This window comes from Ictidomys tridecemlineatus, chromosome 10 (genome assembly GCF_052094955.1).
Source record: "Ictidomys tridecemlineatus isolate mIctTri1 chromosome 10, mIctTri1.hap1, whole genome shotgun sequence".
In the NCBI taxonomy this organism is placed as follows: Eukaryota; Metazoa; Chordata; class Mammalia; order Rodentia; family Sciuridae; genus Ictidomys; species Ictidomys tridecemlineatus.
The window spans coordinates 132,268,548-132,412,726 of record NC_135486.1 but is presented as its reverse complement, the minus strand read 5'-3'; the positions used below and the strand labels follow the sequence as shown (position 1 = coordinate 132,412,726).

Here is a 144,179-nt window from a genome sequence, read left to right as displayed (position 1 = left end):
AGACAGGGGCTCACCTGGAAGTTGCTGAGGCTGACCTGGAACTGGGGATGCTCCTGCCTCAGCCTCCCAACGGCTGGGGTTACAGGTGTGTGCCCTGCATCCAGCCTCCCTGGTCTGTAAGAGTGGCTGACCACAAGCACATGTGAGGTCAGAGAGTCGGAGAAAGCCCCACTTGTATGTTTGGGTTCTGGTACTGATACCGCAGCTGTTACGAGGTGACTCTTAAACATCGTTCTGGTGCCAGAGCCTAGAGTACCACTCAGCAGGTCCCCCATGCGACACTCATGACAAGTCTATGAAGCTGGCACAGTGATGACCACTGAGGCTGGATCTACTTCCTGCAAACGCGAGCTGTATGGTGGGGTGACGTGACTGCTCCCCACTCAGTTTCCTCATCCATAAGTAGGTACGATAATGATACCCACCTTGTAAGACTCACAGGAAAATCTGAGTTCGAATTTCTACCCTGTTGATATTGTGAATCAGCACAACCACTGCGGAAATCAGAATGAGTTTCCTCCAAAGACTAGGCCTGAGCTGGGCAGGTGATGCACACCTGTCACCCCAGCGGCTCAGGAGGCTGAGGCAGGAGGATCACGATTTCAAAGCCAGCCTCAGCAAAAGCGAGGCACTTAGCAACTCAGTGAGACCCTGTCTCTAAATAAAATACAAAACAGGGCTGGGGGTGGGGCTCCGTGGTGGAGTGCCCCTGAGTTCAATCCCTCCCCACCAAAAAAAAGACTAGGCCTGGGACCACCATATGAGCCAACTACATCACTCCTAGGTATGTATCCTTAAGAATCAAAGTCACACCACAGTGACACGGGCACACCCACGTTTATAGCAGCAAAATTCACAACTGCCAAACTCTGGAGCCAGCCCAGGTGTCCATCAATGGTTGAAGGATAAAGAAAATGTGGTATACACACGCGGTGGAGTGCTATTCGACCATAAAAAAAATAAGAAGAAGAAAAATGAAATTAAGTCATTGGCAGGGAAATGGGTAGAACAGGAGTGTCCCCTGTCCAGCCCCCTGTCCAACCCATTGTCCAGCCCCCTGTCCAGCCCCCTGTCCAGCCCCGGCCTCCCACATTCCCACTCACAGGTTCCCTCAGTGACGTCCTCCGCCCCTGTCCCTGGGACACCCCAGGAATGTCACCTCCTCTCTCTGGGGACAGCCGTGGTGTTGGCATGGTGCTCTGTGGGCTCCCCTCCTGGGCACCCCTAGGGCTTCGCCAGGCCGAGTGTTTTTTAAGAGGAGACAGATGAGTGGCCTCACCCCACAGCGGCCAGAGGTGCTTCAACAGTGAGAAAAGAAGACCCCAAACCTCCAGGGGTCTTGGGCCACACGTGGACACGTGGATTCTAAACACAGCCCCCAAAACAGGGCCTCTCTTTCTTTTCTTTTTTTTTTTTTTTTTTTTTTTTTTTTTGGTGAGGAAAGAAGACGGGAGAGAGAGATTTGCTGGTGCAAATCTTATTTGGTGGCTTTTCCCTTGACATCATCCTCCCCCTTCTCACCCACAAAAGAGGAGGGGGAAACGGAAATGGAACTGATGGCTAAAAACCGCATTCCTGAGGACCTGTGTGTGACCCTGGCTAAGGCCAGTCCAGGACTCCACTCTGCTGAGAGCAATGGATTCTGCCCCCTTCGAAAGAGCCTCAGTATCGTGATCCCAGGAGCTCTGGAGGCCGAGACCGGAGGATCTCAAGTTCAAGGCCAGCCGCAGCAATTTAGCAAGGCCCTAAAGCAACTCAGTGAGACCTTGTCTCTAAATAAAATATATAAATGGGCTCAGTGGTTAAGTGTCCCTGAGTTCAATCTCTGGGACCAAAAAGCAAAAAAAAAAGCCTTTGTGAAACTTAGAGCCAGGCTTTTTGGTAGTGGCCGGGGGTGCAGCTCGGCGGGGCGGCAGAGCACTCACCTGGCCCACACGAGGCCCGTAACGTCCTGCTGCCTCCGGGGAGCCTGTGTCTTCTGGGGAGTGTCTTTCTTTGTTGTTTGTCCTTTAACCCTCTGGGCACACTGAAGACAGGTGATTTGAAGTCGATGTCCTAGCCAGGTGGAGTGGCACAGACCTACGATCCCGCGACTCCAGAGGCAGAGACAGGACCACAGTTAGATGCCAGCCTGGGCAACGCAGCGAGGTCCTGCCTCAAAATTTAAAAAAAATAAAAATAAAAAGAGCTGGGGCCCCAGGCTTCAATCCCTAGTACCACAAAAAATAAAATGAAAAATAAACGAACTTGTTGTCTAACAAGCTCCATATCAGGAGCTTTTTAATTGTTTTTCCCATGAATGAATCGTACTTGGCTGTTTCTTTGTATGCCTCTGATTTTTTTTTTTTAAACTGGACTTTTTTTGGTACCAGGAATTGAACCCAGGGTTGCTCAAGCACTGAGCCACATCCCCAGCCCTTTTTGTTTCTATTTTTTATTTCGAGACAGAGTCGCACTAAGTGACTTAGGGCCTCGCTAAGTTGCTGAGGCTGGCTTTGAACTTGTGATCCTCCTGCCTCAGCCTCCCAATTCTCTAGGATGACAGGTGCGCACCACCGCGCTCAGCTTGGACATTTTAAACATTGGACGGCACCAAGGACCATCAGATTCTCCTCCCCCCGGAGCTGACTGTCGCTGTGGTCATTGTGATTGTTTAGGGAATGTCCTTCGCTGTGTGTGGAAAGTGGGTACTCTTTGCCCCTGAAGTCTGAGTTCTTTTGCTTATTGGTCAGCATGTAGTCTGACAGAGTTGAGTGACCCTGGAATCAACAATAACAACAACATCAAAAAAGAAGAACAAAGGGAAAAAAAGAGAAGAAGAAAGAAAAAAGGGAACACAACTCCTGATCTTTGCAAATCCCGTGCTGGGGCACAGTCCCTCGACCCCTGGGCCACTCCTGCTCTGCCTCGTCTCCACCCCTACCTGCGCAGCCTGTGGCCAGCCAGAGAGGACAGCCGAGGCTCTTCAGGCCTTTCCTGAGCATCCATCTCACCGTGGGCCTGCACAGGGCTTTCTGCTGACCCTCATACAGGAGGGAGGTTTTAAAAGCCCTTACACACACACACACACACACACACACACAGAGAAAGGACAAATTATTTCTGAGTTACATTCTCCTCAGAGAGGGCGAATGCAATGGGCTCACGTAAGTGCCATTTCTCAGCAGTGCAGAGAGCCCTCGTTTCTGTTTCTGTTGGTGTTTTACACTGTGGTTCCAGAAGTACACCTCGGTCACGTCACTGCCGCTGAGGAAGAGCGTGCCACCCATGCCATCCAGCAAGCCACGCCCCTTCCTGACGTGCACCTGTGAGTCCTGGACATGGGAGGTGGAAAGCAACACGTGTTCTTTAAAGCAACTAGACTACATTGGACACTAGAACTGCAAAAAGTTCTTTAGTGTAAATGTGTGATAAGATTTAAGTTTTTAAAACATTAACAATTTATGCTCTAAGAAGTTTTTATCTAAAACTTGGATATTCATATCATGTGTACTTTGCTCTCCAATTTTTATTTATTTTTCATTTGTTGGTGGTGTCAGGAGCACTGGATCACTGAGGTACATCCTTTTTAAAAAAATGTTGAGTCAAGGGTCAGGGTCTTGCTGATTTATTGAGGGTCTCATTAAATTGCTCAGCCTGACCTTAAATTTGCATCCTCCTGCCTCAGCCTCCTGGGTTGCTGGAATCACAAACATGTGCCTTTTACAAATACTTGTGAATGTGTTAATGTGTGTGTGTGTGTGTGTGTGTGTGTGTGTGTGTGTTCCCTTTTTTGCAGTACTGAGACTCAAACCCAGGGCCTCACCCATGCTAGACAGGCCCTCTACCACTGAGCTATATTCCTAGCCCCTCCCCTTAAAGGCAATTTTATTAAGAGGCTTTGAACTTTTTTTTTTTTTTTAAAGAGAGACTGAGAGAGAAGAGAGAGAGAGAGAGAGAGAATTTTTAATATTTATTTTTTAGTTCTCGGTGGACACAACATCTTTGTTGGTATGTGGTGCTGAGGATCGAACCCAGGCCGCACGCATGCCAGGCGAGCGCGCTACCGCTTGAGCCACATCCCCAGCCCATAGGCTTTGAACTTTTGAAAGTTGTTTTCAGTTTTAAATTTAGAGATGCGCCTCAATTCATAGTGACGTCATATCCTGATAACTCCATTATAAACTGAAAATACTGGAACCCAAACATGCATTTAATCTACCTAACCCCTCAAATCCCAGCTCGGCCACCCAGCACACCAGAGTGTAGACTGTCCCCTTGGGGGACAGCGCTGGTTGGCACAGCCAAGTCCAGCACGGCCCAAGAATGTCACCCCACACAGCACTCAACCAAGAAGGGTCGCGATCCAAAATTCAAGGTCATTTCTACGAACAGATATCAACTTTATGACTGTGACACCCATGATAAAGTCAAAAAAAGGCAAGTCGCACCATCGTAAGTTGGGAACTGTCTGTGCTGTCATTCATGAAAATATATTTTAACATTCAAAGTGGTTTTTTTTTTTTACCCTCTAGATTGTTACTACTAGTAGCATATGAATGATGGCAGATTCTTTTATTATGACAACATACTTAGTGATGTTACAGAACTGAGAGCAAAATAAATAAATTTGATGGAATAAACATAGTTTATAAATTATAAACGTTTTTTATTTCTCACCCAAATATGTTGGCCCAACAACTGGCCCAGACACGTGCAATCATTAAATTTAGTTTTCTTTGCTATTTTGCCAACTTCTCGGCACACAAAACCAGATTTGTTTAGTTTTGTTCCTGTTGCTGGTACGACGGTGGCTCAGCTGTCAAGGTGGAAGGACAGAATATGTTTTATTAAATGCCTTGTTAGCTTGATCTATACCTTTTACTTTAGTCGTACTTTTTTATTTTCAGTCCCAGGGGTTGAACTTGGGGGGCTTCACCACTGATTCACACCCTCAGCCCTTTTTATTTTTTATTTAGAGACAGGGTCTTGCTACGTTGCTTACAGCCTCACTAAGTTGCTAAGGCTGGCCTTGAATGGGCGATTCTCCCGCCTCAGCCTCCTGAGTTGCTGGGATATAGGCACGCGCCACCATGGATTTATAATTTTTAAAGGCACAAAGTACATGGCCTCCATTCGAGTCTTAGCCTGGGAACTGTCCCTTTGCAGTTAGGAGTGACCTTTGGTTCAGGGGCACAGTAGTTCTCCACTAGGAGTCATTTTGCCCCACCCCCACCCCAGGGACCATTTGGCACCATTTGGAAACATTTCTGACGGTCTTGACCGGCACCTAGCGGGAGGTGGCTGGGGATGCTGCTAAACCCCCTCAGTGCGCCTGCCACCCCTCACAACACAGACACCGACGGCCCACAGAGCCGACACTGCCAAGGCTGAGAAAGCCTGCGACAGAGGGTGACATGAGAAAGGCTCAGGGCGGAACTGACTCTAGTGAGGGACACGGAGAAGCCTTGAGCTGTCATGTCAGGGACACAGCAAGGCAGAGGGAGGCTGCCTGGTCCCAGTTGCAGTGGTGTCCCCACTGGATGGCCAGGGGTGTCAGGGGGGGTGCCACTTCTAGCTGCGAAGCCTCCACACGAATTCTCTGACCTTTCCGGTCTTCCATGAGTTCCCGCGTGCCCTTCAATAAATCAAACCAGCCAGCGTGGCTTCCCCGGTTGGCGACGAGGAACACCCAGGATACAGCAGGCTGGACTGTGGCCCTGGATTTTATTCAACAGATGAAGACACTGAGCCCCAGGAAGTCCCAGAGCGGATCAGGGAAGCAGTTGGAAGTAGGAAGAACAGGGATTGTTTCCTTGCAAATGACCAGAATTAACCTCCCCTCATTTTAAGTGGCTAAAGAGAATGTGACCCTTATGCACAGAGCACAAAAATGGGCTGAGGGCAGGGGTGCGGCTGCACCTCGGGGACACCAGGGATCCCAGACTCAAGCACCAAAGGACTGTGCTGCTGGGGAAGACCCCTTCATTGTTTATTCCTGGCAAAATGACCTTTCCCGTGGAGAAGCCCGACATCAGTGGTGCCCAAGGTGCTTCTCTCACAATTTCCACCACTTTATAGAGACAACCCTCGCATGGCCCCGGCTCCAGGACCCTAAGGTATCATCAACACGGATCGGCTCGGGGTCCCAGTCAGAGGCTGAGCATCTGTGCCAGAGGGTGGGTGGAGGAAAGGGTACGTAGGAGCCACGTGGATGGAGGAGGTCATGGGAAAAGCATGCTGGGAATGGGGCCCCAGCGGGTCTCCAGACTCCCACTCAGAGGTAATCCCTTTAGTCCTCTTTACCTCATTGTTTTCCTTCCTATAATTTAACAAACCCTTATTAAATGTCAGAGGTTGTTCTAAGGACCAGTATCAATCCAGATTGGCCAGATCAGCAATAAATGGAAATCTCGGCAATTCAGTGTACCCAGGAGGCACTCTGCTTTCCCTGAACACCACGGTGGGATGGCTTGGCCTCCACATCATCCCGGGCTCCCAGGCCAGGGTACTGGAGCAAAGATGAGCACTGAGGACTTACAGCAGCCACTAAGTGTCCCCACATGGAAGTGACTCAGCATCCCCTGGGTTCACACACAGCTCCATGGCCAGAATTGGTCAAGGCAAAGTACATCCTGCCACGTGCCCACAAAGGGAGGACAGGGGATTTGGTAGATAGCTCTAATTACCACCCCAGGGCTTTACAAAATTTATATCTCCACAACCTACAGTAAAGATTGCTGTCGTACCTACGTAAGCAGGAGGGAACTGCCAGGCACAGTGGCACATACCTATAACCCCAGACTCCGGAGGCTGAGGCAGGAGGATCAAGTTTGAAGCCAGCCTCAGAAACTTGTGGGCTCTCTCTTGAAATAAAACAATAAAAAGAACTGGAGGGGTGGGTCATGGTAGAGCACCCAGGGTCCAACCCCCAATATGGCAACTGCCCCCCACAAAAGAGGAGGAACTGACTCACAGAAAGGCAAGGGAGGGGTTAGGTTAACTCAAGGGGTACAGGGCTTTCCAGGCATGCACAAGACCCTGGACTCCTTCCCCAGAGCCACTTAAAAAAAAAAAAAAAGCCACTAGCTCAAGTTCACATAAGCAAGAAGCCACTGGACTCCAAAGCCCCTTTCTGAACCAGGTTTATTGCTCCCTTGCATTATTTTCTGGGTGACCTCAGCATTTCCATTACTCCTTAGATCACTAAAAACCGATTACTTGCCACTTGGGTGGTAAGACAGTGATATTGAACTAGAATCCTGCCCACATCTCATTCTATTGCCTGGATGCTTTCAGACTTTGTGGTTCAGGGATCCTGTGGACTCAACGATGTAAAAGAGGCACTAACTAGGACTATACTAAAAAAAAAGCCCTAGGGATTGAACACAGAGGCACTTTACTATTGTGAGCTACTAAACTGCTGAGATTAGTCTTGAACTTGTGATCCTCCTGCCTCAGGCTTCCAAATTGCTAGGATTACAGGCGTGAAGATTACACATGCTGTCCAGTGACCATGAGGGTCAGAGATGTTTTGTTATGGGATTTTTCTTTTTTTTTTTTTTTCTTTAACCCAGGAGCACTCTAACACTGAGCTACATTTTTTTTTTAGACAGGATATTGCTAAATTGCTCAGATGGTTCTTGAATTTGCAATCCTCCTGCCTCAGCCTCCTGAGTCTTTGAGGTTAACAAGCATGTGCCACCACAGCCAACTCAGAGATGAGTTTTTAAAAGGATGGTGACACTCCCTTTGATGGGTAAGATGTTGGAAATACACAGATAAGTATCAGGTTTTGCCCTGAAGAGCTCATGTATTAAGAGATCTCCAGGCTCCAAGCCCACAGATGTGCCCAGCCACAGTAAACATCTTCTAAACAGTGGGAGAGATGAGAACATGAGATACATCATGATACAGAGCCTAAATGGAGCAGACTGTGGGCTAGAAGCATTTAAACTCTGGCTTGATCACTTCCTAGCATGTTAGACAAAAGGCTTTATGTTCTGGGCTTCCCTTTTGTAACTGGAAATATTGGAGCAGAAAATGGTACCCATGAGGTGGAAGTGTTGAGCTAAAATTAGATACTACATGCAACACCCTTAGGTGGACATCTGCTGCTGAAATCTAATTGTCACTCATAGTAAGTGGTGGGAACTTTAAGAGGTGATAGGCCATTGAAGGGCCACCCTTACAAAAAGGATGCCTGATAAGATGGAGACCTGGGCCCCTCTCAGTCTGAGCTCTCCACTCTGCCCTTGTGAGGAGCAGACCTCCTCCTTTCCAAAGAATGTGGCGTTAAAGGAAGTAGAACCCAAGTTCTCGCCACCCATTTGGCTTGAACTTCCCAGGTTCCAAAACCATGACAAAGACATCACGTCTGTCCTTTGGCATTATCCTGTCTGCATTACCTTCTCAGGGCATGCTTTTAGGACAGGTGACAGGAAGTATAAAATCACATTCTCCTGAGCGGAGGATTTACCGTGGAAGTGACATTTAGGGCTCTTAGGAAGGTGTCAGGGAAGAGGCACAGGTACTCCAGGAAGGGTGAAGCCAAGGCTCCGAGGTGAAGCCCGTGGGGGTCGCAGGAGGAGCAGGCATATTTTGGGAAACAGTGTGATGCTAGACGCACAAAGTGAGCTCCCAGCTTGGAGCGAAGGAGAGGCTCTTAGAAAGGAGTGCTCTTGGCTCTGGCACTCCTCCCGTTGAGGCAAAGCCAAAGAGCCTCTAAAGGAGACACTTAGCACGCACTGGTGCACAAAACCTGCTAAGTGTGCGGGAGGCCCTCGGCGTGCTCTGTAGTCTTCTGAATTGTGACTCTCTCTCAGCCTCTGATCAAAGGCACTATGGGATGTCTAGACTAATGTGTTAAGCGCTGCACCTTTTTCACGTACCGGACACCTATTCACCTATCTGTGGATCCTAGACCCAGAGCCCAGGGACAGGGCAGGTGCTGGGGCCCCTTTTCAGACTATGTCCAGGTGGGCCTGGACCATCCAAGATGCCATCACTCCCTCCTTGCCCCCAGTCCAGGACGCCTGGTGGCCAGCAGTGGCAGAATGCTGGCTGGGTAGAGTGTGTAACTTGGCCCTGTGCAAGTCATGCAGGCAGCAGGAATACAAAACTAGCCCAGCCCCTCAAACTCTGAGGGCCAGCCCCCGCCAAGCAACCTCAGGTCACTTATCTACTTACAGGGTGTCAGAAACGTAGGCCAAGGCCATCTGCTTCCTTGATAAAATAAAAGAATGTATCACTGAGCCAGGTGCAGTGGTGCATCCTATGATCCTAGCTTTCAGGAGGCAGAGGTAGGAGGAAAACCAGGTTTGAGGTCAGCCATGGCAACTTAAGAGACCATCTCAAAAGAATGTGCAGGAGTGCCCCTCCCTGGATCCAATCCCCAGGACCCCAATACATTAAAAAAGTTTTTTTGGATTAAAAAAAAAAATCCATCAACTGGTCTGGTACTTTCTTCCTATTCAGATTTTTCTTCTCAACTCTGGCCAGTTCAAAGGACACACAGGAGCTGCACAAAAGACCATTTTCAGGCCTTATTTCGAATTTAAAAGTCCATACCCGGGAAAAGCTGATGATTCAACCCACATGGGTTTATTAAGGCACTGGGTTCCATCTCCCAGCACTGCAAAAGGAAATCAAAACAAAACACCAAGACAGCCTAGCCCCTGCCTCCCTGGAGCCTCCGCCAGCTCTCTGAAGACCCTCTGGGCCCCAAACTCACTGACAAACACAACTGTGAAGAAAAGTGCTTAGAGGTGAACACTATGAAGCAGTTTCCATCTTCCCCGGCAGGTGAGGGAGGTTCCAGTCCCCTCATGACAGACAATGGAGGACAGCACAGCCAGAAGCTGCATTCCTCCTCATGGGTTTCTAAACATGAGACGCCCTCAACCATGCCTCGTTTTCAAGGGGCTGGTGTTGGCCCTATGTCCAGGGCCAGTCTCTGGCATTCCTGGCTACCTCCCACATCTTACAAGGCCCTTCTCAGAAGGCCACCCAGCTACTAAACGAACATGTGGCTATGTCCCCAGCATCTGCACCAGGCCTGCCCTGTGACGGTGCATTCCCACCAGCTCAGTGACCAGCAGCTCTGCACTTCAGCTTCTTCGGCTTGAGCCCCTTCTAGAACAAGTCCTAACAAGTGTGTGCCAAGATGGTGACCAACAACAGCAGCAGGATCTAAACTCCCACTACAGAGCGATCACAGCCAAGCAAAGTAAACACTGAAAATACTGTTAAATACTAAAGAGCTGGACTTTTGTGGAAAGGGAGATGTTTATGCATATTAAGAGAATTTTGTCCCTTTTACAAAATAGGTATTTCCCCTGGGACTCTCTTCTGTAAGGTAGCAATCACAACATTCCCCACACTTGTCACACACTGCTTTTTTAGTTTTCCTGGCACATGTTCAGGCTGAGCTGTGAACCCCACAAAACTGTACACCTTTGATATACAGAATCATCTGGGCTGAGAGCCTCCTTGTAATCACCTCAAATGAGAATGGCAGGAGCACTCCACTCTGGGCTGAAGAGATGACTCACTGCTGCCAGATCTGGGTAAGAAAAGTCCTAGTCATGCCAGGCTGGAGCCCCACACTTCTCATCAGCAGGGAGACTCTGAAATGACTGTTCACATGGCTGCTCAAGTAAGCTCCTCAAACTCAACCACTGACTGCAGGAACACCAGAATAAAGCTGAGTGGAGAGCCAGGTACCAGCAGAATATGCGAAAATAATTTTGCACAAACACGTTCCTAAGCCTGGTTTTCTTTCTCAAAACTAGAAACTTAGTTCCCCAGAGACCCTTCCTTTCCCCATTGTACTCAGCCAGCCAGGTTAACACATCCCATCTTAGGAAGCCCCTTTAGACAACCTGACAAGGGACCACATCTCTACTCAGGTAGATAGTTCAAGTTCACAGTGCTTTCTGAGGAACTACCTGACCCACCCTCAAAGTAGCCCGTAAGGGATAGTTACCAAAAGAATCTAACTCAGCCTTCTCTGAAAATGTCCAACCTAGGTAACAGAGGTCCACCAGACCCTGTAATTAGGTCTGTCTTACAAAGCCCAAAGTCCAATCCCACCATCTTCTGGCCCACAGAAGACAACTGAGGAACAGAATGGGCCTGTCAACTCCCCCATTCTTCCCACCCCATGCCTGGCATGTAACTTCTGCCCACATGGACAGTTCTCCTTGGCCAGACCCACAGAATCAAGTCTAGCCTGCACTAACTTGATATTCAAGTAAATTAAATAAATGTAAATCAGTGTAAAGATATGCAATTGCGTGGGCTGGGATTATGGCTCAGTAGTAGAACGCTCTCCTAGCAAGCGGAACACCCTGGGTTCAATCCTCAGCACCACATAAAAATAAAATATTGTATCCAACTGAAAAAAAAAATATTTTAAAAAAGATACACAATCAAAAAACCCATTTTATGATAAATTACTTGCTGTAATTAAAACTGTTGGTAAAAATTCAGTGGTCCAGTTTCCTTGCCTTAATGTGGTCCTTGTTAATTTGCACTGGGCTGGTGGCTGGGCAGAGGGTGACACAGCCCTACTCTATCTCCCCTGCTGCTCTGTGGTGGTTGAGCTCTTTTAAAAACACTTCCCAGCAAAGGAGTCCAAATTGTCTCCAGGTCCGGGTATTCGTTTTATCTGTTATCCCTGAAATCTTCCTAACAATTCAAATGCAAAGAAACCATCCTGTAATGCAAGGAAATCAGATTGATGCTACTGCCAACTAACTGCAGACAGAACAAAATGAGCCAACACCCCCCCCATGCTGTGACAGGTCTACAGAAGAAAAACGCCTCTCAGAGTTCCCAAAGGTGTTTAAAAAGTGACTCTTTTACTCACACACACAACTAAAATGTTACTGACATGCCACAGTGTTTACTGTGAGATGAGTCGGGGAGCTGTGGACTTTACCTGCCTGTCTTATGAGCACTTACACAGTCAGAAGCGATAACCACGTTTTTAGGAATATTTACAACAGTATATAAAATATGTTGTCAAGCTCCACTGGAAATCCCCAGTCCTTCCAGGGTATAAACTAAGTCTCTAGAACCTGAACCTCAACCCATATTCAACAACCTAGGGCTATACCCAGCATTCTCAGGTGAACCATGACACGGTATGACTGCAAGACTACCTTGGTCACTCCAGGGAAACAGCATTCACCAATTACCACAGCAGCTGCACACTGCCATGAAAGCTCAAAACAACCAAGTAGAAGGAGAGTCCAGTGAGGCATTTTATTATATGTATATTTTACATCCCTAGAAAAAGAATCCCAGGATTTTTCCTCCTGTGTGTTTTCTTCTTGCTTCTTCGTGGTCCATGATGCCAGCAGAGGTTGTCAATACAATGAAACTATGAAGTGAGGGAAAAAAAAAAAAAAGACTGGTGAGCTTAACAGTTAATATGCGGCTGCTTTCTGCTACAGAAGAAAAACACCACGCCTCTCAGTGGGTAAGCGTGCCTCCCTATGAGCCACAAGGGCACTGATGTTGCCACACAAGCTGGGGACTATCTGGGCCAACAGCATGCAAACATGACTCCTGAAACCAAAGATCCAAATCCAGAGACCCCCATCTCCACACATTCAGAGCACTGACCTTTGCAAACATGGAGATTTTAAGCTTAACTAAAAGCAAATGCAGGAAACTCCTTTAACTTAAAATGTTGCCACTTTATGCACTTGGGTAAGAGACATGAGTTTACCCCATGGCTTACTATGAGACCAATGCAACATATCAGCATCATTATTGGACAGAACTAATTCTCCAAAGAACATCCAATACAGTAACAATCACGAAGTGAGACCATATTCACCCATATCACAAACACAATTGGGGGAGTTAGAGGACTTCAGTTCTTAACCACAACAGCATTTACCGTTTCAGATCCTGAAGAGCTTTACCAGAATTAAGTCAGGTAGTATCCAAAGCATCTCTAATCCAAAAACCCAAACTTTTTTGAGCATCATGTTGATACTCAAAAAAGTTCTTGGTTTTGGAGCATTTCAGATTTCTGGATTAGGGGTGGCAACCTGCATTACCATTTTACAGATGAGGAAATCAAGGCTCTCAATTCTTTCAAGTGGGAAAATGAGGATTAAGAAAAAGATTTTCAACTCAAGCTTTCTTTCATCAAAGCCTGGGATTCAGAAGCCAGTCCAGCAATCACAGGTAACACAGATGGGAACTGCACTATATGCAGCAAGCAGACATCAAAGTGGACCTTAATCTGCTGCTGTCAGTCTAGACTGTGTCTCAGAACCTAAAGCCTAACACATGCAACGTGGCACCTGAGCTAATTTTTAAGTCAAGCTGACTGGGAGAAAAAAAAACAAAAGCAACCAAGCTGCATCACAGCAATTTATAGCACTAATGTTTCTATTTGAGGAAAACCAACTTACCCAAACTGACGGGATGGGAGCAGATTATTCTGCCATTTTTCCAGGTCTTTAAGCTGCACATCAAATCTGGGGCTTATCACTCCACACTGGGAAAGAAAACAAAAAAAATTTTCTTTAATTAAATTGTTTACGCTTTCACCACTAAACAGAAAAACTAAGTAACACAAAGCCAACCAACATTTTATGGGAACCTATTCTGTGTAATCTGATGTAAATGTCATTAACAAATATCAAAGCGAAATTACGCCTGCCCACAAGAAAAAGTCATGAAAGAGAAGGAAAGCAATACTGGCAGCACAGTATCCCTAGTGTGTATCCTGGGGGCTGGAGAGCTGAGAGCCCAAGTCAGGTAAGACTAGGGTCAGACATCTTCACACTTCACAGAAATGAATCTGTGGGGTCAAATAGTGAACCTAGAAACTAAAAACACAAACTCTTGACAGAAGGCACAAAGAAGCAGTTCTTTCAATTAATTCCATTTCTTTGCTACTGGACACAGTAACCATCCTCTAGAACAAGAGCATCTGACACTGTAATCACTTGACTATATGCAAATCCTAAAACAAATGTTCAAGCATCTACTAACTTCGTTCACAAAATCCACTCTATAAATCACTAGTACGCTTAGGAGACATTCCTTTCCACTTCAAAAACATACTGTGAGGGTCAGAATTAGAAAGAATGGTGATTCCAAACCCTACTTTCAGTTCTTCTAATGGCCAATACTATAACAAAACAATAGGCTTAAAATTAGCCTTGTAGCAGGGCATGGTGGTGCACACCTTAATTCCAACCACTCAGGAGGCCAAGGTAGGCCCAAGTTCAAGGCCTCTGTAACTCTGCAAGACCCTGTCAAAAAAAATCAACAGGCCAGGCACAGTGGCACATACCTGTAATCCTAGCCACTCAGGAGGCTGAGGCAGGAAGACAGTGTGTTCAAAGCAAGTCTCAGCAAAAGCCAGCACTAAGCAACTCAGTGAGACTCTATCTCTAAATAAAATACAAAATAGGCTGGGGATGTGGCTCAGTGGTTGAGTGTCTCTGAGTTCAATCCTGATAGCCCACCAAAATTAATTAATTAATTAACCAATTAATTAACTGGGAGGGGGCAAGGGAGACTGAGGATGTAGCTCAGCAGTACAGCCTATGCTGCCTTGGGTTCACCTCAGCAGCATTACCAAAAAGCAGCCTTGCAAAGTTCTTCAAATCTTTCACAAAAACTTCAGATTCTGTAGTTTTTACTTAACATGATGCACATTCATCATACAAGGAAGCAACTTTGTAAAACCAGCTGGATTATCAAATAACCCTACCAATCCAGCCACTGCTGGTAGCATGACTTTGGAAACCCACTTTCTTGGCCTGTTCTTTTTACCCATCTATGTTGGACTACAGGACCTGCTCCTTGCAAATCCAAAAGCTATGCATGAGCCTGAATGCAGAAAGCAGAGTAGCAGCTAACTGCTGCTACTCTTACCTAACTGGCTGACACCAGCTCCCAAATACATGCAACCAATCCAATCACGAAGTCATATGGATCAGAATCAAACAGGTCTACCCAAAGGAAAGGATCAGGGGAAAGGAGAGGGAAAGCACTGGGGATTTAAACTGTGTGCATTTATGAATATTTCAAAATGAACCCCACTATTATGTATGAGTATAATGCACTAATAAAAATAATTTTTAAAAATAGGTCTCTCTGGTTATACTGATGATAAATCGAATTGAAATGCAGACTAGACCTCAAAGACACAAGTGAAGACCATGCCTGAACATTGACCTTTAAATCAATTCACTGAACCCCATTTATGCAAAGTTACAAGATGCATAAAAAAAAAAAAAAAATCACCTAAAGAGAAAGGCCAAGTTAAGCTACCCAAGTTCAAACCACTGAGGTGGACAATATAGAATCCAAAAGTCAAATACCACTACCACTATAGTTTCAGTAATCACCCCTCATCTCTCTTCAGACAGCTCACATACCACAGGAAACTGACAACTGCAAACACCCCGGAGAACAAAGTTAGATGTGATATGAAAGAAATGAACGACTATGGCACCACTATTTGGTATTTATAAAAACCCTTACAAAGTTAGAGAATTCTTAAGGCTCTGCAGTGTGTAAATCAATCCTTACCTTGTTTAACCTGCCTGTGAGGTTGACAACAATTTTCCCAGCTCTGTGATCATCAATGATTTCAAACTCGCCAATGTAACCTATAGAATGTAAAAAACCATATAAAATAAAAGACATCAATTTGAGACTTGAACCTTCATGCTTCTCTTAATATTCCTGCTCTTGCCTACTAGAGTATTCTCCTCACCTGGAATGACAGTTGATGTGCACCAGAATTAAGTTTTCACTATATAAAATTCTGGGAGCAGCACCCAAAAGAAACCAACCTGCAATTCTAAAAGGGATTACAATCCCTTTGCCCTTCAGTTTCCCACTTCCAAAGACTAGTTGTGTCAAAGACACAAAGCAACAACCCTTCCTTTCTATTCCAAAGAACTCTTGAAAAAGCTCAGGAGCCTATCTGTATTGCAAAGACTTGTCACTTAGCTCCCAGACACAAGCTTCATGACTCCTCAGCAGTTTTCATTTGTACAAATGACCTCCTCTTCCAAGACCCACAATTCAACAGTATTACTTCCCAGGTGACTGACACACTTCCCCCACCCCATTTCTACAGGACTGGTTCCTTAAAGAGTCTGACACAAAACAGGGCAACACACTCACCATGCTTCATCATCACAGTTAGAAACCGGACAATGACTTTGGAGCACGGCCTAATAAGGACCTGGCGTTTGCCTCTCTTTTCGGCATTGTTGATGCTCTTGAGAGCATCAGCCAGGACGTTCATGCGCACCATTATGGCTGTTCAGGAAGACAAAATGGGTTTTACAAAATGGAATTGCCAACAGTAATATACATCCAGCCATCACAGTACCACTCTTTTCCTTCTAGTCCCCTTGTGAGGAAGCTTTTTTAAGTCTATGCAATATTCCGGGCACCCAGGAAAATTCCCCACTATGGCGGGAAGTGCCAGCTATCCAAAAGAAAATGTCAGGCACACCCCACTATTGAGAACTTAAGCCAAGAATCATCAGCAATGTTTCCCAAATTTGAAAATCAGCAACACCCGTCTTATTAACAATGTCCTTTAAGTTAATTCACTTTCAACCTTCTCATATCCAAAAATGCTACTTAACGTTCATCTATTAAATACACTAAAACCTATGATATTTCCCTATACCAGGTTAAGATACCCAAACCCAAGTGTACCACAGTGGCAATCATTTCCATTAAAAGCCACCACGAATGGTGTCTTTCAACGGACACAAACTGCAGGCACACTAATAATGATTCTTTCAATATATTTACTTTTTATTGAATCTGTTAATGCTGCAGTCAGTCCTTGCGCTGCTAAAACCATGCCAAAGGAGGAAATGGAATAATGCAAAACCTTATTCACCTATCACACAGCACATTAAAACTTGATTCATATGTATTTTGGGAATTTCACAATCTAATTTTAAAAAGTACAGGAGTTGGAAATAAAGTTTCAAAAGCTCCTATGTACGGAAGTCAAAGCGTGTTGCAAGAGCCGAGCGTGAAGATCCAAGCTGCTTCCTAAAGTCCAACAAAACCAAAGGGTCTGAGGAGGAAACCCGAAGCACAGAAGGCTGAGGTCAGTGCCCCGCAAAGTGCCGATCCCGGCAGAACGCGACTTTCCCGGCTCAGAAGCCCGCAGCAACAAGCTGCACGACCCACCCCGGCCACCGTCCCCGATGCTTCCCGCCGGCCCGAGCCAAAGCGCTGCCTCAGCCGCTAAAGGAAGTACCAAGCGCCGCAGGCCGAACCGGGGTTGCCTGGACTACTGCCTTTCCCGCGGGTCGAAAGCTCCGGTTTTCAGAGCAATGTGGCCTGCACCCCTCGTGCCCGGGATCCCCGGGTGCAAAGGGTGGGGCGCCCGGCAAGGGTCTTCTGTAACTGTGCCCAGGTCCTCACAAGGCCAGGATACCCGGCCCAGGAGGGTCCCATAGTCTTCGCAGGGCATCGAAGCCTAGGCTCAGACTCGGGATGGCTCTGATAGCCGGCGGATGGAGTTGAAGCTCTCAGAGAGTTACTTACCGGCACGAAAAGATGGCGGAAAGAGGACGGGAGGGGCGAGCGCACAGTGTTATGGGAAGCGGGTGAGCTCTCGCGAGACTTTCAAAGTAACGCCAGGGAAAAATAGAGCTAGTTAAAGGTGGATGTAGGGGCGGAGCCTCTTCAGGCATTTGCAGTTGAGAATCGATAGAATCTACCTCCCCAGGTGAGTCCTGGAGGAGAGGCACAGGTAAGGAAAACATTGGAGATTCGACGAATTTTTAGCACTTACTGTGCAAAAATAAGAATCTGAAAAAAAAAAAGCCCTGGATATTTGCTAATTTTAATTACAATAACAGTTCACAACTTTTTTTTTTTTTTAATTTGGTGCTGCGGGTTGAACCCAAGGGCTCTTTACCACTGAGCTACACCCCCAGGCCTCTTTATTTCTCATTTTGAAATAGAGTCTTGCTGCCGGGCGCGGCGCGGGTGGAGGGTGGCCTCCCTAAATTGCTGAAGCTGTCCTCGAACTTGTGATCGTCAGGTTCCGGGGTCTGGGATTACAGGCGTGCGCCACCATCCACCATTTAGAATGAAGTTTGCTGCTTGCAGCCTGGAAGAATCCAGAGAAGCCATTCATTGCCTCTGGGGAGGGCATTTAACTTCCTTTCCTCCACATCCTTTTTTTTTTTTTTTTCTTTTTTTGAGACTCGTGTGTATGTTAAAATGTTTTGTTAGTTGGTAGTTTCTTTTTTATTCTAAATCTTAGAACTTACTTATTGGAGGTCCAGCTGCTTTTTCCCAGTTCCAGAATACAGAGTTTGGAAAAGAGCCACAAATGATTTGAAATTAACACCCAGAATTCTGAATCAATGGCTTTTATCCACTTGGCTGCACCCAGACGAGAACTAGTTTGGGTTAGTCGTTTATTCTTTCTGGACCTTCCCCAGTTGTAGACTGGGGGTACTACTACTACTAATAATAAAAGCTGCCTCTTAAAGGTTGTTTCAAGGAACAGATGAGGTAGTGATGGTAAGGGGCTTGAACAAAGTCTAGCACATACTTAGTAGATGCTCACAATTTTACCTCTGGACAGAGCACAGAGTTTTGGGTACAGCCTAGGGCCCAGGGTCTGATCAACTAAGAGGAAGAGAACTCTGGCTCCACCTTCTCTTGGAACTGGGTGATCTAAGTTAACTCACATTTGAAATATTTGCAAGAATCCTCTTACCTCATGGCTTCCACCCTCAACTTCCCCTTTGCCCACCGTGTCTTTCCCACATGGCGATCAGAATAACCCTTTTAAAACTGAAGTCAGAGTAGGCACCCTCAAAGAGCACTCCGCCCCTCCAACCCCACCCCCACCCGTCATTCTTAGTAAAATCCAAATTCCTAACAAGGCTTATAAGGTCCTACCTGGTGCAAACCTCTCCTTACACACCAAACCTCATCCCTGCCCCCAACCCCATATCTCCCCTGGCTTGCATTTTTTTTTTTTAACACTCCAAGCTTGCTCCACCACAGAGCCTTTGACTTTGCTTTTCCCTGTGACTGAGCATGAGCATTTCTCCCCACAAGTCAGCCAAGAGGTCCCCAGCTTCTCTCTGCTCTCTGTTCAGCCACGTACAACCACACACACAGCCCTCTTCCTGCCCACCACCCCCAGCCCCGCCTCCATGTTTCTCCATAGTGCTTTCCACTTGTAACATTGGAAGTATAACTATGTCAGTCTCCCAGCCCTGGACCATCGGGTTCCAAGCAAGCAGAGATTTCACCGCTACATTCCCAACTTCTAGATAAGTACCTGGCACACAGGAAGCTGATACACAGTAGATGAATAAGTGAATAAGCAAATCCGTTTCCCCTTCTATAAAGTGAGGATGATACCAGCAATCACTTGAAGTTCCCAGGAGGATAAATGACAGAATTCATAGCAGGGAGTGACTCTACTCCCTGCAGTTATTCTACACTGTCTCAGTCCGCCACATTCGCAGCCACCATGTCTCAGATTATAAGCAAACTTTGACAAAAACAAAGCTTCCGGTTCCTGTGTCTCAGGGATTTAGCATTCCCTGCTTATATTTTGTTACAGAAGGACCGTTTGCTTTTTAAGTGAAAATTCTTTTTTCATACTAGTTCCATATACATTGATGACTTGTTTTACTAAAACTGCACTTTACTGTAACTGAGGGCCTTAGCAACAGTTGAGAAATTAAGGGAACAAAATCACTTTCCTTCAAGAGCCTTAACACAAGTAGAATACTAGCACATGCACCCTCCATGTACTGCTTTCATTTATTCATTCAACAAACAACTCATGAGTACCTGCCACGTGCCAGGTGTTGTAGCAGGTGCTGGGGAGTGGGGGGAACAAAATCATCATTTTCAGCCCTTTAGAGATTTGGATTGATGTATGAGAGATCCTCCTGTCTCAGCTTCCCAAGCCACAGGGATTTCAGAAGTGTACCACTCTGACTGGCCTCTCTAACTCTTGATCAATGTTAAAAATGAGGCTGTTTAGAGCAACACAGCAAGACCCTGTCTCAATAAAAGGGAGGGGGTGTTGTCATAATCCTAGAATGTCTACTGCCCCCCACTTTTTTTTTTTGGTACTGGGGGTTGAATTCAGGGGCACTTCACAATAGAGCCACATCCCCAAACTTTTGTTTTTTTTTTGAGAGGGCCTTGCTAAATTGCTGAGGCTGGCCTTGAATTTGTGATCTTCTTGCCTCAACCTCCTGAGTGGCTGGGATTACAGAAATACACCACTACACCCAGCTCCACACATAGAAGTGACCTAGGGAATTGTCAAATGCTACTTGATCTGTGTCATGAGGGTATTACCAATCTGTGACTGCCACCAAGTGTTTTTCTTAAGTGCTTTAATTTTTTTTTTTTTTTGATGGTTCTTGTTTTTTGTGGTGCTGGGGATCAAACCCAGGGTCTCATGCATGCTAGGCAAGCATACAACCATGGAGGCACATCCCCCGCCCTTTTTATTTTTTACTTTGAGACAGCATTCCTCTTAGCTGCTTAGGGCCTCTCTGAGTTGCTGAATTTGTGCTTCTACAGCCAGCTTAAATGGACTCAATCATAAAATTACCTTTTGTTTAAAAAGTCAAAGCAAAGAAGAGGTTATTTGTCTAAATACTAGTGAAAATTACTTGGTAAAAAAGGATCACAGAGCCAGGCAGGTGATACACGCCTGTAATTCCTGCAACTCCAGAGGCTGAGGCAGGAGGAACACAAGTTCAAGACTAGTTTAACCAATTTAGCGAGGCCCTAAGCAACTTAGCAAGACCTATCAACAATAAAAAGGGCTGGGGATGTGGCTCAGTGGTAAAGTACCCCCAGATTCAATCCCCAGTACCAAAAAAAAAAAGGCGCACACACACACACACACACACACACACACACACCAAAGGGTGTGTCAAAGGACTAAGATAGGATCTTGCTGTGTTGCCCAAAACAGCTCTATTCTTAACATTGATCAAGAGCTTAAAGGGGCCAGGCATAGTGGTACACTCCTGAAATCCCTGTGGTTTGGGAAGCTGAAGAAGAAGGATCACAAATTTAAGGGCAGCCTCAGCAATTTAGTGAGACTGTCTCAAAATAATAAATTGGGCTGAGACCGGGCATGGTGGCTCATGCCTGTAATCCCAGTGGCTCAGGAGACTGAGAGAGGAGGATCACAAGTTCAAAGCTAGCCTCAGCAAAAGCGAGGTGCTAAGTGAACTGAGTGACCTATGTCTAAAAAAATTGCAAAATATGCCTGGGGGTGTGGCTCAGTGGTTGGGTGCCCCTGAGGTCAATCTGGGTACCACCCCACCCAAAAGAATTGCAAGGTGAAGGCCATACTCAGTAACTTAGTGAGACCTTGTCTCAAAGTAAAATAAATAAACGAAAGAATGCTATATAAACTTCCCTACAAGTTTGTGATTTTCTTGGTTTTGACAGTCCTGCTGTTATGGCCTAGAACTTTCGATCCTCCGGCCTCAGCTTCCCCAGTAGCTTGGAGGACAGTCGTGTGTCATCATGCCCAGCAGGTTTATGGTTTTTGTTGTAGGCAAACTGGGACCTGCTGAGGTCTTGGAACAGGACTGATCATGATCAGAGTGAAATAAACGGTAGTATACTGAAGATGAACTGCTGGTATGAAATTCCCCCCTTTAAAACTTCCAAGCCGTACAGGGTGGAGGGAGGCTCAGGGGGGCCATGAACCAGAATAAACCAAAAACAAGAACCTAGGACCTCTCGGGAGGTTCATTCCAGGTCTCCTCCCATGTGAACTGGGAATCATAGGACCCCAGCACCAGGGCTCAAGGCCAGCATTTCAAAGCATCAAGCGACCATTGGAACCCCTGTGGTGACCTTGGGTTGGGGTGTCCCTTACTGCACATCACCAAACCCTCAGAAGGCTACAAGTAAGATCTATACCTTTGCTCAGGGGTAGAGGAGCTCAGAACTTAATTTGTTACCAAACTGGTTCTCAGAACCCACCAAGTGTAGCCAGTGAGACCCAAACATTTGAGGTCCAATTCTAAAGTGTTTCAAGAGAAGACAGGTCGACCTGGTGGTATACATCTGCAATCCAGGCTACTTCGGAAGCTGAGGCAAGAGGATTTCAAGTTCAAGGCCAGCCTCACAACTTGGCAAGACCGTTTCAAAATAAAAATATTAAAAGGACTGGGGATATAGCTTAGTGACAAAGCACTCTTGGGTTCAATCCCCAGTACCAAAAAATACAGAAGTCACCCAACCATAACTTACCAAGCGCCTCTTGTATGTCAAGCAGTGAGCCAGGTCCCAGGCCTTATTCCTGCCCCTTCCTCCAGCCGGCCCCTCACACTCTGCCCCTCTTACTCTATTTCCTCTTCCACCTAACACAGCATGGTGCCTGGAGGTAAGCCTTTCATTTTAAAGAGTATCTTAGAGCCATGTAATGATCACATGGAGTGGATTCAGAAATCCATCCCCCTGAACACTAAGTTGGTTCAGTTAAAAACAAAGTGAGCCAGGCCTGGTGGCACAGGCCTGTAATCCCTGTGGCTAGGGGGACCGAGGCAGGAGGATCTCAAGTTCAAACCCAGCCTCAGCAACTTAGCAAGACCCTAAGCAACTCAATGAGACCTTCTCTCTACATAAAATTCAGAAAAGGACTGGGGATGTGGCTTGGTGGTTAAGTGCCCCTGGGTTCAATCCCCGGTACAAAAACAAACAACAAAAGAAAAAAATGAGACTACGGAAGAGGTTCCAGCTTTTTAAAACTTTTATTCTTCCCCTTTACACAAAACAAAGTAGAAGAAATAATACAGGATTAAAACTGCTAAAGTAGTTATTGGTAGAACATGTATTCACACACAAAAAAAATCCAGATAAGAAAACAGGCTTATTTACAATGAGGAAACACGTGTAAAATTAAGGTAGTTGTCATATGAAACATTAAAAAAGAAAGTCAAACATACACTACAACGGGTGCCACTGTTTACAACGAGAAAGATGGGAAAGAACACTTACTCAGGAGCAGATGCACCAGAAGGTACAGGGTTACAGCATCAGTGCAATAAATTCACAAACTATCTTACAGCTAGTTCATCAGCTTAAGAATTGTTCCCAAATATGTCACATTTTTTGGCCCTCAAAGGTTTATTCCTACAGGTGTTAACTACTCTAAATTTCTAGCTACTGAGAAGGAAAGAATGATAAGCTTTCCAAAGAGTCACAAGGTCTACGTAGACCAGAGACCAGCTATCACTACATGTCTGCTGTCACCAACAGCCCTTGAATTTTTCAAAGAAATATTGAGAAAAAAAAAAGTCATCAGTGTAGAACTCTCTTCAATGCCAATCGGAGGGGGACCAAGTAATGGCCATTATTACCAAAGAAGGGAATTTTGAGACTTACCCTTGAAGGCTTTCTCTGGTCTTAAGAATCAGATTATATTTTTCTCTACTGAAATGAATTTTCATTCAACACCGGCAGACTTGTCTTTGTTTAGCTGGTCATGGAGTAAAGGTCACAGACTCAGGTCTTGACCTACTGTGTACTTCAGGTCAGCTGAAAACCTGAAATGCTAAGTATGCTGAAAATCCTAAATACAGTCTTTTAGAAGTCTGCTGTTAAAAAGGCTTAAGGGTTTACTAACTTGAAGTGGTGCAGAGAACAAGAGCTCTAAGCCTGTCAGATTCCCTGTGGAACAAAGAATCAATGTTTCCTAGAAATGGCTAAGTTTTGCACAAGGGAGTTTGAAACCTACACAAACTAGGGCATGGAATTAATTTCATTTTATTCCATGGGGATTCTTCTCCCATGGTAAAAAACAAACAAACAAACAAACAAAAAAACCAGCACAAGGAACGAATCTTAATTGGTCTCTTCATCAGAAGTAGTAAACTTTGTCTCTGTATATTCATGAAGCCTGACAGGTTTTTAAAGCAGACTGTGGAAGCAGACAGTAGATTCAGCTTTTTATAGCCACAGACCACTACCTTGCAGTAGCTAGAACAAATCAAATGTCAACACTGTTAATCATACTAAAAAGTAAAAATCACCACTGTTATTTTAAAGGAAGTCGTCAAAAGTAAAAATTCAATTAACCCTGGGTGAGAAAAATCATACTCACTAATGAGTTGTCCACTTAAGGTCAACTGATGAAAATGTGCCCAGCTACACCTGACTCAAAGACACTGTGCGCAAAGCCTTACCTGGCAAGTGTGAATTTCTATCAACTAAGGGCAGAGTGAGGCAGAGCTAGAGCTACTTCTGTAACTTTTTAGTATCCAGACAGCATAGTAGCAACTGTTCCCAGGGGTGATGCAGACTCCATAAACACAGGGATAAAGCAGATAGATGCATTATTCATTTTTCTTTTCTTTTTGTTTGAGAAGCTTGTTTATCTCCCTTTTGGCCATTCCAATGTACTTCGAAATGATTCCATGTTGGTTTAGTCCAGGAAGCAACAATAAGAAAGTCACTTAAAATAAATAAGCGAACAAAATTAAGGAGGCAGCAATTACTTTCTCTAAATATTTTAAAGAAGGCAATCCCCAGACTGTCAGACCCCCTGAACGGGAAGAAGCAAATCGAAATCCATTACTTCCATTGGGATTTAACCCAGAAACTTTTGCCATGATGTTCTCCCCACCTCAGTTTATTTTTATCTTTTGTACACTACTTTCTTCTTCTTTTGCTTTTATTTTATACACTACTTTTCTACCTTGGTAATTAAGGTTTTGTCTTTACTTCTCCTGATGATAAATTCCCTGAGAGGGAGGACCTGAATCTTAGTCACTTTTTGTTGTTGTTTTCTTACTGGAGACTGGATGCAGGTCCTCTACCTTTGGGATCCAGCCTCCTCCTTTCATTTTTGCTAAGTACCCAGTCTGGCCTTGAACTTGGAATTCTTCTAGCCCAGCCTCCCAAGTAGCTAGGACTACAGGTGTACCCCACTGGGCCCAGCTTATCACCTTTCTGTACACCCACAGTCCTTTGGTCAGTGCCTTAAACTTGGATAAGCATCCACGTGTCTGTTTATTGACTAAGCTACAGGTAGACTTCCCTGACCAGGATGTGCCTCTAGTTTTTCTTTGAAGACTTACCTATTAGGTAGGTGAGAAATAGATTGTGGACTTGCTGTCCAATCCAAGCAACCGCAGCAAGAGAAATGATCATGGTCATGAAGTACTAGCAATGAAAACAACAAGAATTGATCAACTCCAAAGTCCGACTCTAAGAGTCTGTTTCACCATTCCACAATATGCACATGTATCAAAACTTAATACTTTGTGCACATACTGTAACTTTTATCAAGTAAGTTTCTTTCAAAGATTAGAAAAAGAATTTTAGCCTTAAGCTGACAGAGGTAAGCAAACAGATGTTTTCTAGGTATATTTCTTTTAGTTTGGTAAAAGAAAGAAAAATTTTGCCCTATTAGAATAAAAAATTAAGTGCAAAATATACTTTTTAACTCTCACTGATTCAGCCTCATACACATACACATTGATGAATGTACTAAGGAGTTATCCAAATGGAGTAATATTCAACTATAACTATTAAAACCAAAGGCCATCTCTATCATTAGATTGCAAAGATATCAAAATTAACTCAATCTTGAAAAGACAAAGTAAAAAAAAAAAAAAAAAATCACCATTTTAGGCTTTTCTTCTTTTAATGTAAAGAGGCGCTTCCACCAGCCCACAGCTCTGCGTCGGGTCTTCACTAGATTGCTGCAAATTTCATGGAATCTTTGTTGTTGTTCAGTGGTCCTAGAAAAACAATTTTCCTTTTTGTTATAGGCAAATCTCCACAGTAGACAGAAATACACTGTCCTTTTACATGTAAAGAGTTATCTTCTAAAGAAGGCTGAAATAGCTCGGCAGAGGGGCATATGCCTTGTAATCTTGGGAGGCTGAAGAGTATCACAAATTTGAGGCCAACCTGGGGAACTCAGCAAGTGCCTGTCTCAAAATTAAAAACACAATCAAGGCTGTGGATGTATATAGCTCCACAGTAGAGTGACCCTGGATTCAGTCCTTGGTATCATAAAAAAAAAAAAAAGTCAGTCCAAAACGAAACAAAAATATAATGGTTTACCATTATCTTATGAAGTTTAAAAAGTTACTGCACCTATCTTTAAGACACCTTTTATAGTATAGGAATAAATTTTATATAAAGAAGCTTGCGTGTGTGTGTGTGTGTGTGTGTAGATTAATAGCAATCTACACTTTCTAAACATTGGGTTAATGACAGTAACAAGACTCATGACGCCAGGCGCCACCTGGCACATGCCTGTCATTCCAGTAGCTCGAGAGGCTGAGGAAGGAGGATCGTGAGTTCAAAGCCACCCACAGCAAAAGCGAGGCACTAAGCAACTAGTGGGACCCTGTGTCTAAATAAAATACAAAATAGGGCTGGGGATGTGGCTCAGTGGTCGAGTGCCCCTGAGTTCAATCCCTGGTACCAAAAAAAAAAAAAAAAAAAAAATCATGACTTATACAAGGCCATGTGGACCTCAGTAAAAATTTGACTCAAGTCCTATATTATTTTTCCATCCTAATACATTCTGCATTGTAGCCCATCACACTTCCACCAAATAGCTGTATTTGAGCACTCTGCAGCAAGATGGTAAATATTCAAGGCATAATAGCCCCAACTGGGCTTCATACATTTGATGCCAAGATAGCAATAAACAATTCAATCCTTTTTTTGGGGGTGGGGGGGTGAGCACAGTTAACCCTAGGGATGCTCTGCCACTAAGGTACATCTGCAGCCCTTTTCACTTTATTTTTGAGACAGGGTCTTATAAATTGACTACCCTGGCCTTGCACTTAGGGATCTTCCTGTCTCAGACTCCCAAGTGAGATCATAGGCATATGCTACCATGCCTAGCTCAAATAAATTCTTTATACTTTAGTCTCAGTAAGGGACAATACAAGCATCAAACAATAGTAGTAAAAATTCAAAAAGACGGGGGGCTGGGGCTCAGTGTCAGAGCGCTAGATAGCACATGTGAGGCACTGGGTTCGATCCTCAACACCATATAAAAATAAACAAGTAAAATCAAGGTATTCTGTCCCTCTACAACTACAAAAAAAAATTTTTTTTTTTTAATTAAAAAAGACCCTCTGAGACAGTCCCATTTATCTTGTTTCTGATAAAAAATAAACAATTGTCTCTGGACTGTCTTTGCTAGATGACACAGTGACGACTATTAAGGCCTGCACTGAGGAGTGCACTGCCTTCTCTCCTCTACTCCTCATCCCAGGAAAACTGCAGTGTCAGATAAAGCAGGAGGATTCCTACTGAGCCTAGGACTTCTTGTATACAATTAGACCTTGTATGTTGCTCCTGGTTAGATTAGATTGCGACTATGCAACAGTGTTTTTTCCCCATAAGATCATTCTGGTAAAATCAAAAACTAACATTTGCTATCAAAAATTGAGTTCCAGCTGGATGTGGTGGCACAACCCTATAATCCCAGAGACTTGATAGGGTGAGGCAGGAGGGTGGCAAGTTCAAGGTCAGCCTCAGCAACATAACAAACCCTGTCTCAAAATAAAATAAAAAAGACTGGGGATACAGCTTGGTGGTGGTGGTGGTGGTGGTGGTGGTGGTGGTGGTAGTGGGGGAAGAGACCATGAGACTATCAGTGTTTATATTTGAAAGCTTTCCTCTGGGAATCATGAATTTGCAGATTAGAATGTCATTTAGCTAATAAAGTCAAGGTCAGTGATTGATTGCCTTTGAAAAGTCTGTTATACTGCATGGTTACCAACTTGTCTCAAGACCAACAGTATTAATTCAGGTAAAAAATAATTCAAGGGACAGTTCCAAAGCTAATCCATTCTGTAAGGAAAACATCTTCAGAGAAATATGCAACATACTCATCCCAGAATTTAAGCAAACTCCCCAAAATTCGCAGCTATTAAAAATTCATAAGGGGGGCTGGGGATGTGGCTCAAGCGGTAGCGCGCTCGCCTGCCATGCGTGCGGCCCGGGTTCGATCCTCAGCACCACATACCAACAAAGATGTTGTGTCCACCGAGAACTAGAAAATAAATATTAAAAATTCTCTCTCTCTCTCTCTCTCTCCTCTCTCTCACTCTATCTTTAAAAAAAAAAAATTCATAAGGCACATACTTAAAATCCTCATTTTTATAAATTTTTGTAGATTACTAATTACATTAAAATAAACAACTAAGAAGGAATGGTACCTGGTTTAAAAATCTATTAAAAATCTATCAAAGGTGAGAAATTCAACATTCTAAAGGGAAGTTAAAATAGTTTCAATACTAGTCTTGGCTATTGATATAATCGTACCTATTCGCAGATATAGCTTAAATCTATCCTGAAGTCCTTAATGTGCATTTAGCTAACTACCACTGCACTGCCTCAATGCCCCTCCAGTGCCCCAATATCTCAGCCTGAAGCACAAGATCAAAATATCTCACAGCACTTAAAACAGTGCGTAACATAGTAGACACTTAATTAAATGTTGCTAATTCAATGTGGATAGAAATCTCCCATTTACTGCTTTTGTATTGATTCAAATATAGTTTGTGAAATTATATTAAATATTAATGTAAATATAAATATGTGACTTTTATACAATGCTCAAGTTTTATAATCCTTTGTTAAAATATTATCCATTTAAAAACAAAAAAACTCACTTCAATAAAGTCTAGAATGGGGGAAAAAAAAAGTCAGAACAAATAAACAACTATAAAAGAACTACAGAACCACTGGGTGCAGTGGGCTTACCTGTGATTCCCAGCTACTTAAGAGGGTGAAGCAGGAGGATCCTAAGTTTGAGGCTAGCCTGGGTAACTTAGGGAGACCCTGTCTCAAAAATTTAAAAAAAGGGATGGGGATGTGGCTCAATGATAGAGAATTTGCCTAGCTTGTCAAGGTCCTGTGTTCGATCCTTAGTACCCACCCCAAAACACATGAATACAAACAAAAAACCCCAAACCCACAGAGATATGTACTAGAAATTCATGATTTATATCTAAAATTGGCTAAGAGATTCTTCACATAAAAGCAATAAAGCTAACCCCTTGGTGTCTGATGGTTAGAGAACTGTCTGTACTTAGTTACAGCATACTAATCACAGCCACCAGGCTCAGTAGCGCCTCAGAAATGAGACTGCCAAATTATGCCACCTACCATTTATTGGAGCCAAAAATTCTAGGTGCTAGAATGGGAACAAGGTAGTCAGCCAAGCACAAATACATAACAAAACAGGAAACACCGGAGAGAACAGATGGATCTAGATAATAGATAATCCTGTTAAAAAAGGAAAAATATTAATCAAAATTAGAAATAACAGTCACCATTATTTCTAGCTGAAAATGTTTAACTATGCATTTAGTCCATAAGTTCTCAAAGATCATATTTGCTGTTTTCTCTTTAGTTTTCTCACAGGTGGTTTTTCCAGAGGCTTCTTGGCATATCATAGGAAAAATGATTAATGTAAACATAAAAAGTCTAAAGCTCTTTGGGGTTGAGTGTCACTGATTTATTTAGCTGTGTTAAGTTACCAAGTTTACATAAGTACGACAAATTCTGGAAAGTACATGAACTGCTTATAAGCAAAGGCATTCTTTGCAGATTATATATTACAAAAGCTTCCATAAGTGGAAGCTATGTGCTACTTGAGCCTTTATTACTAAAAGCACAACCCTTAGTAATCTAATAGCTCACTTACAGGAACACCAAGGAAACCACACCCATGATGGCAGGTGGGAACCAGGCTCTCTCCCATCGGAGAATTTTATCCGCCATCAGCATCATTTCTCCCCATCCTTGCAGCTGCTCTTCCAGATTCGCAGTCTCTGCAGCCTACACACAACCAACATTTAAAGTGGTTCACAAAAGTGGTTCATTTCTTTTAAGGCACCAGACATGTAAAAGACTTCTTAACCAGATCACTATCTTAAACAAGCTTCTGAAGTTTCTGAAAAACTGCAGTTTTGGCACCAAAGATGGAAGCCAGTAGGAGGAAAAGAACCCTATCCTTTAAAGTTCAAGCACTGGGCTACCTACTCTTTACAACCATAATGGGACATAATCCTTATAGTGCTCCACAAAGAGAGACAATTACTTGTTTTGAAATTAAAGAATGTGAGCTCTGAATGGTTAACTAATTTCACCGGAAGTCATAAACAGAATCATGTGGCAGTTCCTAGTATTAATGTTAGATCCTTTAAGTTTGTTCATTTCAGGTGATTAAAATTGATCTGTTGTTTTTGTCATTTCATTGATTTAAACTCCTTATTTCTAAATCCATTAGGAAAGCCTTTCCCTGAACAGCATTCAATCTCTAAAATAGCTCTTTGTGTAATGGAATCACTTAGATGTTGGCATTCATTGCACAATTAAGGAAAACTATTTCCACTAAATTACGTGTGGCACTTCAAGCTCAAAAGCTCCTTAGTACTGTTTCTCTTATCATGTATGAGGTCATTTTGGTTAGACTTCAGATTGCTCTGCAAATCTGATAGCCAAAAGCAGACCTCTAGGATGAGCTAATGGGACAAAAGCCCTTACACTGACTTTGGTAAAGGAAGAAAAAAATGACAAGAAACCAAAGTGCCAGGTGGGGAAGTGGCAAATGCCTATAATCCCAGCTACTCACAAGGGGGTACTGAGGCAGGAGGATCTGAAGCTGGAGGACAGCCTGGGTAACTTAGTGAGACCCTGTCTCAAGGCAATAAATGAAAAGGGCTGGGGATGTAGTGGTAGAGTGCACCTGGGTTCAATTTCCAGTGTCAAAATAAAAACAAAAACCACACTCCCAAGAGTCCCTACATATTTACCACTGAAAAATACATAAATAGGATAATGTCGGTTAATCTTAATAAAAACACTTATCAGTGCCACAATCACCAAGGTGACCCCAGAATTTCTGTATATCCCACACTTAATAATAGTTAAATAGATTACTAAGAAATAGAAACTAAGCATTTTATAGCTTATACTCCAGTTAATCCCCCAAAGATTCTAAAAGGAAGGTGTTGCTAACAATCCCTATTTTATAGAAGGGGAAACCAAGATGCCTAGAGATTAGCAGATCTGAATCTAGGAGATCAAGAACCAAGGCCTTGCCCTTTTTAAAATTACACTGCTTTGCTGAAAGGAGTGGTTGAGTTCCAGAATCCCATTTCAATAGAACTTGGGTGATTTCCTTGCGCCTCAATTAATCCTCTTAAAAGGAACCATGCTGGTGAGTAACCATACAGAAGGGGGGGGGGTGTGTGTGTGTGTGTGTGTGTGTGTGTGTGTGTGTGTGTGTGTGTGTGTGTGTGTGTGTGTGTGTGTGTGTGTGTGTGTGTACGGGTGGGGGAAGGGTTTGGGGGCTGTCCATGTCTTTCAAAAAACCGAATGCAAAATGAAAATCATGCACAATCAAGCTGACCCTGTTAAGTCACTTAATCTGTCGGCATTTGGGTTCTTTAAGTACAAAAGTCAAACTGTCTCCTCTTCATTTCTGGCGTGTGGCCTGCCTTTCCTTGGGGAAGGGCAATGGAGATAATGTAAGGCTGTCTCTCTTGTTTTTGCCGAGATAGTGCAAATTCATTAAATTAGGAATCAATTAAGTTTGTCACTACCTCACGCAGTTTTTTCGCATCCCTGGTTACTATTCTAAAAATCGTCTCCAGTGGTTCAGTGCCCCCGCACCCCAGACTTCCAACCTCCAGGAAAACGCCTGAGACCTGCCATTGTCCTTTCGGCTGGACCCCACTTGCAGCTCTCTGCAGCGAGCTCGCAGCCTCTCTGCCGTTTTAAGTTATGCCAGCTCCAACAAATTCTCGGCAGCAGCCCTTTCACCCTCCACCCTTGCCCAAGTTTTAGGGGGAACAGAACATTAGGTTACGGCCCAACAGGAGGAAGGAACCGGACATGGCTGGGGCCCGGCCCCGACAGCGCTCCCAGGCCCCTGGCGGCCCTCCGCCCCCCCCCCGGCACCCCAGGCTTCTCCGCCACAGCCCCTTTCTCCACTTCCTCCTCAAACCCCATTCGCGGTGGCTAATCACGAGCCCTTCTCGCCCGGCCCCGCACCTCCCCAGGGGAGACTGGGGGGCCACACGACTGCGGGCCCCCACGCAGGAGCTACCGAAGCAGCCCGGGGGTCCGGCGTCGTCGCCTGTCCTGGGAACTGGGGACCGAGGGCTGGGCCCGCCCCGCTGAGCCCCGCGATAATCCGGAAGCCCGGCTGGATTCCCTCGGGACAGGCCGCGGGGACTCACCAGCAGGTTGGTGCTGCGATTATCTCCCTCCGCCATCGTCCCTGAAGTGCAGTCTCAACGAGCGCAAGGTACCCTCCGGCTACCTTCGCCGGATACCCGCACCGCGACTGGAGCGCGAGGGAACGCCCCGTAGGCCCCTTATATAGGTCGGGCTCTTTTCCCGACAGCCTTCGCGAGGCTCACTCCTCATTGGACGAATCAAGCTCAGGCTCAAAGGAGGAAAGACCAACCGCTGCTCAGCGCATGGCTTGAAATCAGGGTCAAGGGAGAGAGGCCGCGCCGGGTTGAGGGGGTGGGGACACGGGCTGACCAATCAGCGTGCCCGCTCAGAACTGCCGGAAGCCGTTCAACTGCCGCTGCGGTGGTCTGGTCTCCGTCTCTCCGGGGTTGGCCGCCGCGAAAGCTCTCAGCACCTGTTTTTGTTGGATCCCAATGCAGCTAAGTTTCCTCTATAGAAAACCGATAAGTCGAAGACTTGTGCAGCTGCGCAGTGTCAGTCGCAAGAGAAATGAACACGTGACAACCCTCCCCTGGGCTGGGGTCCCCAACAACCGGGTGTCCCTCGTCCTCCCTGCACTGACCGGCCTGGCCAAGCCCTTAGCCTGTATTTGTGACTCAAGAAGACTCTCATGCCCACCTCATGAAATTTCGAGTAAAAGGAAAAAAGAGCTACTTTCTGTGAATTTTGCTGCCTTGTAATCCTCTTACCCAGCAGGAATAAGGCTTAACTTGGGGGCGGGGCAAAAACATAGTTGGAGAACTTGTGAAAAAGGCGCCTGGTTATAAAAGGGCTTTCTTCCCATGGGGTATTTAGGGAAATCCTTTATGGGGCATTTCGGTTAAACAAGTTCCTTCTCCAAAAAGGGATGGCTTTGACAGGACCTTCTTGCATTAGAGGTCATATTAAGGAAAGATGTAAACCCCAGGCAGTAGAACGCATAAGCAACGTTAGGACTAACTATGTTAAGAAACTACCTTCTCTATCCAGTAATTTCAAAATGCAACTGCTTTTCATTATTCGGTGCAAACTTTTGTCAAACACCTACCTGGTCAGCCTTTTGCTTTGGCTCAATTAAGCATCGTCACCTATATTATACATTGGATTTATTTTGAATGCATTTACCAGATTCTTTAAAAACTCAGGGAATTCAGAAAGAAATATGAGAGAACTTAGGTGCAGACCACATACTCCCCTACATAAACTGGCAAGGGCAGGAGTTGTGGATTTCAGGAAATAGTGTGCAGTTTGCCTTGGAGCTTTGGATGGTTGGGAGCAGTCTGGATCACGTTGAAATACTTTAATAAACAACACACATTTTGCAAAGGAATACTACTCTTCCATGAAGTCACACTTTGGGGAATGTTGGAAGAAAAGAGCAGGAGATTTTATACACACACACACAAAAGATGCAGTAGAGTGACAGAGCCTATTTGGGGAGACTTAAAAGCTGTGGAATTTGAGCAACAACCCCTGCTTCAAACTTTTAAAAGGACTCAAGTAATCATCCCCCACATTACCATGAGCATTGAGGTGCCAGTCTTGCTGTAGGCACAGTAATATCCACTTCCAAAGGAAAGGACAGAGTTCCTAACAGTCTTTAAGGTAGGTTAAAAAACTTCAGCGATTCCCCCTGGAATTTATTATTCCCAGAATGTGTTCCCACATCATTTCCAAATGCATATCCTAGAACTTCAATAGGTCTCTCAATACATGTCCAAGTGGTTCAACTCTATTAAAAATAACTACCCTGAATGGAGCTTTCTTCTGAGCACTATTTTTGTACCATAAAGATAGGAAGTAATCTTTTGTTCAGATGATTACGCAGTTACCATAAATCCCCTTTAACAGAACCTATAGGCAACACACATCATTTTCAACGAACAGCAGGACGGACAATTTGGACAATTTCTATCTTTCATCAGGGTTTTCATGCCCCAGGTAACATACACATTTGCCAAAAGTGGTCTGCTGGAGTTTTATTTGGTAAATACTGAAAGAAATTAAGTTTAATAAATTGACCCTTAATACCAAGAACTTTCCCACTGAAGTGCAAAATTTCCATTGCTGTTCAAACACAGAACATTAATTATTTTTTTTTTGAGAATTAAGGTTTTAATTTTTAAAGGTAATTAGTGTTTTAAAGAGGGGGGGAAAAAAAAAAGCTACCCATGTTCCAAAATGAATTTTTCTGGAATCTACTTCAATAAATTCAAAGCTTAAATGCTGTATCTTTTAAGAATGAACCTTTATTTTTTGAAAAACAGATATCTCATATAATCTTTGCCATGTTAATGCAAATATGCAAAGTAGGCCATGTATTTTTGTTTTCCAAAAGATGCATTATGAACATTTTCAGGAAGCTGGTGTGATTTATTCAACTTTAATCTTAAATACAATCACAAAATTATATCCATCAGGAGGCATTACAACCTTCTGTACAGAGAAGCCACTATTTATACAATGTTACTAGGACAAGGAAGATTCATTCAACTCAACTTGCTCTTATAAGGGTTAAAAACTAAATCAACAATTGAAATATGGTGTCATTGCCACTGACATTACAGATGGAAATACAAGGAAAATTTAAACCAGAAAAATAAGTGATGCATTTACTTTAAACAGGAGCCGAAACTTTGTCAAGAAAACAAAAACAAACTATATTTAATCAGCCTGTTTTGAAAGAAAAACATTCTAAAAGTCTGCATTTCAGAACAACAAGCTATTTAAGTTTACCATATTCAAAATTCAAGCTAATTGTATGTCAATTTTTATATCAGCACAACAAAGGGTTTTTTCCTAGTAAGCCCAGCCAAATTCCCATGGAAAGCAAGGGACCCTACCTAAGTGGTTGCTTTACAACTAACTCTTGAACCAAAAGCTTCTCACAATAAGAGTCAGTCTGCCATCATGTAAATAAGGATAGTGACATAGTTACCCAGGCCAAAAAGCAGGCAAAGTGCAGCAAACCCTTAGGGTTTCATAAGACAATGAATATCCCCCTTTCCCAACATTTGAAAAGTTCTGTGATGCTTGCTAGTATTTCCCCAAAGGAGGAATCTTTCTAATGCTACCCAAATAATTGAAAAATCTACCTCATTGACGTGACCTTTGCATTAATATTTCTACCTCCTTGATTTAAGGGGGGGGAACATCCTAATTCTAAATTATTGGCATTTTTTACAAGCTCAACAAGATATAAAATGGAACACTGGTTTTCATACTCATCTAAATTTTTGTAAAACAAAGATGCTTAAATGTGCTAATAGTAACACATTCACTGAGATCTGATGTATATGAACAGGAGTAACAGGCTAAGAGTAATAGGCTAGTTGTAGGCGCTTTCATCAATATGAAAAGAATTGGGAGAAAAGAAGAACCAGCTCCTTTGATTTTAGTACTGCCAAACAAGTAAGCCCCCAGAGTAATTACAAAAAGGTGGAGGAAAATAGGCCAGGAAGACTTTGATTGAAAGTACTGCCTATAATACCCCAGATTAAAAAGGACCTAAGATTGCACATCAACTCTAATATTTGGCTGTACTTGCATTGCCCTGCGCGGCATTTTTTAAATGGCTCTTTCCTTAAATTTCACACATCAGAACAACCACAATTAAAAAACAAAACAAAAAAAAAATGCAGGTAACCACAACATTGGACAATATTTAAAACTACTTAGGAAGCTTAAGTAATAGAAACAAGTGTCAAGGGCAAAAGTGTCAAGAGTTTTCCTTTGTATTAAAAATCCTCACCCTGAACCTGGGGTTTGAGCTCTAAAAGAGCAATTCAGGAAAGCAGATCAAGAGCCTAATGATCAGTTCTCACAGAAATCTCACGTATCTCAAAAACAAAAACAAACAAAAAACAACTCAGCACAAGCAACAGACACAAAAGAATCTTAATAATCATCCAGTAAACTGTGGGAACTTATAACCAGAAATGGAGAAATCACAAGACACGCCAAAGAATCAGTAAAAGAGAAATAGCTCCATGAACTTCTAGGCCTCCACAGCTTTGTAGAGAAATCAACTAAAAAAAAAAAGATGATTCCATCAAATTAAAGACAAAACACTTAAAACTTCAGATTTCCAAGGGTACTTTGAATAGAAGAGGTTGTTTGTAGATTATTCTGTACCCACTGACTTGGACAGGGGAAGACAGAGGGAGGAATAGAAGGAAGAGACAGAACGACAGACGGACAGAAAAAGATCCCTGGTTTTCCACAGGTAATTCATCATCAAAAATGTGTGACTTCAAAATCATAGCACTCTAACTTTACAGTATTTTACAAGATAATCCCCAAAATATGGCCCTGTCTTCTCAATCTGATGAGGACTTTTTACAAAAGTTCCAAAGGGGCAGGGCTATTTGCAGAATGACGTCAGAGAGGAAGCCAAACCTTACAGACTAGGGTCTTGTCCAGAGTGCAGTGAAAAAGCAAGTGCTGAAGTCATCAGCTACTCCTGTCTGCCCTATGACTGTATATGCCACTGGGGGACCATTTTTAAATAAAAGTGATGGACAATTTACCAGAGGCACATGTTTTTTGTTGTTTTTTTTTTTTAAAAAAAAGAAATAAAGCTGTCTTGTTTTTTGCTTGGATAAGGTGCCAGGTAGTACCTCTGAAGCCTGAAAACTCACAGGCAATAAAATTCACCTATTTAATTTATCTTTGTTACCAAAGTGGAAGCAATTTCTGAACACTATCAGGACAATCAAGTGTGAACTAGTTTTATCATCATGATAAGTTTTTCCTGATGACAATAAAGAATGTTGCTGAAAAGACTATGTAATCTTGAAAGAGCAGAGGTAATCAAGTGTTGAATGCAGTAGCTCCCAAAGCTTCCAGGAAATTAAGCAGTGTGCAAAATACAATATGGCATTCTTATTCCAGCTAGGCTGTTTTGAGTGTGAAAGTAAGGTTCAAAAATCAATAAGGAAAAGAAAATTGGATGTGCTAGTTTCCTTAGCTTGCTATTGGACAGTTGGGTATTTAAAAATACCAGCTTTCTTGTAATACTTATTAAAGTATAAAGAAAGTACTGGCACTGAAATGCATTCTCACAGGTATTTAAGGATCATAGGTTAATGTGGCAATCAGAACACAGAAAAGGCCCAGAGCTAGGTGGGATTTTTCCCTACTACCTTTCGTCTATGAAGACTGCCAAGTAGAGTGAAGACTGTCGGTCCTAATTTCTCAAATGCAAGAAAAATGTACTCAAATAAAGATTTAAATTGTGTTCTATTTTGTTGATACGTGATTTTAAGAATCCTAGACTGGATTTTTATTTGGATCAATAATTTAGCTCACACAATCAGTCAGTACTGAAATGCAATGCTAAATTTAAGGAAACCTTAATCATGAATTCATTATATCACTGAACAACAAGCTATTAAAATTATGCAAAAAGTAAAGCACTTCACAGACTATTTTAATAACTGAACTTAATAAAAGATGTTGGTGGTTCTCACTTTGTCTGATGTTTCATGTACATGTCCTGAAATACCAGATAAACTAAAGCACTTTTAATTTACAAAATGTAAATTAAAAGTATCAAATAAGAAAACTGAATTAAACATTTCACTCTACCTCCACCAGAACATCACTTTATTGTTAATCTGTCATCAACAATGTAAAACTCTAATAGGTACTCTATCCTGGTTTTTAAAAAGGTAAAAGATTACATTGGATTAGCTACTTTCTATGAAAGAAACTACAGCAATCACAGAAGAGGGAAAATCTGAATGACCTCCAAAAATGCACACTATAAGCAGAGGGGAGTGTACATAAAAATCAAATGTCTGTTAGATTCATTACTTTTGAATGCACAGTGACAATTCTGGAAACTGTACATGATAGAATCACAGAAATGACTTAAATAACCAGAATTACATTTTGTATGTGATCATCAGACCTTTACACAATCCTTGAATTTTCCATGTTATCAATGGTTTTGGAGAAATTCCTGTTTATCTCTCCAAATATAAGTTAACAGCATGGAGATGGAGTATATGAAACATGAAGATTGAAATAAAAGTGAGTCTGAAAGATGGCTAATCTACTAGATCAGGTTAAAGGGGACCGGATAGGTGGTGGGGAGGAGTGGGATCAGGGAGGTGGTTTTTCCCTTCATTTCAGAAGTAAGTTCTTCCAATGTAGTGTATCTGTTACATAGCTCTCCATTTTCAGTCCATTTCTGAAATTCATATCGCATAGCCTTTTTTGTACCTACTGGTCAACCCAACCAGTACTGTTGCCAAGCAACAAGTGTTTCACGAGAATCTGAATGCATCAAATCTTCCTTGGCTGTGATTTCTTCGCGGCCCCAGTTTTCTCTGTTTCTGAGCGGGGTTTGTTTTTCCTGGATTGTACACACAGGGTCAGGTGGAATGGAGTTCCAAATCACTCTGTGCTCCGCGGTATCCCGATTTCTTTCTCAGCTAACCTCCTGACACGTTTGCAGCTGTTCTGTGGCAGAAAGACAATCTCCGTGTTCAGGCGGTGAGCTTGCTTTCTTCACCCTTGACCCTGGGGTTGCAGGCCATGGTGTTGGGCGTATCCCTGAGTGCAGCTGTCCTGCAGGATTCACTTCCTAGTGCACCGAGATTTCCTAGGTTTCCTCAGAGTAAGCCCCCAGTTGCATCACCACCGACTGTGGTGTGGCTTTGGATGCCTGAGGCTGAGTTGATTCTGGTGGATGTCTGACCTCACTTAACCAGACTCATCTACTGGCTTGTCACTCACACCCAGGCTGTCCAACCTTCATACAGCTGAGCCAAGTTATCTAGATTAGTTGCTTCCTTAATGACATAGTCAACCTGTAAAAATATGCAGGATGGTATTTAAAACCACTGAGAACTTGACATGATTCACATACAAGTTATATGAATTCAGAATAAGTATCTAATTACAAAGGACATGTAGTTGTGATGATAAAAAAGGAGATTAAATTCTCCCATAACACCATAGATTACAAGATGTGTGTCCTGGGAAAGTCAGAACCCCTTTGAGCATTATGGATCCTCAGATGAAGAAAGCCCTACCAATCCCACTCATGCTCTTGAAATTACATGTGTGAAATACACGTTGTATATACATAAAGACTGATGAAGCAAATATGAAAAAATGCTAAAATGTTAAGAACTAGTGAGTCTAGGCAAAAAAAAGTATAAAAAAAAGTATTCCTAATACTTTTCTGTAGGCTTAAATTTAAAAAAAAAATTAACAGTAGGGTTTCAAGAAATCATCCTCAGATTTATATACACAATAACACCAATGAGTATGATGACATCAGGCAAGCACCCACCAATCCTCCTGGAGGCTTTATGGATACTCCTATACCTGAAACAACAACATCAGTTTTTCATCTGAAACCTTCAGATGGATCTCTTTAAAATGCAGCTGAATGCCCTGCATGGTAGTACATACCTACAACCACAGTAATTAGATAGACTAAGGCAGAAGGATCAAAAATTCAAGGCTAGCCTCAGGAACTTGCCAAGACCCTGTTTTCAATGAAAAGGCCTAGGGATGTAACTCAGTGGTAGAGAGGCTCTGGGTTCCATAAATAAATAAATAAATAAATCTAATACAAAAAATAGGTAAATTAGAAATGAATTGGAGTTTGAAGGATGTCAAGGTTGGGTCACATCTTAAAAGAAAAATATGCTACGAGAGAAAAGTAATGTAGAGTAACATGGTGAATATCTGACAACTCTAGAATTATTACCCCAAATCTCTGAAAACCTGTTAAGTTCTTCATTTCCTGGTGAAACACCAAAGAAATGGGCAAGAGCAACAATTAAACTTACACTTTTCCAGCAGCACTAAAATGTTAAAAACTAGTCACCTGTTCAGCAACAGACATCCTCCTGTTCGGATCAACATCTCGGCCCTCTAACTTGGCTTTCACTCTCTTCCACACACTCACTGCATATGAGTTTCTCTCTTGCACAGCTACAAAGCAATAAAAACATACATTAAGACAAAACACAATTTCATATAAAATTTTAAGGCATCCTTATTTCAACTAATTACCTTTCCCAGTTTTAGGGTCTCTCACAGCCTTTTTAGGACTACAAGCAATGCTCTTGCCAGTTCCTGGGACGGTGCTTGGTGGAGTATCTGCTGATGTGGCAAGATTTTTCTGAATCAGCTTTTTAGCATTCTGTGACATGACATCTGGCTGAGTCTTCTGGCCAGTGTTGCTCCGGACTGCTGTAGAGGAAGAATTGGTGGCTCAATTTATATGCAAAAAGACAATATAGGAGAGACAAAAAAGAGAGCAGAAAATAGGTAATGATAAATATCCCAAGTTAACTACTTAACTACCACCTTGAAAATAAACTGACTTTACAACTTCTAAGTCATTCACTGACAGACATCGTCCTAGAAAGCCTCAATGGTAGGAAATTCAGATATGAATTTATGCAATGATGTTCACTATTCACCAGATTGTGGTATCAAAAATCATAAATAGCTTTGCAATAATGGAAGATTAATATGACGCAGACACGGGATGCCATGTGAAATGTGGCCATTAAGTCATTTTTTAAGATTTAATGACAGGGAACAGGAAGTAATGGTGCACACCTGTAATCTTAGCAACCTAGGAGGCTGAAAAAGGAGGATCATAAGTTGTAGGCCAGTCTAAGCATCTTAATGAGACTCTGTCTCAAAATTTAAAAAAAAAAAAAAGATTTAAAGTGCTAGGAATGGACTGGGCATGGAGGATCACAATTAGAGGCCTCCTTCAGCAACTTAGCAAGGCCCTAAGTATCTCAGACTATCTCAAAATGATTTTGATTAAGTTTTAAAAAAACGCTGGGGATGTGGCTCAAGCTATAGTGCGCTCGCCTGGTATGCACATGGCGCTGGGTTTGATCATCAGCACCATAAACAAATAAAATAAAGATGTTTGTGTCCACTGAAAACTAAAAAATATTTAAAAATTCTCTCTACCCCGCCTTAAAAAAAAATACAAAAAGGACCATGGATATTATTCAGTGGTTAAGTGCCTTTGGGTTCAATTCCCTTCCCAGTACCTCCCCCAAAAAGGGAAGAGAGGTTGGAGATATAGCTCAGAAGTAAAGTACTCCTGGCTGATAAGTAGCAGATGACCACCAAAACATACAGGAAGGTTTCATGTAATATTAAATGGGGGTGGCAGGGGAATAAAAATTAAATTTGCAAAATGATACCAATGCATGTACACATACGCACACACGTGAACACAGAACAGTAAATCAAACACACAGTGGGTTTTAACTTTAGTTGCGTCAAAGTTGCCTAGGCTGTCCTCAAACTTTGTCTTCCTGCCTCAGCCTCCCAAATAGCTTGGATTATAAGTGTGTGCTAACCGTTCTGGCCTCAAAAGGCATGTTTTAAAATAATTTACATACTTGTTTTTATATATATAAAGTCATTTTATATGTGTGTGTGTGTATATATAATTTTGGGGGTGGGGGACAATACAAGGGATTGAATCCAAAGCCTCATACAGCAAGGCAAATGCTCTACCACTGAGCTATACCCCCAGTCCTTTTTAAATTTTAAGACAAGTTATCAATAAATTGCTCAAGCTGGCCTCAATCTTGTAATTCTCCTACCATCACCTCCAGAGTAGCTGGTATTTGAAGCATGCACCACTGCATCTGGCTCATAAAATAAATTCTCTCTCGAATTTGAATAGAAGGTATTTTCACTCTCTGACTTGTCTCTAAAACGACTTGTGAAAGTTTTTTGAGTTTGATATATGACAGAATTGTAGTGACTAAAAATATAGTAGACACTTATGTATAACTAAACAGCACAGCATCTATGCACAGATCATCGACAGATCTTACCTGCAGCAAAGGATGGCTGGTAAGTAGCAGATGACGTTGGACTTGAACATTCATTTGTTGCATCGGTGACTAAGGGTGATGCAAAACTCACTAAATTATTATAGATACTGAAATACAAAATTCATGAAATGTTTATGAAATGTTATACCAGATAACTATTTTCAATATTTTGCTTACATTTTATAAATCTTGGCTAAAAGGCATGCTTACCTCTGACTTTGTGTTTTCAATTCCTTCAGGGTGGGAGTGATTTCCTGGAGCATTTCAACATGTTCTTGACTTCGAACCTGACCCATAGCCTGGACTAATGTAAACAGAACTGTCTGAATGTTGTCCTGCCATGATTTATATTCACTCAAGAATTGCCTAACACTGTTCTCATAGGGAACATCTTCACCATCTGCCAGAGCAGCTTCTTCATCCTATAGTCAATATACCAATGATTAGTAAAAATGGTTTTTGTCTAATTACTCTTAAAAGACAGTCATCTGAGAACAGATATTTCATACAGCAGTATGTTTTATATTCTTAATATAGTCTAACTTCTTTTCTATAAGAATCTTGTTTCCAGCATCAAATATAAACTCAAAATGATTAAAATTAAATTCTAAAATTGAATTACAGTTTTGTAAAGATGAAAGTGAAATTTAGCCTTTTCTGTGGACTGAAGTTTTCTTATAACTAGACTGCATAAGATACTAAAGTGAATGAACAATATTTTATTCATTTTGGCAGCAAACGAGAAGGGTTTGGGGGTATGGGTGGGGAAGAGAAAGAGAAGTTGAAAACACTCATAAGTTTAATTCTGTTCTATTATAAATCCTATGACATTCAGTGTATCAATTTAAGCCTCAGGTTTTCTATCTACAAAAATCAGAAAAGTACTCTCTACTTTTTTAAAAAAAGTAGCTGATGAAACCCCAACTCAGTTACAAACAAGTTGGAAAGTATGACTCAAATTGTTTTTTGTTTACAAAAGATCACTTTTTCTGTTAACCAAAATACTTGTAACTCAGAGAGAGAGAATATAAACTATGTCAGTGGTAGGGAGTCTTACCTTAGCCATTGCTTTTAGGAGATGTTTGACATCTCCAAGCTGTCGGTTATGACCAGTGAGCACAGTCTTTATATTATCAACAAGATTCTGGATGGTTTCACAGACTGTCTCTATCTGTTGCTCTTTCTCTGTCTGAATTGCCCTTTGAGAAGACATATCCTGGGTCAACTGTTTGTGAGCTGACAGAAGCCATTCAGAGCTACCAATGGGATGTTCAAGACTTGTGTCCTAATAGAACAAGCATTTTTTTTTTTAAAGAGAGAGAGAGAGAAAGAATTTTAATATTTTTTAGTTTCCAGGGGACACAACATCTTTGTTTGTATGTGGTGCTGAGGATCGAACCCGGGCCGCACGCCAGGTGAGTGCACTACCGCTTGAGCCACATCCCAGCCAGCTAGAACAAGCATTTGATTTTAAGTATCAGGTGGAATAATGAGTCCAATCATCTATCGCCATTACTGCCACATGCCCTCACCAAAAGATCCACTATCAGTAACTCAAACTGATACAAGAACCTCAATTGCTGTGTCTTGAATTAATTATGTACATAAGAGTATGTAACAATTTCAACAGTCTAGGAAATATAAAGATTTCTCACTTTCTGCATAATTGTTCAGTATATACATTTCTAAAGTTTAAGACCTGAGAAATACACTTGGAACAACAAAGATGATCTATTTCAAGGTCCCTAAACTAACTATAAATAATTCTTTGAAATGAAACCAGAGCTTTCTAATGGGTCACCTAAAGCCTTTCCACAAAACACAAGCACTAAACTTATCAACTTGAAATTTCTAGATCCAACTCACCTTTCTAGAATTCATTTCCCAAAGCGCTTTTCCCACTATTCTGTGTTCAGTGAGTCTGAATCACTGCTATACACTATCTTTCTCCTCCCTTCCAAACTTACACAGTATGCTGTAGCTGAGAAGCCTTTTCACTTCTTCATTCATTACACTATTGAATACATAAGTTCCATGAGGGCTAAGAGCAAGATTTAATCACCACTGTGTCCTGCATAAGAATATCTTATATGTATCACATGCTCAATAAATGTGAACTGAGTGAATATACTAAATTGATAATGTGAAATGAGCTTTATCATTTTCATTACCAACTCTCTACTTCCAGCAAGACTCACCACTCTCTGTAATAAACGAAGCTCCAACTCTGAGACTGAACTGTTGAACTGTGATGCAAATGAACACATTTGCTGACACCGTTTGATGAGTTCAAATAATGCAGCATCCAGGTTTAAGGCTTCTGCAGTTCTTGTTCGTAAACTTTCAAAATGAATGATATTGCTGCACAGAAAAGTGACCTGTGAAGACAGAAAGGGAACCACCACCACCAGGTGTGGGGGGAGGAGGCAATCAATGAAATAAAATACTGTATACTCATTTCCAGAATTCAGACTATAATTGGTTCTAAAAATCTAACTCTTTTGGGAAATAGATTAAATCCTCATAAAGTCTGTAAATTAATGTACAAATTTTGTGAATACTGTTAGGTCTGAGATGGTCAAAAGCACCTAAGTACAATTAAGTAAATCTACCTCCTACATGATTGTCTTTACATAGAAAATTTACATCATAACAAAACTGCCCTCAACACTGAGCTATAATTTGTGTTATATCCAAATTTCAGGAAACCCATCTACCAGAACATTTCTCCTTTGCTTCTACTCCTGCCTCATTTCAAAATATTAAGTGGATATTTGACAGTATTAAGCATATTTTAAAAGGTGTGATTAGCAGTATTGTTGCATTCTTAAATAGTTTTATCTGAAAAGGTACACACTGAAATACAAAATAAAGGAATATATATTGGGGATTTACATATGGAATGGGAGGAAGAATAGGGAATACAGATGAAATAAGACTTAAAATTATTATTAAATTTTGTTGATATGGATGAGGTCATCATTTTATTAGTCTAATTTTGTACCTGACTGAAAATTTCCATAATAATTTTCTGGGTTTGTGTATATGTGTGTATGTTCCCAAATATAACAAAGTTAATCCACAAATGTCTAGCAGGGTACAAAGTCCTGGCACTTGTAAAACATTTTACTGCCAGGTAGAAAAACTTCCAAATCTTTGAATCACTACAGTTATACATAAAAAAAGCTTAACAAATATGGAATTAAAATCATGTTTAATTTCCAACAGAAGCTGTATCTATTTAATATTTAAATGGGAAACAATAAAGGCCTAGGGAAATAACCAGCTATGAGTTCACACCTGAGGGATGCCCAGAAAGACCTATTGATCTGGCTCTGTGAACTGGAGCAGGACTCTCCCCTTCTTTTCCCAATGGGCATCACATGGAATTTCCAATCAGTTCTATAATCCTGAAACTGAGCACAATGAGGGTTCACATGATCATAATACCTGACTTGCTCTTTGGCTCTCTTTGAGGACGAGATTTCTTCTTTCAGCTATTGTTGCTTCAAAATCTTGTAGTACAGGAGCCAATGCAGGGTTGGCACCACCCGCCCACTTAAGTCGCTGCTCAATACTTGCTTCAAGTGCTGCTAGTTTTTCCTATAAAAGCCAGTAGAATCTCCATGAATGTTCAGGACATTCTCCACTTCCTATCTGTCAAGCATTTTATATAATACAAGAGAAATTCAAAATAAAGAGAGTGGGACATGTGTAATTTTGAAAATATCTTTTATCAGCTTCACTTTGGGATTCATCTTGACTTCACCCTGACCAGGAGGCTAAGACAGGAGGGTTGCAAGTTTTAGGCCAGCCTCAGCAACTTAATAAGAAAAAAATAAAAAAGGGCTGGGGATGAAGCTCAATGGTAGAGTATCCCCAGATTCAATTCTCAGTACTGCAAAAGGAGGTGGAGGGAATTTGGGAGTGTTGCTCAGTGGTAGAGATCATGCTCAGCTTCTAATATATGTACTATCTCTAAAGAAAATCTATTCTTACTTTTGGTTGTGAAAGATACAAATCGTATTCCCATAAATGCAAAGTTTTATAAATAATGGTGAAAATCATGGCAAGGAAGGTTTTGTATATCAAGGTTATTACATTATTTATTCAAAATTTCAGGTGGAGGCAAAGAACCCCCCCCCCATGTACACATCCTCTAAAATCAGAAGGAAAGGGCAAGAGTTAAATCCTTTAAGTTGAAAAGATACCTTTTTCCTGATGAATATGCTGTAAAGAAAAGTTATTGCCTTTCTTTATTTTGTTTTTGCAGTACTAGAGATTAAACACAGGGCTTTATGCATGCTAGACTAGCATTCTGCCACTGAGCTACACCCCCAGTGTGAGAAAGATTATTTCAATCTCCAAAAGACTGAGTTCCAAAAATGTTTCATTACAAAAATATTATATAAGTGCCAGGCACCATGGTGCACACCTATAATCCCATGTACTTGGGAAGCTAAGACAGGAGGATTCAAGTTTGAGGCCATTCTTGGCAACTTAATGCTCTTGGCAACTATCTCAAGATAAAAACTAAAAAGGGCTGGAGATGTAGCTCAGTGGTAGAGTAACCCTGGGTTCAATACTTAGTACCCCAAAATTATGTAAGTAATTACACTTGGTTTTACACTACTATTAACTTATATAAACAGAAAACAAGTCAATACTGAGCACATGAGGCATAAAACATGAACACATATATAATAACCTTCATCAATACTAGTTTCTGTCATTTAAAAAACTGACCTAAATATTTAGCTAAAGAAAGACAGTTAATGATAATCATTTAAGAATGTTCTGTTGCCTTGGACACCACCCAATTCCATTATTCTATATGACAGAAGAAATGCCCAAGGTTCTTAGATAGTAATAATAACCAGATGTAAATGCTTAAGTAAACAAATATCCAAAGTTTTTCCAATCATCAAGGTCCCCCTTCATATATTAATTAATTATCAAATTCATTAAAAACCTGAAGTATTTAGTATATTTCTACTCCTGATTCAAAATATAATTACTATTTAAGTAAATGAAATATGACTGCTTTGAGATTTGGTTATCTTTAGGGGTAAGAACTTTAAAAATAAAAATGAAAGGGGCTGGGGTTATGGCTCAGTGGTAGAGCACTCCCCTCGCACGTGCAAGGCCCTGGGTTGATCCTCAGCACCACATATAAGTAAATAAAATAAAGTTATTGTGTCCAACTACAACTACAAAAAATAAATATTTAGGGCTGGGGATGTGGCTCAAGCGGTAACGCGCTAGCCTGGCATGCTGGTTCAATCCTCAGCACCACATAAAAATAAACTAAAGATGTTGTGTCTGCCAAAAACTGAAAAATATTAAAAAATTCTCTCCTCTCTCTCTTAAAATTAATAAATATATATATATATATATATATATATATATATATATATATGGCTGAGGCTGTAGCTCAGTAGTGAAGTGTCTGCCTTGCATGTGTGAGGCACTAGGTTCAAACCTCAGAACCACATAAAAAAATAAAGAAAGATACTATGTGTTCATCTACAACTAAATAAATATTAAATATATATATAAATGAAATATGAAAAAGAAAATGATTGTGCTCCTTGGCTTAGAAACCAAGGACAAAGCAACGTTGGAAGGAAGATCTGTCAAACACACCTGAACAGTTGCAATTGAAGTTTCAATTTGACTCAGAGTATGTAGCTTCTTTTTCATACTGGTTAGGATAGCAGACCGGGGGGGAGGCGTAACAGACATGGCTTGAGGTCTATTGATAAGTAGATCTTCATGTTGCCACTGTTCAAAGAAAAAGAAATGTAATCATACCAAGTGGGGAGATAGATAGACACACACCACTTAAAAAGGGAAGTGTGAATTAGAACTGGGGAAAGAGAACCAAAACCCAGCTGAAAGCTGGATGTGATAGCCCATGCCTGAGGAGGCTGAGGCAGGAGTCTGAGACTAATCTGGGAAATTTAGCAAGACCCTGTCTCAAAATAAGAAATAAAAGAGGTTGAGGCTATAGCTCAGTGGTGGAGGACTTGCCCAGCTAGTGTGAAGCCCCGAGCTGGATACTCAATACCTCAAAGCACAATCAAATAAGCCTCAGCTGCAGCAGTGTGACTGAATGCAGGGAGAGGGAATAAAGAAACACCATAGAAGAATGGATTCCTCAGGTGGAAGAGGACGGATACATTTCTTGGCTCACTAACATGCAATATTTAAATGGTAATTCTGAAGATTTTAGTAATCTGCATAAAAGTCTAGTTTACAATCACCCCAAAAGACAATCTCTAGGGCTGGGGATATAGCTCAGCTAGTAGAGTGCTTTCCTTGCATGCACAAGGCCCTGGGTTCAATTCCCAGCATACACACACAAAAAAAAGACAATTTCTAATTATAAAGAGAATGCAAGGAAAGGGGGGGGTTGGGGTTGTGGATCAGTGGTGAAACACTTGCCTAGCATGTGTGAGGTACTGGGTATAATCCTTAGCACCATAGACAGACAGACAGATGGATGGATGAATGAAGGTATTATGACCATCTACAACTAAAAAAGAGAAGGCAACGGGCTTGGTGAAAGCGGTGCCCAGGTGAAGGACGTGCAGGAGACTGGAAGAAAGTGGAAGCAGCAATCACAAAAAAGGAACTCTCCAAATACAGAAGCTAGAAGAAAGGGAAGGGATAGGCACTGGCTGCCGGGCGATCAAGCCATTCTATATGTTCCAGCAGGGATACCAGATGCCCCAAGGGATAGTTGGCTACAATTTAAAACAGGGGTCAGAGATGCGTAGCTCAGTGCTGAAGAGTGTGAGCTGTGCATGTATGCTCAAGGCCATGGGCCCAACCCTCAAAATCAAATGAAAAAAAAGAGTAAAAGGCAATGTGTTCAGTTTTTTTAAAAAAAACTGAAAGAATTTTTGTCATATTTTCTATAACAATTGTCTTTTTATTTTTTTTAATATTGGTGGCATGAGGGGGGTTGGGTACTGGGGATTGAACCCAGAGTGCTTAACCACTGAACCCTATCCCAAGCCCTTTTTATTTTGAGACAGGGCCTTACTAAGTTGCTTAGGGCCACAATAAATTGCTGAGTCTGATTTTGAACTTTTGATCCTCCTGCCTCAGCCTCTGAAGCTGCTGGGATTACAGGCATGTACCACTGTGCCCAGCTAACTGTTCAATTTTAAGGAAATAAACTACAAAACATTTAAAGCTTCACAACATTAAACATTTTTTTAGAAATAGTAAAATATACCCACCCAAAAGACCCCAAATGATGTGTAGTAAATGCGATTTGAGAAGTTTGAATAAATTATTTTCATTTCTTTATGAGGTAAGAAAATAGCTAATGATAAAATCATATAGAGAAGGACACATACTGGTTCCATTCACTTAGCTCAAATCAGCAATTCTTTGGGGGCACATGATTAATATAATGATACAAAATAATCATTGCTTATGCCAAAAAAGATTCCAGAAATTGTAACTTCCCAATTATCCCACACTTTACACAACTTGTTTGAAGCTATAGAAAATATTGACGCCTATAAATTTAAAAAGGAAGAAGAAAAACAGGGGCATTTATATTGTGCTTAGCAACTTACATTCATCATATTTAATCCTCATAGTCACCCAATGATTCTGCAGATAAGGATAGCAGAGCTTAGGGAAGTTAACATAACTTATATACCTAAGTCTGATTTGAATCCAAATCCATCTCACACCAAAGCCTGTACTGTTATATTGCCCCTAAATATGCAAGCACAAAAATAGCTTCTAAAAACAGCTCCCAGATCCCAGCTACTTAAGAGGCTGAGGCAGGAAAATCATCAACTTCAAGGCCAGCCAGGGCAATTTAAGTGAGACCCTGTCTCAAAAAAAAATGAAATAAAAATATGAGGTGTGACAATGCTGCACAGGATGTAACTCAGTAGAAAAATGTCTTTGGGTTCAATTCCCAGTACCACAAAAACTCACTTCAATGAATAAAACTGAGAAATTTCCAAAATAAAGACAGATTGTTAGACCCAAAGCTATTCTGTCACATTATCAGAGCCATCGGTGAAACAAAAACTGCTTTAGATAGAATCGTAATTATATGTTCAATAACCCAGGATGCATGTCTACATGATGAACAAACTAAATCATTCAAAATAAACAATTCTGGCTGAGGTTGAGGCTCAGTGGTAGAGCGCTTGCCTAGCATGTGTGAGGCACTGGGTTCGATCCTCAGCACCTCATAAAGTCCATCAATATCTAAAAAATAAATATTTTAAAAAAGAATAATTCTCCCATAAAAAAGGCATCCTAATTAGAATAATTTATATTCCATATCATGTCAAAATATTCTCTACTACCAAGAATATCTAAAAAAGAACTTTTTTAAAAATTATTTATTTATTTATTTATTTGTTTGTTTGTTTGTTTGTTTGTTATAGACGGACGCATATCTTTATTTTCTTTTTATGTGGTGCTGAGGTTTGAACCCAGTGTCTCATGCGTGCTAGGGGAGCATTCTACCTCTGAGCCACAATCCCAGCCCTGAAAGAACAACTTAAAAAAAAGAAAGAAAGAAAAAGAAACAATCCTCATTGACACAGATGATGCTTATCACACAACCCTGATGGAACAAATGCAAAGAAGTGTCAATGTGAAATGGTCTCAACCACATAAAAGACAACGAAGGAATAATTTGAAAGAAAGCACCAAAATGCTAAAGGTGGGTTTGTTCTGGGTTGGCACATCTGTAATCCCAGCTACTCAGGAGGCTTAATCAGGAGGATCAGAAGTTTGAGGCCAGCTTGGGCAACTTGGCAAGACCTGTATCAAATATAAAGGGCTGGGTACGTAGAGCTTCCCTAGGTTCAATCCCCAGTACTTAGAATAAAAAACAATAGTAACAAACTGTTCACCTGAAACATGGCAATATGCAGCTGAACCCGCTGCAGGCTTGTCTTACAGGAAGAAATGCTGGTTTCCAGTCTCCGCACCAGGTCATGCTTCTTCCAGGCAGTGTCATAAGAACTTGCTAATACGGTTGCCCTGTTCATGACTAATTGAGAGAACTTCCCGACCTGGATATTGTGCTCCACTGCTTTCTTACACAGATCATCAACAGAAACTTTGCTTTCAGCACCAAAGTCCTTTGCCTCTACTTGAGCTATGATGTCTACACCGAGGGCACTGATAAAACTGCACAGCGTAAGTCCAAGGGCTTGATTTGGTAGTCCTATCAAGAGCTGCCTCACAAAGTCAGCTGTGAAGGCCTTTATAGGCTTGGCCATTTGGTCTTCACTGAAGCAAGAGTTTCTGAAAAGGGTTTTCACATTGACAATCTGTACAGGCCCATTCACAGTATTCTGTTCTTCAAGTGAACTTGATCCTAAAAAAAGGAAATGTTCTTAAAGTATTTCATGAAAAAATAAGATATAATAACAACACTACTTATTTAATGCACCTAAGCTTTTATAAATGCACAATTAAGTGTACTCCCATCATGTCCCCACTGAAGTACTACCACAACTAAACCAGCATGTTTAAAAAATATTACCTGACAATGTTTTAGAAAAGGTACCACAGAGTCTAAAAAACTCCTTGATTGTCTGTAGTCTTTTTAGAAAGAAAATCTCTTCTAGCACCTGACGGTGATTATCATCATCAAAAAAATTAACTTGGGTACTCCTGGCTTCCCGTATGATGTCAATCTTTCGCCATGCTACAGGAATTTCCATCTTGTTTAACTATATAAATTGGGGGGGAAAAAAGTTAATTTCTCTACTGTGCACACAATGAATTGAATAACTCTTGCACTATAATACTCACTCTTAAAACCAAATCAGCATTTACCTTTTCAACTAATAGACCAAAAGCAGTTTCAACTTGGGCAAACATGCCATCAAATGCTACCAAAAGCATCTGACCAGCTGACATTTTTGGTGTTTCATCAACTGAGCCATTTCTTGGTTGGATTAATTCACCATATTGAGCATGCAATATTCTAGGGAAAGAGAAAGAGGATTTAAACCCTTGCTGAAGAGCCGTGCATTTGGGAGAACATACAAGATCAACACTCTCAGAACTAGTAAGCAAAGCATACAAAGTCCTGTGGCATTTAGAAAGAAGGCTGTGATTTAAAATAGTATTCTGAGTCGATTACAATAATAAAATCAATATTTCCTAGAGAGTAACTATTCATGAGACTAAATTGTATGCAAACTCATTATTTTTTTTAGGTGTAGCTGGACACATACCTTTATTTTATTTATTTTTATTTGGTGTTGGGGATCAAACCCAAGGCCTTGCACATGCTAGGCAAGTGCTCTACCACTAAGCCACAACCCCAGCTCGAAAACTTAAATTATAACAATAAAAATTATCACATAAAATATTAATCTCACTTGATGCTCAGAATATGCAATATGAATTCCAATAATAAAAAAAGAATGTCAAAAATGACACAATTCTAAGGCTGGCAGACGCAGAAAATTGCTAGGTATGTTGGAATGATAGCCACATGGTAGAACCAACTACGCACAGCAAATTGAGACCTACCAGGTTTTGGCATGTTCCATTTTGAATCACATTTTTAATGTAAGGTCTTTTTAAGTTCACCTTCACACTTCACGTTATTTAAGACTTATACAATATTTATGTATCCAGGCACTATCTCTAAATATTTTATATTATAGGAAATGTATAATTTCTAGTATTTAACTGTTACTATCAGGTGAAAACTAAGGTTAACCAGATATTCACCTATTATTTCTCACACATGAAGAAATCATTATTCCAGGGATGGAGTCATAGCTCAGTGGCAGAGTGCTCGCCTAGCAAGTGCAAGACCCTGGGTTTGATCTTCAGCACCACATAAAAATAAATAAGTAAAATAAAAGGTACTGTGTCCATCTACAACTAAAAAAATATTTTTAAAAAATCATTCCAAATAGCTGGAACCAGTAAAAGAAAATTTTTAAGATAATTAAAAATGTTAATGAGACACATTTCTATCAGAAAAAGTACAAGATGATATGAAATTTTCCTTGAGATTATTTAAAAAAACCATTTCTCTGAAACAAGGCACAGATGGGCTGACACAAAACCAGTTATGAAGTTTGGTGTCCAAAGCACATTAAATGTTACCCTATATGAGGATAGAGGAACCTGGATATTAAAATCTAAAACTGAGCATAAAAGAAAAGTGTATCGATTTAGCACCTTTTAAAATAAGAAAAAAAGCATTTTGATTCATTGTACACAAATTGAGCCCAACTTTTTCATTCCTCTGATTGTACACAATGTAGTCACACCCTTTGTGCTATCAATCATCCTTTTACCCAGGGTAATGAGGTCTATCTCATTCCACCATCTTTCCTATCCCCACACCCCTTCCCCTTCACCCAATCCAAAATTCCTCCATTCTTCCCATGGCACCCCCGCCCCCATTATGGATCAGCATCCACTTATCAGAGAGAACATTTGGCCTTTGGTTTTTTGGGATTGGCTCACTTAGCCTGATATTCTCCACCTCCATCCATTTACCTGCAAATGCCATAATTTTATTTTCTTTTAATGTGGAGTAATATTCCATTGTGTATATATACCAGTTTCTTTATCCATTCATCTACTGAAGGGCGTGTAGGTTGGTTCCACAGTTTAGCTATTGTGAATTGAGCTGCTATAAACATTGATGTAGCACCTAACTTTTTAAGTATTGCTAGAAATTATGAAAAAGCTATTATGTGAATAATCCAAAAACTATTCAGCTGATAACTATGCTATTATTACAGTCTTTTATTGCATGATTAAAACAATTAAAAAGAAGCATGAGAAAGCAGGAAATTTATAAATGTGAAATAATTGACAACATTAAGGAACTATGGCAAGTAAGTTTACACTTCATATTCTTCATACTAAAGAATTTTTAAAAATTCTTTTAGTTGGGCAAAGTAAAATGTAAACAAGACTGAGCAAATGCACATAATTCACAGGTGGCAGAATGGGGTTCATTTTGCTATTATTCTCTCTAGTTTCTTGCATCTTTGAAATTTCCCATTGGAGTAAACATGGTGGGACAGTTATTTTTACTCTCTTATACTTTTTGTAATAAACCAGACACTGGAATGACAAAGAAATAAAGAGTTCCTAAGTCGCTAGGGACAAAGTTAGGGCTTGGCTGTGGGGACATGCATGCCTGGAGAAACTACTCAACCTCCCCAAGTTTGAAAGTCAAACTGCTTTTCTGGATTAAAGAGATAGGAAACACAATATTCAATATCTCATACAAACTTGTAAAAGGTAACTCATTTAAAAGCATTCACCTGAAGTGAAGTGTGTATTCTATTAGCCATGTAAACTATCCCCGATGCCTCCATGGGATTCCTGGAGATGGCCTAAAAAAAATACCATCCTGAACTCTATGCCTGTGCATGCACTTGTACAACTATAGCAGAAAAATGATATAAGTGAAAGAACTGCACAGAACTACATAAGCAAACACAAAAGCAACTGCATGTATAACCAGTGAAATCCAAGTACATTCTGTGACTACATCACTGTCCATTTCATGGTATTGCTGCACTACTGCAAATCTGCAGGATACTAACACTGGATAAGGGATAAGGCATGCATGAGATCTTTCTACACTTTTTTAAAGACAACTTCTTCCAGTAAATCTATCATTAAAAAAATGAAACATATGTATGCATGACATTTATAAGTAATTATATCTGCTCTAAAAATTAGTCAAAGCTTAGAATCCTTTCACCTGGCTGCCTCATCTTGTTCATGAGGAAACAAGATGCAGCCAGCATTCACTTGCCTGGCAACATCGATGTAATGAGCATGTGTTTCTTCTTCGAGTCCCATAGCCGCATTTCTTAAATAAGCTTGAAGAGATTCAACTAGAGTCTGCAGAGGAACACCATCAGTTGTTTGCTCAATGAGACTGTCCAGTTCATGAAGCATACTTTCTAAGGTGTACTCCCCTTTCATCAAACATCTAAGTGCTTCTGGAAATATGATTTGGCGGAAATTTGAATTCAATTCCTATAAATATGTGAGAAACATATTTTAATGTAGTCTGACTGTAGATGAATTACACACTTTGAAACCTAGTGCCATAAATTAAAAAACAACTCACACAACTATAACCAAGTTATGGCTACAAACTTCACGTTCATCTTTATTTTAAATGACTGCTTAAAAACACTCAAAGCAGGGAGTCAAACTGTTTTTCTGGATTAAAGAGAAAGACAACATACAACATCTAAAATAAAAAATTTAAGATGAACTAGACACATTTACCTGCAATGAGGTGTATACCCCATTGGCTAAATGTACTGCCTCAGATGCTTCTACAGGGTTTGGGATGTCTAAGTCCTGTGGTACCAGATGGCACTGCTTCAGTAACTGAACCAAGCAGGTGACATTTCCACTCATACTGCACAGCTCCTCTAAGAACCAGGCTCCGTCTCGAGAAGTCAGATCAACCAGCTGCTCCCCAGCACTTGAGGCTGCACCTTCCATCATCAGGTTACGTCTAAATGAGAGAGACACTTCCTCAGTAAAACTGACTCAGGTACACACTTAAGAGAAAAGACTTCAAAATCAGAAAAGAAAGGAGGCAACTCTAACATAGGGTAAACAGTTCATTAAGGTGTGAGATTAAAAATTAAGACCTCACAAAATCTCAATAAACATTTTTTTTTTTAACTTTTTAGTTGTAGATGGGCACAGTACCTTTTTTAAATTTGTTTTTATGTGGGGATGAGGATCAAACCCAGTGCCGCACACATACTAGGCAAGCATTCTACCACAGAGCAATACCTGCAACCCAGCATCAATGTATTTAGGACAATGAAATGGTCCAGGATAAGGTTAGCTAACTCACCTTGTAAGGGTACAGAGGGCAGAAATAATGACACTGGCTAGACTCAAAGATCCTTCTTCTCCATTCTCATGAAGAAAAACTTTAATGCAACGTTCAATTTCTTTCAACTGATCTTCACAAACTGGCACAGTGACCGCTTCTTGTTTCAAGCGTTCCACTTGTCGAATAAGTCTGCTGTTTATGTCTGCTGCATACCGCTGTAGGGTCATTTCAGTGGCAGTAATGAATTGACATACTGTGGGGGGTGGTTGGGGAGCATACTGCATTTCATATCTATAAAATAAAAAAAAAAGGAGGTACTTGCTTGCAACATTAGCACCCAGTTTGCAAATAATGTTCCCACTTTACAAAATACTGTACAAGAGAAAATTACAATCCATCCTCAAAGAGACAAGAGTCATTAGTTCCATTTCACAGTCTCAAGAGCTTAAACAATTTCCTAAATGACTCATTGAGTCAAACAATCTATGTCTGAACTTCACTCTCTTCAAACCAATCCTACCACGCTTAAACTAGAATATATTTTAATTGATAAGGAAAAACACTTATGTGGGGAAACCATGAGCATGAATCTTTTTGCTGGGTGCAGTGGTGCACGCCTGTAATCCCAGCAACTTGGGAGGCTAAGGCAGGAGGATTGCAAGTTCAAAGCCAGCCTCAGCAACAGCAAGGTGCTAACCAACTCCGTGAGACCCTATCTCTAAATAAAACACTAAATAGGGCTGGGATGTGACTCAGTGGTTGAGTGCCCCTGAGCTCAATCCCCAGTACCCCCTGCCCACCTCACCCCCATACCAAAAAAAAAAAAAATCTTAAAAGTAACTCCATTCAAATTCCTTCCACTGTGCTCACTTTAGAGAAATAAAATATTACCATGGCCCTGCTCAGGGATGAAATACAAGTTAGTGAAGTAACCTGTGGTTTTTTTATAACCACTACAGAAAGAAGCATGGCAATGCCTAAAAAAAAAAAAATTAGGAAAGGAATCACCCAATGACCCAGACATTCTACTCCTTGGTACTTATCCAAAAAGAACTGAAATCAATATAGTACAGTCATAAAGCACATCAAAGTGCAATTAACATTCTAGCTAAGTTCTAGAATAAGCCTAGGAATCCAGCAATAGATGAATGGATAAATAATTAGTGGTATAAATACTCAGTTATTTAGAATAATGAAATTATGTTATCTGCTGGTAATTGAATGGAACTGGAGAGCATCATGTTAAGTGAAATAACTCAGACCCTGGAAAGTCTAGGGTCCAATGTTTACTCTCCTATGTAGAAGCTAGAGAGGAAAATAGGAATTAAAAAACAGGGTTTCTCATAAAAATAGAAGGCAGAACAGTAGAGCAGAAGGGATCAACATAAAGAGGTGGGAGGGAGGAGAGAAAGGAAAGGGGAGGAACTTCAAAATGAAACTAATCAAATTATTCTAAGTACATGTAAAAATATATCACAATAAAGCTCATTTTATGTATAATGCATCAATTAAAAAAAAAAAAAACAAATATAAACATGAAAGGCCAGTAAAGGAAGTGGGGGGAAGGGGAGGGAAAGGAGAAGTAATGGGGAATTAAATACAGCAAATTATGTTTTATGTATGTATGAATGTCACAATCAACCCCACTATTACAATTAAAATACAATAACAAAAAAATTAAAAGAAAAAAATTCCATCTATTAACCATTTCTTTCAGAACAATAAAACACAAATGCAATTTAAATATCAAACACAACTTGCTTGTACCCTCAATGGAACCCCCAGTGAGAAATGAATGAAATCAAATACTTTAAACATACTTCCTATAGAGTTCTTGACAGCGCTCTACTGTGGTGTTACAGATGAGTTCTTCCATCCAAGTTTTCCACTGTTCAATTCGATGTTTCTGAAATATGGCTTTTGGATACTGCAGAGCGACAGTTGCATAGTGATGCAGCTGTTCCAGACAGCCGCGGAGCACAGAGCGCCTCTGCTGTAGAAGAGCACCAACTTCCCCCTCCAGCTGCTCACACTGGCTAATCAAGTGGGCCTGGCCCGCATTCTGCAGAAAGGCGGTTGCTGGCACATAACTTGGGGGACCTTTTGGTAAAAGATAATATTAATCACAGTAAAGCCATTTCAGTCATCAGTCATTGAAAGGGAGAATAAACCAGACCCCACACACAAACACAGAACTACAGGACTTGCATGCTCATACTCTATCTAAAATAAGTCAACTCATACCAAGGTCCATTTGTGTGCTTATCTCCTGAAGCAAACTTGCAAGCTGTGTTGCTTCTAAATTATTGAATGCAGCCTGATAATGTGTTATCCACTGTTCAAATTCATTCAGCTTCACCTGGATTGCTTCTTGAACAGCTCTTTGCTGAGTCTGTAGTTGAGTGTGTTCAGAATACCTAATCAAGGGGAAAGAAATAAATCCAAAGATCACTTGCTGCTCTTCTACCTACTTTAATAACTTGGACTTTGCTCAGACTTGGACTGCCTGATTAGCTCCTTTGCAAACTTAAGGGCCCTGAATAAATATACCTTACTCCTGCAGTCTCATTCGTGATCCGGTAATTCCCTCAACTATCACAACTCCCAGGTTTTGAGTTCCTTTAAGGTTAAACTCGGTAAGTCTGGGAGTCTCAAGCAATGCTTGGTACTTGCATATTCAACCACCTTTTCCTGAGCACCTGCTATGTAAAGTTCATTTGTTTAGATCACTCTATTCAATTAAATGGTTTTTAAAAAACTCAGTAAAGTAGATGAAATAACTGCCACTGTACAAATGAACAGGACTCAAGATACAATCACTGAGAGAAATTAATCCCAGAGTTTCTAAATCCAAGTATTCTTACCACTATGCCCACCTATCTTCCATAACTGGCCATACATTTAAATATAAGAGAGCAGAAAATTATTGCTTCTGCTGCTATTTTTTGGTACTGGAGGCTGAACTCAAGGATGCTTTACCATTGAGCTCTATCCTCAGCCCTTTTTTGAGACCAGGTCTTGCTAAGTTGCTGAGATGGCCTCAACCTTAAGATCCTCCTGCCTCAGTCTCCTAAATTGCTGGGATTACAAACATGCGTCACCACACCTGGCAGTAAACTGCTACTTAAGAATTCTAATTCAAACTGACAAGGTTTACACAAAATGAAAATTCTCCTTAATGACATGTACTGAGAAGAATTCAATGCTGTTTCAAACCTGTGTTGGAGTGTGTGAGATGGATGATCTACTCCTTCAGCTCCTTCTAGAAACTCTATTTCCTCCAGCAGTTTGCCTTGCAGTTTTTCCACATCTGTCAGCTGCTCTTGCAAACTTAGATATTCGTCTAAGCTGCTATCAAGTTTGGGAAGCACAACCAGCATCTCATCCCTATTCTTAAACCAGTTCACCTGTAAAAAGGTATTCTGATTAGGAAGATGCTTACAGGGTCACCTGTGTGACATGATGACATGTATCAGAAGAATCATTGAAGGACATTTTGAACATATTATCCTACCTAAAGCCCATCAAAGCCAGAAAAGGATGATGGTGTCACTCCCATTTTACAGACAAAGATAATATTTGCACTGACGTATACAGAGACATAAACTGACAAACTCAATCCCATAACTACACCACCCAGAACAGGATCAGCATCATTGGCTACAGATGGGGAGGGAAGACTGTGCAATTAAAAAACATTTAGTACTGTCAGTGCTAAAACACATTTCAATATATTTTAAAAGTAAAATTTTTTTCAAATCACTAACCTACGTCCTAGGAGGTAACTGTCTTTGTGTGGGAGCACTGCCTAATTAAAAATTAACACCAAATTCCCATATTTAACTGCCATTTCAACATTATATATTACAATCTTGCCCCCAAAAAAGTTCGTTTTTTTTTTTTTAAGAAAAACTGATTTACTCAACTTTTTATGGACATATTTACTCTATTAACAAAAAATGAAGATGACTATGACATCACTGGGCTTTACCTTAATTTCAGCTACTCTGGAAGAAAAGAGGCTGCGGGTGATCTCTCGTTCCATCTCTCGCTTGCTCTGCTTGCTCTCAGCCTGCTGCCCTCCTCCACCATAGACAGCGCCAGCAAACCCAGCCTCGCCCCCAGCAGTCCAGTCCACCAGGGGGTCATACACAAAAGCCTCCAGTAATGTCAGCAGCGTCTCCCTGCCACGCCGCATGATGTGGAGCACCTGTGTTCAGGAGAGTTCTGAATAAGCCTTGCCACAAGTCTCCTCATATATATATACAGCATATATGTGTATATATATATATATATATGTATATATATTCATTCCACGGGTTTTTAGTCATTTAACATTACACTAGAGGTAGAAAACAGCATACCTGCTCACAGGAAAGCCTAAAAACACCTTCTACTCCAGTTACACCCAATGCTGTTTCAATGTTTTGTGTCATTCGAAAAGGTACTTTCTCAGGAACTCTAAGGCTTTTACCTTGAAAAGACAAATCGTTATATTTTTGCCCTTTCACCAAAAAATATTTGACCCTCATACAAATGCAAAAGGCCGTATTTATTTTACCTTTTTCAAAGCAAACATTGTAGTCTATGTGCACCACTTCTCCAGTCGTCATATCTATGAGAACATTATCCAGATGTCTGTCTCCAAGGCCAATTATGTATCCAACCATGGACATGACTGCAGTAGACCTTGCATAAGACTAGAGAGGAGATGAGGGGAGCAAGTTAAGGATTATGAGGAAATTTTCCCAACATGAACTTGATGCTCTAACATTCACAAAACTTCACAACCCTACTTCCTTATTTTAAAAATAAACAAACAACAAGTCCTCCTAGGGTTTGCTGCATGTGGTCAGGCTGGCTCTGTACTGTGCAACCACATTCAATACTATGTCCCTGGTTGGGACTAGTAGACCATCATCAGAATGCTGGATTTCTTTTTTCTTTTTTTTTTTTTAATATTTATTTTTTAGTTATCGGCGGACACAACGTCTTTGTTTTGTATGTGGTGCTGAGGATTGAACCCGGGCCGCACGAATGCCAGGCGAGCACGCTACCGCTTGAGCCACATCCCCAGCCCCAAGAATGTTGGATTTCAAAATGAACTTTCCTTTGCCTAGTTCTTCCCTTTCTAAATTTTTTATTCTTTTTTCCATTTCACCCTTACCGCCTTCCCATCCTGTTCTTAGACACAGTCATGGCTGCACCTTTATAACTGTACATGAGATTCAAATGCAGGTCTCAGACTACCAAGCTTGAAGAGCCAAAGGAAGGAAGAGAAGGAAAATGAGTAAGAAAGACAGGTGAGAAGGAGATGGCCAAAGAAATAATTTAGATCAGGGATGGTGCTGTAGGTCATGGCAGAGTGCTTGCCTACCATTGAGAGGCACTGGTTTCAATCCTTAGCATTACATAAAAATAAATAAAGACATTCTGTCCATTTACAATTATAAAAAATAAGAAGAAAGAATGAACAGATCATTTTCCTTACCTGTGTGACTCTCCACCACTCATCAGGCGTTGTGCAGGACGACCACAGCTCTTTGGCCAGGAGATTTGGGGGTGTGGCCTCCATTAACTCCTCTAGCACTGCCTTCATCACATGGAGGGGCCAGTCCCGTCGGGATACATCCAGACTGAGTCCAACTGTTTTCAAAGCAGGGCCAATTTTACTATAATAAAGCTCACTAGGACGGGGTACAATTCCAGGATTCTGAGGAGTCTGGTAGGAATCTTGGGCCTTCAAAAAATATTAAAAAAAAAAAAAAAAAGAAAGATCAAAATAAGGATAAAAATTACTTTGAATATAAACTAGTATTTTAAAACTGATTTATCAGTAACATTATCCACTTAGCTTAATTTCATGTATATACAGTCAATTCTACTGGACTATATATCTTTGTTATAATTTCCACCTTTCTATTTAGACATTCCTTCTTTATTGAAAAAGTTTGCCTGTTACATTTTCTTGATTCGAAACTCAATGCTTAGGTTATTTTATTTTGGGTAATCAAGATGGAAATCAGGATCATTCTATCTCTGAGCTATAATCCCATCCCTATTTTTGTAATTCTATTTTTAGATAGGGTCTTGCTAAGTTGCCCAGGCTGGCCTTGAATTTGTGATCCTTCTGCCTTAAGCCTATGAGTGGCTGGGATTATAGGCACGTGCCAACCCATCCATCATTATATTCTTCTTTGTATCGAATAATTCATTTTTTAAATTATAATTTACATTCATTTGTTATATTTTGCTCTTCACTGATGACTTAACCATCAATATGAAATCCACAACAGATAGTGAGGAGCATGCTGCATGAAAATTTAGTCAGCCTTCTCTAGTTCCTATCTTTTTGCTCCCCCCACTGCTCCTTTTCCTTCCAGTGCTGGGTACAGAACTCAGGGACTTGTGCATGCTAAGCGCACTGTCTACCGCTGCATTCACACATTGGCTCTGACTCCTACCTTTAATTTACCGTTCAATAATTGTTCTGCAGGCTACTACGCCTACTCTTAAAAACTTGACTCTTGGGGCTAGGTGCATAGTCCAGTGGTACAGCACATGCTTAGTGTGCAAACGGTTCTGGATTTGATCCTTAGCATTAAAAAGTTTAAAAATGAAGAAAAGAAAATATGACTCCTTTCTATATCTCCCACTAATTTAGAGGCATTTTTATTTAGCTAGATTTGAGATCTTAAGGTTGAGATTACATAAAATTCATATTAGTATCTGCTTCTTAGAACTTTTAGTTTTATGTACCTCAAAAACACTTTCCTAAGGACTTCGAGTCTTGCAAAACTGTTCAAATATAAGTCTGCAAATATTTTACACAACCAGAGAATAAGCTGATCTGTCCACTTATTTATGAACATTCAAAAAAAACCACACATTTTAATTTTACTCAACCTTTTGTGCTTGCAAGGCAGCTTCCCGCTGTTGCCATCGTTTGTAAAGACCAAATAAGGGTGTGGCTCCATCCACCCACTGGATCAGTCCTGACCTCGTTCCCAGTGGTGTTACAGAATAGTGTCGTGCATGGAAACGGGGCGTTTCCTGTCGATTAATTGTAGCAAACATGGTATTCACAATAGATAAGAATTGCATTATCCTCTCATCCAGATGTAAGTCCTCCAGCCCTATGAAAACAAATTTAAGTTGGAGGGCGGGTGACCAAATGGGGTTCCAAGAATACCACTTTCTTTGTATTAGTTAGCAATAGCATGAGGCACACTTGAGAGTATTAGAGAATTCCATTCAGTGGCAAGTTGTCAATACTAACTGTTAACATTATATTACTATATCTCAATTCTTTCTGCTCATACAAGTTCATACATAAAGAGGATGAAAATCTTCCTACACAAACCTTTGAAAAGGTAAGGATAGCTCTTCCCATCTGATCCGAGAAAGAGAAGTTTCTTGGGCTTAGTTTTAGTTGGTAAGATTGTGATGGTTCCACCCACACTGTGGATTGTGACAGTGTCTCTGGCTGAGACTTCCCCAGGTAGAGCAATTTCAGTGTTAGTCATAGCAGCCAACCATGGACTGATTTCTTCAAGACGTAAGATATAACTTGCCCGTTTCTGTGCTCTCTGTTGCAAACTCAGCATTATCTATATTCATAAAATGGGAAAAACAATCCTACATTATGATTACAATTTTGTTCCACATTAAACTTGGCATAAAAGTAAAGTTAACCCTCCTTCCCACCACACATACACATACACACACACACACACACACACATACACAAATACCTGCTGCTCTAGTTTCTACGTTTAATTTGGTATGAGGGCTTTGGACCACACTGGGAGGGAAATGATGGCGGGCTGAATAGGATTCCTACTTTGTTAAGGCCCACCTCCTCTTCTCTGTCCAAATTAGTAGTTAAGTCACAGGAGACAGAAGGAAAAGGTACTGATGTGGTCACCATATTCAGGGCTTTTCAAAAACTATTTTCCCACTGTTGAACTATGCCTGAACAATGCCAACACAAATCAAATCTGTCCTTACAAAATGGCAAAAGAGAAAGACAGAGTTAGCTGTCAGGTAGACACAGCCTTAAGGAAGTCTTCTGCAAAGTAATTGACATTATATTACGGGGGAAAAAAATGAGATTCTATCTAGAGAAGAATTTAATGGATATATAAGAGACTTAACAAAACTTAAAGGTGCACAAAAAGAAGACTTTTTTTTCCTCCTTTTGGTGTTATTGCGGATTGAACCCAGGAGCACTCTACCACTGAGCTACATCCCAGCCTTATTATTTATTATTTTGAAACAAAAGTGCTGCTAAGGTGCCCAGGCTGGCCTCAAACTTGCGAGTCTCCTGCCTTTGCCTCCTGACTAGCTGGAAATTACAGGGGTACAACACTGGACCCAGAGGTTAAAAAAATATTTTTGGGTGGGTGGGTACCGGGGATTGAACTCGGGCACTCAAAAACTGGGCCACATCCCCAGCCTCACTGAGTTGCTTAGGGCTTCGTTTTTGCTGATGCTGGCTTTAAACTTGTCATCCTCCTACCTCAGACTCCCAAGCCAGTGGAATTACAGGCGTGCATCACAAGAAAATTAACAAAGAAGTTAACAGTTTAGAGCTCCATTGCTTGATGTACAGAGTAAAACACCATACTCCTTTCCAATAATCAGAGGGGACAACTGATATAGTTGTTTCTCCATGTATATCTAATTCAGTAATCTGCACCTGAATTAAGAAACCATGGGGTCTGTTTTCCTGTGAAGAATTTTAAAGCAGTCTTCAGCAAGTTTTAATGGTTAATAAAAAGAAAAAAGAAAAAAGAAACACCTCAAGTATTAACTGACAGAATAATGGATAAACAACTGTATTTTCACATTGTTATCCATTACACACAAAACATGGAAGAATCAGGAAAAAAAGATCTGAGTTTATAACAAAACAATGAGTAGTAAATTGATAATGGTTAAAAACTAACAAACAAAACAGACATTTTTACACATAATGAAGTTCAACAACAGGAAGGAAATAAAGAATAGATCATTTAGAGTCGAAGCTATAAGCAAAACAATTTTCCAAAAAGTAGGTAAGGATTAAATATTTAGAGAACAATTATTGTAGAGAGGGTGATATTTAGGAAACAACAAGACCTTAAAGTTCTATTTCATTGGCTAATTTAAAATTTTGTATTTTTAGCTAAATGATAGTTTAAAAAAAGGGAAGGGGAACACAGGTATTTAAATTTTTTAAAAATTATTCTTTAAAATGTATATAATTATAAAAATTATTCAAGAGCTTATTTCAAACAACACCCTCCCCCCCAAACACAAAGGGGCTTTAAAAAGTATTCTTTCTATCTTCTCTTTTAGATAGATGGATATTCTCTCTCTCTCTCTCTCTCTCTCTCTCTCTCTCTCTCTCTCTCTCTCTCTCTCTCTCTCTCTAACTTTATATCTGCAGTGCTAAATACTAAACTCAGGGCTTTGTAAACACTAGGTAAGCGTTATGTCCCCGAGTTATATCCCCATTCCTTTTACAGTAGACAAAGAAGTAAGAAACTGGTTTAAGAGCATGGGAAATCAGAGTTTGGGTGAGGGCACACATAATAAATGTCATCTTTCACACTAGTTTTGTTTTGTGCTTCTAGCTATTTCCTCTAAATCTAGAAGTTTTGCATTTACTAACTTTTTACATTTGTTTTGGTACATGTTTTAATATTTTTCTCATTACCAAACTCAGTAAAGAAAACAGTTAAAAAGCAATAAAAGAGAAGGTAGGGATAAGGAAACACAAGAAAAAGTTACAAACTTATAAAGAGACTACCTCAACTAATGGTACTAATGCTGTAACTGAAGACCAAAAAGAATACAGAATTAACAGGACCAAAATAAACATAAGAATTCTCAAATGTTAGAAGACACAACTGCATGTGCAGACTTGACTTCAAAATAATTAGATAATGTATCCCTTATCAAAATGCTTGCAACCAAAAATGTTTCAGGTTGTAGAGTTTTTCAGATTTTGGAATATCTACATTAACTTTACTTATTTATGTAAGACTAATCCAAAAATGTGAGCACTCCTCAAGAAGTTTCAGATTTTTGAAGCATTCCAGATTTTGGATTAGGAATGTTCAACCTATACTGGTAAACCATCCTGGGTAACTCAGCAACACCCTGCCTCAAAATAAATAATAAAAAGGGCTCGGGGGTATAGCTCAGTTGGTAAAGGGTCCCTGGGTTCAATTCCCAATACTTCAAAATAATAATAATAATAAATAATCATAATCATAATAATACCACCACAAAATGCTCCCTCAAGAAACATGTAGGCACAAGATTCAGTTTCTTTTTCTTGTCTAATTATTTATTGTATATTCTTCCCTGGTGTGAACCCTCCAAACATGAATGAGTAGGGGCTTTTGCCACCCCTTCTGTCTGCCAGCCCTCAAATTCTCAAAATAAACAATATCCTTTTTTCTGTATTATAAGCAACTGGTCATAGGTGGCCTTCCATGGTCTTAAAAAAATCTTCTCTTGTGTTCTGAGTAAGGAAAGTCCACTTATTTAAATTTTGTACCCCATATGGAATTTTCTGTTCAGTAGCATTCTTTGAGAATATTTTGTACCTCTTTAAATGGAATCCAGCTGCTTCCAGGCTTTGCAGGATTCGATGGGGTCTTCAGTTTTTCAAGGGCGTTTTCAATCGCATCACCATAGTTATCCTGAAACCACTTTTCATGAGGCGTTTCTGCAGGGGCCGCTGTGATGCTCCTCACGTGCTCCAGAGCAAACACAATGGGCTTCATTAAAGCCGTGTGTTTCTCTCGCATGATGGCAATTTTCTCTTCTCTGATTAGGAAAACAATGTATTTCGTAAGCTTCAATGTTCAAAAGTTTTATAAAAACACAGGACAATTTAAATGTTTAAACTCTGAGTAAATAGTATAAAAGAATGAATTTAAATAGAGTAATAAAACATTGGCAAAATAAACAGGTGCATGCCTTTTAATCTCAGCAATTTAGGGAGGTGAGGCAGGAGGACTAAAGGTTTGAGGCCAGCCTCAGCAACTTAGTGAAACCCTATCTCAAAATAAACAAATGTAAAGGACTAGGGATGTCGCTCAGTATTAGAGTGTCCTGGTTAAATACAGAGCCCTCCCCGCACCTTTCCAATAAATGGATAGATAGATAGATAGTGATAGATAGATAGATAGATAGATAGATAGATAGATAGATAGATAGATAGATAGATAGATAGGCAAAGTAATTTTATAACATAAAACAAAATTTAGCACATAAAACAGGAAGCTTTTCAATAATGTGGGGCAAATGGGATAAGCACATACAAAAACTTCAGTTTTATCCTTATCATACACGATGTAAAAAAAAAAAAAACTAACTCAAAATGGAGCAAAGACTTCAACTTAAGAGCTAAGACTATAAAATTCATAGATGAACACATACAGAAAAACCTTCTTTTTTTTTTATTTTTTTATTTATTTTTTAGTTCTCGGCGGACACGACATCTTTGTTGGTATGTGGTGCTGAGGATCGAACCCGGGTCGCACGCATGCCAGGCAAGCGCGCTACCGCTTGAGCCACATTCCCAGCCCCAGAAAAACCTTCTTGACAGTAAGTTTGGCAATGACTCCTCAGATATGGAAAGATAGATCAATGTAAAATGTTAGAAGTTTCGTTCATTGAAAGATACTATTCAGAGAGCAAAATGACAATCCACAGAAAGGTAGAAAATATTTGCAAATTATGTATCCAGTAAGGAGTCAATATCCAGAATGTATAAAAAAACCTCCTATAACTCAACAATAAATACATACAGCCCAATTCAAAAATAGGCAAAGGACTTGAACTGACTTTTTTCTGAAGATAAACAAATGTCCAATAAGCAAATGAAAAAATGCTTCACATCATTTGTCATCAGGGAAATACAAATTCAAACCATAACAAGATACCACTTCATATCTAATATGTTGGCTATTATCAAAAAACAGAAAAAAGAGAAAATTAACAAGTGTTGGCAAAGACTAAAAAAAAAAAAAAAAAAAAAAGGAACACTCTTGCACTGCTGGTGGGAATATGAAATGATACAGCCACTGTGGACCTCAGCTTTTCAGATCCTGAACAAGTTAAACACAGATAAGTCACAAGATCCATTGCAAACCTACTACATCATACACAGAATAATTCAAAAAGCAAGGACTCAATCAGATATTTGTACACCAATGCTCAAAGTGGCATTACTCACACAGCCCTAAAGAAGAAGCAATCCAACTGTCTACTAACAGATGAATGGAAACAACATGTGGTACACCTATACCAAGGAATATTCTTCAGTCATAAAAAGGAATGGAATTGGGACTGGGGCTGTAGCTCAATATAAGAGCACTTGCCTAGCATGTGTGAGAAACTGGGTTTGATCACCAGCAGCACCACATAAAAACAAATAAATGAAATAGAAGCATTTTAAAAAAACAGTACAGCGGTAGTGTTTCAGAGCCTAGGAAGAAATAAAAAACAGAGAAGCAGGCGGGAGGGGAGGACTGAACTCTAATACAAGTTACAACTCAGACAAACCTTGAAGTCTATACAGACTACTGCTTTTTCTTTCTTCCCTGTTTTTTAAAGGTAGTTTCTTTTGTAAGCAAAAGTGAATAAAAACATACTTGCGTAAAGTGTTGTTGTTTTGGACTCTCTTCACTTCATCTTCCAGCTGCTGAATTCGTCTCAAGACATACATGTGCTGCTGTAACAAAACTCCCAGCCAGAGCTCGTCCCAGAGCACAGTGACCCTGCGCAGCTCAGCCACGAGCATCTGAACCTGCATACACATATCCAAGTAGGTCACCGACACATCTGCACACAGTACTCACTGTTCTTTAAACCCCAAACATCACAAGTGGTATGGGTACAATTTTTTTCATTTAATAATTAAAGAATCCTAATTAGTGACTCTTATTGACAACAGGCTAGCAAACCCATTTGATTATCCTTAAAGCTTTGGTTCTCAAATAATAATTTCCATGAGTTATATTTGTAGGGTGTTTTGGTGAGGGATGCTGTAATAAAAATTTCTATTAAAAAATTGAGATGGGCATCTTTGTACCTGTAACACCATAGTTGGGTTTGCAGAGGACAGCTTGTCTACAATTTTGCTGTAGCAATCCTGCATCATGGCTTGGTCTTCATTTAATCCACTTTTTGGTTCATCCTTATTGCTATCCTGAGAAGTAGGAGGACTTCCTCCTTCACATTCAGAAACTAGCAGTTCTTCTCCTTGAATGTTTCCAAGTAAAGTTGGAATTGCAGAGGAAAATTTATTTCCTACCATGAAATGGGAAAATGAAATACTTTTAAGAAATTTCTCTTATATACTTACACTGAGTTAGGGGAAACATGGATAATCTAATGAACCCCAGAGTGCTTAACTAACTTGCCTTCTGTACATTAAGTTGACTATAAAGATTATCCTGCCTTTTTATAAGCTGAGCTTATAAAATTCATTAATATTTATTAATATTATAAACTAATAGGAGAATCACGGGAGAAAGATAATGAGTCTCTAACAGATAAAGTATCCTCCTAGTCGGAGTCAAGAACTTGGTCTAATCCCTATTTGGCAGTTAAAGCTCCATAATCTGAGTTACTTCAAAAATAACTCATCTTGGTTCTGGGGACTGAATCTACATTCTTTTTTGCTACTGGGAATTGAACACTGAGGCCCTTTATCACTGAGCTACATCCTAGCTCTTTTTATTTTTTTATTTGAGACAGGGTCTCCCTGAGTTGAGTAGGGCCTTACTAAATTGCTAGGTCTGGCCTTGAACTTGCAATCTCGCCACCTCAACTTTCCAAATCACCAGGATTACAGGTGTGTGCCACTTCAACACCCGGCCTTAGTGGGTTAAAGACGAAAGAAAAAATGCAAAGCACATATCCTAGTACCAGATAAACAGTAGTTACTCCTGCAATAAACAACAATTATTACTATTGAAAAAACTACAAACTTTACCAACTCTAGAAGGCAAAAAATTGAACAAAATTATCATGAAAACTAATTTATATATAAATTAGCAGAATTTATTTATTTTCTGTGGTGCTGGGGATGTGCCAGGATCTTGCAAATGTTAGGCAAGTGCTCTACCACTGAGCAACATCATCAGCCCAAAGTAGCAGTACCTTAACATAGCATACCTGAAGCCTGGGATTCACTGCTGAGCGATATGGTTCCCACTATTGCAGGATACAATATGAGATGTGGGGAGTCTTGAGCCACACGACAGAGAAGGTTACAAATACTTTGGCGCACATACACTTCAGGGTGGTTTAAGCGAGAAAAAAGCTGCGGAATAATTCCTTCAGGATAAGAACAAAAAGATACTTCAAAGTTATTACAAACCGTCCACCTTGTAAAGTAAAAGGATAAAATCTGATATGTGTCAGCATCAGCAAAAATTTTAAGGACTTCAAAGTTCTTCCAGGGTGAAAAGGAATCATATACAATTACTGTTGATGTCCAAGTCTGATTAGGGCTATAAATCAAAGTCCAAACCAATCAAAAAATACTTCTAGACTTTTTGTTTTATAGTGCTGGGGATTGGATTCAAGGATGCTCCGTTACTGAGCTATACTTCAGTCTTTTTAATTTTTTTTAATTTTAAGCCAGGGTCTACGTTTCCTAGGTGGCCTTAAACTTGCAAACCTCCTGCATCAATCTCCTAAATGGTGGGATCATAGGCGTGCAACCAGGGCAACCAGTGATAAATGTGTAAGAAGTTTACAAAAAGGGAAGCACAATTTTTTACAAAGGGAGTATAAGATCTTTTGAAACTTATTTTTGCTGCTCTCTCCAAAATTAGTATTGTATATAAAAAGTTCCTACCATTCAGCTTCTCACTCCTCTGAAAGGTAGGAGAAAGGATCTTTGTGGTGTAACAAACAGCCTGGAACGTCCTATGAACTAACGTAGCTATCAAACACATTCAAACAACAAACATAAAGGAAACACTTTTAAAAAAACTGTTTTATGTATCCTGCTAAAAACAATATTGACTGATAGATTTAATTCAGGCCTTCACCTCTCCATGGAGCAGTAGGTGTTGTCTCCAAGCCATGTTCCAGATACTGCCGGAGCTCGCCTGCATGCTTCACCAGCAACCGGAGCAGTCGCAGAGTGGCCATCACAATCACATCATCGGTGCTCTGCTCCGCTCTATGACTTAAATGTAGCCTAGGGTCATCCTCTTCTAAAGGAATCTATAAAATGGGAGATTAAAGGTAGAAATAAGAAAAATTTCAGTCTCTTGTTTTCTAGAAAAGAAATCTCAAATAACTTTTCTTAGAACACTATGCCACCTACTTGACCAGCGTTGAGTTTAAGGAAAGTAAAATATGCACTGCAAGACAGTTTGTACAGGCTGAAGATTCTATCTACAACTTTCCTCCACACTTTAATAACTCCTTCTGTTGCACTTTCATCAAGCTCCGAAAGCCATGGGCAGCTTGATATTAATTGGCGCCAGATAACATCGACCATGTCATCTTCCTCATTGTCTTCATTTTCTGTTATCTGAAGGGTTATATCTTCATCCTGAAGGAAAATTGGGTATAAAATGCTATTTTTTTAACATAAAGTGGAGAGAGAAAGGTAAGTGATTTGACATAAGAAAACATTTTTCTCACTTATGAGGCTAAATTATTCCATATTATTGATATTATATACACTAACTCAATGTCAACAGAATTCTCTTTATGAATTATTAATGCAGCCAATAAAAAGGGATTTAAGCATTTAAGCAAAGAATAAAAACATGTTATTCTTTGTACTTTAAATGTTTCCAAACTACAATATTCTGCCTGCAGAAAAATAAATGTGATCTGTTCAAAAGCCTGAGGCTGAACATACACAGAACACATCCAACAGACCTCACTCCCTTTGTAATACCACACATAACGCCTAATACCAGCTTTGTCAGAGACTTATTCGTATTGTTGTTTAGAACAAGAACTCAGTCAACAGAGTTTAGTCTGGCAAATAAAATACATGGCTTTGAAGACTGCAACTAATTACTCATAGTGATGAATTATATTCTAGAACACACAGGACTTTGAGGGGGGAAGGAGTGAAGGCTATAGCTCATCTCGCCCACTGTTTTCCCCCCTGGCTAGGTACCAGAAAGACCTGGTGAGCTTAAGTGTGCCCACAGGTCTGGTTCAAAATCCCTAGGGATAGGGTTCATGAATTAGCATATTTTAAAGGTCCCAGCCAGGGATAAAAATAATTCTGCCCTTTTCCCAATACTAGGGATTAAGCCCAAGGCTACAAACATGCAGAGCACAGGCTGAGCTACACTCCAGCTTAAGAACCACTTTTTTTTTAGGGGGATGGGTACACTTCCACTATGCTATATGCCTGCCCCTTTTTATTTTGAGACAGCCACACTAAGTTACCCAGGCTGGCTTTGAACTTGCAATCCTCTTGTCTCAGCTTCAGAGTTGCTGGCATTACAGAGGTATGCCACTGCACACAGTCCCAAAACTTAACTTCTGATCACAAGATCAATTTAAACAAATTTAGTTTTATACCAAAAGAACTTCCCTTTTAACTAGAATTCTAAGGAAATTAGTGATTTCTCAAGAAATTACGTCTTTCTTAGAAAAGTACAACTTACTTTATTTCACCTTAAAACTCAAAAAAGTTTTATTTGCAAAATAACTGCCTACGTGCATTCAATATTTAATGATGTATATGTGACCAGTTCCCTCAAAATAAAGAAGTTGAAATAACAATCTTGTCACTACTTCCCCCAAACACTGTACCATGTTTTCCTTACCTGAATTCCTGCTGGTCGACAGACTGCCTGTCCAAGAATACCATATATTCTCTCTTTCTCTTCTTCCGTTATAGTGTCTGGAAGCAGATTTTGAACTTCAGATTTTTCTCTAGGTAACAGACGAACACCTTCTCCCTGACTATAAAAAGGAACGATTTGTCAAGTATTTGAGCTACCAAGGTTTTACCAAATCAAGAGATACTTTATTTTGTTGTTGCTGCTTTGCAGTACTGGGGGTCAAATCCAAGTCCTCACCATTAAGCCATATTCCAAGTCCTTTAGCATTTAAAATTTCTATTTTGTAATACATTAAACAAATTACACATTGAAGTATACATACCTGGCATTGTCAACCACCTTTCTGCCCCACCTGTATGCCCAACTAGCCAATGCTGCCCAGGATTTGGCTACTTCAGGTGCCTGTACTGAAGACAGGTGATACAATTGTCCCAAAATGAAATCAGGTTCTCCAACTCCAATATGTACTGCAACGATGAGGAAAAAATAAAAGAACTTGGCATTACATTCATAAATTTTAAATGGAAGCCCCATTAACATCTTATATCTTTATTGTCCACAAGCAATTTCTAAGTTCCAAATTACTGTGCATAATTTGATAAGGCACAAATATGGATTATGCTTCTCTAAAGTTTTAGCAGAGATTAGGACCTGTGGTACACATCAAAGTCTTCCATGACACTGAATTCTATAATTAGTTCAGGTGTTAGATGCTGTAAAATGTCTTGCAGTCTGCATCTGATTGGCTATTTCATCAAGACTAGATTAATTTCAAATTTTAACAAAAAATAATGCACAGGAGGTAAGTACGCCATCTCATTCAATAACAGAGACTCATGAGGCAAAGATCTTTATTCCCATCTTAAAGGGAATAAATGTCACAGTGCATTTGCCACAATTTATAATGGTAAGACATATCCCAAATGAATATTAAGATCTGCTAATATGTGTATATTAGAATTACTACATAAAACCAATGTACATAATTAAAATCCTGGACTTCAGCAAAATGAGTCTGAACAGCTCCCAAACTTTAAAAGTAGCACACTCAAAAATTATTTTAAATTTTTGATTGAATGAATCTACTGTGATTAGCAGTAGGGTCAGAATGTGAAGCCTGAGTCTTTCTGTAGTTTCTAAGCTCTATCAATCAAGAGGAACACAGCTACTCCTTTATATCTCTGTTGCTCCTTCTGGTGTGAAGTTAAGCTTTAGATATCAGGGGCAGGACCATACTGGTGGTAAAAACATCTACAGCATAAAAACAACTTGAATATGGAAAGTTGGAAGGTACTGGATTGTAAAGAAATATGTATTAGTTACTTCCAGGCAATATAATAGACTGCACAGACACACTTTTGTGACAAATGATCACCAGCAGAACACTATAAACTTTAGGCTTCTAAAATAATGTTTTTTAAAGCTAACGAAAGAAATCCTACCTGTAGACTCACTCTCAATCCGAGGATACTCTTCTTCCACTGTATTAACAGATGGGAGTTCTATTAGAGTAAGTATGTTTTTAGACAAAGTGGAAAGACCTGAGAAGCTCTGCTGTTGCTGAGCTCTGTACACCTGCTTCAGCTGTCCTGAGATCTCTTTCCATTCTGCCTGGATCCACTTAGCCAGAGTCAGAATTGATTTTGCAACTGCATATTCAGCTTTTGCAGACTTGCAAAAAGATATGGCACAAGAACTCAACATTTCCATTGCATGTGTTGACTGGCCTATAGAAAACCAAAAACTGAATCAGCACTTACCCTTGAAAGCAAATGACTGAAATTATTTCAAGGTAAAATAATATTTTTCTTATAAAAACATGTAAATTCAATGACAATCAATGATTTTTGAAAAATCCTTTTTTTTAAACTTTAATACTTCGAAGCCAAGTTACTTCTTTTTAAAATTCTGATTTATAGAGATAAGTCAATTACAAACAACTTATTCAGGAATCCAATGTTCACCAACAGCTGGAAATAATCTTCTCTTTTATTACCTTACCCCATACACAATGACATTCACAAATGTTCTTTTTATTATATTCATATAGTAACCATGATTCATTTTACTAACCTGCTGTATATAGCAATTTGGTTTTTTCAATATCAAGTTCAGGCCCCCATTTTTCATCCACTTGACCTTGTGTTGACAGTTTTTTAAAATGCTGGACTAAATCCTGGGCAGTGGTGGTCTTCCCCAGTTGAACCTCACTGCATTGTGCCAAAAGTCTTGTTGCAAGTGATACATTCCCCCGTTTTCTAGCAAATTTTGCTGCTGTTAGACCTAATTCCATGAGATGGCTTCTAATTGGGACTGTTTGTTCTGAACAGAAGAAAATGTTTTATTAGTCCCCTATTCCTCTAACCCCAGACCACACTCCCTGACTATCCCCCCTTCCTTATCACCTCCCCAAAGATAACATCTTCAGTATTTGTTTAATCAAATGTATATGATAAAGTGAAAAAACATTGACTATAAAAAATTTTATTTCTAAAGAGTCTAAGTCAAAGGGAGGGGAAAGAGTATAAAGTTAAACAAACCATCCCAGGACTTCTCTGAAAGTACCTGCTGCCTTTCTACTATGCTATTCTCTTCTGGATTTCCTCTTGCCTCAAACAAGAATCCTCCAGGCTCCTTGCCTTCCATTATCCATCCCCTCCTCCCACTCTGCACTCACTTTCTCTGGACAAGATACCTGCTCCTCTGACTTCCAACTAATCATACAAAAGCTGATCACTTGAGAATCTGTAGTCCAGATCTGACAGCTGAGTCCCATATCACCCACATTCTAGGTACTTGAAAGGTCCTACAACCTATGTCAAATGGAGTTCATTATCTATCATCCTAAAAACCTTTAACCTTTCTCAAGGAAAGGCATAGGATCACCTGAGCAGAGCCCTGGCAATTACCTTAAGACTTTACTTTCAATCTTCATATCTGATTTGCTTTCTGCTGTCCCTACTGCCATCCCTAGTATCTTGTTTAGCAATATAAACTGCATCCTACCTGGTCCCTTGCCTCACTCTCTTAATACATTCTCCAATCTCAACTGAAGTAATTAATACACAAAGTAAATCTGAACATTTAATTTCTTTGCTTAAAACCATTGGATGGCTTCCTACTGCATTTCTGAACAAGCCCACCCTCCTGGCTTGGGCTCTAAGGCTCGATGCCTTGCATTCATCCCATTCCAACCTCACCCAGCTATCTCTTTCTACACTATAATAAGCACCCTACTGAGTCATGGAAGAATCTTTCATACTTTTCTCTGTCCTTCACACACAATGTTCTTTCTAAGCAAATCAGCCTGCCTCTTTCTCATCTCTACCAGCCTCAAGTCTCAGGTTAAACATTACAAGTCCTTTCCTGATCACTAGTCCCTAAATCAAGTGTCCTCTTTTATGTTCTTTTAACACACCTGCACATATACATTCAACATATTCAAAATAGCCACTCCTTGCCTGATGTCAACTGTCCCTGCTGGACTCTAGAATCCCCTATGATCTAAGAATGAAGAGATAAGTTTCTCTTGTTCCTCACCACTAGATGCAACATCCAACACACAACCTAGCCCAAAGCACACTTGATCAAGACATGTTGAATAAGGAAACAAAAACAAGGCAGAATACAGATCCATCTCTGAATAGAACCATTGGGTTAATGAGTCTCTCCTCCAATTTTAAACCTTGTTTGACATGGAAGGATGGGAAAGGCAATGCAGGTATTTGCTGCCTTATTCTATGCCATATTCTGTACTAGGGCTTTCATATACCATCACATCTCACAGAACCCCTATAAGAAACTCATAAGTGTGGTAACTCCCATAATAATTGAAATGGAAAGAAGTTCAGAAGTTCAATAATTTGTCCAAAGGCCCTCAATTTGCAAATGCTGGCCCAATGATCCAAATTTTGGTCTGTTTGGCATGGGGGGGTGGGGAGGCACGCTGAGTCAATTGCCCCAGTGATTATCCTGCAGTGCATGTTCTTTTTTTGGAAGCTGGCATCTTACAATTTAACACAGAAATTTACTAACTCCAGCTACCACATTTTCAGCTAAAACACTATAAAATTCTGGCACTGTTCTATTGTATAGCCACCATATAAAAATCTAGCATTTCTTAAATGTCAGATATTTCTTTCTTAAAATTTTGATGCATATAAATATGTATATAAATAGTAATTCTCTAGCCATTAATTTGGGGCATTTATAACAACATTTGTGCTGGGGATGTATCTCAGTGGTAGAGTGCTTGCCTAGCATGCTTGAAGCCCTGGATTCAATCCCCAGCACCAGAAAAAAGTAAAAACACAAACTATATAAATAAAAACACTTGTGATACATTTCATCTGCCAAAAAACCTTGTGCTCAGAACACATAAATAAGTCTTAGCTCATTAAAACTTGAGTAAAAGGTGAAAAAACGTTCAAAAAATAAAACAATGTCTTCTATGCATATGAAATGATACTAACGATTATCAATCATCAGGAAAATACAAATAAAGCCACTAGATAATACTACACTCATAGCAATGATTAACTCCAGTGATTAAAATTAAAAAGACAAGGGCTGGGGATGTGGCTCAAGCGGTAGCGCGCTCGCCTAGCATGCGTGCGGCCCGGGTTCGATCCTCAGCAGCACCACATACCAACAAAGATGTTGTGTCCTCCAAGAACTAAGAAAAAATGAATAAATGTTAAAATTCTCTCTCAAAAAAAAAAAAAATTAAAAAGACAAGCCAGGCATAGTGGCAAATGGCTGTAATCCTAGCAGCTTGGGAGGCTGGGGCAGGAGAATCACAAGTTCAAAGTGAGTTTCAGCAACTTAGTGAGGCACTTATCAACTCAGTAAGACCCTGCCTTTAATAAAATGTTTTAAAAAGAGCTGGAGATGTGGTTCAGTGGTTAATTACCTCTCGGTCCAATCACCAGTACCCAAATAAATAAAAAAATAAATAGACCAACAATTCCAATGATGTAGAACAAATGGAACTTTTTTTCAGATACCAAAAGAATATAAAATATACAATATTTTATAAAATATACAATACAAAATATACCACTTTCTAAGAAACTGGTACGCTATAAAGTCACAAGACCCAAGAATCTCACTCCTAGGCATCTTCTCAAGAGAAACACAAATATATGTCCATGACTGTTCATAGTTGTTCCATTCTTAACTGCCCAATTAGGAAAAAAAGAAAACAAATTTCCATCAAAGAATGTAGACAAGCAAATGGTGATACATTTATACAATGTAATACTACTCAAAAAAAAAAAAAAAAAGAGGGGGGTACCTTATTACTGATACATTTAACATGAGTGAAGAGAAGTCAGACACAGGAGAGCACATTCTATGATTACATTACATAAAACAGCAACAAAGACAAGTCTATTTTACAGTGACAGAAAGCAAATCAGTAACTGCTCGGGACCAGGTGGATGATGAGAAGACTGAAGAAATAAGGGCACTTTCTAGGGAGAGGTAACTATTTTGAATCTTGTATTGGTAGACATAAGAAAGATAGGCCCAAATTCATCAAACTATACACTTTAAATGAATGAGTTGTATGTCAATAAATCTAATTTTCAGAAAAAGGAGACAACTTACCTTTAATTTTCTCCAACAACTGATTCTGGTACATAGTGTATCTCAAGGCCTGCATCCATGGCCTCACGTCGTGCTGTTTGCATGAACGCAAAGCTTCACTGAAGAGGGGAATAAGACAGTCCTGCCAGAGAAAAACCAAGATTGCTTAATGTAAAACATTGCTCCCTGCATATTTGTGGACACACTGCTAATAAGTCCAAGTGTCCAACACAATCAGCTGCTTCAGACTTATTTCAGTTTCATCCACTAAGCTATCCTCTTCCATCACGTACCTTCCAGCATAAGAGGCAAGTACATGCTAATGAAAACTTTTTTATAAAAAAAAATACATATATTAATGAGTTCAACTTATCAATATATCTGCCAATAAAGTAAGCACATTTCTGTATAAAGCAGAAGCGAAATTACAGGAACATTAAAACTACTGCTTTATAACAGATTCTCATAAATTATAATTCTTGTGGAAAAGGCCCCCTGTATTTGAACTTTCCCCTATTTAGGAGGAGGGGTTTTATCCTTGATTCACACGCAAATAATAATTTGCCTCCAGGAAATATCTTTAGTATACTACCCTCCACCTGAGGGGAGGGCGGGGGAGGAGAAAAAGGAAAAATAAACCAATTAGCCATTCCTGAGATTAGTATCTTAGGATCTTCTTCTCAAAATCTGCCTTAAAATGCCATTTTAAATTTCTGAATTTACTAGTTTGCCTAACTATAAATGCTATTTTAAAAACTCAAAAATAAAGTTTTGTTCTATACTAATACCTATTATTATTCATAAAAAAAAAAAAAAAACTTCTACACACCTCTGTTGAAAGTCTATTAGAAACTGTGTTCTCCAAAGCAGATGAGCAGTAGAGCTGTAAGGTACTCAGAACAGGCAAGGACTGGGAAACAGTTAATGTAGAAAGTCTCAGTGGTCCAATAGCTATGCGAGAGGTTTGCTTCAAGTACTTTACTACATTTCTGAAAGAAAATATTTACTGTCAATTAATTAATGAAATTCTTCAACTTGTAACCACTGAAGTAATAATGCAGTTGTTAAGATGCTATCATTTGGCATCAAAAATTGGAAAAAGATGAGTAGCCTGCTCCATAGTAAAAAGAGATAAATAAGACATTTGCTTTTGGGAATTTTAATTTAGTTTCAGCATAAGTATGTATTGGTGCATGACATTCACATATGGTATGACTTCCACCACTTAAATTAAGCTATCAGGACTGGTATTTAGCAATCCAGCAACTGTCTCCTCCTGATTGACTGCCTCGGTCCCAAGTAAGCACACTCATCATATGATACATATAATGCACATTTACCTCCTTCAGAATGAACTTACTCGGTTATAGACTGCCACTTCTGATCCTGTTCTATGTGGTTTAAAGCAGTTGCCAAACAAACAGAGCTTCTCAACAACTGAACTTCAATGGATTTCTGAAGTTCCCTTGGATCTGGGCTTAACATGTTAGGAAGTAGTTTTTTCATATCTAAAGAAATCAAACAAATTTCATTAACTTGCTTTAAGTACACAAGAGTGATAATGGGGCTCAGGTGGCTCAGCATAGAGCGCTCGCCTCACACGCGAGAGGCCCTGGGTTCGATCCTCAGCACCACATAAAAAAATAAAATGGAGATACTGTGTTCAAATACAACTAAAAAATAAATATTTAGGAAGAAAAAAAAGAGTGTATTTTGGTAGTACTTTAAAAAAAATCACTAATGAATACTTTCTTTCATTTTTCAGTTCAGGTGGCTGAACACTGTAATTAAGCATTTCTGATAGTTTATATAAACATTTTTACTTCCTATAAAATTTTTTTTTAAAGAGAGAGAGAGAGAGGAGAGAGAGAGAGAGAGAGAGAATTTTTAATATTTATTTTTTAGTTCTCGGCGGACACAACATCTTTGTTGGTATGTGGTGCTGAGGATCGAACCCGGGCCGCACGCATGCCAGGTGAGCGCGCTACCACTTGAGCCACATCCCCAGCCCCACTTCCTATAAAATTATACCTCACAGGGCTGAGTATGTAGCTCAGTAGTAGGGCACTCATCCAGCACATGCGAGGCACTGGATTTCATTCCCAGTACCTCAAAATATATAAATAAAAATAAATAAAAAGAAATTAAACATCACTCCCCTAAAAACTCTATAAAGTCAGGGGCTGGGGTTATAGCTCAGTGGTAGAGTGCTTGGCCAGCATGCATGAGGCATTAGGTTCAATCCTCGGGGACCACAAATAAACAAAAAAATTATAGTTCCATCAACAACTAAAAAGTATTTAAAAAAAAAAAAAAATCTTGGGCTGGGGATGTGGCTCAAGTGGTAGCGCGCTCGCCTGGCTTGCGTGCGGCCCGGGTTCAATCCTCAGCACCACATACCAACAAAGATGTTGTGTCCGCTGAGAACTAAAAAATAAATATTAAAAATTCTCTCTCTCTCTCTCTCCTTTCTCACTCTCTCTTTTTAAAAAAAAAAACTCTAACTCTACCTACTATTTAAAGATGCAAATCTAGATCTAATCAACAAATGACTACCTAATATTAACACATGAAACTAATATTTTACAAAATGTTCCACTTCTAACAAAGGTCTTAGTGTACCACTAAGACGAAAATCAAGAAAAATATTTACCTTACACACTGCCTTGCATGTTTTCCAATAAAATGTCTACATAAACTTCAAAAGTATCTCTAAACAAATCTCAAAATATATAGCTTCTTTTACTTTACACAATTTTAACTGTTTTTCATTTAACAAATCAAATGTTAATAGAATCCTAAAATTTATAGTTTCACTCACATGGGTTAGTACCCCCAAAGAAATGTACAATAAATTCCGAATTGTCTAGTAAAATATAGTAAACCAAAAATTTTTAGCAACTTAAAAATATTAATATAAAAATATTTTCTCAAATACCTATTTTTTCTTTAGATCCTCCAGCGAGCAGATTGATATTTTCTCCTGGTAACAATTCTAATTGCTCAGTGCATTCAACAAATTCTCCAGACTCAAAGCTGCTTAGTGATCTGTAATTAAGATATTGGTCAGCTTGTGTTACACCGCATCTAGCCCACAGACCCACTGGAAAAAAGAACAAGTTCTAGAAAAAAGTCTGGTGCACAGCATTATTCTGAAGAAAGGTCTTTCAAAAAAGTATGTTAACATTTTTATTTTGAAGATGTGACTACGATCTTAATTACCACTGAAATGAGAGTACCAAACAGGAAAATCACAAAACATTCAGTTGACGTGCTCATCCCTCTGTCTCTCCTCCCTCTTTCCATTGGTTGCAGACTATTCTCCTAGGAAGCCGATTCAACACACTGCACACAGTGGCTTCAACACACCTTATCTCCAACTTGTCCCTTGGAGCCCCACAGGCCTCATTCCCATCTAAAGCCTGAGGTCCTGGAGGTCTCTCATCTCAGCCTGTGCCTCACTTAATTTCCTGCCTTCTTTGGTAAAAGAGTTCTTCCTTCCCATTTCCTCACTCTTTCTGGGAAATGAGGATACCTCTGAAACTTTCCTATGCCCTGCAGCATTAAGGCCAAGATAAGAGCCTCACCCTCCAGGCTCTATATCACTACTTTCTTGTCCTCATTCTGTTCCCAATCTCACACAGCTGCTGTCCAACCAGAACAGACTTGGTTTCTCAGTCTTTCTTCTACTTTTGCCTATCCCCCCTCACTGTGTCCCTTCCCTTACCACTTAGCCTGAAGTCAGCACTAGAAATGTTCACCATGTGATGTACTTTGTCCCTGCTGCTACGGACATCAGTACAACCACTGGCCTCAGGTGAGCTTGGTGACCTGTTAAGATTTGGTGACCAACACACGTATCATTCCTGCCACTACAGGGGCTGGGATCTTCTCTAGGGCATGTGCCTCATGTCCCCACTATGTATGGTTCTATCCTGTCAGCTAATGACTGACTCCACAGGCTTTAGTTTTCTCTACCATTAATATAATCTTCCACATGCACATTCAAACTATGTCTGTGTTCAAGTTTAACTGTTCTCCTTGAGGCACAGAGAGGTGAGGTCTAGTCAATCCCTCTGTCAATGTACTTTCTCTGTTTTCTTCAACCTGTTTTAAAAGGTTAGGAAGCATGTCTGTTTTATGTCCTACTGTATCCCACTGCTCGGTGAAGAATTACCCATTAACCTGTTTACCAGGGGAAGGCAAGGATAGCATACAAAGTCCAGTGACCTTTATCCTTCTAGCCATGTGTCTGGATACTCTCAGAGATACAGTGAGTACTTAATTTTCAATCACAGGATTAATCAGTGAACAGAGAAATGAAAAGAAAACAAAGAGTTTAATTTACAGATGTTCACAAACATTTCATTAAAACAAATGCTTCTATGTATTCAAAACTAATTTCGAAAAAAGATATGTGATCCTTTCTAAAGCAGGGATAAATTTCTAAACCAATGACAAAATATAGTAAACCAAACATTTTGAGCAACTTGTCCATTAAAAATATTAATTTAATATTTACTGGTCTACTTCCCATTGCACAAATACCTTCCCCTCCCTCCAGTGTTGGGTTCCCACTGTTGTTAGTTTACAATGATAGTATTATCAGAAATATAATCATGTATGAGTAGTTTTGACCAATTTTAATATTTCTCTGCTGCAAAATAAGATTTTACAGTTGTTTGGAAACTCATTTTAACAAGGTTAAGTATTATAATTAATAAATGAAAAGAAAAAGTCCTTACTTTATATAGTTGAAATCAGCTTTCAGGTTGAGGGAAGTACTACTGGTGCTCTTCTTCAAGTCATGGATTGCATTCTGCCACTCCTGTACAGCCGCCCAATCAGCAATTGAAATGTAGCATTCACATGCTTTATTTCCTAAATAATTTATAACCTCAGGGGAAGAGTCAGTTGGTTTGGACAGCACAGTTTTCCTGGATTCACCTGAGTGAAATATTTCATAAAATTAGGAGAGAACCAGAACATTGTGAATATATCAAAGAGCATAGAACCCGAAAACATATACTAAAACTATCAACACAAAATACATGACTATAACTTTTGCTCACCATTCAGAGAATGTTTGGGACTGGCACTATTGCGTCCAACATTGGCCAACGTGAGAACAGATTTGTCAAAGCTAGAAATGCAGCAATCGACACCTGTCATGGCACAGAGGTGCTCCTGGTATTCCACAGAGGCTTTTTCAAACCTTAAATGCAAATTGAAACAATCTTATTATAAATGCCTTCCTTCACTTCCTCCCAAAAAGGTGAAAGAACAAATTACTTACTGAATTGAACTCAGATGAATTAACAGCTGGGAAAAAGGGATAATTAGGATCTCTCCCTCGCAACAAATGAAAATGAATTCAGAGACAGTGAAATATTGAAAAAATGAGTGTAAACTACTATTGTAAAATGAGTGTAGAGAACACCGAGAAATAATTGGTATCTGTGTGTATAAAGTCTACAAAGAAGAAAAAAATACAAAAGAAGAATCCATGAAGTAACAAATCTATATGTAATGACATTCTGGGTATCCAAAATACAATGTGTACTACAAACAAATTTACAAATCAAGAAACTGGATAGCATCAACAATCTTAGTGCATAATAAAATCTCACAAATAAAGGGTAAAAATGAGAGGCCCATAAAGACATAATCCATGCTCTGAAATACCACAAATGCTCAATGGAAAAAGTTCTACCACTATACATTAATGAAGTACAAGTATTTTCATTCTTGGTGGCAGGAATCTTGTTTCTCAGTGACCTTCAGTATTCATAAAGATGAAAGGAAATGGGATACTATATGGTTAAGGACATAAATCAGAGTCATCTTCTCTGTGAAGTAACTTATGAAGATGACTTTCATAAGTCATCTGGTCTACAGCCTTCCTTCTAGTAACACCTTGTAGAAATGAATTCAAAGAAAGTAATCAGAAATATGTGCCTGGGCTGTTTCTGTGAAGAGGAAAATACTACACATGAAAGTCTTACAAACAAAATCAAAGTTAACGGGAAAATGATGAGCAATTATTTCTTTATTTTCCCAAATTTTCAAGATTTATTTGAATTAACATAAATAGACAGGGATTACTATGGTATATGTTCCTTTACCTAGGAAATCAAATGAGTTTAAATGTACAGTTCACAGTACTAATGAGAAATACTCTAGCAATACAGGGTAAATTGTACCAGGATCTGATTTAAAAGCATTTATAAAACAAATGACTGGCAGACTTTGTTTTCCAGCAAGGTTTCTCACCGATTCCTAAATAAGAATGGCATTCCAGTAATGCTGCTAATTAAAGAACAGACTGAGTTGCCTTCTAGTGAAATGATTTTATCAGAAGTTTCCATTGCTGAAATTGAACAAAGCTGCTTTAACATTTAACTACAATGCTAGCCGGCAATACAAAGGATTTAAACACAAAGCAATCCTATTATCAATTTCTTTTCTTCCAACTTACCTCCCTTCAGCCTGCTGGGCCACCGAGTTAATCCAGAGAAGATTTTTCCCAACAATGGAAGATGACCAGACAGCAATTCCCTGTATAGCTTCAGGACAATGAAGTTCACACAGTGCTTCTACCACCATCATAATGGTTACTTCCAATTCATTCCCCTGAAAATAGCATTTAGAAAAACTTATCACAGACCTCAAAACATTCAAAATTCAAATTCCAGCTGGGGGTGTAACTCAGTGGTATAGTGCTTGCCTAGTGTGCACAAGGCCCTTCGGAACCACAAAAATAACAAAGCAGAACCCTACCAAATTTACAACTACTCATCACAAACTAAGCCTAAGATCGAATGTTTTTAGCAAATATTTTCACATTATTAACTTACAGTTCTTAAAAGTCACAACAAAAGCGACATGTGAGTAAAGAGCAGAGAGGGAGGACAGAAGGATGGGGAATGATACTGATCAAGTTATATTGTTATATTGTGTGCATGTATAAATATGTAACAACCAATCCCATCATTATGTATAACTTTAACGCACCCACTTCAAAAAATGTGAAGAGGGGAAAAAACATAACAAATGGTGAATGATAGGGCTGGGGTTGTGGCTCAGTGGTAGAGCACTTGCTTAGCATGTGTGAGGCACTGGGTTTGATTCTCAGCACCGCATAAAAAATAAAGGTATTGTGTCCATCTACAACCTTAAAAAAAAAAAGATTAATGACAGAACTTTAGCAGCACAGGAGTATTAGCTTTTACGTTCTCCCCTCAAAAAAGTTGCCTAAATTTTTAAAGTAAACAAAAACATAATTGTAGTTACTTGAAGAGTTTCTAGTTTTTTAAAGTATAATTTATGTCAAAATAATTTTTATTAATTTAGAGAAGAAAATCAGTATCTGTAAAAGAGAGACTCTCTTTTGGGTTTCTTCTTGTGGTCACCATGAGTGACTGATTGCTTTTTTATTTCCTCTTCTTAGTTTCACATTCTTCTTTGTTATAAAATTTAGACCTACATCTACCTTTGACAATCATGGTATGTTTTATTTTTCCTGATGGGGCAATAACTTATATAATGTTGTTTAGTTTTGTACTATTGATGTATTGGTGAATTTTTAAATTGTGTCCTAACTGCAATGAATTATATGAACTAAGAAAACAAAAGTTGCTAAATATTTAACCTGAGGCTTCTCTAGTAGTTATACTTTGAGTAAACAAAAAGTAGACATTAAAAAGAAACAAACATGAATTAATGAATGATTAACTTTGTGTCTTTGAATACTGACATTAGATTAGTAAATATTTTATTAGTTTTGGATTGCAGTTATTGTAAACATACATGTAACAAAATTACTCAAGCATTTTTACCTACATTATAAAATTATTTTTTCCATAGAAAAATTTCTTATAATTACCCTTAAAGCCCCAGCCCTTAGGCATACGACGTGCACATTCTCAGTATGTTTTATATGGAAAACATAAATAGGTGACTTTGGCAGTTTTCCCTTTTGCAAGCTTTGTAAGTAAGTTTTAGCTTATTTTACCTAAAGTTTAAATCATAGCAAATAAATTAAACCCAACTTTCTCCAATGAAGATTTAAAATGAATCCCCAACACCTCCTTTACCTGAGACAGACTATTTGTCTTCATTTCTGTAAGCAAATCAAAGCCGTGTCTTACTGTCACAGCAGGCTGGCCTGCCAACAATCCAACCCTCATAATGGACAGGCGGATCCTGGTTAGCCAGTCCTGACAAGTCTGACGATTGGTATAGAAAAAAGTCCTTATGACCTTAATAATGAAAGGAAAGAAGAATTCGGCACTGGTTCAAATTACAGGCATAGATCTCACAAATACAAATACACACACACACACACACACACACAAACACACACACACACACACATATATATCTATAGTGATTTCAGCTTTGTATTAGTACCATGTTTGTCAGTGCAGCTGCTACAAGGCAACACTATCCCACTGAAACCAACCTTAGGTGGTGATGTTAAGGCATTAGCACATCCTTCATATGCATTATACATTAATTTCTCCAAATTTTCCAGATACTGGAGAAGAAGAACAAGTCTAAGCTGGTTGCTACTGTGCCCCTCATCATTGTCAGCAGTTGTCCACTGGCTAACATCTTGATCAGGGTTTAACGTGTGAGCTGCAAGACTTCTAATGATACCTAAAAGCAAAAACAACATTCTAAAGTAAAATTATTCTTTTAAGGTTTTATCTATAAGTAAGTGGGAACCCTATCTGCTTGTCTATCCATCATTTAAGAAATTAAAAATCCCAACATAAAGATGATTTTTAATTTTAGGGGAAAAAGATGGTTTCTCCATATAAATCCCTAAAGTTTTGAACAAAAAGAGAAACTCCAATACCCAATATAGTTATTCAATAAAAGCTGATCCTTTTCTCCACCCCCCCGAAACCGGTGATTGAACCAAGGGCGCTCTACTACTGAGCTACAACAGCATCCCTTTTTCACTTATTGAGACAGGGTGTCTCCAAATTGCCAAGGCTGGTCTCGAACTTGCTGCCTCAGCCTCCTACGTAGCTGGGATTATAGGCATGATCCACTTTGTCCAGCTCAATGAAATCTTATTCTAACAAATTTACCTAAAAATTACTTACAAGATGCAAAGAAAAAAAATATACTTTCCAATCTTTATTTTAACAGATAAATTCATCATATCTGATTCTAAATCTTTGAAAGTTATCTGCATTGCAAAGTTCCAAGAGCAAGAAGAGTTGGTTACCTTCAATTGTCTGGAAGGTATCCTGCGCTCTGCCTAATGGAGTTCTCAACTTAGAAAGGACGGTGAACTGTGCTGCTTCCCAAATAGCCCACTGCCAAAGCACAGCATCAGTCTTTAGAAGGTTTCGGGGAATTGTTGATTGGTCACGTTTATCCAGTCTCTGGCAGCTATAGAACAATCTTTCTAACCAATTGTCCTTCCTGGGAAAAATAGTTTCATATTTAACAAACAATAACAACTTCATTTTAAACATCCAAAACAATTACAAGGGGAATGGAATGAGGAACTATAATTTTTTTCTATGAAAATAAGTCAAAACCTATGAAATTGGGGGGCATTATATTCTCACCTCTCGTTTTAAAATCTTTGTTAAAGCAGATGGGGTATGGTATGGGTGAATTATCAGGGTAAATGGCTCATGACAATTTGGTGGACAAGATAAAACTCATCCAATGAAACCAAGCATCTTCATAGTATCTCTGCCCCCACCCACTCCCCAAAGTGTTGAGGACAATCATATCACTTACTGTCAATCAATTTCACCACTGAATTTCAAGGGCCACTTTTGTTTCTACAGATGCTATCTTCAAAGCAAATTTCCTATTGATGAAAACTAAAATGACCCACTTGAGAAGATTGTTACTTTCTATCTTGCCACATTGGACCCATTTTCTCCTCAAAACTTGGTGTAAGATAAAGATATTCCTAAAAAAAAATCACTTTTTCCAGAAGAAATAGTCAAAGAAATGTCTTACCCTGTTCTATGAGAGTTCCCATACAAAATAAAACTAATAACATCAGAGAAATCTTGTGGATGGAATGTATTACTTGGTGCTTTACTCATGTGACTTCTTAATGCTAAAGAAATTTCTTGAATTTCTGTATGATTGTTATTGCTGTAGACAGAAAATGAAACCATTGTCAAGCAAAATATTTTGGATAAAAGATCAACACACATCCTGTAAATGGCTCTCCTAAGTTGAAGTAAAAAAGATAAAACTGACTTGAAAATGAACAGAGATGTTGGAACCTCTTATTCATTGAGAAGAGGCACTATGTGAGAAGTGGTACTAATACACTAATATGGTAATTTGCCTTTTCCTAAACTACACGATTTTTAGGTAGTAAAATTACAGTGCTCCAAAAAATATTGTTTTACCTTAGAACAACATCTAAAGGAATTGACTTCAACAGCTTTCCAAAGGCTTGTCGAATTCGAGTTCCACTATGGACTAGTTGAACACGGCAAACATCAACACACCTATGAAAAAGGAAAGGACAAAGCAGATGTAGTAACATTCCTAAGTCATTAGGGCAGAGTCAGAAGACACAGTCTCTAGTTCATACCTCTGCAAGAGATCGTCTGGCAAGGAGGAGGACAGAGCATGCAGACTGCTGCATGCCTGCAGACAGATATTCACATCTTCAACAAGGGCTATGAAAAATGAAAAGACAACTTACTTTCAGTGCACCACAGAAATCACACACCCAATGTCTTAACTTTCTGAATCCATTCATAGAGTCAACAAATAGGGAACACCTGCCTGCTATAGACTATAGGCACTGTTGCCTGGAATTCTCACTGTGGTAACATTTAGGAAAATGATACATTGAACAAAATTCACTTAAGCTAACCCATCTTCATACAAAACTTTTTATGGGGAAAAACTGAAAACTACATGGAATGTATTAACATTCACATAAGCTTAAAAATGTATCACTTAAAACAATTTTGTTTTCAAATACTTACAAATAAAAAAAAAAATCAAGCCTGACTGTATAAATGTCATTAAAATGAGGATTATAAACCTTTAGGTCAGGGGAAGTGCTCAGCTGTCTACTTCCATCATCGACTATTTCTTTTTAAGGGCTGATAAAAAGTAAAACATCTTAGTCTCTTACTGTTGGCTAAAAGGCCTTTGGAAAATTTATGAAAAGATGGAAGAGAGAACAAAGGTGCATATGTTTCCGACTTCTTCATTAAAACAGCCACTTCCAAAGCCCAAGTCATTAACAGTTTCCTGAAACAAAATAAACACTTGATTTCATATTAAAAAAAAAAAAAAAAGAACTCTCTTTTTTCTTAATTTTGGTTTTTCTAAAGATGTCAATAACAAAAGTTCAAATTACAAACCTTGCTTTTACAAAATGGTGGGGTGCCTTTTAAGAAAACCTCCCCAAAGTAGCTTAAATTATAGCAAAGAATATAAAGTAATAAAACCAAATTATAAAGTGTTTTACAATGAAGACACTGCTCTTCACCTCTGTAATCAATATTTCTAATTTCCAAATTATAAGGGTGAATGAAAATAGTCTGGAAGAGTTAACATTAAAAATTATTAATTAGTTACCTTGTATCCTGGTTAAGGTTATCTTTCTTCAGCAATATTCCCAGAAGATTTAATATAATTGAGAAATGTTTCTTTGTAGCTGTAGTTACAGTACTAATCACAGCTCCATCAAACAAAGATGGGGAGGAAGAACTAAGGCTACTAGATATAAAGTGATCATGCCTGAAAGAAAAAAGTATGGCTCACCATTTCATCTTCAGTTAAAAAAGAAACAAGCAAGTTCAAAAAATAATTTTTTTTTCTTATGAAAGGTTTGTCGGTACAGTACCTGGTACAATGGGAATACAACGTGTAGAGGACTGCATACTGAATGGCAGGGAAGTGAACAGCCAGGTCACTGTGCACAATCATCAGATTCTTACTCAGAAGTGCAAAGACAGTTGGAGACAGCGCCCACATCTGACAGTATACGAAAGAAAGTATATTTATTCTCCCTCCAAGACACACACAAGCATACAAAGAGTTTATCCTTCAAAATAAGTCTGGACACTATTTTTTGAGATGGGGTCTCGCTATGTTGCCCAGTCTGGTCTTGAACTCCTGTGCTTAAGCAATCTTAACTCAGCTTTCCAAGTAGATGGAACTACAGGTGCCCATTACTGCACCCAGTTGTAGACATTTCTAAAACAAAAATAAAATTTAGATCTGGAAATAATCACACTAAACCTGGGGTCTCTACAAACAGTTTTTCTAAAGATTAAGACAGCAAATGTTAGGCTTTGTAGGCTATAGAGCATCTGTTACAACGTGACAACTCCTCAACTCTGCCACTACACTGAGGAACAGCTACAGACAAAACATAGGAATGAGAAACTGATGTGTCCTGATACAACTTTACAAAACACAATTCCTAACACACTAAAATTCACTCAATTGTACATTTTAAATGAGAACTGCATAATATGTAAAATAAACCTTAGTAGAGATTTAAAAAAAAAAAAAAAAAAAACAGGAGCTGGACTGCATTTGGCCCACAGTCCAAAATCTAAGCAAAGCCCTTTCTACCTTTTGGTATTGTAGCCTGCACTTCCTTAATTTTTTGACACACTTCAAATAGCAAAGTGCCCTGTCAAAAACAAAACAAGGCACATCTCTGAACTCTGCCTTTTCCATCCTTTACTTTTCTGCTGCTAAGAAACTCCATTCCACCTGATTGCACTCTTCTCACCCTTTCTTCCCTTGTTTCCAGAATAAGGGACACAAACCTCTTCTAATCTGGGGGACACAATGTGAATTCCTCAAAGATCAAGCTTTTGTATGTAAAGAAGGGAAAAGTCTAATAAAGCACCCAAACATAATCTGACACTGGCTATGAGAGAAGCAGCATCTGTGAGATGGTACAAGGCAACCTGGTCACACAATATGGGGAGCAAACACAAAAAGATGAGATTATGACTTTGCTATCTTCTCTTAGAAAACATTCCTTAATTATATCGCATTACATTCTATTAAAATTAATGTTTCAACTCTGCAAGGTTCAAAAGGAGGAAGAAATATATACACCATAGGCAAAAATTATAAATCAAAAGCAGGGCTACTTTAAATTTCTTAAAGGAAAAAACAAACCTTTATTGTTATTCTAAAAAAGAATACATAAATATTCCTAGAGAAAAACAGGCAATTAAAATATAAGACCACAGGTAAGTACTATCTTTGGTGGAGGAAAAGGAAAGGAAAAAAGTATCAGAGCAAGAAAGAGACTGTACATTAAAAGAATTAAACAATAAATAAATTTTAAAAAAACACACATCTGAGCTGTGGAAAATGCTGACAAATTTTCCCTAAGCTGCTATTGTTATAGGAGAAATTCATGAAAAAATATTTTTAAAAAATATAAAATATTTTTTTTTAAAAAGAAAACAGCTATATCCAATGACACGAAAACATTCTTGCCAATTTCATTTATCCAAGCATGTCCTAAGTATGGCCATTTGCTACAGACTGTTTCTGCTGACATAACAACATGATATTAAATAAAATATGTAAATATGCAAGAAGGCTTAAGCAGGCATAAAAACTGTCCTTACAATTAGGAACTCACCCCGATTAATGAGTTTTTAGCATTTCCAATTGTAGTCAGGGCACTAAGGTCAAATATGACCACAAATTTTGCATTGTCTACATTGAATACATGATTCTTAAAAGCTTCATGTTTTATTTCTGAACAAGCATCAGGAAGTTGTAGACTATGTAGCAGGTTGTTTAGGGCACAAGTCATTTCTCCCAAAATTAATTTATAGGCAGTCTCCAAAACAGGAATATTCTTCAAGCTGAGCACTGCTTGATAAACAGCATGAGCTACAGCAACAACCTGAGAAAGAAAAATTCAGGGAAGTAATAACAGAAAATAAATCTTGTAAAATTATATGGGAAACAAATCACTATCTGCATAGTGCTGATGATACACATCAATTTAAAACTGATACAGTCAAGATCACCTAAAAATGTTAGCTGTTGAGTTTTTTTTTTTTGTTTTGTTTTGTTTTTTAACCTACCTCTAGGGAACTTAAACACGTTAGTGACTGGCAAAAAAAAAAAAAAAAATTTTTTTTTTTTTTTTTTGCTTTGATTTTGAAGTACTAGGGATTAAACCCAAGGTGCTCTACCACTCTGAATGCTCTATATTCTCAATCCTTTTTATTTTGAGATAGGGCCTTGCTAAGTTGTTGAGGCTGGCCTTGAAGTTGCACTCCTCCGGCCTCAGCTTCCCAAGTTGCTGGGATTACAGGCATTCACCACCATACCTGGCTTAATGAGCTTTTGTTGTCCTTAAACAGGTTATAAAGCTTTATTACAAATAGAGGACACTCTGAATCAAAACTGCCAGTATCAAATTTCTTAAATAGCCATGTTTAAAACAAGGTCAACATCAAAAGACATGTACAAATGGCAGTTTAAGATTGATCCCCCCCCCCAATGGGGGTAATATTACTGAGGTTTAAACCCAAAGATGGCTCTACCACTGAGCTATATCCCCAGTCTGTTTTCTTAATGGTACTGGGGATTTAACTGAGAGCTATTAACTAGTCAGTCACATCCTTAGGTCTTCTTATTTTGAGACAGGGTCTCACTAAGGATGGTCTCAAACTTATGACATTCCTATCTCAGCTTCCCCAGTTGCTGGGATTACAGCCATCAGACACCACATCCAACTTGATTTTCCTGCCTCTACTTGGAAAGTCTGTAGTGGATATGAATAGGGGTTAGCTAAGAAGCTAATAACTTTTATTTTCAAAACACACAGTACTTCTGAAATTATAACTTTATAAATACATCTACTTTTTTATCTTCAAGAAAATTTACTAAAACAATGTGAAGATTATCTGGCACATCATTAAGGTATACATTACAATAAATAGTAATCATTGCAATCACTGTATTCTAAATGAAATATTTCATTCAGTTTCACTTATGTAGCATATTAAGCAACATAAGTCCAACTCTTCAATGATGGAAGTTATTTTAAGTCATTGTCAAGGTATCACTTACCTCTTTTTCTTTATGATATCGTAAAAACAGGAGTTTGGATGATGGTATAAACAGCTTTTCTACAAATGATGATGGAAGTTTTGTATTTATCTGTTCAACAATCTAAAAGAATAAAATTTTTCAAATGAGCTTATCAGGTCACAAAAAGACATTTTAAGTGCATATTGCTAAGTGAAAGAAGGCAACCTTAAAAGGCTATTACTAGGTGTATGAGTTCTGGATGGTGTCGAGCCTGGTTCTGGAGGATCCGTCACTGCCAACTATCAGACCTTTGAACTCCCAGGACCTAATCTTCAAGCCCCATCTCATGTACTTTTCTGGGGGACTATGCTGATCAGGAGTGAACTCAGAGTTGGCCCACCATGAAGTGGAAGAAAGTTCTTTAATACATGCCCCTGCTGCTATATATCTTGGCAGCAAAGACACTAATTCTCTGGCATTTGCAGGAGTGAAATGTACCAATAGAAAATACTGGAAGCAAAATACTAAAATCTAAAGGCTGAAAAGAAGAAGCAATCAGAGAAGAAAGATAACCAAAGGGAAACTGAAGGTTCTGCCATTCAGGTGTCAGCTTGGGTGGACTCCAGCAGAGGAGGATGAGAAATCAGAAGATAAATTCCTAGTCTATACCTTTAATTTCAAGTAGTATGAATTTTTAAATGCTTTTGAAAGGATCAGAATTTTGTTTATTAAAATGCCTTTGTAAAAATGGAAGGTAGGCTATTACTGCATGATTCCAACTACATGACCTTCTAAAAAAGCAAAACTATGGAGAAAGTAAAAAGGTCAGGGACTGCCAAGAGTTTGAGGTGAAGAAAGTAAGAGATATGAGTAGTTGGAACACCAGGGATTTCTAGAGCAGTGAAACTACTATGTGTGGTACTATAATAGTGAATATTTGTCATTATACATCTGTTAAAACTCATAAAATGGCCAGAAGCACTGGCATGTGCCTATAATCCCAGCTACCAGGGAGGCTGAGAAGACAGGAAGACTAATAAATTCAAGGCCAGAATGGGCCACACAGTAAGACCCTGTCTCAAAGTAAAACAGAATAGGGCTGGGAATGTAGCTCAGTGATAAAGCACTGGCCTAGCATGTGTGATCCCCTATATTTCACCCCCAGAATGGCACAGGGGGAGGGACCCCCTAAAATGTACAACAGAGTGAACACAATGTATAATACTGCTCATCAATTTTAACAAACATACCACTCTAACACAAGATGTTAATAAAGGATGACACTGCTGGAAGAGAGGATATATAAAAAACCTATACTTCCTGCACAATTTTTCTGTAAGCCTAAAAACTGCTCTAAAAAATAAAGTCTATTGATTTAAAAAAAAAGTTAACAAAACTAAGCTATATTTCAAGGGCTTTTCACAGTGACATTAAAGTGTTTAGACATCCAAATAAGAAACATGCATTTTACAGTAAAACATGAGGATATTCTTTTTTTTTTTTTTAACACTAGCAAAACTAGTATAACTTTGGCAGAAATGTTCTGCCGAATGTCATCTAGAGTTTTCTTTAAAATAATAAACACAATTGGATGTCAGTTGTGGTGGAACATGCCTGTAAGGCCAGTGGCTCAGGAGGCTGAGACAAGAAAAATGAAAGTTCAAGGCCAGCCTCAGTAACTCAGAGAGGCCCTAGACAACTTAGTGAGACCCTAAAAAAAAAGTAAAAAAACCAAAAGGTCTCAACTTAGTGAGACCCTGTCGCAAAGTAAAAAACCAAAAAGCTCAGTAGTGAAGAGTCCCTGGGTTAAATCTTTGGTCTGCAAAAAAATTAAGCATAACTTTGGTATAAATATTCAGCAGAATGTCATCTAGAATATTCTTAAAAATAATAAATACAGTTGGAAATGAAGGGCCGCAATGAGGGGGCAGGGTTAGCAGCCTAGATGAAACCAGATGGGCCATGTGTTTCTAATTATAGAAACTGAGTACCAAGTATGCAGCAATACAATATGCTATTCCATTTTTTAAGTGTTTTAGAATGATCATAATGAAAGGTGGGAGTTATTTATGGTTAAGAAATTAAAGGAATAAAAACTATCAAAGAAGTTTTATATGGAAAACAAAACACAACAGTCTTTCAAAATAGCTATCAAGTACTTTCTCTCATATAGAACTTATTAGGGGTATTGAAGAGGCTGAGATGGGAAAAAAAAAAGGTAAAGCTATGCTGAGATGAGCTATTTCTATAAGTAAACAGATACTAGAAAAAAAAGCCTACAAGATTATAAAATTAAGACTTCAATGCACTAAAAAAAAAGTCATTAATAAATTTTTTAAAGCCCATAATTTCTTCGACACATATTTAAATTTAAGGGCCTAAATAAACATATTAAAAAGCAGCAAAAACAATAATTCACATACCAATGTGAGTAAATTCAAGACTGAGATGATATAATCAGTACCACAAGTCTGGCAATTCTCCAGTTGGTCTAATCCATATGTAATGACCATGTCACAATGTATAGTCATGCTAGGATCCAAGCTGCCGAGCAAAACACCAACACACTCATTAGCAGCTGTCAACACAGCCTCAGAAAAAAACACTTGGTTTGCAGCCGTCACACATCTCATTACTCTGTACAGAACCTGCAAATGGGGAAAACAAGCAGCTTTTTAAAAAAACTCACATGCTTCCACAAAGCAAGAAAATATTTTCTATTTAACTCAGCTTCAACTGAAAATTAACTTCTTTTCTTGCCAGGAGTCTCTCAATCTCCTAGATCTCAGTAGCTGAGTAATAAGAGTATCTTTACTACTTAATGCAAAAAGTGAAAAATCCCCAAAGTATTATTGTGACAGAAAATGGAATCTGCCATCTGTATATTACCCTTCTTCATCTCTCCCCAAAGTCACAGCATGGCTAATGCTCAGAGTCTTCATAATATTTAACATGGGATAACCTGCTCACACTTACTGAAATGTAGCTCTTCAACTTTTGGTCATCAATCTTTTAAAACTAGACACCCAGTTCTCCTTAAGCTAGCAGTGATGTTCACATGCTGATGCTTGCTAGGCAAGTGCTCTCCCACTGAGTTATGCCCCCAGCCCCTGATGATCTCTTCTGAAAAGTAAGTATTTCTATGCTTGCCTCATAATACCTATTAAGGATTATAAAAATCAGGTAATTTCTGATACACACACACACACACACACACACACACACACACACACAAATTCTGAATTGTAATGGTCAACACTTATGTACCAAATTTCCAATAAAATAACTTAGAAAACAACAGAACAAACTGATATTGAAAAATATTTCTGTAATAGTCAATAGCAACTACATACAGGAATTTTTTAAAACCTATACAAAGATTCTGTTAAAATCATTCACAAATGCCTAAAAGACTCTCATAAAATAATAAATATGTTCCCTTCCTTTCGTTTTACATCTGAGTTAAATGCCCTAATTTCATCTCCAACAGTCTTCAAACAACCACCTTTTAAACAGTAAAGGGGAAACAAATATTAAAACCATTTTGAACAGATTTTAAATGGTTTAATATATCACATGAAGGTTTAACTATCTTTAGCCTCTAACAGTTCTGCTCCAATATACAATTAACTCACCAAGAACTATATATAATTAATATCCCATTTTATTTAGCATATATAAGTAAATACTCCTAAAAGCTAATGTTATATCCAAACAGTAAAGTTTTAATCATTTAGATTGAATCTTTTCTGACTATATGACATGTTGGTCTACTTTGATATTCAAACAGAGTACACTGGGGTTCATTTCTCCTCTATTAAAAACTGAACCACTAACTGGACTGCAGTGCAACTAAGACTTGGGATCATTGTGTGACAAACTGGCTTTTTTTTACCGCCAGCCTCAGACTACCATGTATTTTAAATTTATGTATCTTTAGACTTTAATGTCAGGCTATCAAAAGATACAATGAGTTTCATCCTGTAAGCTCAAATAAAATTCATTTGAGGCTCTCTTTTTAATATTTTTTAATTGTTGATGGACCGTTTTTTTTATATGTGGAGCTGAGAATCGAATCTAGTGCCTCACACATGCTAAGCAAGCATTCTACCACTGAATCACAACCCCAGCCCCAAATTTGAGGCTGTTTATAGTACACTATTCTTAATATGTTGAAAAGCTAGAAAAAACCCTCAATAATTTTAAAACAAAATAATTGGTTAAAAAAAGAATAAACAGATCTTTCTTAGATCAATTTATTTATTTGTGAAAGATCTCCTAAAAGAAAACTTTGTGAACATTTAAAATTCCAAAGTGGTACTTTTTTATGGTGTAGGAAGTGGGCTAGAGTGGGTTTCCTTGCTTTTCTGGCTTAGAAAGTAACCAGGCACATATATCATACATGATAAACAAATGCAAGGTTAGTAACAGTTCACTAGGTATGAGAAGCATTCACAACACAAAACAATTTTGCTTTTGAACAACACGTGAAATTCTTAAAGACACTTACATCTGTTACATATGCCTCAGTAATTGGAGGACCCCGAATTGGGCTGAATCGTTCCCCAATGCTCCTCACCACAGTGCTAAATACTCGGAGAAGCGCTGCCAGCTTTGGCAATGATACTGATGGGGGTGGAACGTCTTCATCCACTGATTCCCCAGAGGCCACATGGCTGAGATCCTAGATATGAATTAACAACATTCTTATTTAACCAGTATTTTTAATTTTTAAAAAACCTCCCATTTGTTAGTTAATTAACTTCACAATAGATTTTTACAAATTAAGAGAAAAGAATACTTATGACTCCAGATATAAAAATGGGTTTGTTTTATTTAAATAAACCCAGGTGAAACCAAATAGATTAAGGAAATACTCCCTACACCAACACATAGGCATTGAGAAAGATAATAGAAAATATACTATAGTTAAATGTAAATGGAACTAGAAATCTTTGTCATTTCTAAATTGGTTTTCTGCTAATATCTTATTTTAGGTACTCCTTTAAGCCACGTACCAAAACCTAGGTATTCCACACCAATATTATGCCCAGGAAAAGTAAAGAGAGAGCATTAAAAATTATAAGACTAGTCTACAGTTGTATCACCTACCTGGGGAAATAAGATATACTCAAAGGAAAAGATTATCTAATGTAATATTAGAACCAATATATTATCTACACATAATTTAGCACTAAAAAAAACAACAGAGAATTAAATGTTATGGAACCCCCAAAAAAATGTCTTTACAAACTACACAGGTGTCTTTTGAAAGGCAGACCAGCTATAAAGGTGGGCCAGGAATAAATACATTCATTCTACATGTTGGAGGCAAAGAAAAAAATGTGGAAGCAAAATATTCCCTTGCTTTGCTCTGAAAGAAAGGAAACATCAGCACAGGTAAAAAGCAATGAAATCCTATTGGCTAGAAGTAGTAAAGGTATTTAAAAAAAAAAAAAAAAAAAGATGAGGCTGTTTTGATGGGCGCACTTATACAGCCGCACAACCTGGATGAAGCCAAGGCTTAGATCCCCTAATGTGTGAGAGCAAAGTCTTTAGGGATCCCCCACCACCACCCGCAAAAGCATCAATTTGCCTTACTTTTAAGATTCTTTTGGTAACAAAAATAAGAATGAACTTCAGAAAATATATTATGAAAAATACTAGCTATCGAGTATTTCAAGTTTTGCAAAATATCACGCCTATAATTTTTCTTATAGCCTTTCTGATAGCTCGAAAACAATATTTCAATGGTCTTGTAATTTCTGCTTAAATGTCAGGTGGCTTACATTATTTTCAAGTAAGTCTAGCACTGTTTTGAGACTTTTGTTTTTCATTTTTATTTATTTTTCCTTAACTGGCATTTTAAGAATTAACTTTCCAGATACTCACCTCAGCATATGCCTCCATGTCTTCTAGAAACTGACCAAGAAGAGTGGTAGAAAATGCAAGATCAGCTACCCAAAATGGCTCCAAACTCTGCAACCACCCTTGGAATCATATAAGAAATGTTAAAGAGTAGGCAAAATCAAAATTTAAAAGCGATTCAAGAACCTTGTTTTAAAGGTATCTAGTTTCCTTTCTTTCTGGCAATACTGGAGATTGAATTAGAATCTCACACATACTAGGCAAGTGTTATACCACAGAGCCAAATTCTCAGTCCTCTTTGAGAAACAGGCTGGCTAAGTTGCAGAGGATGAACTCAAACTTGTAATCCTCCATCTCAACCTCCAGGATTATAGAAATGTGCCACTGTGCCCAGCAAGGTATTGGATTTTTAAGTTGCCTACCCTTAAAAACACGCCTTACATCATAAAATTAGAACAGCTAACTATTAAACATGCTGTTCTGATCATGATTAAAGGCATTTTTCAGTGCTGCAGAAATAAACAATCTTCAGAAATTAAAATATAAGGGGCTGGGGATGTGGCTCAAGCGGTAGCGCGCTCGCCTGGCATGCGTGCGGCCCGGGTTTCGATCCTTAGCACCACATACCAACAAAGATGTTGTGTCCGCCAAGAACTAAAAAATAAATATTAAAAATTCTCTCTCTCTCTCTCTCTCTCTCTCTCCTCTCTCACTCTCTTTAAAAAAAAAAAGAAATTAAAATATAAATCTCATGCTCTTTTTTTTAAGCAGATTTAACATCTATATTGTTACTACACACGATTCAGACTTAAATACCAATATGTACCATAAACCTGGCTTTCTTTTATTTATTCATTTAGTTTTAGTTTTAGGTGGACACAATGTCTTTATTTTGCATTTTTATATGGTGTTGAGGATCCAACCCAACGCCCTGCGCATGACAAGCGAGCATGACAGGCGAGCACGCTACCGCTTGAGCCACATCCCCAGCCCTCAACCTGGCTTTCTAACCCAGGGCCATGTCTATCTATCAAAAGTGTGAAAATGAGATCAGCCATTCTCACTAGCAAGTCCTATTTCCAGCACTTTGGGGCACCAAGTAAGCTAAGAGGAACTATAGCACATGGCTGACATGTGAAAATCAGTAGTGCTATCATTCATGGAAGTCGAAAACAAACAAGCAAAACCATAAACATTTCTTTATCATTTATGACAATTCTCTACACTCATCCTTTCTTTTTTTTCACCTCTGAAGAAAAAAAGAATCACAAATAACCAAGATAGTCCATCTTAAATTTCAGGATATTGCCACCACCTATCTTTTCCTCCATGCTACAAATGATTCATGGTTAGCCCTTTCAATTTCTCATAGATACAACATTACACTCTGTTCTCCTACCCACTACCAATTACACAATTTTACTTCGAAAAAATCAATTTAACTAACATATAATGCTCAATTCTGATAACCACAAAATTCCCTCAAGCCATGATTTTTCTTGAATTATGAAGAAATGGTCTAACAGCTGGTCTTTGGAAGACCCTAACTCCTTCCCACAGTATTTAAATGGCTAATATATGCGAAAAGACTTACCAGAAACCTGCTGTGTGAGTGAAGGTTTCTGAGTATGATCTATGTGCCATCCAACTAATATATCAACCGTATCCTTGATGAAGACAAAAAAGGAAAAAGCAAATTATTTGAAGGTGAACCAAATCATGATTTTAAAAAGACTCTGTTCCATCTACTTGACATTACAGAAACTTAGGGGAAGAGAGAGATGGGAAAATAAAGGAACGCAGCTATGACAGTGATAAAATTTTTATCTTCTTCGAATATCTTTAGGCATCAATGTCAGAAAGAAAAATACAGTTGGTACTTTTTATAAAAGTAATACTATTACACCACTCAACCCTGGACTCAAATCTCTGTTTATAGTTAAGGGAGGCAGAAGCATCATTTTCTATCTGATTCCCCAATTCCTCACACATAAACATCCCCTCAGCCCAACCTAAGAGAAGAAAAGTGGGGAACTCACCCTAAAATTAGTGCTGAAAATATGAGGGTAACATCGAGCCACCAAAAGAATGCACTTAACACATTTGCAAAGTAATTCTGGTGTATCCACATTTTCAAGAATGGACTGCAGGCTGGTCATTACAAGCTTAAAAATAAAAGTCACAAACCATGAACATTCAATAAAGTAGGAAGAAAACAAGAAAATTAGATTCATTATTTACTGGGGCTATATCTAAAATTGATTATGATACTGAAGAAAATAAATTCTATGGTCTTACTTAAAAGTAAAAAAAACCATCTTATCCCACAAAGACATAAGATTGAAAAAAAATACTATTCACTATTTTAATATCAATTAACATTATGCCTTTAATATCAATTAAAGTTAGTTCTAAGTAATGTTACTCATAAGTGCTTCATTTATTAACCTGGCTGTGACTATTCCAAAGTACAAAAAGTTAAGATGTGCTTGGGAACTGCAGAAAGAATCACAATTATGTCCCAATTTAAAATGCAATTAATGCTTTAGAGCAAAGTTTATACCATTGGCTTCCAATAAGAATCAATCAGAGGCTTCGTGTGGCCATCACCATAAAAGACATGCAGGTTCATGTTACCACTATAAATGTTATCAAAATAACTACAGGGAATATCACTGACAAAATATTTTACAGCTTTTAAAACCTGTTCCCCAAAATGAAGATGTATATATGTTTACAACACTTTCATAAAAGAAAGCTACAAATAAATACATAAGAAATGCTAGAATTAGAAAACCACCATTTTGCAATAGCCAATGTTACACTTCAAAACCTAAAAGAATATCAATAGATGATAAAAGTTATTGAGTGAAACACTACTAAAAAAACAGGATATTCAACAGGTCTCAAGGAATCCCGTCCATACTGTTATTCCAAAAGAAAAATAAACTTTCACAATAGGAAGGTGTTGTGGTCATTCCGTCAATCAGGTGATCAAACTCTGCATGTGTGACTAATATCTATGTGCTATCCAACTAACATATCAACTGTATACTATTCACCATCTGGTGTGATGCAACAATCAGAATGAAACTTTGACTTGAATCATTAAAAAATAAGATGACAAACTTAAAAAGTAAATCATACTGCTCCACACAAAAAGATATGGAGAACATAAATCAAGAATAAAAAGGCATATCACCAAAGATAACACTTGTCTTTTGAATTGGTCTTGGATCAGATAGCTCTAAAAGGCATCTTATGAGCAACTGTAGCCAAACACTGTAGTGCACATTTATAATCCCAATGACTTAGGAGGCCAAAGCAGAAGGATCTCAAGTACAAGGTCAGTCTCAGCAACTTAACAAGGTCCTAAGCAACTTAGCAAGAAAGACCTTTTCTTAAAAACTAAATAAGGGGCTGGGGATGTGGCTCAAGCGGTAGCGCGCTCGCCTGGCATGCGTGCGGCCCGGGTTCGATCCTCAGCACCACATACCAACAAAGATGTTGTGTCCGCCGAGAACTAAAAAATAAATATTAAAAATTAAAAAAAAAAAAAAAAAAAACTAAATAAGAAGAGGTGGGTCTGTAACTCAAGGTAGAATCCCCTGGTGCTCATTCCCCAGTACACCCCTTCACACATAAAAGGAACAATTACAGAAATCTGAATTATAGACTATGTATGTAATAAAAACTCATTTTCTTATATAATATTGCTGTTACACAGACTGCCTAATTCATAGGAGATGGATACTGAAAGAAACATGGTGTGAATTGTCATGAGTATAATTTATCTTCAAATGGTTCACCTAAAAAGTGTTGTGTACGTATATCACATGTGTTTATAAGTGTCAGAGCACCAGGAACTGTGGCGCATGCGTATAATCCCAGCTAGTACAGAAGCTGAGGCAGAAGAATTGCAAATTTGAGGTCAACCTACACAATTTAAAGAGAACCTATCTCAAAATAAAGATAGAAAGAACCAGAGATGTAGCTCAGTAATAGGGTGCCTGCCTAGCATGCACAGCACCCTGGGTTCAATCACCCCCCCCAAAAAAAAAATTGTAGAAATAAAACAACTATAGCATTAATAAGTGGGGGCTGGGGAATGTAGCTCAGTGGTAGGATTAGTAGCATGGATAAGACTCTGAGTTTAATCTCCAGTACCCAAAAAAAAAAAAGCTAATACATGAGAAATCTAGAGGAAGTATATATGGGTATTTACTGGTCTAAATGTTCTCCTGAAGATTTGAAATTTTTCAAAATACATAGTTAGGAAATATTCATAATATAAAGGCTGCGTGTAAAATAAGCCCAACTTTATGTTATACTCTTTTTTTTTTTTTAGACTTTTTTTTCCTGCCTAACTAGAGAGAGAATTTTTTTTTTAAATATTTATTTTTTTGTAGTTTTCATCGGGCACAACGTCTTTGTTTGTATGTGGTGCTGAGGATCGAACCCGGGCCGCACGCATGCCAGGCGAGCGCGCTACCGCTTGAGCCACATCCCCAGCCCATGTTATACTCTTTAGTTACAGATAATTATTTGAAACATTCCTAAAATTGTGCTAAGAACTTCTATAACTAGGGAAAAAGATAATTTTCAAAAAGCAGAATTATTCCTTATATCTCTTTATAAAAATGAAAATAAACTAAAAAAGCAAATAAAAAATGTCATATACTCTAAAAACCAAAACTCTAATTATAAAAACATTACCTCAACAAAATTTTAATTAAAAACTTGCTGAAAACTAAATTGAGGCCAGGCATGGTGGCACACGCCTATAATCCCAACTACTCAGGAGGCTGAGGCAGGAAGACCACAAGTTCCAGGATAGCATGGTCAACCTGGTGAGACTCTGTCTCAGAAAATAAAAGGGACAGGGACAGATCTCAGTGATAGAGCACATCCCTTGGGTTCGATCCCTGGTATTGCCTTTAAAAAAAAAAAAACAGATAAATTGAGAACTAGCTTTTTAAAATAAATATATATATATATATATATATTTTTTTTTAGTTGTAGGTGGACACACAATATTTTTCTTTCTTTCTTTCTTCTTTTTTAATGTGGTGCTGAGGATCGAGCCCAGTGTCTCACATGTGCTAAGTGAGCACTCTACCACTGAGCTACAGCCTCAGCCCAGAACAACCTTTAATACGTTCAGATACACAAAAGTAAAATAAAACTAAGCTAGTATTCTTTTATATAAAAAAGTTTTTAGATCACTTGGATTAAGAATTTTTGACATTTTATCAAGCCTAAAAAGCCTTAGAAACAAGGTGTAATGTTTAGCTTCTGTCTCCCTCAAAAAATGTGAGGCCCACTCCTTCCAACTCTCCTGGTTGGAGTTCGTACTTTCGAATCTGTAGATCATGCTAGCATTAAGTAACTTCAAAGGAAAGTTTCTAAAAAGCGAAACGACAAAATTTTTAAAACTTACTTTAACTATCTTTACTATGTACCCTTTACCCAAACTCAGAAAGAAAAATCTCATTTACATCCTGTTTACAACCAGTAGATAAGTCCCATTCTGTTTCCTTTCCTTATGCTCCCCTACAAGGACATTTTAAGGTCAATTTTTTTCCCAAGCACTTCACTTGTTTTCCCCCCTCATCCTTACCTGCATTACAGATGAAAAGGCTTTCTTTTCTCCTACAGTCTCCAATGCTTTGTAGGTGGCACATAAGTAGAGGAGTTTAACTTCATCTTTTGCAGATGAGCTAAATTTACTAAAAATCCATTTGAAGATCTTCTCAGCCTCGTAGCTTAAAGAAGCACAAAGAAGGCCAAGACAGCAAGCTCCCTCCTGTCTCAATTCCTGAAGCAATTTGCTACTGTTGATTTTAAAGCAAACAAAATAAAACACATATAAAAGGCATAAGACTTCAAAGATGACAAGAATGACACATCTTACAAAGAATGTCTCAGATATTTTTTAAAATTTAAATTCTTTCATTAAAGTTCAAATTACATAAAAGGCTGAAATTTTACAAATCTAAATACTGTATTCTTTTTATTCTTTAGTGCTCAAAAGTATCTTTGTCAGACATTACATTTTCTTTTACAAAATCAATTATTAACAAATTGTAAGTAAAGGCTCAGAAGGACTAAAATTCAGGCTTCAAATTCCATTTCAAACTAAATGATTCACAGAAAACAGCAGTAACAAATGAAAAAACACAATATAAGTAACTCCATTACTTATATTATTCAATATGTAAGGATTATAAAAATGGGAAATGGTAAGCTAAGTATATAATATCTAAAAAATAAAAATAAATTTAAAGGGACAATATCATTAATTTACCCATAATATTGATAAGCAACTACATAAAATAAAACTATGAAAAGGTAAGCAAGGTCTATGACCTCCTACTTTCTAGGTGCTTTCCAATATTGCCTATTTTGCTCATAGAAGGAATCTCCTTTTTACCTCCATTCTCTAAGCAGTTACAAAATTCCCTAGTTTATAAAATCTAATCCCATTCATTCATGCCTGTGTTAAGAGTGTGCACCATTCCACAAATCAATGTTCACTCCAACTGCCAAATTAGAAAATATTCCCTTTTAGGTGGATTCCTTTGGTACAACAGTAACATATAAATACCACAGATAAAGATGACACAAGGACTCCATAAAACATCAAGTATGTTTATTATAAATAAAGTCAGTGATGTATCCTGTGTATATTTTTTAAAGTCAATTAAATGTAACCATATTAACTTACCTTTCATTAAGCACATCATGTACAGCAGCCAAGATATTATCCAATTGCTTCACTAATACCTTTAAAAAAAATAATAAACTTTTAATTCCTATGCTTTAAACAATAACATTTGTAGTTTGTTTTCACTTATCTTCCACTCCAAACTATAATTAGAAGTACCTTAGTTTCTTTATTATTCCCAGATCCCAATGAGCATATAACAGCAATGGCGTGTTTCCCTTCAGACTATAAAAGAATTTATCCATTGGAAACAATCATAATCATCAATGGAAAGAGAAAAACAAAGTCAATAAAGTAATATGGTCAAATGTCAACGGCAACATGGTGGGTGTAAGAGGTCCACTGTAAAATTCTTTGCTGTACATCTAAAATTTTTCATAATAAAATGTGCAGGAAGGAAGAACCTGCTGTGAACCAAATGTTGTTTTTGCCTCTCTATACTATTTTTTTATTAGTTTTCTCATGCCCTATATCAATTTAACTTTATAAAATTACTTAAATGAATAAAATTTTCTAATTGTACTGAACTTTGTTTTTGAAAGGGTTTTTCCATTTCCTTAATCCTGGTCACAAATCAAACTAACAAGAACAAAATATGGGGCTGGGGATGTGGCTCAAGTGGTAGCGTGCTTGCCTGGCATGCATGCGGCCCGAGTTCGATCCTCAGCACCACATACAAAACAAAGATGTTGTGTCTGCCAAAAACTAAAAAAAGTAAACATTAAAAAATTCTCGGGCTGGGGATGTGGCTCAACTGGTAGCGCACTCGCCTGGAGTGCGTGCGGTCCGGGTTCGATCCTCAGCACCACATACCAACAAAGATGTTGTGTCCACCGAGAACTAAAAAATAAATAAATATTAAAAATAAAATTCTCTCCTCTCTATCTATCTATAAAAAAAATTCTCTCTCTCTTTAAAAAAAAAAATATGTACGCTGTACCTTCATTTCACATATGAAAAACAGATATTCTATTCTGGAATAGCAAAAGAAAAACGGAGGACAACAGAATTATGCAAGAAAACAAATGTGCTAAAAATTAAAGCACTACTGGGCACAGTGGCACACGCCTGTAACCCCAGCGGCTCTCGAGACTGAGGAAAGAGGATCACGAATTCAAAGCTAGCCTTAGGAACTTAGTGAGGCCCTAAGCAGCTCAGTGAGACCCTTCTTTAAGTAAAATATAAAAAAGGGCTGGGGACGTGGCTACGTGGTTAAGCACCTCTGAGTTCAAACTATAGTAACCACCATCCCAAATTAAAGCACTTTATTGCAGAAGGCATCAATATGGATCCAACAATTGTCAGAAGCAGATAAATTACACATTAGGGGTCATTAGGTTCTATAACAGAAGCCAGATAAGTGTGAGATAGAAATCTGCATTTATTTTTCCCTCAGAAACAAACCCTTTCCCTTCTGAAACTGCTCTGGATAGTAATAACTAGTTTATTACACAAACACAGAAATGATCAACAATTCCAAACACACTGCACTCACCAGCTTATTTTCTGGCTGCTGAATAAATTCTTTCAACTGCTTTACAGTAGCCAGTCTTCGGTCTCTGTCGTCTTCCCGGGTGATCCTCCGAAGAAGATTCGACAGTCGAGACTCATCAGAATAAGACATCGATCGCTCTGAATACAAAAACATTTTGTTGCCTACTAAATATAAATAAACATACTAAGTGTATAGCCCAAATATTTTAAAGTACCTCAAAAACCGTCATCTCCAGATTTTTCATTCAGAAACAACAAATGCAGTTCCTGTCACTATTCTGTTCATTTCTATCCATCAAGCTATATCAAGAGTGCCTAGACACAGATCCATGAACCCTCAATAAAGATTGCTAAAGGAAAGACGAATGAAAACTCTTAAGCAAACCAAATACCTCATTCCAAAGGTCCAAAGAAAGGTTCTGAAATAATTTTCTTTAGGTCCATGCCAAGCTGTTTTTAACATTCTGATAAAAAAAGAGTGGGTAGCCAGGCATGGTGGTACACTACACTTCAAGACCAGCTGAGGGAACTCAGTGAGACCTATCTCAAAAAATAAAATACAACAAAAAAAAAAAAAAGAGAAGGGGGATAAAGGATTTCTACGAGTTAGGGATAATGACTCGATCAAGTAAATAGGTTGTATGCTTTAGTTTCTCATCTAGATAAACCCTGGAAGAAACCTCTTATTCACACTATCATTTTTCTAAGACAAGGCCTTGGCAAATTGCAACCACACGTGGAGTTCAACAAATGTCTAATTACCACCAACCATATGCAAGACATGCTATCACTAGAAAAGTGACAAACCAGAACCTTCTTCTCTTATTTTTTCATGATAAGAAAAAGCACAAACACTCAAACAGTGCTAATATTAATATAATAAAAATACATGTAAGGACGAAATTTTTAAAGAAAATTTTAGTTGTGCTAATTTACTAACTAGCCATGTAGCCTAAACAACAAACCACATCAAACAGTGTGACAGTTTCATTTTTCTGTGAAGTGTATAAAGAAAATTGGTAATCCCTCTCAAAAGGGGAACCTACCATCTGGGAAAAGAAACAAGATTTTTACAAATCTCTAGCTCATACAATAATTCAATAAAAATAGACATTGAAGTGTCATTAGGTTATCATCTGGGACATCTACTCTATTTATAAAGCTATAACCATCAAACTGTATATCGGTGAGCCTGTGGGGAAGAAGAATTGAACCAAATTAACTTTTAAAAACAAACTCTTTTTTATTGTTGTAGTTAACTGTTTTTATTTGAGATAGGTCTCACTGTGTTACTTAGGCTGGTCTTGAACTAGTGTACCACCATGCCTGGCTACCCACTCTTTTTATCAGAATGTTGAAAACAGCTTGGCATGGACCTAAAGAAAATTGTTTCTGAACCTTTCTTTGGACCTCTGGAATGAGGTATTCTGTTTGCTTAGGATTTTTCATTCATCTGTCCTTCAGAATCACATTCTAGCTTCTAGGATATTTTAAATCAAAAGCTTCACTCTACTAACAATATAGCCTTTAGCTCAGCCACTCTACTTCTGAAATTGTACCAAGAGAAATCATTTTTAAAAAGCTATATGCTGGCCAGGCATGACAGCACACACCTTTAATCCCAGATACTCAAAGGCTAAGGCAGGAAGAGTGCAAGCTCAATGCCAGGCTGAGCAATGTAAAGTAGCTCAAAGGTAGAATGCTGCTGGGTTCCACCTCCAGTGCCATAAAAAAAGAAAAAAAAATTTTAAAGTATACACAAAAAAAATAACAGGGCTGGGGCTATAGCTCTGTGACAGAGCACTTGTCTAGCATGGGTGAGGTACTGGGTTCGATCCTTAGTAACACATAAAAATAAATAAAATCATTCTGTCAATCTACAACTATAAAAATAAATAAATAAAATAAAGAACAAAAAGTTATGTGTACAAAGATGTTCACCAAGATACACACCCACAAACTAGGGAGAAAAAAAGTGATATAAGTGTCCAAAGAGTGATTCCAATAAATCTCAATTTATTCTAGCACGTGCAAGGCCCTGGGTTCGATCCTCAGCACCACATAAAAATAAATAAATAAAATAAACGTACTGTGTCCAACTACAACTAAAAAATAAATATTAAAAAACAGAAAAGGCCCACTCTATATTTAAGACTTGCTATATATACTACCCATTCAGTACTCATAAAAAGCAAGGAAACTCTGTAAGATCTTATCCAGTCTTCTAAACTTTTTTGTAGGAAAAGAATAGTTCACAGGAAACAAACATAAAGAAGTGCCACCTGCATGTTTTACAACTTACAGTAAACTAATCAGCTTAAACTTGTGCTTAGGGTGAGAAATGAGGCATCCCTGTTAGAGATGTCAGTCTTTGATGATATATAAGTGTTTGTCCCAGCTTTCCCCACCTTACCCTGTGATTTCCTCATGTCTTTGGTGGCTAATGCACGACTGCCATGCTGAACACTGGTGAACTCAGGGCTGGTCACATTGTTAACTCTCAGCTCTTGCCCCAACGACTTCCGACCATAAGTATTTTCCCCAGATCCTCCATTGACACTGTAGCCACCTTGAAAAACAGCAGAGTAACTTATTATTTTATTTTAACAGAGTGCTTTGTTTCACTCTGTCCCAGACAGTTCAGGATCTTCTTATCCATCCACAATTCAACCAACCTTTGTTTCTCCCAAGTATTCCCTATGCTGCTGGTTTTAAAACCATTTTAATTCCTTCAATGAAAGATAAGCAAAGAAATGAAAACTAAATTAAGTCAAATTTTGCACATTGTTTAAAAACATTTTCAAAGTCTAGAGGAGAAACTATGTGGAAGAACTTCAGTCTTAATAATAATATTGTATATTTTGGCAAATATACAATGCATTTATGTATATTAAAATATTTAAATCTTAAAAATAATGAAGTGGATAAACTTATGAAGTTTTTAAAAATAAGACTGTATTTTAAACATAGCAGAACAGAGCTGAGAAGAACAAAGAAGGAAAGGGAAGGCAGGTAGGTTAAAAAAAAAAAGAAAAGAATAGAAACTAAAAATATGCCTCTAGAAGTAAGAAAATTTATATACCCTTTTCGTCATTCTGTATGTCAGCATGGACTCTGGTATCATCGTGCCTTTGCCGAGACACCACAGCTGAATTTGAAGGTTGCAGTCCATAAGAGGAAGAACCACCCCTATCTCTGGCTGAAGAATATTTTAAATTATCCGGGTCGGCTGATGCACTATCAGTTCTGTAAAAACAGAAAAGAATAAGATTAGAACTTTAAATAAATATTTTAATAACCAAAACCATAAATTTTTCTTTTATACAAGCCACTCTCTTTTCCTTATCTTTTATATTCAACCAGTACTATTATAATATATATATTTATTCATTTGACTAGTAAGTCTTTCTACTGGAAAGAGATTAATTATTGATGGATGAATTGCCAGTTATTAAGTCTTTTATTCTAAAAATCCATTCAGAAACATGAATGACTACCAGAATTAGGGTGAGCAATTCATCCTAGTTTTCTCTAGACTTTACTGGTTTTAGCACTGTAAGTCTCCTGTCCCAGGATTTTTTTCTCACACTGTGATTTTAAAAAGTAATTGTGATTTTAAAAAGTAATTCTTCCTAAAGGCTGGGGTTGTGGCTCAGTGGTAGAGCGCTGGTCTTGCATGTGTAAGGCACTGGGTTCGATCCTCAGCACCATGTAAAAATATATAAAGGTATTGTGTCCATCTATAATTAAAATTTTTTTTTAAAAAAAAGTAATTCTTCCTAAACTGGGTGTGGTGGTACCTGCCTGTAATTACAGCAACTGGGAAGATCGAGGCAGGAGGATCACAAGTTAGAGACCAATCTAGGCAACTTAGTAATACTTGGTCTTAAAAAAAAAAAAACACACACACACACACACACAATTCTTCCTAAACTGATTAAGAGTTAATCAGTAAAAACAACTACAAAAAAAATTCAGTCTTTTTCAATCATACAAATAAAAACCACTGGAAGCACATGAGGCAGGGACAATGTGTTGACTGACTACTACATATTTAAAAGTATTCTATCAATGTGTCCTAAACTCTCAACTGAATCCTTAATTATGTGGTGGGAAAACACAGAATGATATTTGAAAGCAAGCTCAAATAGGACAAAGAACACATTAGCTGCAAAATAAGATTATGTTTATGCACTGTAATATCAAAGACCTCACTGAAGATGTCTTAACTGTAAAGAATACCAATTAAATTACAAAAAGGGAGAAAACAAAGTTTTAAGAAAATGAAGAGTATATGGAATCCAATAAATCTGAATCTGAATGCCGTGGTCCATAACCTACATAAGCATTATTTAAAATAATACTTGATCCTCAGATATTAACAAACAAGTGGTATAGCCCAGGGTAAAATTAGCATCCTTTTGCACAAGTATCTGCTCGTCTGCTCTATGCCTTCATTGCCTCATCAGCAAAAAAGAGAACAAAGCTAACAAAATTTCTCATGAATCTTAATTCTTCCAACTATCAATCACAAAAATGTCACGAAAGAAAACAAAAAAAAAATTTTTTTTTTTGGTAGCATGTGAAAAAAATACAAATAAATAGTTGTTCTCCTACGATTTTCTCCTGGAAGAAAAAAAAAATCACTTCTGGCCGGGCATGGTTGCGCACACCTATAATCCCAGCAACTCAGGAGGCTGAGGCAAGAGGATCATAAGTTCAAAGCCAGCCTCAGCAACTTAGTGATGAGGCCCTCGGCAACTTCAAGAGATCCTGTCTCAAAATAAAATATAAAAAGGGCTGGGGATGTAGCTCAATGAGTGCCCCTGAGTACAATCCCAATATTGAGGGAGGGGAGGTCACTTCTATATTTATTTAAAACATCTTCTGAATCTACAATCATTTTGGAAAAGTTTAGGATACTGGTAAGGGAAGAAACTATTCTAATACTCCCATGTGTAAAAATGATAGCTTGTACACATATTTCATTTAGTTTATTATCCTTCCTTGCTCCCATCCGCAAAAATACTTAACATGAAACTGCATAAGCTCAATCAGCTGGACACCTTAGCCTGATTATTACAATCACTGCAGACCACAGGTGCATGCTGGTACAAGTCTAAAAGCATTGTAAAGGCTTTTAACCTGAAACTTACTAAAATTCTACAGCCTAGCTAATTAAAATATAGCTCTAATTAATAGATATCTTTTTCAAATATTCAAAGTTCACTTGTTTTTAGACAAAGCTAAGTATCAAAACATGGGAAAATAAAATCTATGGAATTTCAAGAAAAAATATATGTGTATATTTTCTAAGTATACTAAATCAGTAAACATTAACACTCCATGGCACCTAAGAACTTTTTTCAACTAATGAAAAGACATTCTCCATGTATCTAAAAATAGCATAATCAACATACAGTTATAAGACCAGGCCTGGTGGCACATGCTTGTAATCATCCCAGCTACTCAAGGGGCTAAAGCAGGAGGATCTCAAGCTCAAGGCCAGACCAGGAAACTTAGCAAGACTGTCTCAAAATTTAAAAAAAAAAAAAAAAAAAAAAAAAAAATTTTTTAAAGGACTGCAGATGCAGCTCTAGTAGAATGCTCCTGGGTTCAGTCCTCAGTACTGGGGACATCAAAAAAAAAAAAAAAAAAAAAAGGCACATCTGTAATAAACCATAATATACATATCATTACTTTCTGAAATAAAATGGGAGGGGCTGGGGTTGTGGCTCAGGACTAGAGTGCTAGCCTAACACATTCAAGGCCCTGGGTTCGATCCACAGCACCACGTAAAAATAAATAAATAAAATAAAGATATTGTGTTCAACTACATTTAAAAATATATATATTTTTTAAAAAAAGAATAAAAAGGGAGCTCATAAGTTTTTATGACAGGCTTTGAATTCTATATAAATGACACCTAACACAACCTAGAAAAGCTATTAATAAATGAACAAATAGGGGCTGGGAATGTGGCTCAGGCGGTAGCGCGCTTGCCTGGCATGCGTGCGGCCCGGGTTCGATCCCCAGCACCACATACCAACAAAGATGTTGTGTCTGCCGAGAACTAAGAAATAAATATTAAAAAATAATAATAATTAAAAAAATTTTTAAAAAATGAACAAATAAAATAACAAGATTAATTCTGAAATACAAAGATAACTGAAGTCTACCAATACTTAAACATGACTTCATTTCCTGTTTTCATCATCATCTATACTAACTAACTATTAAGAGTTAAATATCTATATAATTTTTGGTGACATAGTAGTAACATAAGGCAGTAGAGAACACAAGTTAAAAAAAGACATGGGCTCAAATCCCAGCTCCAACACTAAAAAGGTACATGTGCCTCTGCACAAATTACTTCATCTCTAGGCCTTGGTTGTCTCTTGCATAAAATGGGGGCTAACAGTTATCTAAGTTTATTGTGAGGCTTAAACAAGATAATGAATTTTTAAATACTTTAGCTTATAGAGTACATTAAGAGTTACTATAATAACAATAAAAAATAAACTCAAGGTTAGCTGCATAATAGACAATGTATAAGCAGTTCATGAGTGTGTGAACAGAAGCAAAAGTTTTTACACTATACAAAAACTTATTTTAAAATTTTCACTGAAGAAATTAAGCAATTTACCACTATCAACAAATTTCTAACTAGTATGAATCTGATTTCAAACTAAATGTATAAATCCAGGAGCATCTTCCCAATTTGCTAGAAATACTAGGTATAAATCCCATGAGTGGGCTGGGGTTGTGGCTCAGTGGTAGAGCGCTCACCTAGCACGTGTGAGACCCTGGGTTAGATCCTCAGCACTACATATAAATAAATACAATAAAGGTATTGTGTCCACCTACAATTTAAAAATTATTTTTTTAAAAAATCCCATGAGTTATAAGAAGATTTTTTTTTTTGACCCAACAATTAGGGTTTTCAAAAATACAACAACAAAAAAATTCACTATAATCACTGACTCAGAGCTGCCTAAAAACTGCCTAGACGCCAAGTTCTTTTAATACAAATCGATCAAAACATTTCCAACCAGAATTTAGGTCATAAATATTCTGAACCCCAAAGCACAGCATTATATGAAATCTCTATTTTTATAATATTTAGACTGCTTGGGTCTCAAAAACTATCAATGTTAGGCTGTTAGACCAACAAGATCATCCCAGTCCAATAAACAGAAAACTGTTAAAAAACGGAAATGAGCACTTAAAATGAGACAATCAAAGACACAAAATAGAAAATGCAGATTTGAACTCCAAGAGGCAGGAATAAATGTTAAGCTAGTTAGTTAGAAGGGCTGAAAAAGCTATCATCTGCCAGAATTAGTGTCTCAAAGTAGTGGAAAAAGAAAATTTATCTATTAGGGCTAAGAATCCAAGCAAGGATCCAAAAATGTGCCCAAAGTCCCTTTAATACTCTAAAAATATTATGAAGAGGGAAAAAAAAAGAAGAAATGCATAAATTTCCCCAAAATGATAAAACTGAAGTTAAAGCCTGATGTACATGCCACATGAGAGGTAAGTTTCTAAAGCTCATACCTCAAAAATCGCATACTGTATAATATGGAGCCTTTGTGATGTTTTGCATCAAGTCAATCTGTAAGACAGTAGTTACAATATTAGTGAAGACAGTGGGTTAAAACATTTGTTGTTCAAACATGAAGCAAATATCATTCATGAGTTAGGTGTTTTTAGTTGAACTATGGTCCCCTTGGGTTCATATGTTGAAGCAAAAATTGAGAGGAAAAGCCACTCTGGGCCCTACAGGATAAAGAGGCTTAAGGTGGCAACCAAAAATTCTGGTACATAAAGGAATTTAAAAGTTAACTCTAGCAAACAAATCACATGCAAATATATAGTTACCACTCATTTTAGTTATATTCAATATACAGAAACGTAATGAATCTAGGAAGTCATTCATTTTAAATGACCCAAATACTCAGACCTCACATCAAGTATTTAGGGATAGTATCTCCTGGCTAAATGGTCTTGTGGCCCAGCAATAGAAAGAACAAACCCCACCCTCCCAAGAAAGCCATCTCTGAAACATGAAGTCAGGGAATTTCCTATCAGGAAGCATTTCTGTAAAGCACCCCAAAATGACTTGATGCAAACACCACACCAGTAGTGCCACTGGAATAAGCATCATGTTACTTCAAGTTGTTTTTACCTGGGCTTATTAAGGGTTTTCACACTTGAAGTGACTTCTAATTTGTAACAGACATAAACCAGGAAATGAGATTTGCACTAAAGCTGAAGAGGTAGGAACGCATTTATTCTCTAAAGCAATGATACTCAAAGATAGTATCACTGTCACAGAGCAGCTGTAGGACACACTGGAAATTTTTATACTAACAGTTGATACTACTTGAAAATTATTTACATTGTAAAAATAAATCCAGTGTTATCTTTATAATGTCTCTTACTCACCTGGATTCAGACATGTTTTCATGAGGGATAAGAGGAAAGGCCAAACTATGCATAACCTTGGGCCTTGTATCACTTTTACATTGAAAAGCTGCACTACAGGAGTTTATGACTAAAAATTCATTTGTGAGGCTCAGAGTCTTCATTATACAAAACACTTCTCACTGAAAATTTTAGGCTCAAATATAATAATTTAGATCATGTCAAAATTTTAATTGTAAATTTGTTTGCATCACAGTTTTGCAATATTAAAATATTAAGTTAATATAATTTTTTGGTTAAACTTCCTCAGCTACCTAAGTCTTAAGTGAGTATAATACCAAATCTTAAATTATCCATTTATGAACTGTTGACAATTTTTATTCAGAATAAAACTCATAAATAACCACTGCAGAGAGATAAGAAAGTTCTGGCTTTTTACCTATGACTTCTAGAAGGTAATCTCTAAACTCTTAAAATGCCAAGCCTATTATTACAGGGGACCTTGTCCACCTGAGGGCTTTGAGCCACACCAAAAAGTCTAACAATGCAATTTATGGTGGTAGCTTTAAGTCACAAGGATCAACTAAACCTCCAGAGGGGCTAAAGACTAAGGTTAGCTGTAGGGCAGTCAGCCAAGAAGCCTCCAAAAAACTCTGGACACAAAGGTTGAGCAAGCTTGCCAGAGGGCAATACTCCATTAGTATGATCACACATCAGTAGCAACAGGAAAGTAACACTGTTCCCAGTTCCACAGGGAAAGGCTAATCATAAACGTCATACCGGGAAGGCCTATGTGCCCTTTAGTCAGGTCTGATTTTAATATGAATCTTTCAGTAGCAATAAACTGTATCCATGAGATAATAATATCTGTGAGTCCTTCTAGCAGTCCTGGTGAAATATTCAACCCAACAGTGGTCTTTGGAACCCCCAAACTATTTCTGCCAAGGTCGAAACAGCTGCTGTGGCCTTCTTATCTCTAAAATTCCATGGGTTTTTTTCAGTTTGCCTTACTCACTCTCTCTCAATACCATTCTCAATGAATCTGGACTTTCATTCCAGTGAATTGGACTTTCTTCCAGTCTAAGGAGTCTTTTGGTTCTTCACCAGGTTATTAGATTTTGTAGTCCTATCATTTCAATAACACCCAATTAATTTAATTCTCTTTATAACTGTTCTCACACCAATCCTGCAAAACTCAACCCTGAATAAGCCCAATTCTGTGATTCACTGGTAAGTACCACATTCCTCGGCCCTCCAATGCATGCTCCACATACACTGTTCAGACCTTCCCCATTCTTAGTTCCAAAATATCCACCTAACATCCACATTCTCACACCCACAAACTCCCTCACATTCTACTTCACCAAGGGGGAAAAAAAGATAACATACCTATCTGCACCCAATTCTAGGCCTCAATTAGGACTCCATCTGCTTCCACCTTCTCTCAAATACTTGCTCCTAAGGAATCTACTTTTCCCACAGAGCTAAATCCTCTCCTTAAATGTAAAATTTCCTAATCTCTCTCATTAAAAACCACAGAAGTATGTAAGAAGCAAAAACAGAAAAACTCCATCAAGCCCACATGCCCCTCCATCTCAACAACCTGCCTTAGTTCTTTGGGTCAAGGTAATAGAGTTGTCTCTACTCCACATGCGCATTTCTTCACCTCTTCTAGCTTCTTAACCCACACTGGTCCAACTTCTGCATCACTGATCTTTGGCAAATCCCACTTGACTTCCAAGTTGCTAAATCCAAGATATATTTCCGGCCTCAATCTATTCATCCTCTCAGCAGCCTTCTCAGAGCCGCTGAGTAGGGTTGAGCAGTTTGGCCATTGCACAAAGGTGACTTGTGGAAGGACACAGGCAGAATGAAAAACCTACTTTTAAATTTTTTTCCCAATAACCTGTCAGATCCTAACAGTGTGAGGCAAATGGATTCTTCCCTTTCTGGTCCTACTTTTTCAGGCCCCTTTAGTTTCTTCTATCAAGCCAGCAAATCGTGGAATCTTTTAAAGCCTATTCTCTAGCCCTGTAGAGATCCTTTCCATTTGCATCCGCCCCTGCAATCCATGCTGACGGTAGTATGTACCCCACCGGCACATCATGTCTGGCCCATCTTTCTGGCACACTGCACAAAAATATTTCTCCCACTGGCCCTTATCATCCTATATACTTTGCTTCACTTTTCAACTAAATCTCTACCAATCATGTCTTGTAATTCTATACCCCATGCATTCTAATTTTTCAATGCCTAGACTCACCTTGCTCCGTCTCTGCCAGCCTCAAATAGCATTGCCATGGCCCCTCACCAACCCTAGCTTTCTTTTTATCCCTCATGCCTCAACTTTTTTGGGAAATCTTCTGATTCCTGAAGTTGACTCAGAGTATCTGCTACATATATATGCTCCATCAGAGAGCCTAACAGTTTCCCTTACCTCTTACATCATTTGAAACATTCATTTAACTGTGTTCTTTTACAATACTGTAAAACACTGCAAGGGCAGGGGGACCTGTTAGCTTTGCTTATTATTGTTCCCCACTGCCTAGGCGGCATACAAAATTATTTACTGACTAAACAATTGCCCATTTTCATTGAGACCTTTCTCTCCACTCGAATTCAGTTATGAGCCTAACATGCCACTAACTTTTCTATAAAATTCAACTTGCAACCCACATTTCCTCTTCAAAACCTTCTATCAAAATCATTTTTGGGCTTGGGGTATATTTCAGTGCTATAGCACTTGCCTTAGTATGCACAAGACCTTTGATCCCCAGGACTAGAAAAAAATCCAAAAGAAGAACTGAGATGGTTCCAACCCTCACAGAACATAAAAATAAGTTAGCTTGTATAAGCTGTTAATTAAATAAGGGATATAAAATGCTCTGCAGTTTCAGAAGAAATCTCATCACTTAATTCATTTGCCAAACTCAGAGCACACAAAATGTGTCCCATACTGGTTCAGAGTCTTGTAGTTACACACTAGTTTCAATTTGCTCTCTTGCAAAAAAAAAAAAAAAAAATTGCTCTCTTGCTTGACACCTTACTACTGAAGGCAGAAAGTACTACTTTATGCCAATCACTTTCAGGAGAATTGAACATAAAAGCTGCTGTATGGAAAGCAGAGTAAAGGATAGGAAAGTAGACGATTGGTGGTAGTTCCAAAGCCATTATGATTGTTTAAGAAAAAGTTTTCTCTTTTAAGTTAGAAAAGAGGCCAGAAATATAAAGGGGCAGCCCCATCAATATATTTAAATGTATTCTGAGTTTTTAAAATCTACATAATATGCATTTTTAAACCTTACTTTTGTACAAAGGACACTATCAAGGGAGTAAAAAGACAACTCACAAAAATCAAAGAAAATATGTGCATCAGACATCTTATACAGGCCTAGTATCCAAAACATATGAAGAAGTCATAGCTCAACAAAAAGGTAAAATAACAAAAATTTTAAAAGAGAAAAAACACTTGAATTATCATTTCTCAAAAAAAAAAAAAAGATATACAAGTGGCCAATAAGCACATAAAAAGATGTTCAACCTATTAGTGATTTGGGGAATGCGAATCAAAACCACTAGGAGAAAACACTTCACATCCACCAATATAATCATAGCTTAAAACAAAATAGAAAACAACAGGTTTTTGTGAAGATGTGGAAGAACTAGAGCCTTCTGACATTGCCGGTTGGTATGTAAAATCACAAAGTCACTTTAGAAATTAGAAATCATGTTGGCCATCTTTCAAAAAGCTCAACAGAGAATTACCATGTAACCCAACAAATTCAGTCCTAGTTATATGCCCAAAAGGACTGAAAACAAGTGTTCAAATAGAAATTTGAACACAAATCTCCTCTGCATTAGTCAAGAGGGAGAGAACACGTGTCTCTTAACAGAAGAATAGTAAACAAATGTAGTATATCTATACAATGGATTATTATTTAGCTATAAAAAGAATGAAGTACTGGCACATTCTACAACATGGGTGAACCTGAAACATTAGACTAAGTGAAACAAGCTAGACACAAAAGAACATACATTATATGCTTCCATTTACATGAATAGGTAAATAGATAAGGTAGGACTGTGTTTATCAGGGATTGGGAGAAAGAAAATGAGGAGTGAATTCTTAATGGGTACAGGGTTTTCATTTGGGAACAATAGTAGTTCTGGAACTAGACTGTATTGAAGATTGTGCAACATCATGAATGTACTTAATATCAATAAATTTAAAAGTAGTAAATTTATGTGCATTTACAATAATTAAAAAAAAAACTTAATCATGACCTTTTTGGAAGGGGGGTGTTACTGGGAATTGAACTCAAGGACACTCAACCACTAAGCTACACCCACAGCCCTTTTATTTTTTATTTTAAGACAGGGTCTCCCTAATTTAATTAGGGCCTTGCTAATTTGCTGAAGCTTATCTTGAACTTGCAATCCTCCTGCTTCAGGCTCAGGAATGTGCACCAAAGTTACCTACCCCCTTCCCCCATCTGTGACTTTCTTGAAAAGAAAAAAAAAAAAATGACCTGGGATAGGTAAAAACTGACTTGTACAAAAGGACACAAGGAAATTTGGGGGGAATGGCTATAGTTTGGTTGTGGCGGTAGTAGTTACACTACTATATGCATTTGTCAAAACTGAAAGAACTATACAGCATGTAAATTATACCTCAAAAACCTGACTTTAAAAGAAATGCCTTTCTTGGGCTGGGGAGGTACCTCAGTGGTAGAGCCCCTACCTAACATGCAGGATTCCCTGGGTCTAATTCCCAGCCCCCCCTACACACACACACACACACACACACACACACACACACACAAAAGCTTTCTGTACAGTTAAAGATATAAAATATAGTAAAATACATCATTTACTTTTAATAATTCAGCATTTCATGTCTTATATTGCCTACCACATTTAGCCACTCTAAATGGAAAAGCAAAAATGTAGCACTAGCTTAAAATCACTGTTTCTGATGAAGCCAGATTACTGGGATCTGAATTAATCAAGTACATAAACAGCTGGAAGCTAAGACTCAAAAAAGGATTAACCTAGCTAAGGTACAAAAAGAAACATACTACTAAAAGACAACTGTCATCTATACTAATATATCATAAAAAGTTCTAAATTTCTAGCACAACAGTAATTTTACTCTATCAATGAGTGAAAAATGCCTAAGATAGTCTATAGAATAAACTATAAATTCTAATTTTTATTGCCTATTTTTAATACTGTTTTTTAGTTGCAGTTGGACACAATACCTTTATTTTATTTATTTATTTTTATGTGGCGATGAGGATCAAACAAACCCAAGGCCTCGCACAGACTAGGCGAATGCTCTACCGCTGAGCCACAACCCCAGACCCCTTATTGCCGATTTTGATAGCTTCTAAAACTCTGGCTAAATTCTCAGTAACTAACCATGGAAAGATAATGCAAAAAATTTAAACAGAGTCAAAGCATTAAGCTGGTAAAATTAGAAAATCATGAGCTGTGACGGAGACATGAAAACCACTACTAATTTAGGTATTTAACTATTCTGACACTCTGTACCTCAACTGCATAAATTATTCTTACTAGGTACTGAGAATATTATTGCTAGTTATAAAACCTGGTATATATCTAATCTACAATATAAATATGAATCCAGTGTTCCTTTCACAAAAATAAGTTTATGCTAAGTAATTATTCACCTAAAGTCAACCAAATGGATTTGACTTTCTCCCCGCCTTTATTTTTAACCCCAAAGAGACCCTGATTTGGCTTTCATTTGAATTGCTTATCTTCCTCTTTTGTCAGCAGGTCCTGGAAGTACTCTAGAAACATCCCTTTTAGCATGGGAAATTGCCAAGGTTGAAAGGAAATCTTTTACTCTATGACCTCTCCACTACAAGGAGGACAAAAAAGACTGAAAATCTACAAAGAAAGCCCCCCCACACACACACACACACACAAGGTTTTCCAGTTAAATGCCAAACAGCCTTTCAGGATAGAGAAGTTATGAATCACTAAGAATTACACTGTGGGAATCTTAAAAGAGGAGTCTCTAAAACAGATTGGGCCTCTATAACCAGGGAAAAGGCAGAGTGCTTTTATTAACAAACAAAAAGCATGTAACCATCTTCAAAGGCGTAAAAATATGCAAATAATGACTATAAAGTTATTCTTATAAAATTCCTCTAGCAAACAAATTCAAGCACACCCCAAGGGACTGACATGTTTAAAAGATTTTCTAATTATTACATATTTTAAATCTTCTCTTTAAAAAATAATCCTTAAATGTACAAAGGGCTCTTAAAATTAAATGTGCTAGTCAAGTGCAGTGGTACAGGCTTGTTAAGACAGCAACTCAGGAGGCTCGGTCAAGAGGATCATTAAGTTAAAGACCAACATTGACAACTTGGTGAAACCCTGTATTAAAATTTTAAAAAAAAAAAAAAAAAAAGGTTAGGGGCCCGGGGCGCTAGGCATGTAGCTCAGTGGTACAGTGCCTGTTGGTTCCCCAATTCCATAAACAATAAATAGTAAATGTGCTTTGTAACAGGTAACATTACTTTTTTCACAGTTCAATATGGTCAAGAAAAATGATAGGGTCACCAAAAAACACTTCTAACATATTAAAAAAATATATCATGTAATTTGGACATAAATGCTTTTAAAGAAAACTACAGTCAAGTGAGTTGTTATTGTCACAATATGGGATTGGGATACCCCACAGATGGTGGCACCAAGAGAGCAATATTCTAGCCTGTAACTGCAGTTGCAGCATCCTTTCACAGGCAACATCGTTAAAAGCCATGGCAGACATGAAAAGGCACTTACAGAATTTTATATTCCACATCACTAATTCTCTACAAAGAGGAAGACATTACCAGAAATATCTAGAGGATGTTTTCAAAGTATGCATGACCCCAGTCCTCTTAAAATATAAATACTTCTGAGAGAAGAATCCAAAATACCTTGGGGTTCTATTTCCAACTTCACCATTGGAATTATAGTAAGATAGCAAGCAAATTTTTAAATGGACTCTGATTTCTTTCAACATCCTCAATTACTCCTACCAGACACCTCTTACATATTCTGGGGAGAAAACAGGCTTAGAACACTGTTAAACAATAAACTGGTCAAGAAACATGCTACTTTCAATCAGATTAAATATTCGAGGTAAACTGGTCTACTTAAGCATCAGCATCTTTTTTTCAGGGATGTTCCTGAAATAGGCATTTCCTACCGTTTAAAACTAAATAAGGTTGGGCCAGGGTTCTAGCTCACTGGTAGAGCACTTGCCCAGCATTGTGAAGGCACTGGGTTTAATCCTCAGCAGCACATAAAAATAAATATTATATTGGGCTGGGGATGTGGCTCAAGCGGTAGCGCGCTCACCTGGCATGCGTGCGGCCCGGGTTTGATCCTCAACACCACATACAAACAAAGATGTTGTGTCCGCCAAAAAAAAAACTAAAAAAATAAATATTATAAAGGTATTGTGTCCTTATACAACTTAAAATAGATAAATAAGGTCTCGGCTAAATTTCCAAAGATATGTCAGTTAGACAAAGGGATGCCCATCTATAATCCCAATCACTCAGGAGGCTGAGGCAGGAGAATTGCAAGTTTAAAGCCAACCTCAGCAACTTAGCAAAGCTTTGTCTCAAAATAAAAAATAAAAAGGGCTGGGATGTAGCTCAATGGTTAGGCACCCCTGGGTTCAATCCCTGGTACCAAACAAAACAAAAAGATATGATATCATAAATCAACTTTTGAGAAAGAAAGATACTTTTCAAATAATCTCTATTTTTCTAACTTTAACAAAATAATGAAGACATTTTTGGTAACTACTGAAAAATACTAGCAAGCAGCAATCAGAGCCAGAGAATTAATGTTCCCATTGTACTCAGCAGTAGCCAAAAATTTACTGAGGTATTTTTACTTAGCCTGAAGTTTAAGAAAACTATGAAACACTTTAAATATCACGTACACCTAGAAGGTATTATGTGCCCCATCCTTTTTTTGGTAATTGTTCATAATTCTTCAATCATACTGATTTAGGAGGTTTAAAATAAGTAATTTTTACAACAAGAGAAAAATCAATGTTTCTAGAAATGAAGTTTCTCAGAAGATACCAATCCTTTACTCATTTTAAGTAAATTTATAATACTACAATTTAAAATAGAACCAAAATCTTATGATTGCTTAATCCTGTATATACATTCTTATATTAATATAAAATTTCATTAGTATAGAGATACATATATGTTCTCCCTCTTCCCCCAAAGTACTTAAAACTATTATAGGACACAGTACAATCTTTTCATGATTTTGGCATCCTTTCTACTCTAACAAAATTAAAATACGTATATATACACTAGACAAGAAAAAAATAATTCAACATTTAGCTGATATTCTCAGAATTAGTTCTTAAATTCTAACTGTATAGCAAAAGTTGGCAAAGTACAACCTACCCTTTCTTTTTATTTTTTTACGTTGTGACAATTTTATTTTTTAAAAATCTCTAAGAAATAATATTGCATTAGGAAAAAAGGAATATTTACAATAAAACAAAAAACCATAACAGAAAGCAATTATAAAAAGATGAAGATATGGGCACACTTGAAGAAGCAGGAATGATTTATACCATTTCAAATGACTATACTTTTCCAAAAATTAAGATAATTTAATACTATTATTTATCTTTCAAATATGTTTACCCATTATTTTTCTTAGTCTAGAATCCACTTATGTTCAGGTATTTTGGTGAGTTTCACTGGTCTTGAATGGGTCTTAAGTGAATTGGGAATAACTTATTCATTTTCTTTTTCTTATTGGTTTTTTTTGTGTGTTGGGGGGGGGGGGATTGAATCCAAGGGTATTCTACTGCTAAGCTATATCCCCAGCACTTTTTAGTTTCTATTTTGAGACAGAATCTGGCTAAGTTTCCTCAGCTGGCTTCAAACTCTGGATCCTCCTGCCTCAACCTCCCAAGTAGCTTGGATTACATGCAGCAGTCTTGTGCCCTGCTACCCTTTCTCTATTTAATATCACCTGTACTTGCTCCTCAAAATATCCAAATACTCACAGAAATGAGATTATTTTTGCTGCTTATGATTTTGGTTGGTAGTAAATTCTTAAAGTAAGAATAGTAAAAGAAGAAAAAAAAGGATCATGAAGATCTACGAAGACAATCCTCACTAGCCAACTTGAAATAGGCGTAGTTTATGGATGCACACTAGGAAATGATGACAGAGAACCACCATACTAGGGCACAATTAATTCTATACCCACCACATTTTTTCAAAGTATGCATATAAGTCATACTTAACAAGAAATTTAACAATTATGAGATTCCATTCCATGTGTCCTCTAAAAAACTTGACACAAATTTTGCAAAATTTGTATAAGCTACATTCACATATATTTTTTTTAATATTTATTTTTTTAGTTGTAGTTGGGACACAATACCTTTATTTTGTTTATTTATTTTTATGTGGTGCTGAGGATCGAACCCAGGACCTTGGACTTGCCAGGCAAGCGCTCTACTGCTGAGCCACAACCCCAGCCCCACATTCACAAATACTTTTATAGTGAGAGGAGAAAAATAAAATCTGAATTTGTGCATGTGTGTGCATATGTATGCGTGTGTGCATGTGTGTAGTTAACTTTTAAAATCTTCGTAGGAAAAAGATAATTCAGGAAGGTTTTGCTGCTGCTGTTGTGTTCCCCCTGTGGTGTTAGGGATGGAAGGTGGTTCTCATGCATGCTAGGAAAACACTCTACCAGGAAAAGATTTTGATCCAGACACAGCAACTTACGTAGCACTGGCGCAGCTCCTTAATAATTTTGAAAGTAATTTCCCAAACATTATCTTTAACCCTCAAACTTTCACCTTCAGATCTCAAGAATTACCTCCTCAGAGGTTCAGGTTCTAGTGCCAATGCAAAAAATCTTTGTCTTCCCATTTTTTTAAAAATATTTACTTTTTAGTTGTAGGTAGATACAATACCTTTATTTTATTTTTATATGGTACTGAGGATCCACCCAATGCCTCACCCATGCCAGGCGAGCACCCTACCTCTGAGCCACAACCCCAGCCCTGTCTTCCCATTCTTAATCTACTATTATTTTCATGACACCAATTTCTCCTAAGATAAATATTTGTGAAGAATCGATGCAAATATATGAACACATTCTTAAAAATAAAGACACTTAAACTAGGCATGGTGGTGCATGCCTGTAACTACAATGGCTTAGGAGGCTAAGGCAATAAGACCACAAGTTCCAGGCCAACTTCCCCCAACTTAATGGAGGTACTCTTTTTTTTTTTTTAACTGTCTTGGAATTTATACATACACACATACATAAATAGAGCTAGGGGTGAAGTTCAGCAATAGAGTGCCCTTGGGTTCGATCCCCAGCACTGTTAAACAAATCTGAGTGAGGATCTAAATCACCTAGGTTCTATTTGTAATTTCTCCAATGTTAAAACAGCAAGCTTTTAAATAGACTTTTAAATAGACTAACTAAGAGGGATGGGAAAGTGTTGGTCAAAGGATATAAAGTTTCAAAAAGCAGTAGTTTCAAAATATATTGCACAGCAGGGTGGTTATACTCAATGTATATTTCAAAATAACTAAGAATACATTTCAAATATCTAAGAATTTTAAGTGAGGGGTGACAGATATATTAATTAGCTTAATTTGATCAGCCCACATTATATGCATTATATACATATATTCAAACACTGTACTGTTCTCCATAAATGTGTACAGTTAGAATGCCAATTAAAAATAATATTAACTTACAACAGGGAAACAGTAATAATGATGCAATTTTTATATCCTCAAAGATTACAGTAAAAACAAAGGGAATACTAACATTATAGTAACTACACAACAAAGACCACTTTAAATAAAAGGCTTCTTTACAAAACTTTGGTTTTATCTGTTTGTTTATTTGTGGTACTGGGAACTGAACCCAGGGCCACTGGTTGACATCCCCAGCTCTTTTTATTTCTTTATTTTGAGGCAAGATCTGGCTAAGTTGCCTAGGCAGCCTCCAAACCTCCTGTCTCAGCCTCCTGAATAGCTAGGATTACAGGCATGCACCACCATGTCCTGCTCAAAACACTGACTTTACAAAGCCAGTGAACTGATTACACACACTATTAACCAAAAAAATCAATTATAATTTCAGTATTTTCAAGAAATGAACTAGACACTATGCATGAAAATGCTATTGATACAACAACCAATTTTACTAGAATCTTAACTCAAGTCCTCGAAAATAATGCAACCTGTGATTCCTTTAAAAAGTTGATTCCTTTAAAACCAGACGACTAAATAAAAACTATATCTCTAATTTCAGAGGTTTGATGCTGGGAAACCTGCTACGTTTTCATTTTTTCTTCACATTTTTACAAAGAACAACAAAGGCAAGAAATTAGATGATCTTTTTAGGAAAGAAATTTCAGGACTTCTTTTTCTTCAATTATATCTATATCTCTAAATGTATTAATTCTTATGATACTGATGATCATCTTTGGGACTTTTTACTCATCTAATTAGGAAAGAATCAAGTTCTCAGATATACTGTAAATAACATGAAGAGCAAAATTAACCTCCAAAGTTTCTAACAGGAATTTAATCCCCTTTTTCTAAAGGGAATGAAAATTAATACAAAGAAATAACTATGTTTAGAAATCTGTTGATTCTGGGAAATTTGGGTCTCAATCCCCCAATCTGCAGGTGCACAACTGTCAAGAAGTTTTTTCCCCACAGGCATTCTAATAGAATGCCAGAAGCCTCAACCCAGAACTTGTCTTTTAGTGATTAAACTCTTTAAATAATGCTCACACAGATAAAATAGATATGAGAGGCCAATGTGCAAATACATGAGCAAGATGTTTTTCAAGATGGATAAAACCTATGAATCTTAAATTACTATGTTCTTTCTTCTGCAAAATATCTGGCCACCCCAGTCCTTTAGACCAAGGTCCCTTTGAACCTGCTCAATCAGCTATAAATTGCTGCCTCAGGCTAACCAGCCAGCTAGAAGAAGAACAGTTTCCCTCAAAAAGCCCCCTATAGTAACTGTGTTGTAAACTCTGGAGCCAGCTGAAAATAAGAAACAAACTTGCATATTCCACATTCTGATTCTACCAATCCACCATCAAAAAGATATGAGGAAAAACCTGCATCTGTACAGTTTTTTCCTTGTCACTATTCCCTAAACAATACAGTAGAATATTTACAGCATTTACATTATATGAGGTATTATAAGTAATCTAGTGATGATTTAAAGTATACAAAAGGATGTGTCTAAGTTATATGTAAATACTATCCCATTTTTACATAAGGGACTTAAACATCTGAGGATTTGGGTATCCCAGACGAGTTCTGGAACTAGTCCCTCTGCAGATACCAAGGGAAAACTGTATTTACTTGAGGAAAGACATTCAAATAAATATAGACTCCATACTTATGCATGAGGAAAGTAGGAGGGGATATAGAAGTAAAACAATTATATAAGATCCATACACATATCAAGGTTATGTTTTGTAGAAGAATAGCATGTGCAAAGGCCCTATGGCAGGAATGAGCTTGGGGAGTGCATTAGAGCAAGTAAGACCTGAAAGCAGGGGGAACAAAATGGATAACTTAAATGCTAAATACATGTTCACTTCCATTGTAGATCTGTTGCAAGATTTGGAAAGAAAGGAGATCACAGAAGACAGAGGTAGCAGGGTAGGGCTCAAAGAAGCCCAAGTTTAGATGCCAGAGAACATGAAAAGCAGAGCAAAGCCACAGTGAGTACCTACTGAATGCAGAGGGGTCCAAAAACCTGTAGCTAACAGGAATAAACTCAGCCAAGTAGAGGAGCTCCTTTGTATTCCAGGACTCATACACCTTAAAGTGCTAATGGTGAGTCTACCATCTGAAACCACAGAAATCTTCAGAAACCCCAAGTAAATTAGCAATGTTTACAGTAAAAGAGGAACAACAGAAATATATCTGAAGCTGGGCACAGTAGCACATGATTATAATTCCAGTGACTTGGAGAAGTCTGTCTCTCTGTCTCCCCCACCCCCATCTCAGTGCTAGAGGTACAATTCAGGACCTTGTACATGCTACCCAAGCACTCTTATCACTGAGCTACATCCCCAATCCCTGTATCTCTATTGACTGGGGTAAAGATTACAAAAGTATATATCTGTCAAATTTACTAGATTTAATTAAGACCTGTATGTGTGTGTAAATTTTATCTGAAAGTAACAGGATGGAGTTCAAAAGAGAAGTCAACTTAGAAGGGTATATTCACAAATCATCTAATACAAGATGGAGAACTAACCATAGAAAACCAAATATTTCTGGTTGATGTACACCTGTAATCCCAGTGGCTCGGAAAGCTGAGGCAGAAGGTTTAACGGTTCAAAGCCAGCCTCAGCAAGACCGTGTCTCTAAATAAAATAATTATATATATAAATATATGTATATGTGTGTGTGTGTGTGTGTGTGTGTGTGTATATATACACATATTTTTTTAAAGGCTGGGGATATGACTCAGTGGTAAAGCACCTCAGGGTTAATTCTTCAGTACCAAAATAAAACAACAACAACAACAAAAAAGAAAACCAAATATCAGTGTGTAAGCAAATTCTATGAATAGGTTACACTCTACATTTTAAAAAAAATAGATACATATAATAAACTGGACCATTTCATATAGGACTTAAATCACAATATTTCTGCACTCTTTGCTCTTAAGCCACTATAAGAAGAGGTACATTTTATATCCAAAAATAAAATGGGTGGTCAGAGGATGTAGCTCAGTGGTAGAGTACTTGCCAAGTATACACAAGGCAATCCCCAGCACCATAAAAATAAATAAGGCTCTGAGGAAACTAAGATAGCCAAAGACAGGTAGTAACCAAAATAACAATATGAAAAGACAGGAATCTGTGGAAATCCATACGGATGGTTCAGTGAATGAAATTTCAGGGATTTATTTTAGGTAATTAGGGTAAGGAAAGAAAAGTAAACAAGTGCCTACTGTACAGGAGGGAGTGAAGGCAGAAAATCCTAGAGTTGTGAGAATTTAGTGTTTCCAAAAGAATCGTAGACCTCACACACTCCACAGGTATGACATTTCATATATGTGTCCTAAGGCAAAGTGAAGAGTAAGCAGATAAAAAGGATCACTTTAGGAGCTGGGGATGTGGCTCAACTGGTAGCCCGCTCGCCTGGAGTGCGGTGCGGCCCGGGTTCGATCCTCAGCACCACATACCAACAAAGATGTTGTGTCCGCCGAGAACTAAAAAATAAAATATTAAAATTCTCTCTCTCTCTCTCTCTCAAAAAAAAAAAAAGATCACTTTAGTGATCATTCTCAACCAATATGAAAAGCTTTTGCTTACGGAAATTCCCATATTTTGAATTGAATACTTCTGTCTAAAATTTAAATTGTGAATTATAAAACATAGGACTCAGGTCCTTAGCAGCAACCTCTTGTCTAGACTGTACAACTGTCTCCAACTGTGTGGAATGTGTGTACATACATACACACACACACACACACACACACACACACACTCACTCACTCCCCCCCCCCACTTCTCTTGCCCCTGCCAAGAAGCAACTAGATTTAATCTTCCTAAATTATGCCATTTCCCTGCTGGTAAAACTTCAATGTACCCTAAAGTCATTGCAAACATCCTTAAACCATGATTCCAGACCTACATGGTTCCACTGTAGCTCTTTAGCTTCATTCTTTATTTGCACCACTCCTCACAAGTACCCTAAACCTCTAGCCAAACCATTTTTTACCAAGGACAACTTGCAGTTTGCCATATTTTTACTGTCTTTTATTATAAAATTTGCTCTCAAAATCGTACAGGCCCACTACTCAACTGTATGGCTTTCCCTCCTCTAACACTCCAGGTTTTAAACTCTATTCATCACATACATGACAAATAAAAACAAGTATACCAAAAATCATAATCCAATATTCAGATGTTTTGCCATTTTAAAACTTTTTCATTTCCAAAACTAACCTATAATGTCTTTGAAGACAGCAGTTTTAAAAGTAATACTTACTAATTAGAACATTTTTTTACTGATTAATATTTCATAATCTCCTTCCATTTAAAAAAAGGAAATAAACTTTCAATTATACTCCCATTTTTAAAAGGAACTGAAACAGACTGAGGAAAAAAGGATTAAAGCTATAACTGCCAGAGGCTGGGGTTGTGGCTCAGTGGTAGAGCACTTGCCTAGTACCTTGAGGCACTAGGTTCGATCCTCAGCACCACATAAAAAAAACAAAAAGGTATTGTATTGTGTCCATCTACAACTTAAAAAATATATTTAAAAAAAAGATAAACTGCCAAATGTTTCCCGAGGAATGTTGATTTGTAATAAAAATATACCATCCCCCATTCAACACTCATACACAATAGCCTGGGCAACATAGAGAAACTGTATCTCACCAGAGGGGGGTGAAGGAAGGTGTAATCATGAAATTCTATTTAAAGTTCACACTTATATCTATAAAATATGTAACTCTATTAAACTTTATCCTTTATGTATTTCATTATATTATGTACCTAAGGATATCAGACTTAGTACAAATGCATAAAAGATAGAGTGACAACTATGGTTTTAAAAATCCAGGTTCTCATATCAAACATACAAGTAACTGACTCTTCTAATTTCACAAAACTTCCATTTTTTTATCTGTTGGGTGGAAAATAAAGATATTTGTACTTTTGAGAACTATGATCTGTCTACATTCTACCAAAAACAGAAGATATGTCTAACATGAGGTTTCATCCATTTGGAAGTCTAGAAATAGCTGAGCATAGTTATATGCCCCTGTAATCTGTTACGCCGAAGGCTGATGCAGGAGAATCTAGAATTTGAGACCAGCCTAAACAATGTGACAAAAACTCCTCTTAAAAAAAAAATAGAAAGTTTACAAACTTGAGTACCACAAGACATCCAATATACCCGTTAAATGAATAAAATGCTAAGACTCCCAAGTACAGAAGTCAAGTCTACTTATTTTCTGATGACCCACATGCTATCTTATGCTTTTTTTTACTTATATAGCTCTAATGTCAAATCAACCAATGTCATTTAAGAATATTAAAATATACAAACAGTTACACATTTAATTTTAAAACATATCACTCTGATCTCTATCTTGACTGTTCAAAATAAATCCAGGAAAATGACAGAGTTTGGCTACTGGCAGTGTTGGAAGGAAAAAGGCAAACCATCTTCACAGGTCCGGCATTTCTTTGTGATAAAAAGCCACCTTTCCTGTTCCTCCATATAAAAGAAAAAAAGAGGCATCCAAGTGATTTCAAAACCACCTCAATTTTACATGTGCAGAACCACAGATTTCAAATAATAAAAATGACCCAATACCACTCATTTGCCTAACCACTCTTAAATGTTGAGTAATTAAAAAGGAAGCCAGACTTTAAGCCAGTCTATAAAGACATGTTCCTAGTGGGCTTGCTCTGTTACCACACAACATTAGTGTAGTCTGCCATCTAGAACATTTCCTGTCAAAATGTGTTAAGAATTCTGTATGGCCATGATAGACTCACTTGCCAGACTAACTGGAAAACTAATACTAAAAGAAGCTGACAATAATTTTTTAGACCCACTTGCTCAAAAGCCTAAATCGAAGAAACAGAACCAAAGTTAAAAAAAAATCAGAAAAGAAAGGGCACAGAAAAGACAAACAATTTTTTTTAAAGTCAAAATAGTTAAACAAGTGGGAAGATCAGCCTCCATTCTGTCAGTTACCTAGAGTCTGTCATCTTTCTGAAGACAAGGGATAGAAAAACCTCATTTAACTTATGAAAATCTATGACTTGGCAAACATCTAAAGTTTAGGTTTTTTTTATTGGCTATTTAACAAATCTACTATGGTGATCTTGCAAATAAATCACATTATGGGATGTGTCCATTTGTCTCTTTCCCTCAACAAGGAGAGAAAAATCAAATATTTCCAATATCCTAAACTGTTACTCCATGTAACCAAGTGCATCTCACAGTATCATCCACCTAGGCATTAAGTTCTGAGACTGTTACAGCACACAGCTCCAAAGAAAGCTTTCATCCTCTCCCATCCCCCCATCACTACACACTCCAAGAAATAAAGCGCATGAAAGAAACAACAGAGGACACCAGTATGTGGGTGCAACTCTACTACTCCATTTATTTATTTAGAACTACAAGCTACATCTTATTTTCCAAAAGCTCTGCAACTATTTGGGAAGTGCATTTTAGACCCTCTAAAGAATTACTAATTTCTCTTATATGTACCAATCACAATACTGAAAAGCCATGGAAAACCCCATTGTTAAAGGAGAGCTCTGAAATGTCAAACTCAAGTTCATTTATCACCTAATACACTCAACACCTAAAATCAAATTGCACACATTTAGATAAAAATGAAAACCAAGCATGTCAATTACAGAATACTAGACAACCGATTTTATTTAACTTACTCACAAATCAAAGCTGTTTTTAAACAAAAAAAATTTTTAATTAACATCAATTCTAGATTCAAGCATTAATTTTTTTAAGTCACCTAGTTATATACATCAGTTCTCACCTGACAAAGTATCTAGGAAAGCATATTAATAAAAACAAGGTGTATCACCGGTGAGCCAAAGATTATTTTGATTTTTCTATCAAGCCTTAAAATTCCAACACCTTACCAAATTCTTTACTTCTAAACACTGCTGAAATAGGTGTGATTATCAGGAAGCAAAAGGACATCCCAGCAACGTGTGCAATTTACATTTATCTCTCCAATTTCTGGTCAATTGAAATGCAAGTGTGCTCCATGAATCGACTTATGCTCAAATGCATGTATATAAATTTAGGGAGTTCTTCTAGGCACTGCGTTAAATCCCAGTCTCTGAATATTAGACACGAAAACTAAATTTTTTTTTTAAGTCAATGGTCCCAATATATTCAAAGCCAATGAAGTCCCAAAGCACCTGAGATCAAATCCTCCATACGAGAGGAAAATAATTTCTCTACTCCTAAGTAGCCACGAAGTTCATTCTCAGGTAGGAATTGCTGTTCACCAGTTAAACTGTCCCTGCACTCACGGAAAAAAACTATTTCACAAGACCAGAGTGGGCTGATCCCATTAGCGCGACCTCATCTCCAGCCCCACTAACGCCCAGCCAAAGTCGGACCTTAGTTGTACTTCGGGGTTTTTCAAAAATATTAACACGTGGGAGTCACTGGAGAGTGCAGTCTAAGGAGGTCTTTCACGTGGGGCTGGCAGAGTGAGAGACCCAGGAAGTTAATGGGGAGCACAGAGGGTCCTGGACTCCCAGGACACCCCGACTGGAGAGGTGGTGCTACTGGAAACCGTCCCCACCCCGCCCCAGGCCTCCTCCTTAACCCTCCCGGACCCAAGCCCGAAGCCCGAGCCTCCTCCGGGCGCGCTGGGTCAGGGCTCCCGCCCCGGGCAGAAGTCGGAGCTGGGGGGCACTTAGGCCGCGCCTCCCCGCGGCCTTCCTCCCCAGCCCAGGCGGGAGGAGACCCAGGAAGCCGCGCCCGGCTCCCGGGGGGTGGAGGGCCTAGGCCGCGCCTCCGGCCCCGCGGCCCTAGGCCTCGGCCCGCCCCAGGCGGGGCCGGGAGGTCGGGCGGCGGGCTGGGCGCCGGTCACCCACCTGGGTTGCCAGTCATTCCAGCTCCGCGGGTACTTGGTGCCGCCGCCGCCGCCGCTGCTCAGCCGAGACCCCGGGGCTCTGCGGCTCATTACCTTCCCCGACACGACATGGCCAAGCGCCGCCGCCCGAAGAAGCGCGAGTCGCCGCCCGAACCGGCCGCCGCCGACACTCCGCTCCGGCCCGGGGCTGAGGAGGAAGCCGAGGAGGAGGAGGAGGAGGAGGCGGCGGAGGGCGGGGGAGGCGGACGGCCGTTCCGGGTTCCGCCTGAGCCCGCAGCGCAGGACGAGGAGGCGGGAGCGGCGCGGCGAGAGGGAGGCGGAGGAAGGGGAGGCGACGTCTCTTCCAGGGCCGTGCGCGGCCCGCGACGCCGGGGCCCAGGAGGACTAGGACGGTGAGGAGGCGGTGGCGGCGGCTCCTCACGCTCACACGGCCACGGCTTCCCCGCCTCCCGGCTCCGCCCGCCGCGCCGCCGCTGCCGCACGGCATGCTGGGAACGAGGGGCGGCGCCGGCGCCCGCCAGGCCTGGGGAGAGGGGCGGGGTCTGGAAGGTGGGCGGGGCGTGTCGGGGGCGGGGCCTCTAGCGGACCGCCCTCCCGCGCCTCGGGGCTCCCCGCCTACCTCGCAGAGGTCGGGGTTCCGCCGCAGCGGGTCGCGGTAAAGGAACTTTTCGCCGCCCGTCGTACCCACGCCTCCTCTCAAACGCTCCCCGGAAAGCACCTGACCCTCTGGGAGCCGGGCAGTCAGGTGCAAGCGGACGTCCAATCGCGGACCTGCCTGCGGTGGGGGGCCCTGGTGCCTCTGCGGGCGCGCTCACCCAGGCGTGTCCTGCGAGTTCTCGTGCGCCCACCTGCCCACGGTCCGCCGGGCTGGAGAGCTGGTGGGTGTGCACCTCCCCAGCCCCCACGTGACAAGTGCTTACCAAGTCCTAACACCTTGACCATTTCCTTGCAGTGTAAGTAACTAGGACCGCCGGCCCTTGTCTCCTGCAAAATCAAATGTGCTCTGAAATCCTCCCACCCTAACACCTGCCCACCTTCCCCCGCAGAAAGAGGCTGGCTAGAGGGAGCGAACCTGAGCGCTGTCTCCCCCATGCCCCCCCCAGAAAGAATTCATTAAAGCATCTGATAGATTATGTAGATGCCAATACATATTTTTGTTTTGTTTTTGGTGCCAGGGATTGAATATCCAGGGGCACTTAACCACTGAGCACATCCGCAGCCCCTTTTTATTTTTATTTTGAGGCAAGGTCTTGCTAAATTGCTTAAGGCCTCGCTAAATTGCTGACCTGGAACTTGCGATTCTCCCTCCTGCCTCAGCCTTGCAATCCTTGAGCCAGGAGTGCGCCAACCTCCCAGGTTCCCATACATGTTTTTAAAGGTGGGCAAGATGCACTTCGAAGAAGTGTCATAACCTTACCTGCCTAAGGGGTCTTGACTTATCATTTTATGTTGCAAGGAAAAGGTCTTTATACATTATTTGTGTAATTTAAAAAATCGTTCCCAAAAATACTTCATTATGTGAAGTTGGTTATTTCCACACGCATACATTCCCCTTCAATTTGAGGCTCCTTGCTTATGCCCAGGAACCCCCTCACTAAGAGAGGATCTTGCAAGTTCTAAAGGATGGAAAGGCAAAATTTCAAATGAATTTTCCTTTCTCCCCTCCTCTCCCTGCCCTTCCCCCCATGGGGGGATTCCTCTGAAATGACCCAGATGTTTGACTCAGCACAGAAATCCCCTCTGCGAATCAGACCCACGCCTGGTCACCTACCTATGCAAAAGTAAATTAAATGGGGCTGGGGAAGTATCTCAGTGGTATAGAATTTGTCTGCCATGTGCAAGGGCCTGAGTTTGACCCCAGCATTGCAAAACAATAATAAGGATAAATGAATTCAATAAAACGGAATGATTTTGTTGAATCAAGAAGGATATATCCCCACAGGCACACACTCCACCCTGAAATTGCCCTAGATACCCTCACATGGCTCACCTCCCTCTTGCTGAAAGAAGGATAGGAAGAAGTGTCCTCCAGTTGTTAAAAAAAAGGGGGGCGGGGAGGAAGGGACCTACAAGAGTGTCCTTTCCTCCTGGTTCATCATTTCTTCTACCCTATTCTCTTATGAAGAGAAAAATTTCCACAGAATCCAGTCCCAAGATTAGGGTCCCTTCCTTAGTATGGTCCCCTGTAGGAGACTGGTATTCCTACAACTAGGTATTCTTGTTTGGTTTGTAACCCACGTTTAATTAAGACATGTTGTCCTTATCTTATCCACCCCCAATGCTGGGGATTGAACCCAAGGATATTTTACCACTGAGCTACATTCTAAGCCTTTTTTTTTTTTTTTTTCCTGAGAGAGGGTCTCACTAAATTGCTGAGATTGGCCTCAAACTTGCAAACCTTCTGCCTCAGCCTCCCATGTAACTGGGATCACACAGATGTACAGCACCATATTCAGCCGTTATGTATTATTTTAGTGTACAGTCTAATCATGATTTATCCTTTTATTTAACATTGAGCAAAATTTACCAAGCACCTGCCAACCAAACATTTAAGGACAGTTCAGTCGTCAACCCAAATCTCTGCCAGATACAGTGAAACACACCTGTAATCCCAGCAGCATGGGAGGCTGAGGCAGGAGGATCACAAGTTTAAAGCCAGCCTCAGCATTTTAGGGAGGCCCTAAGCAATTTAGCAAGCCTGAATCTCAAAATAGAAAATAAAAAAAAAAGGACTGGGGATGTGGCTCAGTGGTTAAGTGCCCTTGGGTTCAATCCCTGGTACTAGGTTAAAAAAAAAAAAAAAAAAACAATCCCTGCCCTCAAGGAATCTAGGGAGTAAGGAGTAGGGATTAGGGAGTTGGATCAATTAAAAGAAATGACTGAAATGCTTATGATTGCTTAATCTCCCCTCTCCCACCCTGCAATCCTGTTTTTCAATCTAGCCAGAAATGTCCCTTCTCTTACAGCCTTTCCATAGACGTAAATTCTGAGCTTCTTTGGATCCTCTCCTCAAATTCTTTGCTTTTTATGCACCCAAGTAAATTGATGCGCTCTCCTCTCTGGGACCCTCAGACGGACAAGCAAATGGCTGATGTGGCTAATTAATCATTATGACTTGTTTACAGAGTTGATCACAATAATGCTGCAGAGACTAAATCATGCCAGTTATTCCAGTAGAAAATGACCAGCAAAGTAACCAGATCCTTAGATCCTTGAGAAAAATTTTTCAAATTATAAATGGCAACAGATCAATTTAAGGAAGGGTTCTGGGTTCAAATTCTGATTCCCCCACTCAGAAGAGGAGGTAATGTTGGCAAGTTCCTGATTCATACTTTAAAACAGATATGATGATAATCATACTGGGCTAGAGCTGGGGCTCAGTGGTGGAGCACTTGCCTAGCAGGCACAAGGCCCTGGATTCCATCCCTGCAATACACCCACAAATGAAAATAGCACTGATTTCTTAAGGATATTAGAAGGTTAATAGAAATTCTGCATGTGAAGTGCTTTGCATGGTGCCTGTCACACAGTAAGAAATCCATAAACGTTAGTTAAGAGTCAGATCTACAATTTGCTATTTGTCTATTTTGACCAATGAGGAAGGAGAAAAATAAAGGTTGCTGGAGGAGATTGTATCCAATTGCTCAATTTCTTATTTATCCTGTGTGTGTGTGGTTTTTGCATGGAAATAATTAATCCTCAAAAACAGTGTTGGCAAAGGGGTAACGTGAGGACAGAGAAGGTGGGAGACTGTCATTTGGCACAGACTTCCTGGAAACCAGTTTAGCAGTGTGTATCCAAAATCGTTAATACCCTTTCCCCCAGTAATTCCACTTCTTGGAATCTCTCCTAAGGAAACCTGTCACACACAACCAAAGTGATTTTCTTAAAGTAAAAAAATCAGATCATGATACTAGCCTACTTATAGATCACCAATGGCTTCCTATTTTTCTTAGAATAAAATCCAGATTCAACATTGCAGAAAGGACCTACCAGGGGCTATAAAATCTGGTTTCTACGCCTGGGATGGAGCTTGGTGGTAGAGTTCTTGTCAGCATGATCCCTAGAACTGCAAAAAATTTAATAAATAAATAAAACCTGGCTTATCCTACATTGCAAATATCCCACAACAATTTATAGCCACAACAAGATCATAACAGGTGTTCTCAAGTTTTGCCTTTGCAATAGAATCCCTACATCGAGGCCTCATCCCAGAATCCGAATCCCTCAGCCAAGGCCCCCGGCATCAGTATTTTTTAAACCTTCCTAGGGCATTAGAACGTGTGGTCAAGGTTAAACACCAACACTTGAGAGCTCTTAAAGGGCTCCATGCCCTCCAGCACCCACCTTCCTAATCTATGTGGGGGAAATTGGAAGCCTAGTTTTCCCCACTACCTGGATATTTAAAACTACACGTGTCAAATAGGAAGACTCTCCAAACTTTTCAAAACTTTTCAACATTTCTTTCTCTGGTTCTGCCTTTCTGATTCCATCAGAACCAGAGAGTGGTTTCTCCACTCTGTTGCTCTTCCCGGGAACTGAGTCTCTTTCCCTGGAACACAACAAGCCTCTGAGTTTTGCACCTGCTGCTCTCTCTGCCTGGAATCCCTCTTCCACATTTATTCCCTGCAAACGGTAGTTAAGTGACTGGCACCTGGGGAGGAGAATTTAAGGCAACACCCACTCTCAGGGCCTTGTGTGTGCCCAAGGTTAAGAGTAGATCTGTCCTTACATTTGGAACCCGGAGCCCTCATTTGCCTAACTCTGGCCCCTGTCGTGTTTTCCAAGGCCTGTGGCATCTTCATCGGAGAGGTAGGCTGTGACTTCCCTGCCCCCAAAAGGTGGGCAGTGCCCTTTCCAGCCAGTCTTTGTCCACTGCCATCTGCAAGTATTGGGTTTCTTTGCACATTTATCATCTGCTGCCCCTTAGGATACCAGCCTTGTGAAAGCCAAGGTCACACCTGTCCCAGCCCTACCCGCTCTATCCCCAGTACCCAGCACAGAACTTGAGCCATAGTAAGTACTCCAGAAATAGGAGCGATGAAGTAGAAATTCATTATGAAACAAGATGGACAAAAGTATTCATCTCAGTCTGACTTTTTTTAATGTGGGGCTCTAACCCCAGGTCTAGTGCATGCTAACCATACACTCCCACTGGACAACATTCCCAGCTTTCAGTTCAACCTCTACACCTGTCTGTCTGTCTGTCTGTCTATCTATGTATCTATCTATCTCTGCTAGGTATTGAACCCCGGGATGCTCTACCACTAAGCTACATCCTCACCCCTTTTGAATTTGTGTTTTTGAGACAGTGTCTACATTTCCCAGACAGGACACAAACGTATGATCCTCCTGCTTCAACCACCCAAAAAATGGGGGCTACAGGTATGCACCACTGTGTTTGACCAGTTTGATATCTTTTTTTTTTTTTTTCAGTTGTAGTTGGACACAATGCCTTTATTTAATTTACTTATTTTTATGTGGTGCTGAGGATCAAACCCAGGGTCTCGAACATGCTAGGCGAGTGCTCTACCACTCAGCCCCAGCCCCAGCCCTAGTTTGATATCTTAATAGCAAAAAAAAAAGGAAAGAAAAGGAAAAAATTGGAAATTATCCCACTGTCCAACAAAATAGAAACTGATTAGGAACCGGTACATTCAGAGTTGATCTTTTCTGCAACTATTAAAAATCATATTTATAAGCTGGGTGGGGTGATTCTTGCCTGTAGTCTAAGCTACTCAGGAAGCTGAGGCAGGAGGATCACTTGAGCCCAAGAGTTTGAGAGCATCCTGAGCAATATAGTAAGACCCTATCTCAAAAAAACTTATATTTATAAAGTCAGGAAAGCATTACATTCACATGTTAAATGGAAACCAAAATTTTTTTTAACATTTTTTTTTTTGAGAGAGAGAGAGAATTTTATTTTATTATTTTTTTAGGAGAGAGAGAGAGAGAGAGAGAGAGAGAGAGAGAGAGAGAGAATTTTAATATTTATTGTTTAGTTTTTGGCGGACACAACATCTTTGTTGGTATGTGGTGCTGAGGATCGAACCCGGGCCGCACGCATGCCAGGTGAGCGCGCTACCGCTTGAGCCACATCCCCAGCCCACCAAAAATTTTTTAAAGCATGAGATTCAAAAGTGAGAAACATTATGGTCTTAACTAGGTTAAAAAGGGGGTGGAGGGGTTGGGAGGAGGGGCTCAGAGAATAAAGAAGGAAATTTGAAGGGTTGTGATAAGTGGATTATGTGATTACCTTTCTTGCTTGCTAGTTTCCTAATTAGAATAAAGAAATGTCATTTGTCAAACAAACTTTTAAAAACTAAGTAATCCTTTGATAAATATGTGTTAAATAAGCAAAGAATGAATTCTCTTTGGGCAGGGCAGTTTCCCACACAGACCGACTGAGTCAACTTGGGCCACGGCCTTGAGTCTTTGCTCTAATAATAGTGACTGACTCCAGCTAACATTTATTGAGCATTTACTAAACCTCAGCTGAGGCAAGTGGTCAGTGTAGGTTACTCCCCGGAATTCTCCAAAACCACACTCTGAGGGGGGGACCCAGGGGGCCTTTTACAGATTAGCACTTGGATGCCAAGAAGAGGCTGAGCAGCCTGCCCAAGGTCACCCCCGTTGGTGGCAGGAACCACCAGGCAGGGAATGTCACAGGCAGGGACAGAAGGGATATTTGGCCCCAACTTCACATTCGTCAAAGGCCTCAGATTTAGAGCTTTGACGTTATTGCCTGGTGTGGCCATCCATACATAGAGTCCTAGATACACACAGACAGGAAGGCATCCAGATATTAAAATTGTGTGCCACCACCCGGCCACATATCTGCAGAGCTGGGCATCAGTCCTGCATAATAAATTAGATTATCACCTGGTGAATACATAACTACATTGCATCGTAGTTTTGTGTTTTTTTTTTCCCCTTTATGTAGAAAGTGTTCAGTTGCAAAAAGAAAAATCTAAATATAGGACAGGGGCTGAAAGTGGGTAGCTTAGTGACAGAGCACTTGCCTTGTACATATGAGGCTTTTGGTTCCATCCCCAGCATTTAAAAAAATAAAAAAATAAAAAAATAAATAAATATATATATATATATATATATATATATATATATAAAACAAAATTTTGTACCCTGTTTGTTTTTAATTTCTGAATTTTTTATTTATTTTATTTATGTTTTATTTTTTGGTGGAGGGAATGTGTGCTATGGATGAAAGAAGAAAAGCCATCACCCATGCTAGGTATGCAGTCTACCACTAAGCTAACCTCCAGGCCCCTTGCATTTTTAATTTTTATTTATTTATTTTTCTCAAAGGCATAGACAGAGGTTTATTTAGACACACGTTCAAGGGAGAATGCAGGCTGTGTCCAGACGGAGAGAGAGCCGTGAATTTTTTTCTTTACTTGTATTTTCAATCAATGAATAATATCTTTAAAATTTTAAGACATTTGGAGTCTCAAAAATTGTGAGTTATCAGTTCCCTTTCTAACTCCTGAAAGACCCTGGAGCCAGGGTCTGTCCCAGGCCCAACCCTTTACCACCAGGATTTTCTTAGAGATCTTCCAAATTCATAGTTAGTTAGATACCAAAATTGATTCCTGATTAAACCAAGAGATAAAGCTCTGTCTTTGGTTTTCTTTAAACCCTGTATCTGGCCTAGGAGTCACTCCAGTTAGGTACCATGAATCAACGAAGACCACTCTCAAACAGGAGACTCAAGTCCAAGGGTGATTTTAAAAAACACACTCTGAAAAGCAAATCCACGTCAGAGAGACATGAAAGCAGATTTTAAAAAAAGAAAAGAAACCCAACAGCTCCCGGCTAGGGGATCTTTGTCACAGGACAGGCTCCCTCAGTAAGGGCTATTTTTATAGCCAGTTTTCAAGTTGGTACAGGAGGAATTTGGCTGGGAAACCTCATGACACATTTGAAACCTCCACCCGGGCTGCCCCAGCACGCTGCAGAGGCCAAGCTTCTGTGAATCAGGGCACAGGACGTGCTCCCAGTGGCCTGGGCACTCTGCAAAGAACAACCTAGGGGATGCTCATTTGAAGCTACGTGTAACGGAGAAAGTAGAGAAAACAGGAGGTGACTGTCCCCCTGGTTGGCCCTGACCTGCCCAGGGCTTAGAACAGGAAGATTTTTTTTTGTTTGTTTATTTATTTATTTATTTTGGTGGTACTGGGGATTAAACCCAGCAGCACTGTACCACTGAACTATATCCCCAGCTCTTTCTCTCTCTCTCTCTTTCTCTCTCTCTCTCTTTTTTTTTTTTTTGGTGGGGTATTGGGGATTGAACTCAGGGACACTTAATCAATCACTAAGCCACTTCCCCAGTCCTGATTCGTATTTAATTTAGAGACAGGGTCTCACTGAGTTGCTTAGAGCCTCGCTTTGGTGGAGGCTGGCTTTGAACTCATGATCCTCCTGCCTCAGCCTCCGGAGCCACTGGGATTACAGGCATGTGCCACCATGCCCAGCTTCCAGCTCTCTTTTAATTTTTATTTTCAGACATGGTCTCACTAAGTGGCTTCAAACTTGGTGATTCTCCTGCCTCAGAGTCCTGAGTAACTGGAATTATAAGTGTGTGTCACCACGCCGGGCTGGCATGGGGATTCTAATGAAGCTAGCTCCTGTGCTTCCCGTGACTAAACCAGTATCAGGAATCTACATACATGAGATGCAAAATATGTAAATAAAACTTCCAGCAGCTAGTCATTGTCATCTCTTGTTTACACAGTTATCATCCAACATTCTTCTAAAACGTATTCTGCAACTATCTCTTTCCCTTACCTAGTAAATGTATTTCTGAAGAATTGGATTCCATGCAGGTGGTCTTTTTATTCTGCGAAACTCTTGATCTCAAGCAATGCTCCCGCCTCAGCCTCCCCAGCAAGCAGGACTACAGGTGCATGCCACCACGCCCAGCAACCCTTGGCTTCTGAGGTCTTTGCCTGGATTCTTCTCCGACTCCAGGTCCCCTATGCATCTAGCCTAAGGTCAGGGCCACCAGGATTGGGTTGAAGAGAAGGGACCTCAGCATGGGGCAGGGAGTGGGAAGTTAAGCTGGGCCAAGTGCTGCCTTCAGCATTTACTGGCACTGCTTGGAAGTCACCTGTCTGGTGATGATGACATAATAATAATACAATGCACAATAACAATACTTAACATTTATTGGGCTCTTACTACCAGCCAGGCAAGGTGCTAAGGACCTTAAATAAGAGGCTCAGCTTATTCATTCCTCAAGATGACCACATAATAAAGTCAGCTGCGCTCTCTCTCTCTCTCTCTCTCTCTCTCTCTCTCTCTCTCTCTCTCTCTCTCTCTCTCTCTTTTCACATTTTACAAGACAACAAAGCAAAGGCTTAGACAAGACCCACTCACCCAAGGTGACTGCACAGCTAGTAACAGAAAAGATGAGATTTAAACCCACGTGCAATTGTTTGCACCTGCAATGACCCTATAATTTACTTTAACCAATAATCAACCTATTGTTTGAGTGGTCCATCTTTTACAAA

The 144,179-nt window shown here is 38.9% G+C and overlaps 3 protein-coding genes and 1 pseudogene across 10 annotated transcripts; 1 reads left to right on the top strand and 3 right to left on the bottom strand.

Annotated features, from left to right (window-relative positions):
• Positions 1–12,230: 12,230 nt before the first annotated feature.
• On the bottom strand, positions 12,231–17,668 carry Rps15a (ribosomal protein S15a). Its single transcript, XM_005323702.5, has 5 exons — positions 17,551–17,668; positions 16,156–16,293; positions 15,553–15,632; positions 13,416–13,501; positions 12,231–12,367 (listed from the first exon to the last, which is right to left on the bottom strand). Exons 2-5 carry the CDS (start codon positions 16,286–16,288, stop codon positions 12,274–12,276), a joined length of 393 nt encoding a protein of 130 aa, XP_005323759.1. The 5' UTR covers positions 16,289–16,293; positions 17,551–17,668; the 3' UTR covers positions 12,231–12,273.
• A 5,091-nt stretch (positions 17,669–22,759) lies between these two features.
• Positions 22,760–32,424, bottom strand: Arl6ip1 (ARL6 interacting reticulophagy regulator 1). 2 transcript variants are annotated; one of them, XM_005323703.5, is made up of 6 exons: positions 32,256–32,412; positions 29,714–29,847; positions 29,173–29,292; positions 25,655–25,772; positions 25,107–25,191; positions 22,760–24,481 (listed from the first exon to the last, which is right to left on the bottom strand). In XM_005323703.5, exons 1-6 carry the CDS (start codon positions 32,289–32,291, stop codon positions 24,363–24,365), a joined length of 612 nt encoding a protein of 203 aa, XP_005323760.1. In that variant the 5' UTR covers positions 32,292–32,412; the 3' UTR covers positions 22,760–24,362. The 2 variants fall into 2 exon arrangements, with proteins under 2 accessions (XP_005323760.1, XP_040133148.1); XM_040277214.2 differs by lacking the exon at positions 29,173–29,292 and having other exon boundaries at positions 32,256–32,424.
• Positions 32,425–34,482: 2,058 nt separating this feature from the next.
• On the bottom strand, positions 34,483–134,793 carry Smg1 (SMG1 nonsense mediated mRNA decay associated PI3K related kinase). 7 transcript variants are annotated; one of them, XM_078024300.1, is made up of 63 exons: positions 134,651–134,793; positions 115,078–115,135; positions 110,603–110,766; positions 109,934–110,089; positions 107,522–107,685; positions 106,027–106,085; positions 104,920–105,133; positions 101,339–101,464; positions 100,894–100,966; positions 99,324–99,421; positions 97,942–98,115; positions 95,855–96,079; positions 93,471–93,572; positions 92,023–92,292; positions 90,250–90,380; positions 89,982–90,143; positions 89,533–89,651; positions 88,978–89,065; positions 88,790–88,891; positions 88,386–88,526; positions 87,631–87,830; positions 86,854–87,050; positions 86,486–86,650; positions 84,868–85,022; positions 83,462–83,604; positions 83,135–83,336; positions 81,328–81,437; positions 79,750–79,897; positions 79,219–79,378; positions 78,411–78,531; positions 74,874–75,122; positions 74,243–74,527; positions 73,123–73,267; positions 72,783–72,921; positions 71,309–71,539; positions 71,028–71,205; positions 70,144–70,305; positions 69,056–69,273; positions 68,616–68,770; positions 66,561–66,783; positions 63,323–63,569; positions 62,866–63,095; positions 61,451–61,699; positions 60,324–60,659; positions 59,951–60,169; positions 59,176–59,366; positions 58,204–58,376; positions 57,780–58,059; positions 55,978–56,250; positions 55,392–55,626; positions 54,907–55,133; positions 51,936–52,086; positions 51,640–51,829; positions 51,002–51,471; positions 47,745–47,882; positions 45,549–45,701; positions 44,297–44,476; positions 43,156–43,383; positions 42,309–42,520; positions 42,099–42,205; positions 40,291–40,470; positions 40,103–40,209; positions 34,483–39,071 (listed from the first exon to the last, which is right to left on the bottom strand). In XM_078024300.1, the coding sequence occupies exons 2-63, from the start codon at positions 115,089–115,091 to the stop codon at positions 38,994–38,996; spliced, it is 11,022 nt and encodes a 3,673-aa protein (XP_077880426.1). In that variant the 5' UTR covers positions 115,092–115,135; positions 134,651–134,793; the 3' UTR covers positions 34,483–38,993. The 7 variants fall into 7 exon arrangements, 6 of the variants coding, with proteins under 6 accessions (XP_077880426.1, XP_077880427.1, XP_077880428.1 ...); XM_078024301.1 differs by lacking the exon at positions 115,078–115,135 and having other exon boundaries at positions 60,324–60,433; positions 60,521–60,659; positions 134,651–134,784; XM_078024302.1 differs by lacking the exon at positions 115,078–115,135 and having other exon boundaries at positions 60,324–60,433; positions 60,521–60,659; positions 107,522–107,658; positions 134,651–134,784.
• On the top strand, positions 93,807–94,070 carry LOC101965136 (small integral membrane protein 11-like; annotated as a pseudogene).
• Positions 134,794–144,179: the final 9,386 nt, after the last annotated feature.

Bases quoted from the DNA above. Each gene is read 5' to 3' on its own strand.
- Rps15a (XM_005323702.5), bottom strand. From the start codon at position 16,288: ATGGTGCGCATGAACGTCCTGGCTGATGCTCTCAAGAGCATCAACAAT. The intron at 13,502-15,552 runs GTAAGGATTGAT...TTTCTTTCCCAG, and splicing joins TCACAGGCAGGTTAAACAAG to TGTGGAGTGATAAGCCCCAG. The intron at 12,368-13,415 runs GTAAGTTGGTTT...CTCACTTCATAG, and splicing joins CTCCCATCCCGTCAGTTTGG to TTTCATTGTATTGACAACCT.
- Arl6ip1 (XM_005323703.5), bottom strand. From the start codon at position 32,291: ATGGCGGAGGGAGATAATCGCAGCACCAACCTGCTG. The intron at 29,293-29,713 runs GTAAGTGAGCTA...CTTTTTTAACAG, and splicing joins GTGGTTTCCTTGGTGTTCCT to GATTATCTATTATCTAGATC. The intron at 25,192-25,654 runs GTGATTTTTTTT...TTTCATTGCTAG, and splicing joins AAGAAGAAAAGCCTAAAATG to TACTTCATGACCATGATCAT.
- Smg1 (XM_078024298.1), bottom strand. From the start codon at position 134,739: ATGAGCCGCAGAGCCCCGGGGTCTCGGCTGAGCAGCGGCGGCGGCGGC. The intron at 100,967-101,338 runs GTGAGTTCCCCA...GTCTTCATCAAG, and splicing joins TTTTCAGCACTAATTTTAGG to GATACGGTTGATATATTAGT. The intron at 79,379-79,749 runs GTAAGTTCATTC...ATTTTCTTTCAG, and splicing joins AAGTGGCAGTCTATAACCGA to AAATGTAGTAAAGTACTTGA.